This window comes from Tachysurus fulvidraco, chromosome 15 (genome assembly GCF_022655615.1).
Source record: "Tachysurus fulvidraco isolate hzauxx_2018 chromosome 15, HZAU_PFXX_2.0, whole genome shotgun sequence".
NCBI lineage: Eukaryota > Metazoa > Chordata > Actinopteri > Siluriformes > Bagridae > Tachysurus > Tachysurus fulvidraco.
In genome coordinates, this window is record NC_062532.1 from 15,359,741 (window position 1) to 15,503,919 (window position 144,179).

Consider the following 144,179-nt stretch of genomic DNA (forward strand, 5'->3'; position numbering starts at 1 on the left):
ATGAGCTTATGGACCAGTCTGGTGAATCTTATGAGAAGGTGTTCCTGTGAATGACACCACCACAGCCCCCACCAAAAAAAAAAAAAAAAAAAGTTAGTCAATGTCAGTTTGTGAGAAAAAGCTCAGAATTTTGTAAAAGTATTCTTAAACACTATTTGCATCATTAATGATAACTCGGATATTTCTAAGAAAAATTCTTTGGCACAAACATTACAACAGAATTCTGATAACACAGCTGTAAGCATTGAGCCACATATATAAGTATAAGCTAGTGATTAGTCTTCATTTTTCATGTTCACCACATCAATGGTGATTTATTATTTATCATCTTTAATTTACATAAAATGTTACATGGCTGTTAATGTGAGAAACTATATGGCCACTTGGAGGTGCTGCTGATGTGTCTATAATCAGCACCTAAAGCATGGTAGTGCTGGAGGAAGTCGGGTGAAGCTGATGGAACATTGCAAATTTCTAAAAACTCTGTAGATCTTTCTACCAACCTTCTCTTCCAAGCCATGCCAATAAACATGTATGTGTAGTGCCTAGGCTAGAACTCTACAGGAAGAGGGGGTTCCTGAATGGACAAGCAACATGATTGACAGGCATGTGAAGACTGCTTGATCTGCTTGGCGGTCCGATTTGCCACAATTAGAGTTCCTCTAGAAGTTTTGACATTGTCAGTTCCTCTGTGTCATGCACCATAAGCTATGCAGGCAAGCACAGCAGATAACAAGATTTCTGCAGTAACCTTTGAAGAATAGCAGAAATGGCCTCATCATTGCCAGAACCATAACTTCAGCCCTCTTGCTGAGTTACATATCCTCTGCTTTTTTTGTTTTTGACAGAATGGGCCTCTGGGGCCAAGCATCTTTCTTCAGCAACACAAATGTCTATTCAAAGAAAAGCAGAATACCATAATGAATATTCATCTGACTTACAGAGAGACCTACTGGGAAGTGGCACAATGGTCAAGCGGTGTGAAAATGATCTCCTTGACCAATCAGGCAGAAAAAAAGCTTGAGCACGGCCATGAATATTCATGAATGTAGCAGCTGGAGGTGACGCCGATGCTGCCGTGGTTGTTATGGCTGAGCTTCCTTGCGACGTGTGTGTACATCATGCACTGTTCTCACTTTAGGTGCAATGCACTTGTGAAGCATTTTGACTGACAGGCCTGTAGCAATGCCTAGTGAGGGAGTTTGAAATGCGATCCAAGTTTGTTATGTAATAATAAAAAAAACTCCTGTCACACTTAATTCTTCAATTTCCTGTCTGGCTAAAGGAGATTTCACACTTACAGTGCATCCAGAACTGTGTTCCTGTCTCAACCGCTCTTGGGCTGGCACTTTTTCATGCTGGTTTCTTTGGCATCATGTTCTCAGATCTGTCATCCCTTTTTTTTTCAGCAGTGTCTTTTCTTTTCTACAAAGGCTCTCGCCTCTTTGTCATCTACCTTGTATTGCGATTCAGTTTCAAATTGAACTCACTTAATTTTCTCTATACCTACCACACCTTGTCTCTATAGACTTTTGAACAAGATGACAAGTGGGCATTTTGCAAAAAATATCTTTCATGAGTTTCTCGTTGATGGAATTGTGGTACTGGTATTGATGGTATTGTTTCAATATACACTTCGATGTGTGTCTAACATTCTGCTTGCCTTGCATTGCAACTACTAGACATTTAAAAATGAACTAGAAGATTGAAACCCTCCTAGAATCCATATGTTCAAGCAGACGAGATGCGCATGTACTCTAATCTGTGTGACTGCACACAGTGATATGTGAAGCATGTTAGCTGTGCAGGTTTGCCTGAGTGCTTTGTGTAATGTATGACTCTACAAGACCTGGGGTCAAACACATCACATCTATCAGATACAGGATCAGTTTTTGTTTTTCATATAATCCTGGAGACAATTGCTTATGAAGCTGTCATTGTGAGTCTTTTGAAGCATTCATGCCTCAGGCAACTCTATCCGTGTTTATGATCTAGCCGTCCTTTCTGCCTCTAAGATGTAAATCAAGGAGCCAGCTCTCCAGGCACAAGCCATAAATTGTAAAATAAATAGTAACAAAGTAATCACACTTAGTTTTGGACTAAACCCAAATATTGTTAATTGAACATTCCAACCAAGACATTAAATCTTGAATGCTGGAGATGATCATCTTTTTTAAAAATCACACTTTAAGACCAATCTTGAACCAACTAAAATGAATTTCCCCTTCAGTATTTCTGTGGAATAAATGAAGATTCAGATCAGTCAGTCCAAAGCCCTGAATACTGAATGGTTTTGGGCCCGGTTCAGACTCTCATTTAAAAGCTCAAGAAGTCCAATTAGGCAGCTTTCTTTCAGCATCTCTATCAACGCTGCATTTCTAATGAGTGACAATGCTGGTTCTTGCATATTTAACTGGCTCCCTCGCTCTGTTATTGTTACCCTGCAGGGAGGCACAGGGGCGAGGTGGTGCTGACCCCTCCAGCGTTGTCACAAGGCAACACTGATCAAACAAAGCAGCCTGCCACCAAGGATGATATCACTGTGTTGCCCCATCCCATCCCCCAGACTCTTAGCATGTGTATGTGTTCTGTGGGTTTCTATGTGTTTCTGTGTGTGTGTGTGTGTGTGTGTGTGTGTGTGTGTGTGTGTGTGTGTGTGTATGTGTGTGCATTTGACAGTCATTAGACTCGCCTGTGATTCATGGTTGTTGTTTGAAACCCACCACCAAAGGAGACAAATGATCAGGATAAACCATGTGTGCTGCATGAACACAGATGTTCTCATGTTCAGTGACATCCAAAACGTGTGCCAAAAGCCTGTAATCTGCATAAAAACCATCAGGGGCCTTTAATCAGACATTTCTCTTTCACAAAGTCACTTACATTTCACATTTTTGTGTAACATGTTTGATTTGAACGGTTCCGTACAGGCTAAAACTATAATTGTGCACATAAGAAAATGACCATATAATATGACCATATAACCCTTTTTCAATGCAGCTGTAAAATATCAATACTGGCTAAAAACTGAGACTAACAATTTAAGTAGTTAAATGTAGAATGAAATATTTTCTATAGACGGTGGCAGAAAAAAATCCTTCTGAAATGTCAATATTTTCTTGTCACTTAATTGGATTCCATCAATAGAAAGAGACTGGGAAAAATGGTGTCCATGGGAAAGCAATGGAGGGCAAAAACCATACCTAACCAAGAAGAACATACATGCATTATACATTATAAGTCTTCCATCTATCATAAAGCTAAAACAGCATTCCAGTATAAGAACATAATACCAACAGTGAAACATGCTGGTGGTGGTTTTGTGATACAGTGGGGAAACAATGTTGTTGCTTGGGTGACTTGCCATAATTCCGCTGTCTACCAGAAATTTCTGAAGCTCAAGTATAATGGACTTACACAGCAATACAACGATCTGAGGCACAGGAGCACGTTCAACCCTGAATGACTCAAAAGAAACAAAATTAAAGCTTTTAGAGTTGCCTAGTCAAAGTCCTGACTTGAACTCAATTGAGATGCTGTGGCAGGCCCTTAAACAGGCAGTTCATGCTTGAAAGCCCATCAATGTGGCTTAATGAAAGCAATCCTGCAAAGAAGAGCGGGCCAAAATTCCTCCACAGCAATGTAAAAGACTGATCTCCAGACATTCTGGTAGAAGTTGGCACCACCAGTTATAACATTTTAGGGATTGTGCTTTTTCACAATCGTTATATAGATGTTTCGTAAAACATTTTCTTCAACTAATAAAATGATTTTTTTGAAAACTGTGTTCCCCGTGTTCTTGGTCTTTACATTTTGTATCTGGTTCAGAAATCATTTATCATGAAAAAAAGACTTCTAGGCGTCATGACACTGGAGACTCCTTCTAAAAAAGCAAAATAAACATCTCTATACAGAAAGCTTTAATATAACAATGATTTCACATTTAAAATTCATTAGAGCAATTGGAGCATCTGCCAAACAAGTCTCTGTGTAGATTGTTACTATAGAAACAATGATGTATTTGAATAATGCATTAATATAATTCTGACACAATATTATACAAGCCATATGTGTTATAGAAAACACATTAGCATCCTCTGACTAGGTGGTGTAGGATATCTGTATTTAATGTAGATCTGTTGTCTTTAGATGTAATCATATTTTCTCTAGTAATGCAGATTAAATGATTCAAAACACATTGAATGTTTTTTTCTTCATAGTATTATTATATGTAAAGATCAAGAACATCTATAAAGCTAAAATATAAAAAATGTTTAAAAAAAAAAGAAGAGCCTGAATGAGTTTCCCACTGTTTTCCACTCTATTATATTTCATTACCTGCACATTCATTTATCTATGATTATCCTCTGAGCGCTGCAGACGAATTGTGTTTTGTCTGATTCGTCTGTCTGTAGACAAGTCTGTCTGTACAGTAAATGAACAGATCTTATATGGTTCAAGTCTTTCCCTAATACAGTCTATATTAAGACATCCATCAACCAACCAATTAGTGATGACACTTCTCAAATGATGCTGAGCTGAATTATTTGATATGCCCCAGGATGACATGAAACATAATCTAGTTTAAGCACTTTTTTGAAAATATTATCTATGGATAGAACACATGGTGGTAGACAATTATTCTGAGCTATAGGGAGCAATGTTTTTGAGGATTTCTCTGAGCTGTGAGTATAATGTGTTTGGCTTGTGCTGTGCATGTGGGTGGAGATAGAGATGGGGTGAGAGCTCCATACATCACAGAGCTGTAGCTGAGGCTGTTTGAAGTGTTAAAGGTAATCTCCTTATGAGCAGGACAGCCCCCCCACACACATACACACGAACTAAATGAAAACAGAACGCTGATGCTGAAACCAACACCAAGGCCCGAGTCATTATTCTCTGTCTTTGTGTATAAAAGAGTGGCTTCTGGATTGATCAGACAAGTGTGGTTGCATATGGGTTAGACCGATTTGTGTGCAGAACACTTTAAGCACCCTTTTATAATATAAAGGGTATATATTCCCATTAAAAATTAAATAGTTCATTTATATTAATACCTTACTGTGTGACAATTTATTAGGAACATGCACAAAAACAATGTGTAAAATGTGTGAAAAATCAAAAAAGGATCAGGGAACTGAAAGATTAGTTTAAGACAGGAAGGCTATGATAACTCAAATAACCACTCTTTACAACTGTGGTAAGCAGAAAACATCTTGAAACATACTTTGTCTCTGTAACTGAATATTCTTGCAGCACTCATCATCCACATAACAGAAGCAGCTACTTTAAACATCTTCCAAAAGAAATAGCTGGGATATGTAGTGTATTCAGAGTACAGCTGTACTTGTTAACATTTAATGACAAGAGACGTGAAAGAAAGCCTCGAAAAACCTACAACCCAACAAAGACTGCACCACAACAAAAAGGCCAGATGACAAACAGAGGAAAAGTACAGAGATGAGCAGATAAAGCACTGTTTTACTTTCATTATATTTGCCCAGTACTTTTGTGCTTCAGAACCATGGGGTGTGGACATAAATTCTGTTCTCAAAATGCACATTCAGTCTTTCGCTTTTCTTTTGATCATTTCATATATCTAAGTGAATACATATATATATATATATATATATATATATATATATATATATATATATATATATATATATTTCATAAATCTAAGTGAATACAAAACTCTGTGCACTATAGCAATGTGGAAATCTGTTTATATATATATATATATATATATATATATATATATATATATATATATATATATATATATATATATACGTATATGTGTATGTATATATATATATATATATATATATATATATATATATATACATACACATATACGTATATATATATATATATATATATATATATATATATATATATATATAGTATGTCTATGTTAGAAAAATGTATGAGACATGTTTAGAATTGGAAATTCACTTTTGATTTTTCACAGAATTGGGAAAAGCTTTCTTTCTTAAATAATAAATGGAATTTTTCTTTCTTCTGTCTTATAAGAGATCAAGTATCTTTTTGAAATCAAATGAATTTATCACACTAAATTAAGAAATCACTTTCCAACCAATTATTCTTCAAATATATTTTTTACCAAAATCCAATTTGTTTGTTTCATTAGTTCCACAGTCTAATATATGTCATATGTCTAAATGTATTGTGTACTTGACTGTGAGTGCCTTTGGTGACTGGCATGGCAAAAAAAGGCACAGCATTGTGACAGCAGGGGATGTGTGTGTGTGTGTGTGTGTGTGTGTGTGTGTGTGTGTGTGTGTGTGTGTGTGTGTGTGTGTGTGTGTGTTCTTGCAGTGAATCAGTACAGATGCATAATCCAGCATGTCACTCCAGGGCCATGGCAAGTTGTGCGTCATCTGTGTGTGTGTTTGTGTGTGTGGGTTGGTGGTGTTGGGGTGTCTCTGTAGCCATGCATACACATCATCGGGAGTCACATTCAGTACAGGCTGAGATAATGTTACGCATTTGTCAAGAGAATGGCTCAGTGATATGTAAAGCAGCTCTGACTTGTTTTCCTTTTGACTGAGATCTACACAACAGTCACCTCTAAAATGGAATTAATTACTCAGTCATTACTCATGGGTAGTGGGGCATCATTAAGACCAACTGCAATCAATTTATTTCCAAAGTAAAACCATTCTCAGTGGTAAGAAAATGTTTTTAGACAAAAAATACAGTTGCTAGAATAATAATAATAAACATTTTTAGCACCAGAGAGCCTAAAGATTAAACTGTTGTACTGACAGCTGCTCTCTGGTGCTAGCACATTGACGTCGGGATACCTGTGTTTGAGATGAAACCCCAAAAGCACTGTTCAATTCAAGTGCCTATAATAACACCTACAGTGTCATAACTCAAATGCCCTTTCTATAAAATGTCAAGTGGAGTTTCCAGAGTGAGACAGACCTGAGTGTGGATGGTGTAATGGGTGTTACTATTTAAACATAGAGCAGTTATCTGACTGAAGACAGCCCACTAGAACATCCTTAATATGCAATATGACTGTGAAATGTCAAGTAAATAACAGTACATCACTCCACGTTTCTCAGACCACACAGGATTTGGCAAACGATTCTGAAACTGAGGATTAGTAGAATTTCTCTACACAAAAGAGCAAACATTAAACAAGAAAAAAAGCTTTAACATAGACTAGAAATAATCAGACTAGCAAGTCCTAGGGTTTTGTCCATTTTGAAGTAAAGGCCCTACTACCTCTTATAGGCTACACGGTGAGAACTCTAAAGGGTCCATCAGAAGAAGTCAAAACTAACAGCCATTCGTAACATGTTTCAGTGAGTTGACATTTGTACAATTTACACATTGATATAATAATGAATAAATGGAATAAGCAGCAACAGCTTTTTCTCACGCTCACCAAATTTATGCTGCAGTAACTAGTCACTTAGTAAGAGTTTGTATATTTAGAGATTTTTTTTGTTGGACTAATGATCAGAATGTGAACTTGAATTCCACCAAGCTGTTGTGTTGGGCCTCTGCACAAGCCCATTAACCCACAGAATAATATGAGATAAAAATGTAAGTTGCTCTGAACAAGGGCAATCTCCAAAGGTCAAAAAAAGGTGTTATAATGGTCTTCTGTTATATTTAAATTTTTAAAATGTATGTGATTTTAGATTGTATATTTAAAATTTGCAAGTCCTATATATCACAAATATATTAAATAATTCAATTCAAACCACGAAACAAAAAAATGATTATTTGTAAAATTCCTGATTTTGCTCTTCTGATGCCTGGAATTACACATATATCCCATTATAATAGGACTCTGTTGTAACTGTAACACTACAATCACAACTTCTAACAACCTTAATATGACCTAAATTGTCACATGACATATGAGACAGAATTGTCTGAGTGAACTGCATATACTGTGAATGGCAGACATTTTTTCTAAGAAAATTTGACTGTGAATGGCAGACAAGATTTCTAAGAAAAAAACTGAAGAAAAAGATGGAACATATGATTAGAAAAGAGAAATAGATCATGTGGTGAGAGTGAGAGGGAGTATACGTGTGGACGAATGTGTCAAAAAAGAAACCACAGCACAGGCTTATTTTAGAACAGTAACCAGCGACCGTCTGCAGACTTGGGGCGCTGTGCAACACCTTTTTACGTAAACGTGTCAGCATTATTTCCATGGTGACAGAGGGGAATTCTCAGAGAAAGAGGCTTTAATATGTAACATAACTTTTTAATATGGTTTGGGCAATTAGTTCATCAGTATTGATTCCAAATAAATCTCACAATTAACTACTGGTGTTCTTACAGAGCACTTGCAGCATCAGAGGATGTCTGTGATTGAATTTGGACATGCTTTGTGCTCAGAAATGGAAAAAGTAAAGAGAAAAATGTAACTAATAAAGATATTGTGTGGAAAACCTACAATTTTAGAGATGTACACTATAACGTGTACAAGTCTTTCCAAGTCTAACAGGAGTTATAGTGAATTTTGGAATGGTAATATATCATTGATTGGATAGTTGAAAGTTCGAATCCCAAGGCCATCAAGCTGCCACTGTATAAATGAGATCGGTGTAAGACACTCTGGATAACAAACAGTGTCTGCTAAATTCTATAAATGTAAAAAAACACTAATACTTCTTTACATTTGAATGTCTACATCTTCCATCAAAAACTGCAATAGATATGAACTCAGATTTTAAAGGTCTGACAGGAAATTACACACTTCCTGTATTAGTACGGATGACGTATGTGACTTCAGTTTTAACTTGTTTTGCTAGATTTTTACTGACATCCCCAGCATGACAAATGTCACGTAATGGATTTGTCACAAAAATGTTTTTCAACATGAACACTACTTAACAACTCTAGAAAAATTATTACATCACAACCAAAGGGTTTTGTTCCTCTTATTCCCCAGCAATTTGCAATAATTAAAATTGTTTGCTTAAATTGAACAACTTCTTTGAAAATTAGATTTAAAAATTAAATACTTAAATTAAAAACTGCAACCACTCCAACAGACATATAGGTATTGACTGAAGAAAAGAAATCCGGAGGAACTGGATGTTGGACCTTCAGGCTTGATCCCTACTGAACAGGTGGTTGAGGAGACAGGGAGGTTGTGTGCAAAACAAAGAGTAATAAGAAATGGATGTTAAGGATAGGAAGTAAAGAACGTGAGGTGGAGTATCTTATGTGATCTATCCCCCAAAGTTATTACATAACTACATTAATTATGGATTTAAATGAAAGCTGTCAATCTCCATCTCCATCATAAAATTCAACTAGCACTTCCTTCCCTGTTTGTTGCATGTATGTATATTTAAAAAACAAACAAACAAACAAAAAAAACAACAACTTTGAACAGTGTTTTAGACTCATGGTATCTTAAATATATGACTTAGTGAACTTGTGACAGAGTTAATTTATACAATGATAGAGACTTAAGCACTTTTGTACGTCACTCTGGATAAGGGCGTCTGCCAAATGCTGTAAATGTAAATGTAAATGTAAAATATGGCTGTTATTTTTATTTACCCAAAAACTTTTCTGAGTTTTGGAGTACTTAGAGAAATACAAAATATCATACATAATGTCTGTGACTTTAATTAGGGGTTTTAATCTGGATCAGTTTCAGAGGAAGCCTATAATGATGATCTGAGTTGAGCTAGCAACCTAACACCAATTATCAGGTTACCCACCAGGCTGCTAGTTATTATGCAGCTGAATGTTTGACCATGCATCAGGCAGTGGATCCAGTGACGAAATCACATCATTATTAATTCATTTTGGCATCCTCCAACTGGGCCAGCTGCGAATAATGACAGGTTTCACAGAAACCTCTCAAGACTAGAGATCTTATTATAAGAGCCTATCTGTGTGTGATGAAGATGTACACAGAAGATATTCTGAATCATGACATTGTCTCTCAATAATTAACAGCTCTTCTGATTATACAGAAAACGAGTCCTAAGTACGCATGTAACAGGAAGACAGTTGTGACACATTTTCATAAAATGTCTAATGTGTGAAGATTTATTGTGCACAAACCAGCAATGAAAGCATCAGTAAAAGACATTTTTATATTTTTTAAAACCATAAAAAAAACTTCATCTTGAACTTGATTGTACAACTAAACATTTATTGTTGTCATCATATATAGTCTATGGAAAGTACCACAGTGTGTTAACATGTTGAAATATTATTTATAGCTAAATTATATTTTTATAATATTCAATATTCTATTATTCAATTCCTATGTGAACAGACCTAAAACAACTTAATAATTGAAATATATACTAAACAATTGTATGTAATATTGTTTAGTTACATTAATAATTTTTCTACAAATATAAAATAAACTGGTACAACATACAGTGTTCTGCATTGTGCTTCTTTGGAAGTTACACTCTTACACTCATAATCAGTATCAAACAGAATGTGTTAAACAAATGTTGAATAGAAAAAAACTGTTAACCAAAAAATTGTTTCAACTGTACTCTGTCTAACACTATCAGTTTTTGGAAACAATTTCATATTCATGCTTTAATGGAAATTTAAAGGTTTTAAATTCTTTGCGATAACTAAGAAGACCTGGCATTCGCAATAGCGTTGCTAACTAACAATAGTTAGTTCAAATTCAAATTTATTTGTATAGCACTTTTTACAATTGTCTCAAAGCAGCTTTACAGATCATACACATAAAATAAAAAGTTAATATAAAGATTACTACTATACAAAAATTCAATATTAATATTAGACTTATATTTAAATGTGTTTGTGTTTATCCCCGATGTGAAAGCCTGAGGTGACTGAGGCGACTGTGGCAAGTGTTACAGTTAAGTGTTAAGAAACATATATCGTAAAACCATTGATAAATCAAATATGCAGACATACAAGCAGCAGAAAGAAGAAGAACATCCATATCATAATTATAACTACAGTGATTATAACTTGTACGATTATAACAGTATCTCCATGGAAACAACTTATGCTCAAAATCTTAATACTGTATGTGTGAGCAGAGTGTTTTTTTACACAAGTTGCAATTTCAAAAACATTGCATGATGTGTGTGTATTTTGTACATTTTTAGTGGGACAGTGGAAAAAAAAAAAGTAATTTTGTGCTAATTTAGGTTTGTGTATATGTAACTGATATTGTCCCTCTTCCAGTTACCTTAAAATCTCTAAGTATCAATAGATCATAGCACTGCCATCGTGCAATATAGCAGTGCATCTTCTTTATGGATTAAACTGAGCTTTCATTTACCACTCAACTATTACATGAGACTCAGAAGGCAAATTTTAGATTTAAAGATGGAATCATATTCATTTGGCTTGTTAACTTTTTTTCATTTAGAACATTTGGATTTCACAGAAAATACAAAGTCTTAACTTTTCAGTATGACCATGTATGATCAATTTATAAATAGCTAATTAACTAAAAAATACACATTATTTTATACCAAATGTTTCTGCACATCTTACCATCACACCCATATGCAGGCTTTCATCAAATTATTCCAGCAAAGTTAGAAGTTAACAATTTTATAGGATGCCGTTATATACTTATATATAGCATTTTGCAGTTTTCCTTCACCGGAGCTCGGGGGCCAGATCCAAACTGGTTCCAGCATGACAAAAAGCAAGGTCTATGAAGACTTGTTCTAGGAAGACAGGTTAGAGTTGAATGGCTTGAATGGCTTGCACAGAGCCCTTACCTCATTCCCACTGAACACGTTTGGAGTGTGGACTGTACCTCAGACCTCCTCACCCCACACCAGTACCTGACCTCACCAATGCTCATTTAACTGTATGAGCAAATCCCATAACCACACTCTTAAGTGAAAAAGCTTTCTAGAAGACAGGATGCTCAAAAATCATTTGCGTGTCATGGTCAGGTGTCCACCAACATTTTGGACCTATAGGTGACTATTTTTTCTTTAGAATACTATGTGCTTAATTATATACCATCTATTTTTCATTGTTAATTGTTTCTCATTTGAATTCACAAAAGTACAGAAGCTTCTTAATGTATGGTTAATAATAATAATAATAATAATAATAATAATAATAATAATAATAATAATAATAATAATAAGCCTATTATGAAAATAGATCGTCAGGGTATTTAAGCAGCGTGTTTTACCTGTTCTGCGCGCTCTTGGTCACGTGGTGAATCACGTGTTCATAGTTTGACGGTTGGGGGAGAGTCCAAGCAAACAGAAGCTCCTCCGTACAACCGCAAAGGAGGAGGAGGTGTAGGAGGAACGAAACGGAGCTCTGTAGCCTTACAACACACACTCACACGCACACACACTCACACACACACCCACCCCCGTTGGGTGTGTATACTGCATGTAGGCACGAGAGAAAGCACCGTTCACCGTCTTCACACCGAAGAGGACTGAGAGGAGAAAAAGCAAAGGGCGGAATGTGCATGAGGGCTTTGTTTAATCAGTCCTAGTACAAGTGGAAGCCGCTCGGTGAAGGCGGTATACAGTCCGTTCACCCGCAGCCACAGCGCGACTATTTGTGTCACCGTTCTGCATCCTGACAGGAAAAGACACGGCGCCGTATTTGTAGCCCACGCTTCATCTCCATTCAACAGAGAACTCAAGATATTTGCAGCTATGCTTGAACCTGACATGTCTTGTGTTTATATGCAGTGAGTGAGAATTACCCGCCTCTCCTACACGACCTGCACGACTGCAGAGGACAAGACAGGGAGGGAGCAACTGGCCCTCAGACTCGTGGGTCTCCTTCAGTGTGCGGACTGAGACTTGATTCTTCCACAAGCAAATTTACTGATGGCTTCGTTTTCTTGACCCAATAACAACAGGGAGTGTGAACAGCACTTGTGGGGTTTTTTTTTTGTTTGTTTCATTGTAACTAACTGCGCTACAATGTAAACGCGCACGGTTTTATTATCGCCGCCCGTATTGCTGTATTTATTATCGGTCAGGATCGACGCAGGGCTCTTATACGTGCTACCCTTATCAAAATGCCGGCCGGAATGAAGCCTCTTGAAAAGTTCCTTAAGAAGCAGACGAACGCACTGACACGGGCCGGTGGTTTCGGAGGAGAGAAAGCGGCGGCAGGCACCAGCGCGGCTCGGCGACGCGCCAGCCTCTCTCGCGTCGTGCCGTTCTTTAGAGAGAGCTCGCCCGAGGGCGGCCCTGCACGCGGAGACGTCTTCAGCCCCGAGACCGAGGAAGCGCCGTGCTGGCCGTCAGCTGCCGCTACTGATATCCGGAGCCCGTCTCTCTCCAGTGACGAGCAGAGCTCCGAGGCTAGCCTGGACACCGGCTGGACCCCGCTGCCCGCCGACACACCGGAGAACCTGGCTCTCGCGCTGCTGGACAGCGTGGCGGGGAAACGTTACGGCAACTGCACAGGTACCGCACATGAATCATCAATAAAGCTCCTTGTCCATTCTCACCGCTACAGCGAGAACGATGGTAACGTAGCAAAATCCCCGGTATTTCAAGATTCTCTAAACTTGCCTGCTATTTCGTTTTTTTTATACAAGTAACATTAAAAACAAAAGACCAAAACAAAAACCCAAACTATTGCACAACTGCGCACAAGCAAGTGATATACTAATTGTTGTAAATAGCATGTGACGTGCTAGATTAACATGCTGTTGTGTCATTTGACCTGTTTGCTAAGACAGACCAAGTATAACCCAGAATAATATCTGACCAGATGATGTGAAATGTCACACTACATCCTGAGGGTTTTAGATCATTTAGAGCAAATTCTAATTCCTCACTGCAGTACTACTGGGTTACATAATAACACTCGAGTTTACATGCAAACCCCACTGGAAAACTACTATATGCACCAATAACACTTTTTTCATTTCCAAATCAATACCTTCACTATCCATTGACACTAAATACTGATGTGATCCTAGAAGATACTATGTGGCATATCAGAGGAGTGATGTGTTTCACATATCATACATGTTCACAGATTTCGATATTTTGTAAATGAAACCCAATAACAACTCAGCGTTTCAGGCCAACACCAGTCCTGACACCGGGACTCGGTGTCAGATCTGTGCGTCTTTACGTATATCATTGCATTATGTCCACGTTGCTCAGTTACCTTTACAAACATATTAATTTGCACTAAATTATGCTAAATGAGTAACTACAAGAATAAGAGGAAAATAAGGTGACATGTGGCATGGTGTCATTTATTTATTTTGACACCCAGGTCATGTTACTGGCTGCGCCAAAATAGTTTAGTCATGTGAAAATCACATTTTATTTAACATCAATTTAAAAGCAGTTTAGCTGTCACAGCAATGGGAATGCTCTCCTAAAGTACCACGTATTTGCTTTGGATGAGAAATGATCATTTTGAATGATTTTAGCGGGAATTGCAGGCAGAATTCTGTTTTTAGCTGGGACTTTCCTGTCTGCAAACTGATTTGACTATGGTGGAGGAGGGAATTTCGCTTGTTATGCGGGCGATTTTTCCTCTGAGGTGCTTTCCAGGGTGATGTTCCCGTTAAAGCTGTCTGTGTGCCAGTGAAGCTTTACTGCACCTATCAACAATTCATCTACAGTAATTATGTACACATGTTCATATATATTTGAGCTATGTCAGTGATTATTTGCCTGTGTGGATCCTCATCAGTTGTGGTGCTGCAGCACCAATCGCACATGTGCAGTGAAGTGTTATGAAGATGTAACCATGGAAACAGTGGGACCCTGAGAACGATGGCCATGCATGTGGGCCTGTATGTGGGAAAGGGGCTGCATGTTTAGAGGAAGATTAAGTAGTTTCCTTTGCTACACCATATTATTACACTTACTTATACATACATATGTAGATGTGACACAATAAAGGAAAAAAAGGCTGGCTCTATTATGGAGTGAGTGCATGTGTTTTACTTAGGCATGCAGCATACACTGAATAAAACTATTTTCCAAATGATAACTGTTGAAACTGACGTGGGATTACTGGACTTTGAAAGCCGGCAACTCAAAATAGAGCGATCATGTGTTGGAATTTTCCAATAAGCACATTCTCTGGGGGTCGCTGTGACCCTCTGAACGCATGCTTTGACCTGGGCTCTTATGCAAGTGCTGTCAACATGTTTGTCAGGTCATGTCAAGATACTTGCTAGGAATGTAAATCTCTAGCTCTATGCCACTGGTATACTCCTGAATACCGTACCACATTTTCTATTCTCTAGTTTACCGTTGCATAAATTACAAGCAATTAAATTTTTATTTTAAAGCATTCAACTAGTAATACACCGAAATGAAAAATTCTGGCCCAGGCCAAGATCCATGACCCTTTTAACTGAATGCTGGAATTCTTTTTTTTATGTTTTTATGTAGCAAACCAGAGGGCTGAATTGTCTGTAGCTAGGAGATGGTGAATGTGAGCTGCAAATATTCTGTACATTTCTGATATACTGAAATGCGTATCTTTTGCGTATTTGAAAATGACTATGCTCTGTCTAACGAGGCTTTGTACGTCTTTGACAACAAAATACAGCTGGGCATCCATAGCAGCACATTATTTATTTATTTATTTATTTAGTTGCGCTTTGCCCATTGGCACTGTCATTTGTGATCTTTTTTGTCATCTTTTCAAAAAATGTGACTCCAGATGGCACCAGGTTTCTAGCAGGGACTTTTCTAGTAGCTACCCTGTTTCTGTATGCTGCATGTTAAGCACATTATGTAAAGCCATATTGGAGAAATTCTTTGTTGTTGAACCCCCTGTAGTTGGCTTGAGTGTTGATTACAAATTGCTTCTCTAATGTCTTGTGAAACTCCTCTGATTTTGTTCATTGCTAATCTGTTGCTGCTCAGCTGTCTGTTTGGATGTGTCCGTGTGTTGGCAGGGCAGTAACTCACTTTCTAATTTTTATTACCATTCTAAATTATTTTTATTTATTTGAATCGCATTATGGGGGCACGGTGGCTTAGTGGTTAGCACGGTCGCCTCACACCTCCAGGGTCGGGATTCAATTCCCGCCTCCGCCTTGTGTGTGTGGAGTTTGCATGTTCTCCCCGTGCTTCGGGGGTTTCCTCCGGGTATTCCGATTTCCTCACCCAGTCCAAAGACATGCATGGTAGGTTGATTGGCATCTTGGATTGGTTGATTGTAAAATTGTCTGTGATTGCGTGAGTGAATGAGAGTGTGTGTGTGCCCTGCGATGGGTTGGCACTCCGTCCAGGGTGTATCCTGCCTTGATGCCCGATGACGCCTGAGAGTAGTTCGGATAAGCGGTAGAAAATGAATGAATGAATGAATGAATGAATTAAATTTTTGCTTAACTGAAAAACCTACAAGGTTATAAAAATACTATTACTTATCGAGATGGAATTTGAACACAGGTATGTGGTAAAAGATTACACTTAATTGCAGTTAATGATTAAAAAAAAAAGGACAAAATAATTGTGCATAAATATTTTCTTGTTGTCAATAAATTCATGTTAAAGATGAATGGGATTTAGTATCCATTGTTTTATTTTATTTAATTTTTTTATAATACTGTCCACATTTTAGGGTTGAACAGACTGTTTGTTCCCTCTCTGGATGCGTTTGCCGATTATTTGTTGTATTGTCTGTCATTCCAGAGGTTTAAGAACATTTGAATAAGTGCTGCTAATCCTGGATTAGGCTACTTAATGCCAGGATCTGAGACTGAATCTCTCAGTCTGACCTACTGTCTGTGGAGCAGTGAATGTTTGGATTATTGGTTGGTGTGTTTTGTTGTAATGATCTTACATCATGAAGATAACGTAACTTACCTCTAAGACACTGGCAAGTCTTTAAATTGTTTTCCAATCACTAGGCTAGATTTTTAATCGTACAAAGATAAATTACATTTTTGCACCTGTCTCCCTATTACAGGATTTGCCATCAGTTTTATGTTATAACATGTGACTGCTGTATCCAAGAACTGCTGACACGTTTCACAATGGGAAAGAAAATCACATGTCATCTTCAGCTGCTGTTCTCATGATATTAACAACATTGCATGGGTTTGAAGTTTGTTTCACACCTGCCTTAGCAAACCACTCTAACATCTCACACATAAGGTATATAACAGTCAGGTATCCCTGTTAAAACCAAAAGAGCAAGACCTTCTTTTCTCATTCACCATTTTCCAGCAGTGTTTATTGTCATAATATGGAGAAATTCAGTGTAGCTGTAGTCCTCGGTGCAGACGATGGCTGAAGCTTTAAGGGACAATATTTCAGCAATATTATCAAGAAATATGAAAAGTATTTATTAGAACAAAGTTTACAGATCAGATGCTAAAAGAGCTGGATATAAGTAAAGCACTGAAGTTTAAATCCCAGTATTTTTAGGTAACGTAGGATACCACGTAAAATAGTCCAATGTTAAGGTAAAAAAACAAGTTGGATTTTTTTCATTATGCAACTTTACAGCTCTCACCTTCCAGCCTGATAACTCTCAATCTACGTTCACATATAAAATCACCAGTCTCTGTACTATGGAGTCATCAGGAGGAGATCCTAATACTGGTTGCCATAGTAACAATGTTTATCATTGGGCAGCACAACTAGCATTTTCTTGCCACTAAAATGACCCATTCTTGAGCGAGATTGCCACGGATCACTTGCTCTCTATCAGTAGTTGTTGCACCGTCAATCCTTATTCACATAAAGTTGAACTTTTCTCTATTTTGTTGCTTCAGTGGACCCACCCACATCAAGTCGCCAACAGTCTGTCGGTCATGTCCCCCGCCTGCTCTGATTGAAAATAAATAGTCTCCAGCCGCTTTGTCACAGCAAGTTGCTGTACGTATCAATGTAGCATTAATCACTTTTATTTAACCAAGCCAGGAGTCGATTGAGTCCCTTTTGAAGGGATAACATCAAAGTTTCTGAGCTTGAGTGAGATTGACTAATTCATTGTTCTTCAGTAATGTTTACTTTTTGCCTTACAGTAATGATACAAAAGGACAGGGCATTTCCCAGCATGTCAGGACAGGGCTTCAAAATGAAACTTTGGAGGGAAAAAAGGTAAAGTTCTAGCACCACTGACAGGTAAACAAATCTCCCACATTAACGTTCAGTACAAACTGGCACATGGATTTTCCCCCGCTGTTCCCGCTATGCCTCAGTTTGTTTTCTTTCACACCTCTTGTGTGGTAAGGGGTGTGTCCTGGCTGAGGCATGTCCGCACAAAGCGGCCTAAACAACAATCGAGGATTAAATATTATTACCTGTGTGAACTGTAATGACTTGAATATCTCTAGGGTGTTATTTAGTTGACATGCATAAACGCCTTATTCTGTTACCCTCTGTATGTATTCCACAGTATCTGCTGCTGTCAGCTGTCGTGACACAGAATCCATTTTGTTGCTTTCACCCGGGCGAGAATGAGCCCTACGTCCTCGCCGTCTCTGACAGCGGCAATTAACGTGTACACACCCACACACAAGCGTTTAGAAAACACAGCTAAGGAACAAACATGCTAGATGTATTCTGTGTATATGTATAAAATAGCACGCAGCTTTACTGTAAGGATATGTTTATTCGTGACATTGTGCTTGGTTGGTCATGTATTATCTAAAGTCACAGTATTTCAGTGAGGATGATCTTTTCTATGTGCTACACTCACCAGTTTGCAAATGAACTTCATTTTAAATTGTAAATCTGTGGGGTTTTTTCAGTAGCTTGGTGGTAAACACCGGAGATGTTTTACTTTATGCAGAGGAATTAAAAACAGATTTTTTTCTGCGGCTGTGAAGCTTATAGAGTTGATTAAAGTGTTTTTATGACAGCAGATGGAAAGTAGCTTTGAATTCAGTGCCACATAAAAATGGATATTGCACTAAACCACAGACCGCTTTTCATTTCATATTGTGCACACCCCCACATCTGACTCTGATGCCTAAAGTTGTTAGAGAATTGTGGAGGGAAGTTCATGTGTCATGGCTTTGTAAAGGTGAGACGTTTCTGTAACAGGAGCGTGTTTAGGACAGAGGTGTGATCAGTATCATGAGCTGTGTTTGTTTAATTCACTTCTAGAGAGTAAACAGAGACTCAAATAAAGAAATGACCCTTTCTAGCTGTTAGCAGGAACAGATTAAAGATTAAACATTCATTAATCTATTAAAAATGGTGTAAGGTGATAAATCATTGTTGTATAAAAACAGGACAAGCCGTTCTGTTCGGGAAAAGAATTCCAGGACAGGGTGATGTCGTTATACGGCAAGACTTGTTTCATTTAATTCATAATAGCTTCTACAGATTTATGGGTCATTTTTTTTTTTTTTTATCTGCTATTGATCATTTCTTCTTAAGTAAGCATTTTATTCTGGCCCATGCACTCACACAAACTCCTCCACCAGCTTGCATTTTTGGGAGGCAGAAGATTGAGTAAACCCGTGCGGAAGCTGGGAGAACAAACGAAAACGCACACAAACTGTAACCTGAACACAAACCAGGGACAGTGTAAAAAGAAATCAGGGAAATATCAGTGACATCCCTGACACTGATATTTCCCTGATTTCTTTTTACACCGTCCCTCCTGAAGCTCCTGAAGGAGCTATTAGAGAGCTTTAGATGGCAGGAGAAAGGGAGAAACACAAGTGGTACATGAGAAAGTGGTGGCATTGGTCTGCGTGGGAGAAACACTGTTTTTCTTGTAAAAAGAGTGAGAGATTAGGAAGAAATGACTGCCCACTCATTGGCCTCCCATTGGAAAGCTCTCCCTCTCTCGCTCTCTCCCTCCCTCTCTCTCTCTCCCCTCTCTCTTGTGCCCACTCGCTCTTTTCATACCCACACACCTGAGATGGTATGGGGGCCCTCAGGGCTGCTGCTCTGACCATGCGCAATGTAAATTTGTGTTGCCTCATGTTTTGCTGCTGTTGTTTTGTGTGTAATATATATAGATATATATATATGTGTATGTATGTGTGTGTGTGTGTGTGTGTGTGTGTGTGTGTGTGTGTGTGTGCATGCACTTAGTCTGCTTCATGCATTCTAGTGCGTACGTAGGAGGCATTTCTGCATTACTGACTCATATTTATTATCCGGGATGTTTGAGAGCTGTATGTTCTGCTGTATGTTTGCATGCTCCTTTACAAAGAAGCTTCCCTTTAGGTATAGCAGTCGTTCACATGGCAACCAGCACTCTTTAACAGGGAGGATGAAGAAGAGGAAGGGTGAATAGAAAGCAAGGGAAGAGACAATAAGCTGGAAGTGAAGCCAAAGGACTGTGTAGATATCAAAGAGGGACAAGAGGGAACTTATGCAGAATCGACATAACATAACTAAATGGAGGATACTTTCAAAGTCTCTCTCTCACTCACACACACTCACACACGCACGCAAACACACACATACACACAGAAACAGAATTGCAGTGAAGACTAATCAAAGCCCTGCCTTGGTAAAAAAAAAAAAAGTTTGAAGCGATAGCAGTGGTTGCTCTCTTTTTTGCCACTCTGTTGGCTACATTTAGCATATACACACACACACACACACACACACACACACACACACACAGATGGCCCAAAGCTTGCATATCAGTGCCTCGAATGACAGCCCTAATGACAGCCTATAGCCTGCAGAACTGCCTCCTCAGGCTGAGCAAGAAAGAGGGATGTGATTAGAGGACCGTCATCGCCATGACTAAGAACTGTCATATATCTGCAATACAAAAACCAACTGGATCCCCGCGATCTGGCTAGCAGGAACGGAAAGGAGTCTGAACATATAAAAAAATATATGTGTGAATATATCTTGTGTCAGAAAGGCTTTATAAAGAGATTCCTAACATCTGTGAGTGCTGTCACGTTTTCATACGTACTTGTATAGCCTATAGGATTATTATTTGAAGGATATTTGTGCCGTTGCAGTGGTGTTGCCTGCCCATCACTGAACAGATGTATGAGAGACTATTCAGAAAACATGCATTGGCAAAAAGGATGATCCATTTTTTGCATAACTCTTAGTTGAAATGTATCATAGGTCTATGACATATTGTGTATATATATATATTTTTTAATATTTATTAAAAAAACTACCCACTACACACTGTGTAGAGTCCTGGTTTGGAGTAATGTTATGGGGTGCATATTATTGTGGTTTGGTTGTGTTTACTTCTTAACTGTAGTGAGATGAAAAGCATCGGAAAATTTGCATAAGCCAATTCACTGAAGGGAAAAGGACACAGGACATGAAATAGATATGTTTGCATTGTAACCGCTCATGTATTAGGGTCTGCATTAATGCACTTAACTAAATATGAATCCATATGTTGCTGTTACTATCATCTGTACCATCAGTTAGGAGGACTGGTTAGTCTGGTTCTCACGACTAGTGAATAAAGAATATATGCTATGAACTTTTATGAATAAACATGTCTAAATAGATGCATAGATTCTTAGGAAGCTCAACAAGAACCTTTTAAGATGTGTCAAACCGTAACAGAAGGTGATAGTGATGAGAACATTAGCGCATCTATCATAAATCAGTTTGTCAGGACTGATGTGCTGGCACTGAGTCACTGGTGTTAACAGACCAGAATGTCCTTGTGTTCAGTTATCCAATCACTTAAGAAGCGATGATGAATAATAAATAACACTCTGGTACTGGTCTACGACAAGCAAATCCTGTAAACAGTTTACAGAAGTGCTGGGGAAAAAAACGTGCATTGGAGCCATTGAACTGTGGCCTTTAATAGTTGCCAACCTCTGATCTACAACATGGCTTTGCAATGACACAATTATTTACATTTATGACCTTTAACAGTAGCCATTATGCAGAGCGACTTACAATTATATCTTAACCCAGCAGCTGATGGTTAAAAGCCTTGCTCAAATTCCCAGAAGTGGCATATTGGTGGTCCTGGGATTTGAACTTGCAACTTTCTGGGACTTACCACTTCCCATAGTAAGGGTCTAAGAGAAATGCTTCACTATCAGCTGCAGAGACTGCTGGGATTGTGTTTGCCCTGTTTTTCAATACTGTAAAAACCTGCTTGGGAGATGTTTGGGCTTGAACACAGGACCTCATCATTGGAAAGCAGGGACTGAACTACATCCCTGATTCATTTTCTGTAACATGGTGAAAGAATTCAACATGGAGTTGTAGAAGTTTTATTCTGAAGTTGTCAGGCTGCTCTGTGGTTATTGGTCATCAGAAAGCTAAAATTAAGCACGTAACTTTTTTGCTGGAGACTTCAGGGGAATGTAAAAGAGGAAACTAGGACATGTACTACAATTAGAAGGTTGCTGGCATATTGTATGGAAGTAGATTATGTTTAATGCTTATTAGATTAAGGCAGAACACACACACACTTACAAAGATTTATATTTATCTTCTTTTAACACACCAGCTGATCGAATCACTCTGTAGTGTGCGATATCCTGGCTTCTGATATGAGACAGAAAGGATCTGATAGCCATACCAAACCATACCATCTTAGATGTAGGCCCTGAGAAAGTTTCTGATGTATTTTATTACTGGTCTTTTAGTTAACCACAGACACTGATATACGTTTATTTATGTAAGCGTGATCGATACTAACCTTGAGGCTCCAGTAAGGTTCAAAGTGCACTCCTACAGTATGTAAACACGTGTGTGAAAACTTTGGCCCGGATTGCATAGGTGTGTCCTGCAGTATATGTATGTGCTAGAGCTGACAGTGTGGGTTGTGCTATACAACAGGCATATAGCTATAGTCTAAACTTTTCACAGTTTTGAATACTGTAACTGAAAATGGCTGCACATTCAGTTGTGTATTTGTTGTACAGCAGTTTATTTAGATGGAGCAGAATCACGGTGGCAGTTTTTAAAGCTTGTGTAGAATTTGGGCTGGCTGATATTATATTGAGACTGTAATAAGAAGGGACTTGTAATCTTAAATGTTCATGCTCCACATGCTGCTCCTGAGATACCAATGATCCTGATCACTTTTGATCCATCCTGATGCCCAACTTTGGTTGGCATCTCATTCCTTAGAATCAGCCTAAAGATACACGAGATTTATGTACATGGAGCTACTTGGATACAATGAAGATTGCAAAAGCTGCCATTTAGTTGGTGAGTTTTCTGTACGGGGCTTCATCAGTGAACATTTGAAGACTTCGGCAAGAAGGAATTATTGTATATACAAAACTTCTCGCTCTTTGAGAGCAAATGAGCATATGGTGTTGTCTGTTCCGCGAACACGGTTGAGGAGGAGTGGAGATCGTGCATTCTCCATGGCAGCTCCTGTGTTATGGAACGGGCTCTTTGAAATCGGCTCTGTCTTTGGGTAGTTTTAAAGGACAATTGAAGACTTTCCTCAGGCGTCATCGGGCATCAAGGCAGGATACACCCTGGACGGAGTGCCAACCCATCGCAGGGCACACACTCTCATTCACTCACGCAATCACACACTACGGACGCCTGAGACAGGCTCCCCGTGACCCGAGGTAGTTCGGATAAAGCGGTAGAAAATGAATGAATGAATGAATGAAGACTTTCCTTTTTTCTAAGGCTTTTGCTGTATGATTGGTATGTTTTCCCGAGTTACTGTGTATGGTATTTTTTTTTTTTTTTGTACTTTTATTTTTTTGTTAGTTTGATGTGTTTGATGATTATACTTTTTATGACATATATAATGATTTTTAACATGTAAAGCACTTTGGTCCATTGTTATGGTGTTGAAAGTGCTATACAAATACATTTAGATTGATTGATTGATTTGATTATTTCTACAATGAACTCAGAAAAGTTGCTGACATGTTAGTTCCTTAGGAGCTCTTGTTTGCATAATTCCACATGACTACAAACTCTTGTAGAAAGGTCATTATTTACATTTACTTTATTTACGGTCCAGTGTCACCCAAATGGGGATGAGGTCCCCACCCACAGGCTTGCTGATTAGGGATAGATGTATAAAGTTCTGTAAGGCTGCTTTGAGATAATGTCCATTGTTAAGTGTTTTACAAATACAGTGAATTGAATTGAATTGAATTAAAGATGGCTTGGGACTGCAATTGATACAAATAGTTTTGCACTCAAGTTGATAACTTCAACTGGTCAACTTGAGTGCAAACAGTTGATAATAAGACAGAATTCGGGTGAAAATGTATATTTCCTACTGACACAATTGCACTGTTTGGTCATATAGTACAGAGTTAAAAGGGAATGATTTATGATCACACTATGCAGATTCACTTAGTTGAGGATGGATTCCCTTTTGAGTCTGGTTCTTCACAAGGTTTCTTCCTCAAGGTCTCTAGGAGATTTCCCTTTCCTAAGTCACCTCTGGCTTGTTTATTAGGGCATGAACTAACCCTAACCCCAAATGGATTTATTTGTGGGGTAGTGGCTCTGTTCTGTTGTAGGAACATAAAGCTAAAAAAAATATGGAAACCGGATTAGAAAAAAATAGAATAAATGGAAGGAGTCTCCAGGGCCAGTGCTTTATACAGTACCAGTCAGCATTTTGTGGACAAGTTGCATTTTTTGCCTTCCCAACTTCACGAAAAACAGCTGTTATAATGTTAGAATAAGTGATAACAGGAGCTAGATTCTCTCATTGTGTGTTCCACTCAGTAAATGTTAACACAGAATGTATGATGTGTCGTTGTCAAATTGCTGAGTAAAGTGCACAGCGAGGTGCATTTCATATATCAGCAAAGGCCGGAGTGACCACAGTGATTTGTAGTGGGACATTGATGCAGACAACTTTATAACAGTTTAATAATTAGATTTAAAGTTGTGGAATGTCTAAGAGACAAGTTATGACCGCAATAAACAGTCATTCCCTCACTAGCATCTCTCTCTCTCTCTCTCTCTCTCTCTCTCTCTCTCTCTCTCTCTCTCTCTCTCTCTCTCTCTCTCTCTCACACACAAACACACACACACACTTTCTGAAACTGCATCCTCTCACTTTACAAAGAAACTCTCTTTCCTGCACCAGGAATCTTTTACTGTTACAACTGAGTACATACAAGTTCTGTAAATGTCTCCTAAAAACATCACAGTGTCAAAGGTTTTATTCTTTATTTAAAAGAATTTGTTCAAATGTGTCGCCTCTACTGCACGTTACTGTATGAGCTGTCACTATCGACACAATAGCATCTTAGAAGAAGTGCATTAATAAGAACCGTTTATCATTCATGTTACAGCAGGGACTACGGTATGAGCCGTGAAAATAACACACCTTTAATTAGATTTAGGCATTCAGCCCTGATCAAGCAGTATTGAATGTAACAGCACATACCATCAAGTTTAGGTTCTTATGTATTTTCGAGCTTTCAGTGTTTTCTGATTGTGGCACTGATGTTACTGTCACTGTGAAACTGTCTGCAGTACCATGTAATGATATTTCACCCACATTTACATATAGATTCCACACAGATTTATGGGAATGCCTTTGTGAAGATGTGGTATGTTAAGGTATGTCGTGGCCTAGTGGTTAAGGTGTTGGACTACTGATTGAAAAGTCGTAAGTTCAAATCCCAAGTTGCCACTGCTGGGCCCCTGAGCAAGGCCCTTAACTCTCAATTGTTCAGTTGTATAAATTGAAATAAAAATGTAGGTCACTCTGGATAAAGGTGGCTACTAAATGCCTAAATGTAAATGAAGACTAATAAATGCAACAATCATGCCTTCAAACATTCATGATTGAGATGAAGCAGAAATTTGGAGGACATTTGTTACGAAGTTGTGACTGCATATTGAACACACAGGTAGTGATAACAGTATGATGCACAATAAGTATATTTTATAATTATTGTTGGCACATTCCCACACTGTTGCAATTGTTCCTGTGTTATGTAACAGCAGAGGTGCTATGTCATTTCTCCCAGCGCTCCAGATATGAGGCTGGTGTGATGTTCAGAGCGCCGCCCGTGTCCACCATCACTCCAGAGGCCACTAGTAACTGGGTTAGGCCAAAAAAGAGCTTCTGCTATTTTGGGGTGGGATTAAGGATAAAACATTAGCATATGGATATATAAACTCCTTTAAGTTAGCTCGATATTTATTAGGGCTGTAAGTAACCTAATTACATGAATCTGTATGTCTTTAGTGCTTAAAGTATTTTTACTGTTTTTAATATTCAGATTTAAACAGAAAGTGAGTGCCCTGGAAACATTGCAAAATACTGAGAAAGCAGCAAAATGGAAAAATGATGCAATTTTTGTGTTATGTTTCATCTGAATGCTGTATTCAGATTTAATTAAATCCCTAATATTTACAGTTCATGCTTTAAATTCATTATCTGCAGCATATGGACGAGTGACAAAAAAGCAATCATGGTACTTGACATTTCTATGTTACGCTTTGTATCACAATATTTAGGTTTTTTTAATAAACTTCCATCCAAGTAGTAGTGGAAAGCTGAGTTGATGAGATTCTTATCTAATGTCTCACAAAATTAAAATAAAATGCTTATAAAATAAATTCTGTACAAAATCTTAACATCAAATCAGTTGCTTGGAAAGTTTTATGCCAAATTTAATGTCAAAATGAGATAAATCTGAGATGAATATAAATCTGAGATAAAAATAAATTTGAGATAAATAAAATATTATTGTGATATAATTTACCAGAATATAAATATTACTGCTCCTGCGCTCCCGTTGCTGCTGACCAAGCTCACTTCTCATAAAACAACTGTGTAAATAGTTCAATTTAGTAGTCCGAACGCATAACAGATCATCTCGCACAACTAGCTTGGGGTCTGCATGGAATATCGAATAACTTAATTTAGAATGTCTTTAGCCCCATTGAATGTTAGTCAGATTGAATCCTGCACATTTGGAAGTGTCTGTTAAGTGGGGTGTGTGCTGACAGAGGCTCGTTATATCCACAGGAAGACAACAGAGGGCTCGAGATAAAGCAGATATGAAAAACATGAACAGGCAGCTTTCAAGAACGCACAGAAACCCTGTACACACATTCTCACCATTCTCACTCTCCTTTCTTCCTCTCACTCTCACACACATCCACACACTCCCACACCGTCTCTGCATCTCTCTGCCTACTGCCAAATGCTTCAGCATCAGTGAGGAAGCGTTGAAGCGAAGAGAAAGCGAGAAGGAAAGGAGCACGTGCGTGGGCAGCAGGGGTTCAGATGCGATAAGGCCTCCATGGTAACGGCTTGTCTATCACAATTTATATAATCTTACCCTCCTCTGTTCAACTCTCTTGAAATGTTGCACTGAAATATCTATTTCAGCTGCGCAGTTGAAAAAAAAAAACGATTCTAGACGATTTTATGGGGTATGTGTGAGCGTGACTCTGAGATTTCCCGTTCTAAACCGGTGAACCCTCTGAACTGCAGGCTGAGGAAGGGTTGAGAATAGCTGGAGCTTATTCACAATGCATCTCCCTTCCTTTCCCTGACTCCACCACCCATCCACCCACCCACCCACACACACACACACACACACACACACACACACACACACACACACACACACACACACAAGCACTCCCTTTTTCTCTGGTGAGAAAAAACACAGTGATATGTAGTAGAGTTATCAAAGTTTACTTACTTGAATTGTCTATTATTTGAATGCATTCTGACATTAACACAAGAATGCATTTTACTCTCACAAAGAGAAAACGTGTTTCTATTGCAAACACCATAGAAAGGGGAAAATTGACAATTCTATAATTTTTTCCTAATATTCAGAAGCTTGTGAGTTCAAATCCCAGGAGCAACAAACTGCCACTGCTGGGCCCCTGCACAAGGCTCGGAACCCTCAATTGTTCAACTGCATAAATGAGATGAACTCTGGATAAAAATGTCTGCCAAATGCTGTATGGATGTGATGGTCAGATGTCCATAAACTTTTGGCTGTAAACAGTTACAAGCCTCTCTCTTTTTTTTCACCTGAAGCTGTCCTGTGACTGAGGAATTTTATCCAGAAGACAATGAACACATTAAAACTGTTGCTGAATGTCTCCTAACAGTAATCCACAACATGTCAACCATACGTTTTTCCTTGTTAAAAAGCTCTTCTTATCTGGAGTGTCCGCCGTAGAAGTTCATGTGTGTTAGGACAATTGCATTAATATAATCCTGTCATTTATGTTGACAGCGCTGTGTTGTTGTAGAAAATGAACACGCTTCTGATTAGAGACACAGCTGCACTCTGGTGTGTAATAAATCAGGAATAACAAAATTATACAATGCAATACTTATCATCTGCATCGTTTCAACTGCACTGATCTCTCTCTCTCTCTCTCTCTCTCTCTCTCTCTCTCTCTCTATTTCACACTCCCACACTCTCAGCTGCCACCACTTATATGGACAATACCACTTCCATAATCCAATATACTTTGATGTACCAATATACCAAGAACTTTCAATACCAAGTTCAGATTAAATATTTTTCAATTAATCATTTTAAATGTAATATCTGCAATCAGAATTTTATAAGAAATTATTTCCAATTACTGTTGCAGCTTCAATAAAATTCATTAGAAATGTGTAAATGTACATCTTATGCTGTGTTGCAGGGATAAAAAAAAAAAACGCATGTAGTAACAGCAGTGCAGATTTACCAGGAATGTACCTGCATTGATGTTTTCAGCTCCGGATAAAGATGAGAGTGCTCCTGAGCCTCTCGTCACTAACCATCAAGCGTAATGAAATGTAATTCATGAGTTAATTAACATCTGAACATTAACAGAGAACTCATTCTTCTACTGCCGTTCTGTCTCATCATGCCCTCTCTCTCTCTCTCTTTTTCTCTCTCATCACTCTCCCTAACCCTTTCTCTCACACATTACTTTTAATTCTGCAATCTGAACTGAATAATAAATAAACTCAAAACATATAGGATGAATAAAGTGGTTACAGAACATGAAGGAAGGTTTGAAGGAAGGGAGGGAGTTAGGGAGAAAGGAAGGAAGGACAGGAGGAATGGAGGAAGTGTGCTTGGACGGTTGTCAATATAGTAATAGACCAAGTGAAGAAAATATTCTAAACTACAGACATGTTTTAGTTGAATGACTCATGTGCTCAGTAAACTTAGTTTAGGTGTAGGAAAGTAGATTTGTAAACCCTAAACATCTGAATGTTACACATGTCACATATTCAGACAGTACAGCTGGAGTCTGATGTACATCACGGTTGTATTTTGGGTCTCTTTAAACTTTATAAACAAGTCTTTATGAAAACCGGTGTTAATGTGTTGCAAATCGAATAAGTGTCAGTATATGAAATCTTGTTATTTGTTATTTTGCATTATTATGTCCCAAGGTGAGAGGATATATTCTCTGGTTTTCGTGTGTGTGTGTGTGTGTGTGTGTGTGTGTGTGTGTGTGTGTGTGTGTGTCGTGAGGAGTGGGTGTTGAAGATGTGCTTTGTTCCAAACTGGGCAATAGATTTTCTACACTTAAAACTGCACTTTAATGTGCACTGGTGGGCTGAAAGAGAGAGCGATGGATGAAAGAGAGAGATGGAAAGTGCGGGGGCAGAGAAAAGGATTTTCTCATGAGGCATAATGGCTTTATTTCTTATATTTTAGATACTGCTTGGCTGTGGACCGTATTCATCTCATCAAGTTAGATATTACATTTCTGTCATGGATCACTGGGATTGTCAGAAGCATGACTGACAGCACTCATAATTTATAAAATAGAATTTAATGCGCTTAATTTATTTATTGTCATTTTTCATTTTTCTATTTTTTTTGGGAACAACTTGTGGTTTGTTTCAGCTGTTACTGTTTATAGTAATAGAAGTAGATTCGTTCTCTTTATAGTGTTATACAGTATTTAGTTCTTTGAAGCATCATCTCTGTCCACATGTTAACTCAGTGTTAATCCCCAATGCTGAGTTAACACCCGTGTGTGTGTTGGGTTCAAATTTGGACTACAGTGTCTAGCCCTTCTTTGGTTTATTTCCTCTTTATAGGACTGCATGATATATACTGTACACTATGCTTACCACAGATCTCATGAAATACTACAGCAAACTGGGGATTTGTTTCTAGATTGTCCTCAAGGCAGACATAAGCGTTATTAATTTACTTCACATTTATTCACTGACTGATCCTCTTTGATGAGATGTGTGTATACGTGTAACAGTTGCTCAGGATATCTGTAGTCTAACTCTAATGATGGCCAAACAGTGTTCAGGTGCAGATCCAACACTGGAATAACAAAGTCAACCGATGTTTGAAAAAACCTTTGAAATTGTGTATATATATTTTTAACTTTAATGACATGACATGACATGATAAAAAAAGCAATGATAAAAACAGAAAGTTAAAAGATAGACAGAATGTGTTTATTCTCTGCTTCAGGTCATGTGTTCAGAGTGGAGATGTGCAGTAGAGCAGAGTGTGTGTTTTACTTTAATCCAGTCAGATATGAAGCTTGTTGAACAAAGAAAATCCACGTTTGTTAACAGAAGAACGTATGGTGTTTTGCTGACAGACATTTACCGCGTTCATCCATTCATTTTCAGGAAGCTTTATCCTAGTGAGAGTCCTGTGGCATTTTGTACAAAACAGTATTTTGTACAAGTTTTGGAAATAGAACTAAATACATTTGTAAGAAAATACATGGGTTTGATAATAAAAATAAACCCAAACACACTGTTGCAGAGACTGTGATACTAGGCACAAGTAATGAATGGGAGTGTGAATCAAAACATTTTATTTATAGCCATAAACTAATCATATTAACTGTTGTCATATTAACCATTTGGTTGTGTGACCTTCACACATATTAGTGAGTGAGCTAGGATGTGATGCAGTGAAGTTGATGCAGTGAATTGCAAAGTACTGTAAAAGTATATGTGCCTGTAAAACCATTCCTTTTTCTGCCAAAGAGATTTGTAAGAATCAGTCTGAAGAGAAACAACAATGCGTCTCGGAATGGTTGCTATGGCTACGTGGACGACTTTCTGATCTGTCTGGTTGGTGAGCAGACTGAAGTTCAGGAAAATCTAGGCATGACTGGTCTTGTTTTGTTGAATCAATGGCAGTTTATCAGCACGCCCACAGGAAACTGTGTGATCGGTCTGAAGGGCGCTTTATATGCATTTTGCAGACTTCTGTCATATCAGTAAGGGATAGAAAAGATTAATAAACACAAGTTGGACTAAAAGGCAGTATGGAGTAATCATTCTCTTTGCTCTGTTCCTGTCCTTCATCTGTTCTCTTTTCTACTGTGTTGGAGTGAGTCCTGGCAACTTTGCATCCTATTTGCTTTAATGTGGTGTGCAGCACTTTGATTCACTGCCCTCTTTCTTTCTTTCTTTCTTTCTTTCTTTCTTTCTTTCTTTCTTTCTTTCTTTCTTTCTTTCTTTCTTTCTTTCTTTCTTTCTTTCTTTCTTTCTTTCTTTCTTTCTTTCCTAACCCCCCATCACACACAGACACACACACAGACACAGACACACACACACACACACACACACACACACACACACACACACACACACACACACACACACAACCCATTTAAGGTTTGTTTCCTTAGCAACCCTGGGAAATTTGCAGCTGTGAGAATGTGGCCAGGCTCCGACTGACACACCTATCACACACACATACACACACAGAGTTTTTTTATTTTTTACCCTTATGCGGGCCATTCATTTTTTCCCTCCCCAGCTTTGTCCATCCTTGTTAATGTGCATTTTTAACAGAGAGACGCTTTGTGTCTGTTTGCACATCACCGTAACTTTACACTGCTCAGTGTTTCCCCTTCACCTACAACTGCTGAAGTCTGCTGACGTCACATCAGAGAAACTTCCAGTCAACCGAAGTGGAGAAAAGACAAGCCTTAACCAGTCAGGATCATCTCCCACACATCTGCCCTGGTGTTTAGTACAGCTACAGCAAGGGCTGCTCCTGAGCCAGTCGCAACCTTGTTTTCCTAACCACAGACAGTAAACACTGATTTGATCTGGCTTTTAACTTGCTGTCAGAGTAAATCCTACATGAACAGAAAGCATAAAGAAAAAGCACCAGTGGAGTCAGATAGCAGAAACACGTGATATCAGGTTATCTGCTCAAATGGCCAGTGTCATTTACCCGATTTGACATCGCTGGGCTCAGAGATTTTGTCGTTTACTGAATTTTCATTGAGCGTTGCTCTTTGGGTAATTGCCTGAGGTGTTTCTCGTAGTTGTTTGCATGAGCTTTTTGCATGCTATGTGAAGGATGTGGCCTACTTTTCAGGTCTCTGCTCATTTTGAGGTTACTCTTTTGGATCATTTTTAAAGTGGCAGAACATGCAGTTTTAATCAATGATTAATATGCTTCAGATTAATGTAACCTAGATACAGATGCATCATTTTGAGCAGTGGAAAAATACTAATACTAAATACTTAAGTTAATGCATTTATTGACTCAAATATCGAGAAATAACTGGATCTGGACTCTCCTTGTGCTTGGGATGTTTTGAGGGGTCCAGACATAATAAAATAAAAATGAAATGCTTAAGTTTAAATGCTTATACCAAAGCATGTTAGACATTTTATTTGACATCTTTTTTTTTTTGCTATTTCTTTGTATACATCTTTATATGTTTTTTGGTCAATCTGATTTAATTTTAAACTGAGATCATGAGAACCAATGACAGTTCTAAAAAGTCAGAGCTGCTCTAGTTATTACGTACATGCGAGAGCCTGAAGCTACTTTAAAGGAATGTGAAAGCATTTACTCAGGCATCCTTTGTCCAATGGATTGAAAAGAACAAAAACATAGTGACAGTTGAGAAGGTAAAATATAACTTTTTTCACACCGAGATGTTTAGGTTCATGACCGGTCGAGCAAGTCTGTCCTCGAGGATACGTGTATCCATCGCTTGATTAATGATATTCTTGCCTGAAGTTCTTGGTGTAAACTTCCAGTTTCTACATCTATCAGCTTTTTGTAACGTGTGTTTTGAATGTGCTAATTCTCTCTCCCTCTCTATTTTTTTTTGCAGAAATACTCCTGGACGACTTCATGTTGACACACCCTATCTTCCTGGCATCCGACAAGTTTCAGCAGGTCCTGCTTCAGCAGTATCCTTCTCACAATATCAGCATCAATCATGTGCTTTTAAGAAGCGTGTCTTTCCAATCGTGGAAAGAAAGAAAATAGAATATTTCTTAGGAAATCGTAGGGTTTGTTTACATCGACTTTTTTTCTCTTTTTTTCTTTTGTGTACAATGAGGGCATTTTTGTTCAACTTGTAACAACAGGTTTGGTTTATTTATGTTGTCAGAGCTAAGTTGGATCTTTGTAAGAACTTTTAAATTTCTCACTTCTCACAGTAGGTTGCACAATACTTACACCGGCTCTGAGGTTGCTTCCCACCCACAAGAAACGAACTAAAAGTGCCATGTGTGACATGGAGTGTGAATTTAGGATGCCACAAAGTGCAATAATAATTTACATTTTTTTCAGAAGTGTTGCAAATCTTAAACAAAATTTTTGCTTTACACTGGAACACTGCAGTTGCTCATATAGGGTTATTTATATTATATACTCACCTATAAATCTCACAGTAAAAACATACTGTGACTTGCACTATAACATCATATTGAGCTTTAATAGTCCTCTAACACGTTGTGTTATAAAACACTTGGTGTACATCTGCTCTTGCCTGAGTGTCGTCGTTGTTTGGGGTTGTGTATGAGCGTGTGAATAGAGGACAGTCATTGCCCCCAATCTCTTTGGGTGACCTAATTTCTCAGTTCGAAGAGTCTGTCCTCTGAACTACAGTAGCTAAAGCACTGTTGAGACTCCCAGAGTATAAACCTGGGAAGTCTATATGCCTCACTGCTCCTAATGCCCAATGTCTGCATCCAGTCCTTCCTTTGTCTGCGTCTCTCTGCCCTGATTATCTCACCTCCTCAAAGCCCCTCTCCAGGTCTGGAAATCCAGACCTAATCAAATCTTTGTTGTAGAAACATGTCTGCTTCCTGCAGAACCTGAAGACAAAGGGAAAGCCCCTTGGCTGTCATCCCTCTCACCATTCTCGATTGGATTAAATTTTAAAATAGAACCTCTGTCTAGCACATAGCACACATACATACATACTGTACATACAGTACATACATACATACACACATAGATACATACATGCATACATACATACATACATACATACATATACAAGCACACAAACATACACATACACATGCAGAGTGAATGAGTGATGAAAGCCCATACCTTGAGCTCTTTGTAACACTAAGCTGGTTTGCTCCACTAAGAACCAGGTGCCACTGAGCTCAGCACGATGTTTAGATCTTTGGCAAGAAGAGGCCCTAAATACAGTTACTATATCTGGACTGCCATCAAAGGCAGCTTGTGCGCATGTCCTGCTTGGCTGTTTGGCCATTTTAAACAGGAATAGTGGTTCAAATGTGGACAGGGTGTTTGGGAGTCATTCTTTAAATAGATCTGAAGAGCAACACTGGAGATAATCAGGACAACTTCAGATTGGCCTAAATGGAAGTTTGAGGTCAGAAAAACAAAACTCTGGTCAATATATTATGTACTAATTATACTGACAACCGACATGTAACACCTTGTTTTGAGACTCTTGATAGAAATATTTTGAGTGTATGACTAAGATACCTGATTGTTATGTGATGCTTTGTCTGCTTGGCAAATAACAAGTTTAAATAAAAGTTTGCACTTCCTGAACAACCATGTTAATAACAAACTGCCATGCGATAAGGGAAGAAACTTGTGTGTCTGTGTGTGTGTGTGTGTGTGTGTGTGTGTGTGTGTGTGTGTAGACGTGATGGGTGTGTTCCTTTGCCTTCACCACTTCTCTGAGGTGGTAATTATGCTGCCAAGATGGCCACACGCTATTCTTTGTGTTTTTCCATGCTTGTGTCTGCTTGTTAGATGGTCAGACAAATAGGATCACATTTTTGTTCATGTCTCTCTGCATTCTCTACACCAGGGAAATATAACACTATATCAATTTCACTTGAACGGGTATCAAGTGCCTCCATTGTTACTAACTGGAAATTAGTTGATTACTTGATAGTTGTTTAATATCTCAATTTCTACCTGTAAAGTAGATCTGAACATTGTACAAGCTTTAGGAATAATGGCTTAATATTTAAAAGCTCAATTAAAGGGCCTTTTTTAACCTGAGGAAAAGCCAGGATTTATGCATATTCATGCAATTAGACATCTTTATCCTCTATCTTAACCAGCACAATTAGTAACATTTGCTAACTGAGCTAGGTGGCTCAGTACTTGCTATTAAATTACCTTTAATTTATCAGGTAGATGCAAATGGGCTTCATAATGTCATTTCCTCTGTCAAAATTTTCCATAATGTTTGATATTTTGATTGTCACTAACATTAACTAAGTTAGCTGGGCTGCTAACTGGCCCACTAGCTAAAATCCTGCTAATCCTTGGTAATGGCTAATACCCAAAAAATTAAAAAACAAACAAAAATGCATAAACACTTATTATCATGCAGAAGACAGTTAAAGCTTTACCTCGGAATGTTATAATGCTGACATTAGGCTCCAAAAATGGAAGATGTTTCCTTTTGTTTAGTCTACAATTAAAAGTCCCTCTGTAAGATATTAATACTGAAATAACAAAGTATTAGAACAAGCACATTAGTATAATTGTTACAGAAGATTAGTCACCGATTTCTGACCAATCAGATCCAATAATTCCAATCTATTGTAGTCGTTCAAGGTTGCAATGCTCCTTAACAGTGTGCTCAGGTTTGGAGCTGAACCCAAGCAGGGCGAGGGCTGGCCCACCTGGGATGGAGCGGAGAGGAAGCAGGCCGTGTTGAGTGTGGCCTTCCGCTACCTGGACACATATAGGGAACTGCTACAGGAGGAGGGGGACAGATCTAACAGCTTCCCTAAGGTACAAATTTCAACACACGCACACGCACGCGCACGCACGCGCACACACACGCACGCGCACACACACACACACACACACACACACACACACACACACACACACACCCACACACACATCCATTCACACATATGAGAGAAAAACACTCCAGAGGTTTCAAGTGTTATTCCTTGCAGGACTCTATCAGCGTAGCCATGGCAACAAAACTGACTCAGCACAGCCTATCTGAGGTCATAATTGTTTTGGCTGTTAGTCTGACTTTTCTCTGGCACACACACAGATCAGTTTTGTTTTCCTCAAGGAAAAGAAACCATTAGAACCATTGTCACCAATTCCCCACTTCACTTGTTTATTTGCTATGGTGTGTTCTTCTATTCTTATTTCCTCTACAAATAGGACCTGTACCTTTGTGCTGTGCAAGAGCTCAGTCGCTTCCCCGAGCTGGTGGAGGATGTTCTAAAGCTCCAGCGCTGGACTGAGATCCTCCACAACCCGTGAGTGACGTAACCATGGTGGTTACTCCACTTTTGATCTTTTCTGAGCAAGTTAATTGCAGGCAAAATGTTGCTACACCAGCGCTGCACGTTACAGCATGATTTTGATTAAAAACCAAATCCACATTTTGCTCATTAACTCCTAGCTTTATGGGTCCCCACAAGGTTAAAAAATAAATTACAAAAAGATCTGATGTGACCCCCCCCCCCTCTTTTTCCTATATGTCTCGTTCTCTTCTTTATTAAACAGTAGCAAGCTATAAAATTCTAACAGGAGACATGCTATAGCCTTTTACGAACCACATAGACATGGTTCTGTGAAGATGCTAATTGGGAATGTTTCAGTTGCATCTGGTAATTAATGGGTTCCTTATGTGATATGTTAAATCCCTTCACCACTTAATGAAACCTTTAAACCCTTCACAGACAAAAATAAGATCCCTTTACACACCATTCATATACTATTTGTAGATTGCTTGTTTATTTTTGGGACATGTTTGAAATATTTTTTTTATTATTATTTTTTTATAATGTAGTATGCATGTGGGTGACTAAGACACAAAACTAAGGACCAGTTTCTTTCTTTCATTCTTTTTGCACCTTAAGCGTGTGGATTTTTCTGTAAGTTCCACACACTAATTTATTGCAGTGTTGTTCGTGTACAGATCGCAGAAAAGAATAGAAAATTGTGTGAAGTATTGAAGAGCAGAACAAACTGCTGTAATATAAAACTATATTCAAGACATGCTATACATGTTTTTCTTATCCTTATGTATTAGAATAAATTCATTATCATGATTTATTCTGAATGAGTGAATATATTCATAGAAAACAAGTATTGATACAGCAGCTGCAGTGTTGAATTTTTGAATTTTTGCTCATTCACTTTTTGACAGATGTTGATTGACATGTCAGTCTGGAGACACACCAGAGATACGTATTTTCTTTCAAAGACAGCATGAGACCCATGCAGATGATTTGCAATTCAGATTATTATATTGAGCAATGATGAAACATAGTAGAAGACCCTTCTCACAATAGACCCTTCACACAATAGAGTCAAATTTCTATGTATTTTCCACAATCTGAAAGTGTTGAGATTTAATAATCCGATGCTTTTGAGCACTGCTGGGACTGGACCATATTTTATATTCAATGAAGGGAGGAGATAATATCTTCCCAATTAGCAAACAAGCTACAGGTTATGCTGTTGATGTAAACTGCACACAATGCTGATGTTTGTGTTCTTTCTGGCGGGGCTTTGTGTTAATGACATTCTCTGTATTTTCTGTTTCTAGGGCAGAGGAGGACAAGGAGAGTCGGAAGAAGCAGGTGCGTCCTCTCTTCCGCCACTTTAGACGCATTGACGCCTGCCTGCAGCCGCGAGAGGCTTTCCGTGGCTCAGATGAAAGTGAGTTCAGACTGCTTAATTAACTGCAGGACTTTTACTGCTTGAACATAAAAAAAGGTTACAGCAAAATTCGAACTGCAGTTATTTGCTAATGGAGGGATCCTAATTAGCACTGTATAGCAGAAGTGAGGTCAAGGGGACGTCCATTTATTATTGTTTTAATAAATTATTGGAAATCATTAGTTAATATGACGTTATCGGTGGTGTGACTCAAGCCAAGTCCTTTCCAGACTTACTAAGCAATTAGGCAAGTAGTCATCCTAAAGAGGAAATGGCTGCTGACCTCACTGGCCTGCTGAGGCCTTTCAAGATGTATGAGCATACCAGAAAGCAGACAGCAAACCAATATATTGATCAAGAAACCGTTGCTTGTGAAATGTTGACCTTTCAGCAGTGAAAACTATACAAAATGATGTTAGTAAAATAAGTGTTGGTATGACTTCGGATACTGTAAGTATGAGATTTTATACGTTTAAGGTTTTGTTTCCAAGTAATCGAAAACCCAGGTTGCTTTGCTTAGGTTTTCAGGGTTGCTTGATCTAGAAGACATTTTCTTCTGTAGTTTTTTGTAGGGTCTACACACCCGACCACTCGTACGTAACCATCCGCAGCCGTCTGTCCTGCCGTGTTGGAGAGATTTTGGCTCTGGTGCGAGAAAAGCTCCAGTATAGTGAGGAGCAACCGACCCAACCAGGCAACCTCATACTGGTGGCAGTCACCTCATCTGGAGGTAAGTGTCACAAAACAGCTCAGAATGGTAGCCCCAAGTATTAAGGGGGATGTGGATTAGAAAAGCCATATTATGTGATCTAAACAAGACCCAAATTCAAGAAGCAGTCTACACTTCAGAACACAGAAAAACAGGAACTAGGAAGCATAGAAGAATCCATTTGTTTAGTTTTATACATACAGGTTATAAGTACACAAATAAACACACATGTGCATGCGTAACTTACCAGTTCCTTGTAAATTCATGCTTATATAAGAATCCCCATGCTGTAGATGCTGTAATTGCATATAATTTTGTATTAAGTAGACCAGGAGAAACACAGCAGTGTGACGACTTTGCAGGCAGCAGACTGTTTGTGGGATTTTAGCTTTTTCGGTGTGCTTATCAGTGTGGGTGAGATCACATGTGTAACATTATCCTGCTGAAAACCATGCTCTTGTCTTTTTACACAGAGAAGGCCGTATTCCGTCCCAGTGATGAGGCTGTCTTCACCACTCTGGGTGTCAACACGCACCTGTTTGCTTGCGAACCCTCCGAGCTCGAGAGCCTGGTGAGAAACATTGCACTTCGTCACCTGCATGCAAAAATAAAATGAATTCAAATGAAAAATGAGTAAGGACCATAGGCTCTAATTTTCTATGCATTTAACACCTTGAGGTGAATGAATCTGGGCACAGGCTCACCCAAACTGGCCAGTGGTTTAGATTAGTTAAATATGATGTGATTTTACAAATCAAGAGATTAACTCTGAGAAATTGCTTTGTTTATAATAATCAGATAAGCATACGCTGAACTCTAGTTTTACCATGTGGACAGAGTTCTCATAGACATATGTGCGTGTGTGTTCATAAGATGCCCCTGCCTGAGGAGATCCACTGGTCCCCGGGTGACAGTAAACTCCATGACATGAGTGCAGAGGAAGTGGCCAACCAGCTGGTGGTGTTTGACTGGGAGCTCTTCAGCTGTGTGCATGAGGTCAGACAAAGCCTACACACACACACAGTTCTCTACAGCTGCTTCACCCTTCAGTGCAGATATTAGGAAAAAAACATCACTGCATGTGCCAACTAGGATTTTATGTTTAAACAGGTGGAGTTTGTGTGTTACGTGTTCCATGGAGAGGAGGCTCGATGGCGACCCCTTAACCTTGAGCTGGTACTGCAGCGGTGCAGCGAGGTGCAGCACTGGGTCGCTACAGAGATCCTGCAGTGCCAGTCACTGCCTAAGAGGGTGCAGCTGTTGCGCAAGTTCATCAAGATTGCAGCTCTGTGAGTAAACTGGTGTATGCATGTGTGTTTGTCGTCAGTTTGTCTGCTATTAGTGGCTCATCCAGAAGGAATAAGGAAAGGCTTGGCAATTAGCCTGAAGAACTCTTATAATTATCACCTAATTATCTAATAATCGTTATTGGATTTCGGGTTTTCAGAGCATGCCCTAACAGCCTGCTGGGATTTCTTTTAGGTGTAAACAGCAGCAGGACCTGCTGTCATTCCTTGCTGTAGTTTTGGGGTTGGACAACCCTGCAGTTAGCCGTCTGCGCCTTACCTGGGAGGTTAGTGCCACCTTTCTTTCTCTCCCTTATTTTTTTCTCTCTTATTTTTTCCTGTCTCTAATCCTCACATTCTCATAGACTATTTCTCACATATCTTGTATAACATCACATTAAACTCTCATATCTTGTTCTTCTCTCTCCCACTCTTTCCTGCTTGAATAAACAGACACATACACACATACAGTACACATTCACACACACTTGTACGTACACTTTTTTTGCCTTCTTTTATTTGCCAAGAGCCAAGTGTTATTCTTGGCCCAGGCCTGTTAGCTGTAGTCATGGCAACCGAACTGACTAAACAGCACCTTTTTAAAGGAATCACTTCTCCAACACACCTTGCGATTTCAATGCAGTGACCTTTAAATTAATCTTTAATTTCAACCTTTTTCTCGACATATAGCTTGAATGTTTCTAAAACATCCATGTTTTTTTTTTTTTTTGGCAGGGCTTGCCTGGAAAGTTCAGGAAGCAGTTCCAGCAGTTTGAGAGCATTGCGGTAAGCCATCGTATAATTCACATACCTTGCTAAATCTGTCAACCATAGTAATTTTTAAGAAATTAGATGCCTTTGTATTTGAATGCCTTAAATTCAGTTGAATTCTCTGATTCATTCCTTCTCATTATGCACACACAATACCACAATTGGTCCTTCTCACAGTGGGCCGTGACACAGTTCTGTATTAGTTTGCATAAACAGCAACAAAAAGAATCCTTTTTTAGGTTTTATGTTTTTGTAACATCTCCATAGACACCTACTAACAGGGAAGTCAGTTAGAAGAAGTTAGATTACAGCAGCTAAGAGAAAAGAAGGTGCTATTTATACCATCTTGTACAATATCTGACAATTCAGCAGTTTGAACCAAATGAACTTCACTATACAGTGGTGTGAAAGCGTTTGCCCCCTTCCTGATTTTTAAAATTTTTTTGCACGTTTGTCTCACTTTTAATGTTTCAGATCATCAAACAAATTTAAATATTAGTCAAAGATAACACAAGGAAACACAACATGCAGTTTTGAAAATGAAGGTTTTTATTATTATGGGAAAACAAAATCCAAACCCACATGGCCCTGTGTGAAAAAGTGTTTGCCTCTCTGTTAAAACATAACTTAACTTTGGTTTATCACACCTGAGTTTAATTTCTCTAGCCGCACCCAGGGCTGTTTTGCTGCTTCAGGACCTGGACTTGCTGTGATAAATGGAACCATGAATTCTGCTGTCTACCAAAAAAATCCTGAAGGACAAAATCTGTTTGTGACCTCAAACTGAAGCAAACTTGTGTTCTGCAGCAGCACAATGATCCAAAACACAGCATCAAGTCCACCTCTGAATGACTGAAGAAAAACAAAATGAAGACTTTAGAGTGGTCGAGTCAAAGTCCTGACCTGAATCCTATTGAGATGCTGTGGCATGACCCGTAAAAAAGGCGGTTCATGCTCGAAAATCCTCCAATGTGGCTGAATTACAAAAATTCTGCAAATATGAGTGGAGCACAATTCCTCCACAGCGCTGTAACAGACTCATTGCAGGTTAACGCAAACGCTTGATTGCAGTTCTTGCTGCTAAGGGAGGCACAACCAGTTATTAGGTTTAGGGGCAAGCACTTTTTCACACAGGGCCATGTGGGTTTGGATTTTGTTTTCTTTTAATAATAAAAACCTTCATTTAAAAACTGCATGTTGTGTTTACTTGTGTTATCTTTGACTAATATTCAAATTTTACATTTTTTTGATGTTCTGAAACATTAAAGTGTTATGAAACATGTAAAAAAAAAATAAAAAACCATAAAGGGAGCAAACACTTTTTCACACCACTGCATGTCCAACAGTATGTAGACTCCAGAACATGACACCTACTGGCATGACAGTCACTGTAGCAATGTTGTAAACATTCAGACAGGTTTTTGACAGTCACACACATGTGAAAACAAAATATGACATGCATTTTATTCTTCTTTAAATCATTTGATAATCTTTGATACTCTTCAACTGAAAATGGAACACATCATTTCAAATAATTCAGTATTATAAATATTTGAATTGTGCGTGTGTGTGTGTGTGTGTGTGGATATTCAGGATCCCTCCAGGAACCACAAGTCGTACAGGGACCTGTTAGCCAGTCTGAGGGCTCCACTCATCCCCTTCACCCCACTTCTGCTTAAAGGTGAGACTCTGAAAACACACATTCACATAAGTGACATCTGGACACACCTCATAAACATTGTTGTACATGGTGTGCAAACAGCCTGCACAAATACATTATCTATACATATATTCCAGAAGCAGCTGTTGACCAGATGTGCTTTTATAGAGCATTGTCCTGCTGAGACGGCCCTGCCGCTGACTGATTAAAAGGCAACACAATCACCCAGCTAGGCTAATTAACACCTTACAGCTCTCTATGCTCTGTGCTAGCCACACTCAGAGCACACTCCCTGTTGGGCCTAACACTGACTCTGTGCTTACACACCTTACAGTGTCCACTTTTACTACAGCCTGCACACACAGATACAATTACATTTATTTTCTAACAAATGCTGTGATAAATCAGACTTCTGGATAACAGAATAATTAGCATTTATGCCATTCATGCCTCATGCATTTAGCAAAACTCATCCTGCTTATTCCTCTTCCCTGTCCAGTCTGATGCTGCTCTCTCTCTCTTACTTGTTTCACTTCCCCTTCAGCTCCTTCTGACTCTCCTTCAGAACGCTGTCAGTTTACTTTACCATCAGACTCTGATGAGCTCAGCACTGACAGGGGCACTGTAGACATAACACTAGTTAAAAACATTCTTGCATCTGTTATTATCTAAATATTATTGTTTTGATGTCTGGCCACTACACATTTTTTCACCATGTTATTTTAACTTCCAAGTAACCTTTAAAGTCTGCATTTTGATGACGGTACATAATTAAATATTGCACCTAAGGGTTTTTTTTAATTCTTTTAAATGCTATTTTTTGGGAAAGCACATATTTGTGCTATGGCCCATAAAAAGTCAGAAGAATTTGTGGAATTTTACATTTACAATTATTTGACAATTACCCTTTCAAGAATGCACATGGTCTCATTTTTTGATTATTTTGGATAATGAATCTTTTACATTTACATTTTCAGTGTCTTGATTTTGAATTTCCACTGACTTTCTTCCTTAGGGGTGTAACACGGTACAGTATTGTATACAGAACCACTGCTATGGCGTGATTCTATTTTAGTAACTTATGAGAATCTTTGTTCACAATCTGTTATAGGTTTACCATTCATTTTTGAATGATGATGACATAGTGAAGGTAGAATTTAAAGCATCAACTTTACAGAGAAATCATCTTCTATTTACACATACGATTAAAAATAAGAATGAATTTTGACATACAAGTGTCTGTGATGTCTGACGTGTCAGAAAACGGCGAGGATTGCAAAACCAAACCGAAACGCAGTCTTACTGTACTGTTCATCATTTAGTTTCTTTGGCTGATAAATTATTAGTAGTTGTTCCAGATTTTACACCTTTGGGAACTCGCTGAGGTTTTGTTTTGCCTCAGTGCTGCATTTTTAATGAACTCATGAAGTCATGCAGGGTGATGAGGTTATCTGAGGATGACCTAAACAACCCCTCAGTCTGCCTCAGTATTACTCTCTGTAATGAATCACCTGTATTCAGATATTTCCTCCTGGTGGTATGCATTGGCTTGCCTAAGCCTGTTCAACTGGGCTTCGCTTTTTCCACCTCAGCAGAGTGATGCTTTGGAGCAGAAGAGACAAAGCTGATCATAGCATGTTGAGTGTCTTTACAAGCTTCACACTTTTAGTCTGTTTCTGTTTCATTTGATATATGTATGTCCCAAGCTTATGCTCTGCAGGAGAGCAGGGGCTTGTCTAAGCAAGCGGTGATTTGTCTTTGTGTTACCATGAATTAACTGTCTTTTTGTCTTTCTTTCCTTTTCTGTGTAGATTTGACGTTCCTTCATGAGAGCTGTAAGACCTTCCATGGGGAATTGGTTAATTTTGAGAAGATGGTAAGTGACAATGCATGTGCACACACTGTTGTATTGGCATCAGATCTGTAGTGACATTTCAAGGTTTCATTTTTTTCTCTGCTTTTTCTCTCAGCACAAAGTTGCAGAAATGGTGAGGAGCATCAGGCGGTACAGGAGTACTCAGCTAGGTAGGTTAACGCTGTATCTGTGTCTCTCTCTCTCTCTCACTCACACACACACACACACACACACACACACACACACACACACACACACACACACACACACACACAGAAACCACCATGTAAAAAGGATTACTGAAAAAAAAAGCAGAACACAGCTCCACCTACAACACGCGCACGGACACACACCTGTCTGAGTGGATTAATTTTGGGGAGCTCTGCTCCACCCTGCCACATCCCATCTGTTTAGAACAGCTCAGCCCTGAGGGCCAGCAGAACAGCAAGCAGCACTTGAAAACACACACACGCACACACACACCTGCCATAATATAATCAATTACATTTAGTGCACGTGTTATTGCAAGGTCTGGTGTGTGTGTGTGTGTGTTCGTGTTCTGATCTGAAAACAATTTAAGGTTTATTGTGTGATACTACTGTAGGGTTTTGGTAGCCCCTCCCTGATAAGCCTGAAAGCATCAGTTTGTGTGTGCAGCAGCTGTGTGCCTCCTAACACCTTCATTTCCCGCTCACGTATTTTCATTTAAAATCAAACCAATGAGACAAACAATAGCCAAGACACCATGGCAACCGTGACATCACCTCAGGCAAACTCTTTACGTGCTGCTAAAGCACAGTGTAATTCAGCCCGATATATTGTAATCACACTTTAAACCTTCACACCCAGTCTTTCCTTTTGTTCAATGAAGCTTGTCTTAGTTTTGTCTAACTGTTCACAAAGGAAACAAATAAACAGATATCCGAAAAGGAAGTAAAAATATAAATGGCATGCTTCTATTTTTAAATGCAAATATTCTGAGAAGCACAATTTAAAATGCACAATTTATTTATTTAATTGAAAACTTGCACTATTTATCACAGGTTTATACAGAACTGTTTAAGTCTGGATTCTAATAGGCCAAAAGTTCCTGATGATTTTTTTTTTGGTAATTGCAATACGCTAATTTCTGCATTATCAATATTATATAATTATTATATAATATTAATCACAAGGTTTTTTTACTTATATAAAATGCCTTTTACCAGTTATTTAAAAAATGGTGATAATGGGAGTAAATACAGCATTTTAATAAAAATCATGTGTGTTGAAGCTTCACAGTTCACTATTTATAGATCAAATCTTTTAATCTTAAAGCTCAAGTGTTTTGAACAAATTTAATGTAAGTCATTTCTCCAAATCACCTTCCAAATCCAGATAGCTGATGTCCTGGTTGTTCGAGTTCATTCAGAGTTCAGACTCAGTGCAGTGTTATATGTCACATAGTTAGTTAATCAGAGACATATAATAAAAAAGGTTCACAAATCATATTTGAGGGCTGCAGTTATTGCACTTGCTCACTTTAATGAAAAACACCAGTGAGAGTCAAGAAGAGCAGATAGGTCCACTGTGGCAGCATTCGATGAAGGCTCACAAATTACTGGTTTGATTCCCAGACAAGGAGCTAGTCCAGTCACTGAAGAGGTAACTCTCTGTATTGGTCCAACGTCTGGATAAAATGGGAGAGTGGCGTCAGGAAGGGCATCCTGTGTAAAATGTGTGCCAAATCAAAATATGCAGACCAGATGATCTGCTTTGGCGACCCGACCAGGAAGCTGCAGGAACGACACTTACCTTAATTTAATGTGAAAAAGCTCACATTAAGTACTTTATTAATGAAGCACTCCAAATGAGAATATGTTCTAGGTTTTATATTTCCATATCTGAGAAGCTGAAAACTTATCCGTCTGACTGAAGTGTGTTCTTCTGACTTAATCATTGGAGTGCTTTTCCCAGTTCATCCCCTTGAGTGGATTACTTATTGGTTTGCGTTAAGGGGATTGCTGCTGAATTAAGACAGTTGCTTACAGTCTGGTGTAGTAAGCAAGCTTGTTTGTTCATTCTCCTAATACGTTTCAGGCTAGTCTCTTGATAGTTCTTAAAGGTTTTATGTTTAGAATTTTATATTTTCTAAGTTTATATGTTTATATTTGTAAGTTTAACTTTGCATGTAACCTTACATGGCATCACGTGTCATGTTAGTCCTGCTTATGTCAGGTTATTTCCTGAGCTCAGTATATCTGCTGTTACTCATAAATGGATAGATATTGAGTCAGTGAAGGGACTCTGGTGTGTCAGCAATAGAAGTGCTACTGTTTAAATTCTTCAAAGAAATCTGAAGGAAAAATGTATGAGATGTTAAAAAAAAAAAATCCTAAATTGTTCCTAGTGTTACTGAAACCAGTTCCGGATCTACTGTTCCTCTGTATTTTCAATACAGCAAAATTGTAAAGATGAAAACATTTAATGTACAAAAATCAAGCTAAAGTTAAATTGTATCCAAAAGGAAGCTAAAGGAACAAATTGCCTACTTGTTATTACTTAAGTTTTAAGAATTTTACACTTGGTGTGTCACATTGTCATAATAAACTGAAAACTGAAAGTTGGCACATTAAGCCAAGAAACAAACGGATGTAAACGAGTGTATCAGCACCACTAACCAACAATAGATAATCTTATGTCTTCAGGATCAGAAATTCCCTGTTTTGATTTGTTGTTTATGATAAAATTTTGGACTTGCTAGTGTTTTTACACAGAGTGGTTTTTTAGAGAGGAACAGTGATTTATGTTGATATGATTTAGGGGGAATCCAAATGGTGGAGATTACATTTTTGGGGAATTGCAGCCAGTTCTGACAGTAATGAGAAACCCTGGACTAAGCAACTGGATGGGGTATAAAAAAAGAACAAAATAATGAATGAAAATTCTCACTTGTATTTTGATTGGCAACGTTATCCACAATCATACGAATACGCCAACTAATTATGAAAGCGTGACTTCTTTAATCAGGACCAGGGACAATCCTCAGACTGTGGCAGGGCAGTGCAGTGCATTTCCAGTCATTCTGTGAGATCGGTACTGTGCATTCTAGTGTAACTGTTATGACATTTTCAGCACCGTCTCATGACATTATTGATGCACGGATGTCAAAAGGCATCAGTTACTGTAGTTTAAAGCCTTCCATCATGGCCATTGACATTTCAGGCAACCTGCGGGCACATCTGAGTTCCGTGTCACCCTCGATGGGTTTAAACTTTCAAATGTGTGGCAGACGTAGGCGTTAATAGTGCTGTAATCATGTGTAATGTGCACATGCTGTCCAGAAACAAGGACGGGAAGAGCTTGTGCTGTTTGTGGAGTGGCTTGAAGGAGCTTTCGTGCTTATTAGTCTTAACAAGCCGTAGTCTTTTGGAATAACCGTTTGGCTTGGATTTGGTCAAGTGACACTAAAAGTCTGACGCTGTGAATAGACAGGGGAATTGCAGGAGTATTTTAGAGATGAGATGGGATAATGTTTGGCTATTCATAGCACTTCTTTTCTCTCAGGCACAACACATTCCCTCTCTCTTTTTTTATCAAAGTGTGTGTCTTAGCAACGGATACTGAACTCCTGCAGTCAAATGGATCTGCCAGTGTTATTGTAAGGGGTTAAGAGATTTTATATCAATGTGGCCATCTTGTGGTGGGATTAAGTATTTTGGCACAATTGAATTATCTTGAACCATGTCTTCTCTATGAGGCGTCAGAGAAATCACCATGTGTACATGTATGATTCTGTCTTTTAGAGTTGTCATAACACAAGTGACAAAAATCACCTTGGAATCTTTAAGATCTAAAATGCTTTGATTAAAAGCAAGGCATTTCTTATTTCACATACACTCACTATATTAACACTGGGTAGGGCCTCTGTTTGCTCTCAAAACAATTCTTCGTGGAATGGATTCCCTGGATTTTCTTTTGAGATTCTAGTTCATGTTGACATGATAATGCATCACACAGTTCCTGCAGGTATTTGGTATTAACAGACTCATTGCACGGTTACTATGTCAGAGTGATGTAATGGTGATGATGTCAGACTTAAGTTAGGTTAGAGTCAGAGAAATAAGTGTCAAGCCATTGTCATGGGTTTTCTTAAACACCTCTATGCTTTATTAAACATTGTCTATGCTTTAGAACATATATACATACTGTGGTTGTCACTGTCAGTGCCTACACTGTGTAGCTGTGTTATAAATTGTAAGCATTATAACGTGACATCAACCTCAAAACTGACACACAGTCTTTATTACAGCTAATTCTTACTGCTACTTTATTACAGTCCTTATAAATGGATTGTTTATATATCATGTAAAGTAATCAGTGATATAAAACACAACAGTGAGCATGAAACATAAACATGTTTGCCTGCGTTAATTAATTAAACAACACAGTTTTGCTGATTTTTCTGTCTAATAATTTTGGCTCATTAATACTCAGATGCACTTAAGTACCAAATGTTGTAAGTAATCACAATTCAAATGCATTATTTAAAAGGAATGTGTCAGATTTGTCATAATGACTGCATCTGTTCTCTCTGTCTCCCTGGCAGTGATGGATGCCGAGCCGTCTCCTTCACACCTTCAGACCAAGGCGTACGTGCGTCAGTTGCAGGTCATCGATAATCAGAACCTGCTGTTTGAAATGTCCTGCAAACTCGAGCCCAAAGATATGTAACAGGGCTAATCATCTCCCATCCTGCCATTCAGACTCCTCCCTCCTCATAACAAACCTTTCTGCTTCTCCATCACAGCTGGACTGCTGGAAGAGTAGTGAGATCTGTCAGGATTTACAGCAGGAGCTCCTGCTTGTCGAGTCTGGACTTCAGGACAGAGTTAAATGTTATACAGAACGCTTATTTACATATTACATCTGCAACATTTCAGTGTTTTTTTTTCTGCACTCAGTCAACAACTTTGATCAGTTCCACCGGTTTACTCCGATTTTTTTCTGTATATTTAATTGCCTTTTCTTTTATTTTCACTATTTCTTTGTGAGATTTGTCCAGTTTGCACTGCCATTAGTGGAGCTGAAGCGAATGAGATGGGATCACACTACATTTCCTCTGGATGTTTATGGACTTGACTTCACCTCTTTTACCTCACACACAAACCCCCTACCCCAAAACATGAGACTATCTGACCTCATGGACTTTAATATGTCTCTGCTTTGTCCTCTTTTCCCTCCTACGCAAGCCAACAGAGGCACTTGGCACTTACTGTAACCCTGCAGCCCTCAGCTGTGTTTTACACACACACACACACACACACACACACACACACACACACACGCTTTATACCAGCTCCATCATCAGCATGATCAGTGAAGGCCTCAGTGTATTAAAGCAGAGTAATATATAATCAATCTCACAATAAATGTCTGTGGTTTCTAATTGCTTGTTGTGTACGCCTCAGTTGCAGGCTGTGTCACAAAGCATGCTCATTAAGTGACCATGTGTGTGCGACACAGTCAGCACTTTGCACAACATCCAGTCGCTCCACAGTCAGCACGGTTTGTTCAGGGACGATGTCTGAACATCGTCTCCATATGAAGTACACTGAGGCCTTCAGCCATCTTGAGTGTTTGTCACAGAAATTACACACAATCAATCTACTGCATAGAAGTGCAGATTTTACTCTTCCTATTAGGTGCAAGATTTCAATATATTTCTATTTATGTATCTCTTTGATTCTAGTACAATTTTAAATCACACTCAGTTCTCTTAATTACTAGCAAAGGCAGAAACTGATTAACTAGCTTGATGAACTGCTAATGAATTAAGCTCTTACCTTAATCTTCTTTTGGACTTCACATCCTGTGTGTGTATTCAATGCCATGGCCATTAATCTGATCATTAATCTCAAACACAGTTCATCTTCTCTTGCCAAACCTTAAACGGAGCCATCATAAGCTATAAAGCAAACCTGCTCTCAGACGGGCCGCAGGGAACACATCTAACCGCTGCTGGCTGCTTTTTCTCGTCTCGGATGCGACTCTCAGGATTTTCTTCCTGCTGAGAATCTTTTGCAGAGGCCTGTCTGAAAAGCCTCCATGTACATAAATTCATGTAAATAGCTAAATAAATATGAAGACTCTATTTTATGTAAGAGAAATAAGATGGATGTTCAATGAGAATATTTGTTTTGTATATCTGAGGGGGTTAAAAACGTATGTGTACATTTTAAAACAGATCAAGAGTCTAATATTCACGATGGAAGAACTGTACAGCATATCTTCTTGGTTTCGTTGCATCGCAGTTTATATTCGGTTCCTAGCTGTAGTACAGGATGTGTATTATACTATATATTATAGTTTTATTGATTATCTTTGGTTGTATTATTTTGTTGGTTTTTGTCTCTTTTGCAATTTACTGGAATTGTACAGCATGTGTTTGCTTTAGTTGGATTTGATTGTTTTTTTGTTTGTTTTTTAAAGCGGGTAACCTACAATCTCTGGGTGTTGTTTTTTGGTTTTTGTACAGAAGTCCGTGTTTACAGTGCCCTCCTCTGAAACTCAGATGTGTCCAATGAGGCGAGAGGAAGGCGGGTCAGGAGGAGGCGCTGCTCCGCCTCCATCTCCAAAAAAAAAAAAAAAAAAATATAAAAATTGAAATAAATCTCAAATAAAGCCTCTTCTGATGAGCTCATGAGTCAAAGTGTGTGTGTGTTTTAGAAATACCTTTTAGGTCTTGTACTGTATTTACTTTATTAACTGATGGTGCCACCTTGAAGATGACAATGGACTGCACTCAGGACTGACTCGGTTTTGCACTCAAGCTTCCATCAGAGAACATTTTACAACTTCAACATGATAGACTTTTTAAAACACCATTGTACAAAGTTAGAGATGGGAAATGATTCATAATCACACTCTCCACTGTTACCCAGATGAGTGGCTTCCCTTTTCGAGTCTGACTCGTCTTAAGGTTTCTTCCTCATATCATCTTAGGATATTGTCCCTCCCCGCATCACCTCTGGCTTGCTCATTAGAGCTAAATTTAAATGTATAATTATATATGGAAAAAATGGCATTGAATTATATAAAACAAGATTTTTATGCTGAAACTGCTAAACTTTACAGTTACTTCTATTATGACTTAAGCATGAGACTTCATACACACTTAAAAAACATCCTCATCTCTCATTATTTTTTTTTGCATTTATTGTTAATGACAGTAAATTATGCAAGATGAACACGATGCTCCTTTCAAATGGAACGCTTTGTTTTTTATCATTTAAATGGTTGCAAATCAAAGCACAAAAAAAAACTCAATAGTGATGGAATGGAGTCAAGTTTTAGTTCACGTTAAAATGAGTAACACCCTTACACCAGCATGAGGAATGAGTTCCTCTCTGTACACAGAAGTAAGTGAACCTTATAGAAGGCTACAATGTCCACAGAAAGCAAGTCAAATGGAATGTAAGTTGTGACTGTTTCTCTAGTGTTTCAGTGCTCTGATAATCACTCAGCATGTAGCTTGTCCTGCTGTGATTCGTCCGCACAGCGCTGCGATCTTTCCTGGCTCATCCATCAGGAATTCTGGTACACGATCAGGTCCCGTTGCAGTAATCACATTTATCAAAAGGCAAAAGTTGACTGGGAATGAACAGGGACACGATTCTTATCTGCTGATTCAGTCACACGGTCGAGAACGGAGCGAATCCTCGTGCCAGTATAATACTTGTCCTCCTAGAACATGATCGCAAGAAAGGAGTCCTGTGTGTGTGTGTCATGTCCGTGTGTGTGTGTGTATGTGTGTGATTGTGTATGTGTGTGCGTGTATACAACCTGAGAGGATCATACGGAGGTTGTAATGGCCCAGATGCACAGCTGAAGCAGAGACAAGCTTCCATCATGCTGACTGTCATCAAATAAAACCCACTGTAGCATGTAGCACTCGTTACAATGCATTTACACTTTTTCCAGTTAATGAATGATGTTTATGTGCAAAAATATTAAAAGAGCAGAGAGGGAAAAAAAACAAAAACAAATGGAAAGAAATAAAAATAAATGTAGAAAAACAATCGGGAAGGACCTGAGGTAGTTCAGGGATTGTATTTATGTATCAAACCTCACACGAGGAAAAGCGCTGCTTTACTTAATGGTGAGTTCCGCTTGTCGTAAAGATGAATACATTTCTACATGGCTGAGTGGAACGCTTGATACGTACAGACCCTGGACTATCGCAGTGCTCTCTATTACAATTCTTCTTGCATATTTGCACAAACTTCAAATCGGATCCAAGTGAATGATGAGAGATTCTATTTCCACACATAAAAAAAAACTATTTATACTCTACTGACAATAACAAAGCCCATTATATATTGTTGCAGAGTAATAATTGTTGTATCACTAAAATATCTGTTAAAAGGTTGAATAAAACCCAAGACGTCGCTTTCAATACTGCATCGTAAGAGACCTTTTTTTTTTTTATCATCACAAAACATAGCAAGTGGAAGCAATGGATTGAATTAAATTACATACATGAGAAAGCCATGGAAACTACAGCATGATGCATTTTCAATCTGCTCAAACTAATACTGTCTTTCCAGAATTAAGTTTCAATACATTTAACTGAAACTGAGAATAAACATATAGCAACAGCTGAGCCTCTTTCTTATTGCAAACAGAGAGAAAATCTCCAGCAGACCCCACACCAGTCCTTAAAGGATTACACTGGGAGTTTTGAACTAAATGCATACAGCTCAAAGTAATTGCAGGTTGATGTTTCTCCAGACATGTCTTTAATTTTAAAAAGAAAAAAAAAAAAAGCATGAAAACGTCTGGAGTTTGCCACCTGGTCAGAATGCCCTTACTGTTAAAACAAATATTTGTTCAAAAATACCAGAATGATCCTTTAATGCTACGGCTGAGTTGTGATCTCGTCTGAGGAGGCTGGTCCAAAATCAGATTAAAGGCCAGTGTCTACCTAAAAGCTGTATTTCACTCTATCTAAATTCCAGTTTCCCAAATTTATAACATTTGATTGAATACAATAATAAAATTTGCCTTGAGGTCAAGTAGCAAAAAAAAAAAAAAGCTGCACACCAATAAGACATCAGCAAAAGCTAAAAGTCTGCAAATGTATGGTTTCCATTACAATAATAAGACGGTTACTTTCGATCGAATAATATTTAACCCCGAAAACTCCCAGGATCCATCAGCAGATCCGGCTTATTTTCCTGACTCTCATAACTACATGCATTTCCTTTTACAGAATAATACACTGTAGTCACCCAATAATGTGCTTTAAGACAAATGACTACAGAAAACTTTGGGATATTTGTTAGGAATTTTTGAACAGTAAAAAAATCTAATCTTCAGCCTAACAAAATTAACAAACAACCTAAAGAAGTGATGATGAAGCATCAATGCTGAATTTTAACACATTAATTCAGCACATGCTGTCATTTACTGCACTGTCATCTGAGGCTGTGCAAGAAATATCTGGTGAGCAGAGCTAAAAAATAAAAAGACAGAATTAAGCACACAAAGGCTTCTCTTTGTCATTCATACACTGATAGTGACGATGCGTTGAGAAATGCAGGAGACAGCGACCCAGATGCCTGAATCACACAACACACTTCCAGTAATACTGTCCAGGGGAAAGCAAAGTGTGAAATGTAAGTCTTGGAAGGTACATTGAAAGGTCGACTTACATAAGTCTCACACCCTGTTTGCCATTTTGCTTGGGAAAAAAAAATGTATGAAATAAGTACACATCTTCACCTGCGCCAGTCTAGAACTAGGAAAATGTGTTTACCTTCACTTTTACTGTTACTTGCACCCTGGTTTTACCCCCTCCCACAAACTGATTCCTCCACCCCGTCTGTTCCACGTTCCCTTACAGCTCATTGCTTAGGCATTTTTAAATACATTGAAGATTATATACAAACACCATCAAATGTTCTGACACTGCTGTACAAACCCACAGCATCTCATTCTGCACACAGGTGATGGGAAAAAAGTGAAACTCAAAAGTCTGTCGCATGGATTTTTCCTTTCTTCAGTTCGCTTGGCACCAGGTCCAGGTGGCGTGTGTCACTCAAGTGTGCTGAGTTGCCAAAACTAAGCATGTGTAATGTTTTTATTGGGTCGTTAAAAAAAAAACGAAAAAGAAACAAAACAATCAAATACTGTTTGAAAGCAAAAACGTCCTACGTTACATGGGTTGTCATGAAGAGTAGAGGTGAGCAGGCCTGTGCCACACGTCTGGCAGGACTTTGTGAGTTCTCTGTCACGCCCCTTTTCCCCAGTAACATCCCTTTAATGTTTCTTGTACTCTTTTGCTTGTCCATTGTTGCATGCCACAGGGGAAATCATGCAGGAAGGAGGGACGTCCAGGGCTGAAAGACTTTTCTCCTGCTCTCTCCCTCGTTTCTCTCTAGTTCCTGTGCAGATTTAAGAGGGCTCGGAGCTCTTCAGTGCACCCACCTTCGTTTCTAAGTCAGTGATCTAAAGAAAAACCAACACCAAAAAACAGCCTTTTATAAATGTGTAAAGCTCACAATAAAGCTGCTGAGATTTCAGAAGGTTATATCTTAGCTGTTTCAGTAGCCTTTTTAGCTGGACTTCCCCTCACAACTTAGAAGTGTATAACAGCTACAACACATAAGTGAGCAGATATTAATATAAGAACACACCTGGCAGTGGTTTGTCCTTACTGACCACTGAATAGTCACTGAATTTTCAACATACAGTACATGTGAAATATTAATGATCTCCTTTGAGTGACCAATAATTAAAAAATTGTTGGACATATGTATATAAGCCCATCTGCTCACCTGTAGCTGTTGTAGCGGTAAGGCAGCACTCTCGCAGCTACGCTTAGTGCCACAGTGTTATTACTGAACCTAGAAGATGAAAATGCCCAGTGGTGTGAGAATCACACTGCCCCATGCTCACCTAACTAAAGGTCATCTACTAGACCTTAAATGACCTACAAGAAATAGTAAGGGGCAAATCAACAATAGCATGAAAAAATAATGAAAAAGAATCGCTAGTAAATACAGACTGCGTAATACAGACCATTCTGCTACAGTGCATCTTTTTATTTTATTTTTTGTAACAGAGGTTGGTTTCTGTAGCTGTGTCCCACATGACTACACATTATATTCTTACACTATGCATTAATTACTCTACTGTCTAGTGTGTGAACTTTATGAGTGTAGAAAAGTGTCAGACAGAACGCTAGAGTTTTTTTTACTAAATGGAAGTATAAGCTGTTTCCCAGTCAATTACAGCTGGCTTTAGCAGAATAGATCCTTTCTAAAATGTTGATAAATAAAACACAATTTGTCCTAATTTAAAACACATCTGTAGCATGTCTTGTCCACTGGAGTGTTGTCAGCCATCTTGAAAATTTGTTTCTCATCCAGTGGCAGTATCCGGTAGCCCTGTCCCTTTCCTGCTTTCCTGCTACATATGCAAAGCTGTGACAGTTGAGTGCATGAAATGTGCAACATTCTACACATTTAGTGCACTATCCTTGTACTTGACGTGTACTACTTTGTTGGAGGTTTCAGTGCAAACACACTACTTGCACCACACAACAAAATGGCATAGAATAGTGCGTACAAGTATGTGATTTGGGATGCACATTGGGGTTGTTGTTTTTTTTCTGATGACAGACCAGTTTAATGCACATGTAAAAAAAAATCACATTGAGTAAAGGTTGTTCCCTGTTGTTTAGCATAAGTGTTATCAGCAGCATCAGATCCTGACCCGCTGGTCTATAACAGCAACAACACTATGGTGTTTTAGCACTGGAATGGGCGAGTGGAATCCAGTAGATCTTCTCACATGTAAATAAACTGCTAAGTCTCTTCCGGATGTTTTGTATTGATTTGTCTTTTACCGAAAACAAGCGCCTGTTCTGTGCGTGACACACAGCCATGCACACTCATGCATTTTATTATGTTTAATGGATGCTGAAAATCTCGAATACTAATTTGAATAATAAAACCCTTTAATGCTTGCTTGGGCTGAATCTATAATTCACTTAGGAAATGAGTCACTTAGGAAATGAATCTTTGCTTGTTCACTTCCACTGTACCTTCTCCTGCAGGTTGTCTGTCTCCTCCTTGTGGTCAGCTTCTGATTCCTCCTGTGCACGTCTCTGCGCTGTCTCCTTCTTCAGATACTCAATTTCTCTGCATCACACACACACACACACACACACACACACACACACACACACACACACACACACACACACACACACACACACACACACACACACATTTTTTAAAACCCATAATTGCATTCGGCAGTACTTTTACACCACAGTGCACTCTGCTGGCTCTGGCCCCCAAGTGCAAGTGCAAACAGTTCAATAGTGAGCTTTATCTTCTTTTTCTTACTAGGACAAATAACCTGGGCAATATGTGCACAATTAAAAGTATTATCTAAAAATTGCCATCAGCACAAGTTATGTATCTGAGAAAATCAGTATGGAGAAATTCAGTTTGGAAAATCCCATGTCTGTGTTTACAAGAGCTTCCTGTCAGTCGTGTCAGTGACACTCCAACACCCCTAAACTCATATCTCACAATCTCAGAAAAAAGCATGCAGCACCAACAGATTTACATTAAGTGCTTGCAGCACTTTTGCTGCAATACAAATATAAATATACTTCTTTTAAAGGGGATGGATCTGGACACAGGATGAGCCACATAGCTTCTGGACTGATATGTATACACAATGTGTATAAAAAGTCAAACAGTCAGAATGTATGTTAAACTAGATACATTATTACATTATGAGCCACATAATGCAACGATTTGGATAAATAACCATCACATGTATATAAGGTTAGCTAGAGGAGTGATGAATAATCGAATGATAACCTGGATGTGATCAGAGCTCATTACAAAGAAAAACAATACAGCAAGGCACTCTTAACCATTCTCACAAATCAGACTGAGCTCTGATGAGCATTATAACTCAGTAATCAAGCTAAAGTGAGGATAAATCATTTAATTCCACAAGCCACTGTAGACTCTGAGGATGTGCTTAGTGACTGGGGTGCCGATTTAGTGAAAATTCACCTATTAGAGCTTCAACTTTATTAGAGCATCTTTTATTTTTCATTATTTCTAGTCTGTTATCTGGGTGCTAACATTATCACACTGAGTTTCCTTGTGTGAACACACAGACTGCACAAACAGGATAAAACACTCTTTAATCGTCTCCCTTAAAACTACAAAGCTGACAAAGTGTTTAACTACAGTGTATGTCACTGCCACTTGGCATTACATGCCACATTTTTATCAAAGCACTCCTTCCACTCTCTGCCCACTCACTTCTGCTGGTACTCTTTGATGAGGCGCTTGGCTTTACTGTATTTGCGCTCCAGTGTCTGGTACTGTGCCTGTGTCTCTTTAAGGTGCTCGTCCACTGCCTGGCACAGGCTCTGAGCCTCCATCCAGTAGCCTTCGAGCTTCTCCATGCGCTCCTTCGTCTCTCGGACGGTCTGCTCCAGCTGGGCCTTCTCCATCCTCCAGCGCAGTTTTTCCTGCTCAGCATGAGCCAGCTGCAAAAGAGTAATAAAGCGCAGACTCTCACTATGTCATCTGAACACCTTTTATCATCTAAAATAGCAACCCTGAACAAGTCATATGATGTTCTTACCTTCCTTTTCAGCTGCTGGATCTCAGCCTGGGTCACTGCATGCTTTATCTGGAGCTGGAGGCAGAGGCAAAAACATGTAAGACATCAGGTTTAGGAGTGAATTCTCGATATGTGCAAAATGGCTTTTCTAAACGGAATCTTTTTTATTTACTCACAAGTAATTTATTTACTAACAAGGTCTCTTGACCTGATTAGAAATACTGACAGATAAGATAACATTTTATGCCCTTGTTGTAACCTGAATATCTTTGGTGAGGTCAGAACCGGAGGAAGACAAATGACCGTGGGCTGCACTGACCTCTTTAAACTTGTGAGTGAGTTTCTCTGGGTCCATCTCCACAGGAGAGAGCATGTCCTCGTTCTCAGCCAAGTCAAACACCTCGATAGCATTAGGGAACATGGGGCTCATCTCCTCATCCTCATCTGTGCCATACTCACCCGCCTGCACACACACACACACACACACACACAGAGAGAGAGAGAGAGAGAGAGAGAGAGAGAGAGAGAGAGAGAGAGAGAGAGAGAGAGAGAGAGCAATGCATTAACCTAGTAAAACTACTAAATTTCAGTAATGCATCCATTAATCTCATTATTAAAAATGACAGGTAATCCATGGCAATCAGCAACTGGGAGGAAATTCACTATGATCCAATACAGATGTGTAATAGTTTTAGCTCAAGTCCAACTTTTAGAGCGGTCTTGATAAACTTGGGATATTTCCTAGTCTTTCAGACAAACCTTACAACACATAATTCAAATTGTGGGTGTGAGTGATGCAAACATCGGTGACAATTCCACAAAAGGCCACAAGGTGGCATAAGGTCATGAATTTCACCTGCTTTCTCACTGTCCTGAGAGTGCAGCACTAATCTCTGTAATATAGGCAACACAGAATTTGTAAGTTTTATTTTATTTTTTAAAACAAACTGAGAACTAAAGTAACAGACAACCTTAAATCATGATTACTTTCTAATTGGGTAAATGCCAGTCTTGACACACAATGCGCCTGGAGATATTCTAACTAATTGGTGACATTCCAGTGTTTCCATGACTGAATTTCACCGCATCTAAAGCAAAGTGGGTGGAGAAACATAATGACTGCAGATGCTTCCACTAAGCAGATGCAGCAACTACGCATCCTGTCACGTTGTGTGCTGGGTAGTCAAGTTAAATTTGACCTATAAAACCCATTTAAAGATGACAATAATTAATCCATAGTGGTGTATGTAACATCACATAACAAATCCAGTGTACACAAACACCTGAGCAGACTCTAGAGCACTAGAGCAGAATCTAACAGCTTCAATCATTTAGACTACCTTATTGGCTGGGCTTCGATAGGAACATCTACATTTAAGCCTTTAAAAAGACTTTAGTCCATTAGTGTGATATGTAAGAAAATTTTAGAGGTATTCTAAGTTTTATTATTATTAGTTTTTTAATAAACAATGTCTGCCATGTTCAGTTTTAGTTCAAGGGATAAAAGGTTATATGACGTAGGCCAGCTGCACCAAATGGAGGAGTGTGTGCATATTAAAAACCAGGCTCCTACCTATTCACCAGGATTGGAACAAATGTTCAACACAACTCTAATAAAAGGGTCGCAGGGCAAAAATCCCTCTTTACAAAGCAGAACATACATAAGAGGATAGAGTGATGCAAAAAGAGTCATGCTTCCCCATGACAGGTGAAGAAGTTAGTTAATCAACAAAGCCTTTGCTGCTGTAGTCCCCAACCCTGACTTCCACCTTCAGTGATTGCTGGGCCTTGAAACACTACACTTCTGCTACAAATAGAGACATCAGATGTACAATGACTCATAGCACTGTGTACTGTAAAGGAGGAACCAATTCCTACAGACCCCGAGCCTGAATGTTTAGAACATTAATACAGAAAAAAGTACTGAGACATCTGTACATGAAACATCTGCCAAATGTCAATGTAAATGTTCAGAGAGGATATATGTGTGTCCTGTACAGTTGTATGGATCTAACAGCACTACATGAGTATCTACTCATGATAAAATAAAATAAAATAAAATAATATAAGAGTAAAGATAAAATACAAAACTAATACTGGACTCTAATCTGGTTATTTAGGTGAAATTCTGCAAATCTATCCGTCGCATTCGTCCATTAGATTTTGGACATTAAAATTGGTGTTTGTAAGGTTTATCGTGGATGAGGAAGGAGGAGAGCGGAATGTTCCAGGAAGTGTGAGACTACCACGATCTCAGAGACATTGTGTGGAGTTAACACAGAGCCAGCTTTCGATTCCATGCCCACGTCCTATCCAACCTGATCACAGCACATCCTCTGCCGCTGAATTATTTAACACTTTCTTTACACCCAAATCACAAGTAGAGAAGGAGCAGAGGAAGGTCTGGCTGGAAAACCTGATGTGACGGATGTAGGTGTGAATACAGGAGCTATATTACTCACTTATTATGAAAAAATAATGAAGCTGATTTTTTCACCTGGAAGATAAGCTGCTTTTTTTTTTTAACTCATTCAGACTTTTTTTACTTACATGACATTTTACATACATGACTTCCAGGCCTATAGTTTGCGTGGTCAAGTGAAGTGAATTAGCAGAGTGGCTGCGCTACCATAATATTATCACATCTCTCTGCTTCACTGTTGTACAGAAGGAAGTTGAATATTAGAAACCGAAAGCTGATTTGAAAGAGCACTAACTGCACGGCTTCTGCACAGTCACAGCACTGCTGTAGTACAATCCCATGTTACACCAGCAAGATGAAGGAATCAAGCAGGTAAAAAAATCTCTATCTTATCCTACTTGTTCTTTACTGTATCCTTACAAATCCATGTCCCGTAAAATTTGTTACTGGTAACTTAAAAAAGCTGCACTTTATCACTTTCTAACTGTTTTTTCAGCTTCACTGTTGTTATGTTGCTAAGGAGAAGCCGTTGCCAATTATTATGCAATCTGACACTTACATGCCCACACAGTCCTGATCAGGTGGAAGTAGTAGCTTGAAGCTTTAACTATAATTAAACAGCAGTTATAGATATACAATTCCTGAAACTATACTTTAGGACAGATTTTTACTATACAGTAGCAACACGGGGCTATTCTGAAAAGGGATGTTAACTTACAGCCGTTACTCTGACACAGACTGAAAACACAGTGATTAAAAAAAGCTGATGATATGATGATGATGATGAAGAGTTCCGTCTGCCTGACTGTCTTTCTCTTGTGCTGTGGACCAAAAGTAAATTGAAATAAAATTCCATAATCCTTTTTTCCAGCATACTGGTTTTCCATTTTGCCAGCTGAATGGAAGATGAAAATCGACTAATTAACAAACGCATCGTTTTATGACCTTACATTTGATATAAAATGAGACAGGACACTGTTTGCATTTAGTGTGAGATGTTTTTACCTCTTTTGGAATAACCTTACACAGAATTCTAGTGGTTGAAAATAACATGTTCAAATTTTAGATGCACTTCGAATATCTCAGAAAGCAGAAATGGGTTTGATTTTACCAGTCACTTGAAAATATTGCCCGTAGTTTAAAAAACAGAAATATTTATGAACAAATACAAATTTTAAAGCCTTGAGTCTCTACTTTAGGTGCAAATTCCATTGTTGGCTTCTGGTAAAAAAAAAAGACTAGATATTAACATTAACTGTAAATCATATTTGCTCTGATTACCATCGGTCTCTGTGATGAAGAGGCAATGAAAGTTGTGTGAAAGGTTTCTGTATGGGTGTGTGTGTGTGGTCTAACCTCTTCATCCTCCTCCATGTACTGGTTATAGCGCTGTTCCATCATCTCCCTCTGCCAGCGTTCCTGCTCCAACGTCTGCTGGATCAGCTGAGCTACCTCGCTCTGCTCACCCGGCTTCTCTCGGCCGATGATAAACCTGAAATACACGACACACGCTGTGATGTTCCACTGGTGAGTTTTGTATTTGATGAGACATCTTTTAGGTTTAGTTCCCAGTCATCATGGTATGATAGATGCAATTAATCACACTGTCAGACTTTAAGAAGATCTTAAGGGTCAGTATGACTGCTTCTGTTCGAAATGTTGTTCAAGGTTACTATTGTGCTTGTTTTCTTGGTGAACCTTTCAGGACCATATACCAAACATAACCACAATGAAATTTCAGCCACCTGGTATTTTTTTAAATAGCCAATTAGATTGCTATAAACTAAAGTAGAAAGACAGCAACCTAAAGTGTACTCATGCTGCCCTGGGGTGGCTCATCCAGACAAAGCATCGCTTCTGCATTCAGTGGAAATAAATCTAATCTAATCCACAGTCGTGCCGAATGGCATCTATAACCTACGGTTCCAGTTGGCATCTCGCCAACTTTGCTATGCAATGCACTTATGAGCTGAGGAGTCTGCTCTGAGCAGCAATATAAATACAGAGAAAGACACAGTTATGACAGGAAAGCACATGATGCTGAATATAATAGAAATGAAATGCCAGCTGTGACAATGAGAAGCAGCTACCAAGACTGGCAAGGAAGTGTGGGTAAAGTAAACGTGTCTTTAGGTGAAGAGTGAAATTTTCATCTCTCAATTTTGTCTGTCGAAGGCTCATGTATGAACAGAAGCCGTAAAGACACTCTGATGCCTTCGGTCCATTTTGTAAAAAACTTTATAATAGTTCAGGTCTTCAAAAGCAAAAAGCGTTTATATTAGATGTCTGTAGTAAGTACAGTGAAACACAATTTCCTAAATAGTGTGCTGTTTAAAAGAAAATAATACACCACTCAGAAGTGGATTATTTTATGTGTTATTCGTGTCATATCACAGAGATCTGGCATTGATTACTATATTTTTTTTAAATCTGTTGATGAATGACACAATTGTGCCTTTTGTTGTTTACACTTACATGTTACACTATTATGCTGTGATTCTGTTGCCATGTATTTGTTTGTACACAACTGTATAGAATGATTTTTTTAGCAGTAGCATTAAATTTCTTATCTGTCTGGATATCTTGCATACAGAACCTTTTATGGCAAATGTGACTGATATTGTTTAAGGTCTACAAAACATCCAAACACGACTAGCTAATCTACTGAGAATAACGCAGGGTCTGAGTGTGAAAGAGCTTTCAGAAAGTACATGTTCTATATAAAATAAAGTGTCAGTTTCATTTAAGAATATGCATAAGTGCTAATACGCAGCCCAGCAAACTGTGTTTCTGAGATAAGATTCTTTTGTGTACTCCTGAGAGTGACTGAATTTCTTCAAGCTTGGCTAATTTCTGGAAGAAAACAGTAGGCTGGAGAAATGCACTTTTCTGATCTATTTAAAGATGAAGTTGCACAAAGAAAACTCACTATGTGGTATCTTATTCTGTGTGATTGCATAGTGAGGACAATCCACTAAAAATTCACAAAAACAAATGAAATGTGTTCACATGAAGTGGTAAAGTGTCCTTTTTTAGAACAGTGTAGGTTCAGACTTTAGCACACAAACATGAACATTTTGCAATAACAGCATGTAAAAACTCTTATAACAAAACTGAAGGGCAACAGGAACAGATTTCAGCTATTGGTTAGTGGTACAATTAATAAAGATTCTTCTGACTATATGTTACAGTGCCTCAGTACACACTCATGGCCCCCGTCCTCCTGCTCATTCGTGCAGTTATGCAATCATGTGTCAGCAGCATAATGCTTAAATCATGAAGATCCAGAGCTTCCAGTAATGCTCAAATTGCTCGAACATCAGAGTGGGGAAGAATTAGAAATTTCAGACAATTTCAGACAATTTTCTGATCTAGAGTTGTCCAAATTCGCTGAGTTTGTGTCACTATAGCTTCAGATTGTTGTTCTTTCTTACAGGAGTGGGATACAATATGGTCTTTTGCTGCTGTAGCGCTGTCTGCCTCAAGGTTCTGCATAATTGTGCATTCTGTGATTGCTTCTGAATAGTTATTTGAGCCTTTTTGTTTATTTAAACCTTCATTTCTCTTTTTCTTTTTTTTTCACACCATTTTGTGTAAACTCTAGAGACACTTCTGTGTAAAAATTCAGATCAGCAGTTTCTAAAACACTCAAATCAGCCCATCTGGCACCAAAAACGATGCCACAGCCAAAATAACTGAGATCACGTTTCCCAGTTATGTTTGATATGAACATATGAACATGAACAGAAACTCTGGATCTGTATTTGAACGGTTTTATGAACTGCACGGCTGCCACATGATGGGAAGGTGTTCCTAATAAACTGGATGGCGATTTATGTCATTTATAACTGTTGTTACGTATAATGTTTAGTGATTTGGCTACTGACACACACATTCTCACAGATGCACACCATTGACAGTACAAACATTTCAAATGTAACAATGGCATGCTTTTGCTTACTTGACAGTGCCGGTGGTGTTTCTCAGGACAGACGCTGCAAAATTCTGTGTCACACCCACCAGACTAGTGCCATCAACCTCAACTATCAGGTCGTTCACCTGGATCCTGATGGTGGGAAAAAGAGACAAGCTTTCAGGAACATGTGTTAAAGACCAGTCCTAGTAATTCTGTTAAGCCATTTTCTCATTTTTTCATGACAATCACATTTATTCATTAAGCGCCTTTATTAATTTCACTATTTCAGTAATATATCATTGGGAAGATTAGATTTACAGTTGCTCAGCTGAATCATCATCTGCAGTTACTGTTTTAACCGTAAATACACACTGAGTTGTAATGTTGTAAGAGAATGAAAGAATCCTAAAACACTTAGAGATTACATTAAGGGAGGAGTCCACTTTGAGTAATTCATGGCTATTAAAATTCTGAATTGCTACTCCCTGCCTCGTCTGTCATCAAGAGTGGCTAGTTGTGTGTAGCTAAGTAAAAGTATTCTTACTTTGTTGAGGCTAGATCAGATGGCCAGTGAGGGACAGAGGTGGGATCTAATGCTTGTCCCACTGTTTGAACGAAAGTGCAAAACATCATATACACGGTCTACTGCTATGCTACTGTCTACGGTCTACTGCTACAGGACACTCAGAGGAATATAGCATGGTGGCCTTTACAATGCACAATCCTAGGAAAATATCTATGCAGGCAAACCTGTATATATATATATACTTATTAAACAAAAAAAAATCAACAAAATGAGTTTTTCAACTGAGGAAAAAGTACGTCCTGTGCCCTAATGTTCCCCCCTTTGGCTGAAATAACCTCAATGAGACGTTTCTTGTAGTCATCTCCTGGTTTCTGACATCAAATGTAAGTAAGTTTCCCCCATTCCTCCACATAGAATTCTTTCAGCTGTGTGATGTTTGAAGAGTTTCTTGCACAAGTCCGTTTCAAATCACCACACAGGATCTCAATAGGATTTAGATCTGGACTTGGACGATCTGGCCAATCTCTGTTTTTTACTTTTCAGTGAGTCCCTGGTGGATTTTCTAGTATGTTTTCTGTCATGTTGCAAGGTCCAGTTTCGCTTCAGCTTCAATTCTTTGCTTGCTATGTAGAATCCATAGTGGATTCTATGATGATGCGCCTGCCAGGCTTCCACCTTCATGTTTCACAGTTGGTATAAGGTTCTTTTGCCAAAATACTGTATTTGGTTTACGGCAAACATGTCCTCTGTTATGGAGTCCAAATAATTCAACTTACGGCTCATCTGTCCAAAGTCTTGGCCTTTGTCTTTGTGTTCTTACTTCAGACTTCAATGTTGCTCTCATGTTTTTCTTAGACAGCAAAGGTTTCCTCCTTGCAAACCTCCCATGACATTAACTCTAGCAAGAACCTGCTGTGGGTCTGGTGATAATATTTTAGGGTTTTTGGAGACATCTTTAAACATCTTGTGCTCTGCCCTTTTTGAATTTTCTTTGACGTTTTAAATGTTCTCCACTTGTAAAAGATTTTCAGACAGTGGAATGACTGATAACAAATTCTTTTGAGATCTTATTATATCCCTTATAAGACTCATAAGCATCAACAATCTTTTTTTTCTGAAAGCCTCAGAGAGCTCTTTGGATCTTGGAATTTGCACCTGATTTGATGAGGGGTGTACTTACTTTTTCCTCACAAGAAATTAGATTTTTTTTAAATTACATTTCAGATCATTAAAAAAAGTTCTTTGTTTTTTTTTAGATATATTACTTGAATCATCCAATATTGTAAGGTAAAATGCCCATAGGTTTAACTATTAAAAAAACCGACAGGCTTTCATGGGGTGTCCTGTTTTTTTAACATGACTGTATGTAACATACACATAAAATCTAAACATTTGTGGCTACTTTTTTTCATGCCTAGAGTCTCTATAAAGGTCATGATGAGTATGTAGGCAGTTTTAAAAATGCACTGGTAAATATCTACATATCTAACATGCTTAAAGACATCTAAAACCTTACAAACCTTCATCATGTTTTGAATAGCTTCAGGCCCGAGTAAAACTGATCTAAATCGAATCATTCCTATTTGTAATCAGATAGAAGCTCTCAGAATGTCTGTGAGCCACACTTGAGTTTTTAAATATGATTCTCTCCTTTTTCACTTTTTTTTCTGAGTAACTAGTTTTGCTTTATAAGATTCATGCAAAAGAGAAATGTGTTTCAGGCAAGGACAGTCTGGAATTTTTAGCACTATATAGTATTGCAAAAAACGGTGAGTTCTCAGTTTGTAAATGCTATAAAAGGTGAACCTCATTCTTAATGAGTTGTTCTTGAAGAAGATTTTTTTTTAAGTATAACCAAAGCTATAAATAAATGCAGTCTTTAATATATTTCTGACCTTCCGTCACGATGAGCAGCTCCTCCCTCTGTCACTGTCTTGACAAAGATTCCAAGTTTCTCCAGACCCATGTCTGCGCCTGCGCCCATTCCGATGATACTGATCCCCAAGCCATCGTTGTCTTTGCAAGCGAAGAGTATTACGTTAATGTTTATTAACATTATTTAATGCATTTAACGCATCAGTCTGATATACAGCTTCAGCCACAGCCTTTTCAGTCCAACTGCTATTAATCAGAGGACTGGATTTCCATAAAAATATCTTAGACGATAAATAAAATCTAAGCTGAAAGCTTTACACAAATAAGATTTATTTAAAAGCTTCTGTAAATATAGCTTTAGATTTTAGTAACCCCCCAGCAGAGTCTCTGCATTAAACCTGAGCTAAAGTGAGGATTTAAATATGTTACCTTTCTCCAGTTCTACAGGGAAAAGGTCCAGCCTCTCCACTCTCTTCTCCAGCTCATACTCAGCTGAGGCTGCCATGGGGTCGACGTCATCGTTACGCCGGTCATAATCCTCGTTGGAGTACGTGGTGAACACCTGGAGGTAAAAGAGAAAGCAGCAGGATTTAATATACAAGCTTAGATGATCAAATAATTAAAATAGGTAAAAGAGAAAGCCAGGAATCCACTTGGTTTTAAATCATAACCTATAATGTAAAACGCGTCTATGAGGAGACAAAAATCCTTCCATACGAGCCTTGTGATTGAATTGAGTAACATTAATATGATTCATCTGTACTGTACTGACAACATGATTTGAGTGTGGATTTTCAAAGCTCTGAATAAAATGAAACTTCAGGAGCGGAGATGATCACCTGAGCTGAATCGAATCTACAGCGCCGGTGTTTTATAACACAGGTTACAGCTGTGCTATTCTAGCACGCATGTTTTAATCAAGTAATTATAATATTACAGTTATACTACATGACATAATGACTAGTAACTTCAAGTTAAAATCAAGTACAGTATAAGCAATGAAATCCCATTTTGTGTAGAAATTAAATATTTTTTTATTTATGTAATATTTGTTCTTGAATCTGACCAACAACCTATTGAGTTTTATCACTGTGGGCTAATGAGAAATCCTTTAGTTTGGTAAGTAAAAGCTCTAACATGGTGGCCAGGCCCATGTTTTGGTGAGTAGGTGAGCTAAATATTAAGAGCCAGAGAAATAGAATAATATAGACACAAACAAAGTGCATATTCCTGTGCAGCAAACAATACATCCCTAGCCATTATACTTTATTAAGAAAGAACAAAAAAAAACAAACCAAAAAAAAAGTCAGCAAATTTATAGGCAATGTTTGGCAAAGGGTTGTGGTGTTTTCTCTGCACAGCACACAAAGTGTGTCTGGTTGGTGTTTGTCATTCGTCTGGGTAGCACATGCAATAGGTACAACACTGAGGTGTATCAGCACTGCAAGGTACATTTTGTTGAAATAACAAATACAAATGAAAATCAATAACATGTAGAATTGTTTCCTCTTTCTGTGGTAGTTGAATAAAGAAAAAAGAAAAAAAAAGCCTATTAAACCTAACTGCTTTTCCTGCCGACTAAATATGAAAGAATATAAAACTGAAACCCGGACATGTAATCTTCTCGTCCCGGGCGCCTGGGCTAGTGATCTGTCCGCCCCGAGACACAAAAAGGAAATAGGCAGGTCAGCACATAGGCTTCTCAGATAACACCAGCACCTACAGACGTGGATGTGGGGATGTAGATGATGAAGGGAAATGCCTAATAAAATTATCTAATCTCACTCTCTCCTCATCATGCCAGGATACATTGCATTTTTGAAAGCACTCAACAGAACCTATGGAAGGTTTTTATATCTCCCTCTCTGTGTGTGTGTGTGTGTGTGTGTGTGTGTGTGTGTGTGTGTGTGTGTGTGTGTGTGTGTGTGTGTGTGTGCGTGTGCTATTTGGTAATAATGGCAAAACCTTTCAGCTGGAAAGAATTCAAACTGTAGGTTACTGTAGATTAAAATATACTCCAAACTTCTAACCAAACTGAATGATTCATCAAATTCACAGATAAGCTTAGATCACAAATTAATCTGCTGACCAGAAAGACATCCCTTGTTTCGAAGAAAGCTGTGCACTCATTCCTGCCATAGTATGTTACACACAGTGAGACGTTTATGGATGGGGGCAGAATGGGAGAAGAATGAGAGGAGGGCACAAGTGAGAGATAATTAAGAGTCGGTGTCAGGAGAATTGAGTTCATCTACTGGCCAGAAGAACTGGCTTCTTTTACTAATGGGAAAATGCCTGTTTGTGTTTAAACGCCTCATCCATCTCTGATGGTGCTTGAATGTTGCTCGTTGAGCATCCAGTGTGGTGATTTACACAAAGACGTGCTCTCATTCCTGTTCAGAGTCATTCAGCGTTCAGTCAACTCTTAAAATGTGTTGAGGTCAAAATCAATACATGTCTTTCTTGTCTAAACGATGAGTAGTTCTTAATATTTATATGCAAACAATAGCCTGGAAACAAGAAGGGGAATTATTTTCTTTATTCATAGACCTAATAAGCAGAGAAAGAAAATAAGTTTTGCCTCCATTGACTTTTGGAAAAACAAATGTTTTTATTTGAATTAATGTTTGTCTAAACCTAACGCACTTCACTGGGACTGACCCTCACCCCTTGCTGAATGACACAGTCAGCTTAATCAGTTGGATATTCAGTGTGAACAAATGACCCATCGTCTGTTTTGAATCAGGAACATGCAGGTTTGTGGAAATATTGGCTAACCGTAGATCTTCCATAATTAGATGATCTTTTCAGAAATAGGGACAAAATCAAGCAAAATAAACATTTCTCATGTATTCAGCTTGTGGTGAAATGAACCAATAGAAAATAAAGTGATACTAATAATATTTTTACTTGCAGTGTGACGGTGTGGCTCAAAGCCAAAAAGTTTGCCAATGACTTTATGACTTTGTGTCGAGGTCGCAATCAAGATTTGCTACCTATTTTTCTTTTTTTTCTTTTAAATGTAGGATACAGCAGAATCCTGTTTTCTTTTCCACGGGAATATAACCGTGACATTTATATTCACCTCATTTAGCCGACACTTTCATTCAAAACAGCATCCATTTGAGACAGTTTGAGGTTTAAAAGCTTTGCTAAAGGACCACCATGGAGATCTGATGGCACTGGGCTTCAAACTCATGGCCGTTCAATTAGTCCCTGGAGGATTTCAAGATTTTCTGATTGCAAAAATGGAGGAGCTTGCACCATAGTTTTACCACAGTTTTTTTATCATGACGTACTGTTTGACGTCTTCGCCACCCGGATTCAGCCAAAGCCCTCTTGGTGTGTTTGTGTGTCAAACATGAATACTGCCCTCATTGAATGTAATTAAATATGTCTTTACTGGTAGAACTTTAAAGGAAGAATCTTGTGCTTACCATTTTGCCAATTCAAGTAGATTTCAAGTAGCAAAAAAAAAAAAAAAATCAGAAAAATATACTTTGTGAAAATCCTGGAGGAACTGATTAGCAGCCAAGTGCATTAGCCACTGAGCTACTACAGCTAACACAACACGTACAACCCTGGAGCTTACACTTTTCAGTTATTAACCGTGTATATACAAATCACCCCTATGTCAGGTATTTTATGATGAGATGAAAACACATCTTCACTCCTAAGTATCTCTTTATGCTGAGCACTTCAGCTTTTAATATATGGAAACAAACTTTATATTTGTAGTTTTGAACGACGATGAATCTGTAAGTGAGTTTTGGATCCAGAATCCATCCAGTCACTTTATAAAAGGTGGAAAGGGGGAGATGTCAGATTTGGGGGGACAAGAAAAGAAAAATAACTGAAAAAAAAAAACATATTTCTCTACTAACATTTTCTCTTAGCATAAGCAAAAGGCTATGCTGGAAGCATGTCAGTATCTTTCACTTCTAACCAGTAGTGAAGATTATCAGTCTGTTCCTGTTCATCAATTTGCTTCCTTATTTTGCTGCTTCATGTTTTACTTCCTTTGCATTCTCGTCTCACTCAAGCGCTCTCTTCCTCTTTGTTAAAGCTCTCCTGTGGACATTTTAACTGTCAGCTGTTTGTGCTCTCATCTCTGCTCACTTGTAGCTTTGTCATTCTGAAATCATGTACATCACTCCTCCACCGTTATCATCGAAACACGCCTCAGTACGCATCCCACCCAAAGTAAACCACCATCACTCAATTCTGTTTTAGACTGGTTCATCTTTAACCCATTTCTTGTTCTTCCAAAAACACTCTGTTTATGTGTGTGTGTGTGTGTGTGTGTGTGTGTGTGTGTGTGTGTGTGTGTGTGTGTGTGTGTGTGTGTGGAGAACAGCAGCAGGCAAAGCCATCGCCCCTCACTATAAATGCCATTGCTCTGGTCACATGGTCCCATCTCCATGGCAACCCCCAGGCTTTCCCTCTCTCTCTCTCTCTCTCTCTCTCTCTCTCTCTCTCTCTCTCTCTCACACACACACACACACAAACACATCTCCAGCTCCTCTTCTGACAAATTGTCACAGAGGCAAATTCACACACTAGATATGAAGAAAATTCTATCATGCATGTCAGTCCAACTACACATACAGCTACATTCTTCATGCTTCTGGACATGATCTTCCTGGATAAAACACAAGCCCATATTTTGCTGTATTCCAGCTGCTATACAGATTTTGATGAAGAACGTGTGTTTGGGATCTGTGTTTAATAATGTGTGTGTATTAGAGTATCTCTCTCTCTCTCTCTCTCTCTCTCTCTCTCTCTCTCTCTCTCTCTCTCTCATCAGATGTGCCTGAGACACACTTACACAACCTCTGATATATCTTCAAGGAACATGGCAGGTGGAGAAGATAGGTGAGAAGAGGAGAGGAAAGTAAAAGCAAGCAGAAAAAAGGAAATGAGCAAGGATGGGCTAATAACAGAGGGATAATGAGATGAGAGACAAGGAGAGAAGAGAGATATTAACGATGAGATGAGAGAAAACAAAAGAAACCTCAAGATGAGACAAGATGGAATTTGACAAGTTCAGAGACAAGGAGACGAGACGAAAAGCTGTGGAAAGAAGGGCAGAGAAGATGACATAAGATGAGATGAGACAGCAAGAGACTGTAGCAGAGACAGGGACAAAACAGATAAGAGACATTGAGATGAGACAAGAAGTGTGGGGGTGGCAGCTTTGCCTAACAAACAACTGCTGAAAATTAAAAAAATTCTACCATATAATCAACATCACACACAGCCAAGCTCAGCTTCCTGAGTCTTCGTGTGTGTGTAGAAAAGCAGCTAGTCTGGCTACTGTTATTTCTGCAGTTCTGCTTGACTCAGCCATTCCCAGGTCCCGTCGGCATGCAGAGGACTACAATGATGTGTTAGAATAATAGCCTACGTTTGTTTTTCATAAACATGAAGTTCAGCTATACACAGCTAACCAAAACACACACACACATACAGACGCATGCTAAAAACATTTAACCTGCTGTTGACAAGCAGACTTTCAAACACAGACCCATGTGCACCCAAACACCCACACACTACACTGTACAAGGTACACTCATGAACAAAAGAGCCTAGATCTGACATACAAAATCACACCCACAAACAGATACAAGCATACTGAGAAGGCAATACGTTGCTAATTTTAAATCTTACATGGAGGAGGATGATAATGACAGAACAGTGCAATACACACAAAACACATTAAGCATTAAGAGAATCACAATAATAGTAGTATGAAATATTTCTATTAAACTATTGTCTAACCCATACATCACTACCGTAGCTTGCATCCACAGTAAATTCACTGACAATTTTAACAGGAATACCTGTACAGCTGAAGACTGGAAAAACGTTGTCTGGCCTTTTTGTCTTCTTTATACTCAGGTTCCTGTCCTTGTCTGACAAGAGTGAAACCTGACATGACTGTCTACCATTCACTTCAAGATTCATATAAACTGTCTGTGTTATGTCTTCTGAGATGCTTTTCTGCTCACCACAGATGTAAAGAGTGGTTATCTGAATCACAGATGTTCTCGTCTCTCATTAACAAGACTGGCAGTACTGCTGCTAAGCTTACACCTGAACCTAACCCTAACCAAAGTGAAACATTTTGACTTGTTTATATATATATATAATTATTATTATAAATTTTTAATAATAATCTAATACTAATAATAATATTATTATATTATTATAAATATTATAAGCTACTGTTTGATTTGGAAGGTCCACACAGATGCTCCTGTCCTTGTGTAAATTTTGTCCACTACTAATAAATGAGTACATGTCCACACACCATTTCACTGAAACACAAAAAAAGCAACATCTTATTCTAATGGCCAGCAGATGTGTGTAGTCTAAACGTAATCTGTGTCTAGTCAAGAAAACCACTTGAATGAGTATAAAGGCATGCACACAAATATGCGCATGTGTGTATGTATTTTCCATCACTTGCAGCTATTCCCAATTTTGGAACAGGCAGCTGCTTTCACGCCTCTCATGACCAGAGAACACCAGGCACTCCAGGCCCTATTTTGACACCCTGTGTCTGGTTGCTATGGAGATCGCCCTTATGTGCAGAAAGGCGACAACACACACACACACACACACACACACACACACACACACACACACACACACACACACACACACACACACACTATAAAGTGCTCACAGGAGAGCCCCCGGGCATTGGAGGAGGTTGCGACAACTATTCTTAGCACTGCAGGTTTTGTCCATTGACTCCAGTCTAGAACAGCAAGTCTACTGTATTTCTAGAAACAATAGAAAATACATGCATGCATGTGACTGCACTGCAGGACAAGTCAGGGAACAGTGATAGTCTAGAAGGTAGGAGAAGGATCAGTATTTTTTTATTTGCTTGTTTTTAAAAAAAAAAAAAAGTACATTTATCTGCTAGCCTATCTAGTCCAGTCACTTGGTTTCAGACAAATGCAGATGGCTGAGTGTATATTTAGCTGATGTATCATGTATAATTTGCCAGTTTTAATTGCCACCCAATTCGGTTTGAATACAACAGCCCCAGACCTGGTTTACACATAGATCGGTAAATATTCATGTGAAAATCTCCATGCAATACGGAATATCGCTAACATCAACTAAGTTAGCTAGCTGGCTAGTTACCTGCTAATATGCTGCCTCACACACACTGCTAGTCCTAGCAGAACTTTAACTCTTATTTTTATTTTCAGTGATTGATAAAATAATAAATTTGAAGATATTATTATATATCAAAAGACCCAAAAGTCTTTCAGAATAACATTAGCTTAGCTAGCTGGCTTGTTAAATTTTAGCAACCTAGAAAGGGGTGGGGGGTGGGGGGGTATGGGATGCTAAACTGAACAGTTTACAGAGTCATTTGTCGTGCTGAATAAACCTTAGGAACAAGTGAAATGATTGCCATCACGCTTACCATTACTGCCAATAGGACTCTGATTTACTGTAAATACATTACAACCTCTAAGCTGGAACACACAGCTGTACAGTGGAACAATAAGGCCAATAAGGTTACTACAATAAGGCCAGTAAGGTTGTTATAGTTTTTATAGCTATAGACATTTTAAACATCTTTTAATATTTAAACTAGAGATACAAAAATCTTCACTGCAACTGAAAGTAGCCGTGCTTTTTCTCACAAGCATATAGGCAGAGACCAAAGAAGAAACAGGAAGCCAGCTACAACAACAGGAAGTTGTGGATTGTGATCAGCAGGGGAAACGTTGTGAAACCACTATGTTGGTCTAACATATAGCATGTACTCACATGGCCGGGGTGTATCTCAACTCTTACTCCTACTCCCATAGAGCATAAAAACGTTGAAACTGTGTCGTTAACGTTCTAAAGATTCTCATTAGACTTTTTAAGGCTGCTGTATAACACTGTCTGATAGACAAATGACTTTTATAACCTGCATGCATGGACCAGGCTCTACAGCCGACAGAACATCTGAAAAGGAAATCATCGACTTGTTTTTAAGAGGTGGATAATCACAAAAATTTTCCGTGGATTTTGGGTTTTGCTAAAAAAAATATAAAGACTTCAGAGTCACACAAATAACTCTGAATACTAAAACATGAAAATGTCTGTTACAATTTTTGGATAGTTTAAGCCTTTATTCAGCATTTCTCACATTTGTTTATAAAGGCAGACAGTCAAGTGCAGAATCAGTCCTCAGGTCCATGATTAACCCCTATTTTCCCCAAGTTGGTTGTTGTAGTTCCACCATCCACCATCTAGCTGAGTTTACCTAGCCAGTGATTGTGTAGATTAGTACATGCTCACTCTGAGACACTCCGTGTAGCTGAACTGAAAGTGCTATGTGCCATATTCTGCACACATGAGAGCACATATGGAATGAACCGTATATCCTGGGTACCAGTGGGCAATGATGGAACAGTTAAGGTTCTGTGTTGTGGCTCAGCAGGTTCTAGTTCTAACTCGTGGTCTAACTTTTGGTGATTGTTGCTTCACGGATACTGAATCATGGCTGACCGCATCATGTGCTATGTTACAAACTAACAAGCTGTGACATGTGGAAGCATTACAGAATAGAAAGTGATGTACTAAAAATGCAGGTGAGTTTCCTGTAGTAACAGTAAAGTGCAGAATGACAATGGACTAAAAGAGTCTTTATGTATGCCAACAAAGAGTGCGTTCCTGCTTTAAGAATCAATCATTAAAGCATAGAAGCACCTATGGCATAAGCTGAGATGAGTCCTGATGATAATAATAGGAAGGAATAGAGAGCACTGTAGCCCTCCTTCACTGACTCACTACATCACTGATGTTAGATGGTGTGAAAAAGTAAGATCGAGTGAGACCGAGAAGTGTTTTACGGTTCGGTGCAATCAAAGTGCTTGTCTTCTCCAGGTTTGAGATGAATGGACAGGATGCATGGCCAAAAAGTGGAGTGACTGATTACGAGTTTCCAGAAGAACCTAATAAAGTGATAGTCTAATTGAGCATTAATCTTTATTCTGGATGTTGTAGCCAGATGGCTTTCAGCAGACTTTATTTATTTCTAAACTCCAGCAGCCCAGGGGGACGATTCACAGGGCATTTCCCTGTTGACTATTTTTGATTAAATCTGCTTGATTCTATCATGAGTTATAGCACTGATTGGCATAAAGTCTTTTCAGTTATTTTATTTTCTGACACTAATTTTATTTTCTGCTCCTTTATTTTTCTTAACTAAAAGATTTCAAAATGACCAGATTTAATTGAAGCGCTTCATTTTATTTGAGCTCAGCTAAACTATTCGAGCACTTCACTGCGCTACCGGAAGAAATACAGACCCAATACCATGACTTACAAATAAATTACAGCTTTTATACTGTTTGTGAAGTATTTTCTCACGGAGCTGACATGATAAAAACTCCCACACTTGCTTTGCTAAATAGCTGCTGTTATGGTAGCTTAGGTGGCTACTATTATTACCACATGACCTACTTTGCATTGCTTTAAACCACAACGCTGTGAAATTCTTGAACATGATTGGTCAGAACCTGTTAAATAATATTTTATAACAGAATGGTCTGATAGTAGTGCAGCTGCAAGGCAATTCACAGAAAATGGCTCTGGGCAGATTTCTCTTTCTTCTTATGAAAGAAGACTTCAGTCTGTATCAGTGCATTGAGGTAAAACTGTTTACGTTTCCAGAATAGGAAGAGTCTTAAGGAAAGAGAATTTGGTTAGGTGACAAGCTCAAGTGTAATCATAGGCAAATTTCTCTAAGGAATAAAATACTTCAGGACATGCAGTAAAAGGAACATAATCACCTTTGGAGTAGTTTTGACCCTCTGCTTTGTGCCAGACCACGTACAGTAATTCTACCCCACTGTTGAGTACTTTATATTCCTTCCTTATTTAAGATTTTATTGCATTATTACTAGAAATAATCAGGATAGATTCTTCACAATCTGATCAGACTGATCAACTCGAAAATTAATGAAAATTAGTTCAATATCAATATAATAACAGAAAACTCCACATAAAACACATCATTTCCAGATGAAGGCCACCGAAGTGCAGATATTCCCAATATGAATAAATCAGTAGCGTATTGTTTCTGTAAACACCAGGCTGGATGTTGTTCTGAACACATTCACATTTTGATACATCAAGCTAAAAAAGTATTAACCTAAAATCCTTGTATGCAAAAAGAGTCACCTGACTATTCACCCCAATCATTTTACCTGTGCCTCAAATCTGCAAAACTAATCAAGTCAATGGACAACCGAAGCATAATCAAGATAATATTCATACACGAATCCCATATTAGCGCTGATGGATTGGAGGCAAGAAGTAATGCTCTAATCAGTCTGGATGTGACACTAATCCCTGAGATTCAGGCTCTGGGAATAATCTCACACAAGGTGTGGCCATGTGCTACTCCTGATCTCAGGCATGGCTCTATCAGGCACAGAAGTAATGCTGGCTTTTTAAATGTTCACTTTCTGCTTGATTATTTTAGTACAACAATCTTTTTCCATGCACAATCTTAATCAGTTATCTTTCCATTAAATCTAAACGGTTTGACAAATTCTGTAAAGAAATAGATGAGCTACAGTAGACCTAAAATATGCATCATTGAGGTCTAATACTTGAGCAATCGAGGCCCTTACAGTATGTGTAAAAACACAGGCAAGCTTGATAACACCTCCAAAATTGGTGTGACTTAAAAACGGCATCTGTGAAGGGTTTCAAATGCCTAAATTAGCCCGTCTTATCTGTTTTGTGTGTTTCTACCTACAGATATATTAATAAAGCCCCCACATATGAAAGTGGATATTTATATTTATTTGCGCAATTTTTCCCCAGCCAGTTTCAGATCAGAAAGCCATCTCAAATTAAAGAGAATATTTTTATCATTTCCAAAAACATTTTCGGCAGTAGGCATGAATTCCTGTTCAGTAGTCACCACACAACTCTGCTTCTGATGACAACAGAATTTTAAGAGCATGCAAAAAGGTTTTCTTTACATTAGTGATAGGACTTCCAGAAACAGAGCACTCAGTTCAGTTCACCGTTAAGATCTCACTCTTTTTCTACCCAAATGATTCACTGCCTGTTTCTTTCCAAACCACATAAACTTGCAGTTCGTTGCCTATTTGTAGACGCATTAATTCATTGTGATATTCACCTCCCAAATACACTACATTACATCTTCTAAGCAGCAGCAGTGCAGTCGGATCCTCGTGCAGCATCAGTGGATTGGAGAAAAGAGACGAAAACACAACACACTGAACAATCTTAACAGTCTTGTTACAACTGGTGCTACACTATAATGGCGTTGTTCGGATTGTTCGGTTAAAAACAAAAAAAAAGGCAGATTCAGAGTCGAATCCAGACATTTACCTTAAAGAGCCGACTTACATCACAATTGGAATGCACACTCATGTCTACACTTCTTATTTTACATTCATGCTGTTTTTTGATGACTCTTACTGCTGTTAATTGTGATTATACTTGAAGCACAATTACGCGTGACAAGTTTTGGGTTACTCTTCATGGAGTCTCTCTATGCTACAAACCTGCCACTGCCTTTGAAAACAATAGCGCATTAGTGCGATAATATTATTTAAACATTCTTTCTTGCTGTTATTATGAGTCATTGTTACTCATTTTTTAAAATTACCTCCTGCATGCAATCTAACTGTGCACACAGTTCATTATGTAATGAAGGATGGTACTAAGCTTACCTTAGTATGTCAAGTTTGGAAAAGTGGATTAGATATCTTGTGCATCTGTGCCGATCATCATGTTTTACTACAGACATGATATAATTGTTTATTTCCTGGTAAGGAAGGACAGAAGATGAGAGCATAGAAGGTTAAGGGGGTAAAAGGGGTAAGAGCCGCTATTAAACACTAGTTAGAAGTTAGACTTGCTGAATATACACAACTGTCCACCTTCTAACGCTACCATTAATTTTTATATATAATTACCAATGGACAGCTTTTATAATTAGTTTGATTAATTTAGTATATAGTAGTTAGTTCTAATTGGATTTAAATCTTACAATACATACAATTAAATACTACTTATACTATTAATGCTGCTGCTGAATGCTGATTGGTCAGAAGAACAGCACGGTTACAGACAGCAGTAGTGTTTACTGCATAACAAATGACATATATGTTATATGCATTATGAGTGCATACTATACTTATACTTATATAGTACTTATATAGTAAGAACTAATGAAATTTCACTCCTGTAAGAATTAAAAGTATTTTTTGGTGATTGTTGCAGCCAAAGAAATGCTTAATTTTGCTGCGTACTTTTTCAAAATTTGCAATAGAGTCTACTCGTTTGCGTATTCTTGCAGAAAAATAAACGATTTGGTAAAATTGTTGCTCAGGTCTATTACACGTGTAATTAGCGTCTATGATACCTTTTCTCGTGTTCTAAATAATTGAATGGACCTGTGGCTGAATGCGCAATGTGAGCATGTCACATACAGTAGCGCATCTTGGAACAAATCTGCAGATAATCGGCAGAAATTTGTAAAAAAAATGGCAAGCTATTTTGGTTTATTTCTGCAATGAACCTCTGTCCACGGAGACTGAAACTGAAAAGCTGTTGCTTTACAGAGAACATAGTTCAAATGTAAGGCAGTGTATGTTGGTGAGAGATCAACTGTTTATATCTGCTATAACATACTGTAAACGACTGGTTTACATTTACATTTACATTTACGGCATTTAGCAGACACCCTTATCCAGAGTGACTTACAACTGAGCAACTGAGGGTTAAGGGCCTTGCTCAGGGGCCCAGCAGTGGCAACTTGATGGACCTGGGGTTTGAACCCATGACCTTCCGATCAAAGGGATCAGTAGCCCAACACCTTAACCACTGAGCTACCACATCCCCTGATCCACATCCCACATCGACTGGTTTCACATGGCCTACATGTATCCATCCCTTTGATAGTAGTTCCAGCTGCATGTTTTATAATTATGTGCAAGTTCAAGATTTGTATTTGTCACGTACATGGTTATATACAGTATACTTGCTACTTTAAGGGAAATTAAAAAATTATAAGAAAGATGTTAAACAGTGGCATGGTGGTGCAGTGTAGCTCTGACACAAAACCGAGCTAATGATCTAAAGTATTAAACCTGACCTTGCATTCTGTAAAGGACATTAATCAAGCATTATGCTGTATGACTTAGCCCAACACAAAGGCAAATATGGGTTGTTGTATAAGTTTAGGGTTAGGTTTATTGTTACACTGTTCCATTAAGTTTTCTGACACAAGCGAGTCTATGTTTCACAGACGTTGTATAACATTAAGCCTCACCATATATGTTATGAAGGTGTGGTATAAGGACAACAAAACACTAGGATGTGCTGTGGTTGGATGCTTGGAGTTGAGCTGCATTATGCCATTATTATAATGGTTAATTAGTTTTCCGTGACAGCACACCATATCAGGGTTTATTCCTTGCATCGTCAGCACGGCTTTGCGTCGGAGCTGCACTGCGCCACCATGTCATTGTTTATTATCTGTCCTATCAACTACATGACAGGTTATTGCTTTATTTCTACATAGTATCTCTCGTTCACATTCTTATTGTGGATCAGCATCTTGACATCTTGTATAACAGTAACAATAATATTACATTACTATATATAATATACAATATTACTATTCAATAATAACGGTAGATGGTAAAGAGTAAAGTACAAGAGTACAAATAATAATAATAGTAAAAAGAATAATAATCAACACATCTATATGTACTCTGGTTCACTGTCCTTCTCCCAGAACAATATATCTGCTTTTGTGCTATAACATAAAGCTGTAGATCACTCATTAATTGAGAAAATACAGAACCATACCTCGGGGCATATATTATTGGTTCATGTAAAGAAACACGTCCATAATCATCAAGACCATGAATTATTAATACAGGAGCTGAACGAATGCCAGGAGGTAACATCACTAAGCCGATGACAGCTATAGCTGTCGAGCCTTCAATCTGCTGATATAATGTCTATGTAAAACAAAAAATGTAAAGGCAGATGAAGACAAAGAGCTAATGGTGGAAAAAAGAAACAAGCCCTATATCCTTTGTGTCTTTTCCGGGTGATGTGTACAATACTTCCTTCCTCTGGTGCCTTGACTTCTCACATCAATTTTTCCCTCCTTCTCCCCTTAGACCATGTAGATACATTTTCACTATATGCTGTATGTATGAGAGAAATAACACGACTGTAACAGATACAAGAGTAACAACAAAAAGGAAGATAAACCGGGAGAATTAAGGGGAAAGTGCGGTTAAGAGAAAGAGAGACAGCATGGAGGCGGGAAGTGGAGAGAAACAGGGCAATATGTCAGAGAACGGAGATATATTTAGAGAGAGAAGATTATAGAGAGCATGTCTGGAAGAGAAGGCCGTATGCAAGAGGCTGTTTGTGAAAGAGAGCTGAAGGAGTAAGAGTACAGAGGGAATGTCAGAGAGAGAGAGAGAGAGAGAGAGAGAGAGAGAGAGAGAGAGAGAGAGAGAGAGAGAAAGGCACATGAGATGAGAACAGAGGGTGCAGTGTGCCGCAGGCCACCAGAAGACTGCTAAAGAGGAAGGGGGAGGAGATGGAAGGGACTGAACGAGCCTGCTGGACACTCAAACATGACCTCTCTGCTACACTCAATACAACACTAACGTCCTTTTCGCACCATAACCAGAAGTGGAAATACTCACCGTTGTGGTATTTTTTAAAGCCCGTGAAAAAACCTGAACAAAATGACACAAACATCCTCTACAACAAATACTCTAAAAACATTAAAAGATTAAAATCATTAACGAAAACCTCATTAAGGTCCTCTTCTAAAAGGGAGGCTTTGTGTTCGTCCTATGGTCTCTGCTTAACACTCGATCACAAAGACCTCTCTAAGTGCCACTGGTCCACAGTGACATTCCTATCTCAAAAAAAGAAATAAAAAAGAGCATCAATCACAGCTAGAAACAGTCTGTTCCTTTTATACTGTATACTACATCTTTATCATATTTCACTTCCTATATGTTACAAAAGAAATGCAGTCGTTAAGCTCCTTAAAACATATATACAGTAACTGACACGACAAAAGCCCCACCCTCTTGGTCTTGGTGATTTCCAGACTGTCCCCTTTTCAAGGTGTCTATGAAAAAAAAAAAAGAATACTCTACATAGGATTCGGATCATCAATCACTGACATTTTTTAAAGCAAGACAACAGAATTATCTTTCACAGTTTGTGTTATTGTGTATTTAATTGTTACGTATATATGTCATATACGTCAACTTCTTTTAAGCAATTTCCTAATTTTTGGGTCATGTGAAAGATTTTGTAAGAGTTTTGCAATTGCTTTAATAGACTACCTCAGATTTGCTGACTCATTTCATCAGACCACTAAGCTAGCTTCGTGGCTTTAGCTTACACTTGGCATCAAGCTGTTTGGTTTAGCTTGCGTTATTAGATTCTGATCAGTTTATGATGAACATTTTGTTAGTTTGTTAGTAGGTATTTTCACTCCAAGCTTTCATTTTGTGACTTCACCTATTGTTTTGTTATTCATAACTTATACAATATTGATACCTCATAAATAGATTTAGATCATTCAGAAAGATCAATGAGTTTATTGTTTCCGGTCTACAATGCTTTTAGGAAAAGTTAGCATCCATGAGTTATGAAACTAAAAAACCAGCGGAAAAAGTGTGCAATTTGCATCTAACGGTCATTAAATCAAATTTTGTTTAAACGGTGATGTGACTGCTGAAAAGTCTTTCACACTTTCTACTCACTTGATGTACGAAGACATGATTGTTAATGTAAAGTAAAGGTCTTTGTAGACAGGGATATGGAACAGGAAGATGTTTTACGTCACATGGCCTACTTCCAGCTTCAGCCTGTGAAGTGTGTGTACACATGAAGAATTCAAACTACAACACATATCGCCACATTTGTGTCAACAAGCAATTTTAAGCAGTGCAAGGCAGGTAACATTTTTGGCAGTATTGTAATTTTATTATTATAATTCATTAAACAGCCTTGAGATGCATTTCAGCAGAACAGATTCATTATACCACAAATCTGTTAAAATGTTTATGTTGTTGCTTTTTCTCTCCACCAAATGGGGAAAAAAAATTCTATCACTTCTCAGAAATGATGCAAAATGCATCAGTACAGCAACCAATAGCAATGCGATGGCAAATCCTGCACTGGCCTTTGCTTTGACTGGAGTGGGTTTGTGCGTCACTACTCTCTTTATGTGCTTATATAACTGTGAGGGAAGCTGGGGACTGTCAAGGAGACACACACAGACAGATTCATACATTTAAGTCCTCGGTTGGTGGCCTTGGGAGTAGAATAACTCCAATATTATCATGTGTTTCATTTCCAACACAAAATAATATTAAAAAGCTCTCTTAAGGTTTAAATACCACACTATTTTTCCTTGGATTTCCTTGGACTTGCAAAAACAAGCTCATCTTGCCAACTTGCCAAGGCTAAGACCTTCAACAAAAAGAAATAAAGAAATAAAGAATAGATCTCACTACAGAACAAAAAACTATTCAATTACTTGATTTTTATAGTACTCAGTATATTTTATAGTACACTTTTATTGTTTAAGCTGAAAGTGTAAGTGTGTACCATAAGTGTAATGGTCCTCTGGGTGAATACTATAATAATAATAATAATAATAATAATAATAATAATAATAATAATAATAATAATAATAATAATAATAATAATAATAATAATGAGAAGAAGAAGAAGAAGAAGAAGAAGAAGAAGAAGAAGAAGAAGAAGAAGAAGAAGAAGAAGAAGAAGAGGAGGAAGAACTGGCATCCTTTATTAAACCATGTGACTGATCATTAAAGCTTCTGGGCAGTGTTGAAGATAGTGTTCCAGGATCTCTTGTGAAGATGGATGTCATTAATTCTGTTAATTTCATGGTATTTTAGTCCTGCCTCTGTCAGGAAGTTAAAGTTTGTTTGATATATTATATTTCTAACAAAATATGGGAAAAATAAACTCAAATGGAAACACTGAAAATGACTTGTTACATGTTGTTTCACGATGGCCCTGTCACTGAATTTAAGACGATGATCCACATGTGCAGGAAAAACAGCTTGAAATGTTCTGCATGACGGGCTGGAAAACGATCCCCTGACTAGCATCTACAACCTTGTTAGACATTACAGAAAGTGCCTATGTGCTGTTACTGCATGTGATATATGACGTGCTCACTTTAATGAAAGCTACCAATAATTCTGGAGTTGACTGTATTCTCTGCTACAGATCTCTGCTTACTAAAACTGCCAGACACAGGAAGAGTTTATTTCCCCAGGCAATCACCCTGATCAACAACTCACAATAATTAATTATATTCACTGCTTCTTATCATAAGTACTACATTATCAGGACTGTCAGTCATCACATCATCTGTATATTACACACTACTGCTGCTGTATATTGTACAAAAGCATAATATTGCACAATATTGTTATTTGCACACCCACACTTTATGTACATAACTGATCTGTCATATTCTATATTCATATTTTATATATCTCATTCATTCTATATGCATATTTTATACTCATTCTGTCTATATTGTATCCCATCGTCTGCATTGTCATAGTTTGTATAGTATTGTGTATGTCTGGACTTTTGAGAGTCACAAACTGCTGGAACCAATTTCCTTGTGTGTGTCAACACACTTGGCGAATAAATCTGATTCTGGTTGTGCAATGTGCTGCTAAACAATTGTATATCCACAAACAAAACTCTGCTACCTTTGTGTTGGAAAGCATTTTAATTGGCCTTAATAACTACTTACACACTGGCTTTATCTCTGCATTACTCTATAATTCAATGTGCACATGATACATTATGGTATTTCGGTATCCACTTCCTGCAAGAGACTAAATTAAGAATAAACGCGTTGCTTATGATACCTTAGAGATCTCGGCATAAGGAAGAGAACCAAAAAAAAAATGTGTAGGATATTTATAGACAGGACTTACGAGAAGAAGAAAAAAGAAGGATGTGAGAGTTTGGTGGTTATTGAGTTTTGCTGCTTAGAGTGCAGGTCTATTTCTTTTGTGACCTCCTTTTATGTCTTTACTCCATCACTCTTGAGAAAAAAAGTAGGCTGCACATAGGTAGGGCTGAGCAATATCCAAAAATACTCGAAATGGTATCCGTTGTGGAAAAAATAATAGATCCCACAATATCTGAGTACATCTCTTCACCCACCAGTATTTTTAATTTTTTCAACAGTATATTAAAAATATTTCTACACATTAGCTAAATGCATCTCATAAATGCGCTTGATGAGGAATGGATTTTATTCTGCCTAAGTTAGTATTAAGGCCTAATGCAGCTGTTTAAAATGATTTTCTAACTTTCTATAAATTTTAAATAAAAAGAGTCATGGATTACTGCAGATTATGTATTTCTCTATATATGTGACATTTCATAAAAATATGAATCATAAAAATAACCTTCAAAAAGTTACACTATGTTGGAGCTTAATATAATTCAGTGTCTATCCAGGAATCACCACAAGCAAATGAAAGTCATCAAAAGTCAATCTAATTATAGTACATTTTTGTGGAAATGTTCTTCCTGTTTAAAATAGTCAGTTTAACCAAAATCCCACTCTAGCAACAATGTAGGTACAGTAAATGCCGTTCACTGTATCTTAAAGCAACGTGGATTTTATGGCACTGTGAATGAATAATAAATATTGGGGTTTTTTCTTCTGGCACTCCAACAATACCTTCCAGTCATTCAAACTTCAGTACTGCTCAACATGCTCTTAGAGAATTGACCAATTGTAGTAATCCTATTATACTCATTACTGTTTGACTCAGTATAGCTGCAGTGGTCAAAGGATTGTTTCTTACATAACGACAAATTACAGCTGGCCACATGATGACATTCAGTCTACAAATGGCTGCTCCTATTTGGAACTGCACTTTTTGAAGCACACTGGATCGAATTCTGAGTCCTTGAACAAAAAAAAAAAAAAAGCCAACCCAACAAAGCAGGAAGAAAAATGCAGAGACATGTAACAGCCATGCAATCAATAGTCACAGCTTTATTTAATCTGCAATTAAAGCCAAATACAAACCTAAAAAAACACTTTTTATGTTTAAACATAGGATGGGAATAATATTGTTTATTACAGACTACTGCAATTGATTTATAGATTTCTTTCTGCTGTTATGAAGAAATGCCAGTTATTGTCCTACTCAAATCAGCCATCAACCCAGACAACATCCCCACCTTTCACAACAAAGCAAAGCAATTTGCTCGGTCTGTGGGCAGCGGCATTATCTGTGACCAAACGTAAAGTACAATATGATGACAGAGGAAAAACAAAGCTTCAACAGCCATTGTGAAGGACAATTGGCATTCAACATACATGAAGGAAATAAATAAAAACCTGCCATGAACAGAGAACTTTTAAGTTTCTCTAAAAGAATGATCTAATTACATGTTTTTAAATAAACATGTGAAGCAATTCTCCTTTATTTTCAGGATAGCTAATCAATTTGCCTGCTTTAGCATACCTTGGGTTTATTAAACCATACCAGGCAGCTCTATAAACTCTCTGAGGGTGTTCAATAAATAAGGGCACAAACCAAATCTTGGTTACAAAACCAGTCTCTGCTAGTAATATAAAACAAACTACCTCCATTGAAACTGCTGAATCAGCATGGATAGTGTTGCAGCCATGATAAGCAAACACATCAGCTAATTAAGGTAACATACAGAAACTGTGTGCAGGCAAATGAATGTATGTATTTTGGTTTTGATACAAAGACGATAACATCAACATAGTGGATTTACTTTTTTCCTTTCTGGAAAAATCCATTTTGACTCCTTCAAAAAGAGACACCACTAAGAGAATACAGAGACTGGAGCAAGATTCAGGCCTCTTCGGGTTCTTCCTCAAATTTCGCCATGGCTGGCGTTGGTATTTCACAAGGCCACAAACCGGCTTAATATTCATCTGGAGATTATTATGTTAAATGCTGAACAATGTTCATTCTGAATCTTCATGGAGGACTGAGAAAGCTGAGCAAGAAACATAATGAAGTAATCTCAGAATTGTAAAACATGTTACTAAGACTGACTAAACAGAAGGAAAAAGAGCTCTATCATCATTGTTTCACTACATAATTCCATGCTGTGCCCTCTAATTTAATGCCTGCTATTTAATCTCCAGAATGTCTAAAAAATACACAAAAAAGTGAAGTTGAATGTGAACATTCAATTCGCAGTTTACTTCAATAAATGGCTCTGTTACAAGTATTAAGTTGCCTGTATTTATATCACTACTGAAATGACAAAAATATTTTTTTGCAGAAGACATTTATGGCAAATGGCTTCAAACATAAATAAAAATGCTGCTGAGAACACAGAGGTATACGTTTATTCCATGTTAAGCGAGTAGGATACAGCAATGCAACCACCATTTAAAACCAGAAATCATTTTAGCTTCAAGCTACTAAACAAGAAATGCGAATATAACGAGATGATCTTAATATCTTTAAATAATTAGTATATAATTAACATTAAGTGCAGTCAGCTGTAAATACACAATCAATTGTGTGCTAAATCAGAAATGAACTGATCCCTGAGACATTTCTGAGACCAGCTTAGGATTTCTCAATATTGAAGGAAACTATTTTTAGCCACTGGTACGGATTTAAAGTCCACGATGCATTTTTTAAATACCTGAGATAATGTCTCTCTGATAGATATAGAGTTGCTCAACTGTGGTAAATCAAATCAATGGCTGCTTTATATCCTAAAAACAGTAACAGTATTAACATTCCCATGAGCTGTGTGACAATCGGAGCTTGCTGTGTTTCGACTATGTTATCCAATATTGGCCCTTTGGAATTGAATGTTTTGCACAGACACGAACAATCGATTTCAATTCTCATTCTTTGATTGCCGTGATAGTCCTTGTTCATGCATAACACCATTGTCCTTTCACTTTATAGAATACCAAGCCTGCAAGTATAAAAGCTGAACACAAGCATTAAGTTTACAGAACAATGAAAATGCCATACTGTTCTCTGACTAGCATAAAATCTCAATGAAGCCAGCCACCTCCTTCCATGCAACTGCTGGACCTCTTCCTGTGTTTGAAAGGATAAGAGGGGCCGCCCAAAGCTGCCTGGAATCAGGAAGCATTTAATAATAAGGCCAGCCACAAAGCAGGGCATGTACACACATGTACACCCTACACGGATGATTGCTAATAAAATTGCAAAGTCATATAATTTTGTCTCATTCTTTCACTCCAGAGCGTGCCATTTGTTTCTATCACTACTGTAAGCTGCTGCTGTGTAATCTACATGGCTGCAAAGTTTACAGATACGCGATGAACAACGAGGGGAGGGAAAAGAACCAGACATGAAATGACAGAGGACAAAATGAAAAGATCAAATGACCGGCTAAGGCTGGTAGAAATTGCCCTTTCCTGCTTTTTAGACACAATTTTTTTATTCACCTTCCGCTGCTTAATGTCGTGGATAAGAAAACCTTTGCAGTGAAGAAGGTTCTTGCAGCCTATAATTAGTCTGCATGGCAAAAGAAGTCACAAAGGAAATTGTTGGTGCTTAAATGGTACACACTGAAGAGTTTGGGTATAATTTAAAATTACTTCATATAGACAAGTCACTATGGCATTTTTATGAAATGCTTCGAAGCACTAGTAAAGCTTAACATCCAATATAAGTGTAGGGTGTTTAAGTACTACAGGCTTTTATTCACCCTTTCAGTGATATTCTCTATGTCAGTAATTTGGCACAATGTGTGTATTCTGCCTACATACTGGGAGCCAGGCATTGCAAAGCACCACATACACACTCTTTTCAGATTGTTGGCCGTGGAGTATTCATGGTAATAATCCATTGCGTGTAAGAGAATGAATGAATGAATAAATGGACAAAACCTTTTTTTTTTGTAAGCATCTTTTTACATTTCACTGTGACATCACTGAGAGCAGAAATCCATACACAGTGCGAGCAGACACACAAAGATTTCTTAAGACAATTCCAGTTCTCTTAAACACGACTAAATTTTCTTACACATTTCACTACACTTCGGTTTCAGTTTTGTTTTTAATGTGCCCGAGTCTTGTCACTTGTCCTTAAGAGCACCAAGAACACCATGTTAACGGTCGGCCTATTACTGTATTCACTCAAATAAAATTTGTTAGATGACCCCTTGAGAGGACGAGTGACCGAGTAAACATGAACATCATCTGGCACTTTTAACCAGACAGATATAAAGAGAAGCTTGAACATAACCAGTCAGTCCCAGTCAATTAAAGAGTTGATATAAATACTTAATATTTCTTCCCTTTATAGAAGAATCTGATATGCTGCTTTCATATCCTGTGTTCCTAAATATGAAGGAAGTGACTTATAAAGGAGAGAACTAAATAAAAACATCCCAGGGTCCTAACAATTTTCGTGGGTGTGGCACGTGATGGGTGCAGAAGCAAGCTAGCATGTGATCATATGAAGGCACCAGATCAGACAGTTCTTACAGGAAGTGGCTGAACATTTTGGTTAAAGATGTATTCTGATAAACACAGAAATGCAAAATGAAGCTGGCAGAGACTGCTCCGCAAACCTGTAGGAGACTATAAATACTGCCAAACAGCTTGTCTGTCACGGGTTGAATTGTGTGTTTCTGAAATGGCTACCTGCTTGACATACCAATGTGTGCTTAAAATTAACTATGCAATTACTGAAGTGATTTATGTGATAGTAAAAGTAATAGCAGTCCTTGGTAGTTAACCTTTGCCATTCCATCTCTAAATTAAAATCTGTCAGCTACACATGGCATTAATGACATATGTGTAACATTATTACACAGGAGTACTCTGTTCAACTGAAATGTGAACACTACAGGAAAAAAAAACAATGTGGACTGTGTATCCTCAAAGAATACTCAAAATAATCTGTCAAATAGCAGAGCACTATGGTTTGTCAGAATCTTGCATAAGGTAAGAAATCTTGCAATATATTCTGAGCAGCAAAATCTAGTGATGTGACAAAATATCATCCAGTCTTCTGTTACTGACATATTCCAATGGAAACAGCTGCTGTATTGATTATTTTACAATTAATCGTGATGTCCATCACTTCATAAACTGCTTACCTTAATCGGCCCACTGCTGAAACGGATCTTCCTGCTGGCTGGAGGTTCATCCTCATTCGGCAGTCCCGGGATCTCTGTGCAGCTAGATTCCGGTTCAAAAGCCTCATCATCATCAGCCTCTTCATCCTCATCCAGCTGACTCCCACCAGAGTCCTCACCTACACCACTGTAGGCACTGATGTCTATCAGGTCAGCTTCTGAATAATCCTCCTTTAGGGTCTCTTCCTCTCCTGCCTCCTCCTTTTGAGCGGAGGTGTCTCCTTGGTTCAGCCTGCACTCATCTCTCTGCTCAGCCTCGTGACTGTTTTCAGCCTCCCCATTTTCAAGGGAAGCGTGAACCTCCGCATGCACCAATCTGCTCCCTGCTTCCTGGCTAGCAGCATCCTGCTCCCCAGGTATGGACTCTGTACTAGTTCCAGTAGAGTCTTGGAATTCTTTTGACTGCTTTGCATTTGGCTCTGCAGAAAAAAGAGTCTCATCTGCTGATAGCTTGTTGCTTGTTGCGTTTGCTTGGGATCCTGTTCTCCTTGGACTTCTAGGGGCTGCTTCTTGTTCATTAGCCAGCAATTCATTTTCTTGGCTTCCTGATTGAGAGATCGTTCGCACCTTTTTTGGAATGACTTTGGGGCGAGAGGGCGTAAGTGAAGATGAAGACGGCCGATGGAGATTGTTCCGCAATTCTGCCTTCTCAAACACAGCACTCAGCTGACTAACAGTGGGGGACACTGCCTCGACAGGCCCACCTTCTGTGTCCAGTCTGTCTAGGGCTTCTGTGCTGCCATTGAATCGTACGACAACATCCAGACGACTGTCCTGGAAGCCAGAGGCACGTTCCTTCTTCAGGAGGATGCGGTTGGTAGCAGCCTGCTTCTCCTGCATGGTGCGCTGCTCGAAAATCTTGCGTGTCTCCTGTAGCTTAGAGAAGCCAGATGAAGGTCCACGGGCACCTCCTCCATCAGGCTTTCCATCAAAGCGACTCACACGTTCAGAAACAGTTCCGCCTAGCTTGAGAAGGGCGCTGTGGTCTACATTCTCATTAAGACTGCTGGCTCTTGGCAAGGAGAGGCGCACTGCCTGGTCTTTCATCTTTGACGGATCTTCTTCGTCCCCGGGGGAGCCCATCTGCATGAACATGTTCTTGATGCGATGGACATTGGAGCCGTACCTGCGACCCCGTCCGATAGGTCGTGACTTTCCCTCTTTGCCATCTTCACCGTTTGCAGCATCAGGGTCTTTGACTGGTTTAAGTGACTGAATTCCTGCCTCGTATGCATTCCTGTGTGGCGACGCGCTCCGAGCGCCGAGCGTGGTGCTTGTTGTGCCGCTAGCTGCAGATGGGGGTTCAGTCTTCATCATGGTTAATCAAATGGTGGTAAAGAAAAGTCGAAACGGCATAGCCTCCTCCCTTTTCCCCTGGAGGTGGAACCCCATCAGTGGTAGAAGCAGCAGCAAATAGAGACAAATCAGTATTATGAAACAGGCGAGCGAGACATATACTTTCCCAATATGAAAGTGACTACAAATGGTATTTATTAAATATGTAATAAATCAATGAACAATATGATGTCCCACTTGTGAATTTAATTTTCATACAACATGGTCATATGAAAAGCTAAGGTAATTTGGAGGGGTCAAGTATCCTGAAGGGATTCAGCTTGGAACCTTTTCGAGTAGAAAATCCTCTGCTGTACAGTTCTACATAAAATCATTAAAGGTTTTATTAGCAAAACATAACCAAAAAAAACACCTGATCGATAGATCAAGCTGATTTACCCCCTATAACAGTAAGGCTAGGGGCAGGGTTAGCATTTGTACATTTTCTGTCAATTTCATTTCTGTGAAATCAAAAAAATTCAACCACATCCCTCTTGATCAGTTCAATTTGCACGATCAGCCTAAAGAAGGCACAGATTTTGGAATCTGCTATGAATCTGCTTTATTAACCAGTGAGTATGTATGACAGGCTACAGCATAGGCCTATATTTTATGTAAATTTCTATCCTTTTTTTAAAGGAGGTTTTGTATTTGCTTTCATATGTAGCTATGCCAGTTACAAATATTATTATGACATTAATTGGGACTTAGATCGAAATCAGAAGGTAGTAAATACAATACAGGTCCTGTTGTAAAAGTATAATCTTGATTAAAGCGTTAATAGTCTTTGGGCATGTGGGTAAACTAGTGGTTAAGGTGCTGGGCAAACAATCAGAATGTTGTGAGTTCAATCCCAGCTCTACCAAGCTGCCACTGTTGGGCCCCTGAGCAAGGCCCTTAATTGCTCAGTTGAATAAAAATTAGATTTTGTAAGTCGCTCTGGATATAAGGGTGTCTGCTAAATGCTGGAAATGTAAATGGACAATAAGCTTTCCTAGGGCAATCAGTATGCGGTGCTATTTCCTGGCATGGTGCAGTAGGCTTTGTTATAAACCCTTTCTGTGATTGATGCCACTAATTTGATCTTGGGCTTTAGGTTGTAGGCTTCGGTTCTATAAAACACTGCATTGTAGCTACATTTCTGTTTCTTATGTGGTGCAAAAATCTCATGGTTGGTGTAATAAAGACAGCTTATGAGAATAGTAGGCGATTCATTTGCGTGTGTCGGTGAACATCGATGCTGTCAAAACAGGACGGCGGACCGTGTGGAACGGCGAGGCCCCGTTCAGTGCTGAATACTGAGGCTGCATCCCAAACCGCAGTCCTAGCGGCCAAATAACACGGAGAAATAGAACAATATGCCGAGAAAGCACGCTGTGCACGAGCTGACATGCGAGTTACTGCATTAGTATACGGTTCTGCTCGTAGCCTTTTGTCTCGCTTACGTCGCTTCCTGCATCTTCTGTCGCCCAAAATAACGGTTCTGTTTTTCAATCAAAGGCAGAAAGGAGTTCAAAAACACATTCAAGCGTAACTACACGGACTTACCTTGTATTTCGTGTTCATCAAAGATCCGGTGCGTTAAACTCCTTCCGCTGGCGAGTTCATTGTGTCCTCGAGCCCTTTTCAGCTTGTCGGTTTCCCCGCGAGCGAACAGCAGTGACGCGGCCGTGCTGTCTCTCCCCGGCTCGCGCGCACAGCTCAGCTCGCAGCCCCGCCCCTCCTCTCGCGCATGGCATCACTGCTTCCATCACATTTTCCTCCTTTGGGTTTTAAGAAGCACGCAGTTAAACTGTGCTCAACACGAGAATACTGCATATACACGTCCGTGCAAAAGTTTGCATACCCATGGTTTGTGAGAAAAAAATATCTAACTGTATTGTAATTCATTTAGAAGAAATTGCACGGAGAAAAAATATTAGATTATTCTAAAAGGTGGTCATATAATTATGACAAAACATAGGCATGTAAATTGTTTTGAACAGCTTTTGAAAGAATTATTAATTATTAAAAAAAACATTCTGTAAATATATTCATTCATCTTCAGTAATTAGGCTTGTACAGGGTTGTAGTGGTTTGGAGGTTATCCAAGGATCACTTGGGTGTGAGGTAAGAATACACTCTGGGAATAGAAAGAAGCCAGTCAATCCAGTACAACACACACAATGCACCCACCTTGAAAGAGGTAGAACTGGAAAATCTTAGTATGAAGCGTGTGTTAAACATTAACCCTAAAGCAAGTATAAAGCAAGCATTATTATAAAATAGAATATTGTATAATGTTTCAAAATACATATGTCTTTTGATATTAAGTTTTGATATATTTTTTATTTCATTTTTACATTCAGTTTTTTTTAATGAAAGGGAGTATCACAAGGGGCCATTTACAATTTGCTTGATTTTTCTGATAAACATAGTCACCTATCAGCCTTTATCTTCTGCAGATACACAACAGGAAAAATTCATACTAAAGTACATTAAAAAACATTTTTTTTAATAATTCTTTTTATGAGCCACAATGTGAATCAGTTCACTGTTTATTAAAGAAAAAGTGATGAGTGGCGTTAATAACCTTTACCACTAAAATGTACAGCAAATTTTAGTTTTCAGTTCATGAGCTTTAATGTCAGGAGTGAATTAATCCGACAAGATGAATGAAAATCCTGGAGCACTCCACACTACACCACTGCAGGAGACACACTGACCCATTTGGTCATGACGTGGATCTCCTCTGGAAAGCGCATTGAGAAGAGCGACACCACGTGGCGTATTAGGGACATGACACGTGGAGTCTCGTGGAACGTCACTGGCACAACACCAACCCCCTGACCAGTTACCTACTGCATTAAATTAATACTTTTTTTACTTCAGCAAAATTGGGAAACCATAAAGAGCTAAACACATCATGTGTGCCCAGTAAGGCATCTGCATGAATTTTGTTTGCTCATACTGTTAAACTAATGTGTAATCATTTTGGTGACTGGGGAAATGATGGATAAAATATCCAGAATTAGAGCAGATGCACTAAAAGGTTAGATACAATCCTACAGAAATTGTGCATATTCAATATATTTAAATAAACTGTCAGAAATAAATGTGGTACTCCTCTTAAATCACAACATGCTACCATGCAAAAGAAAAATAAGCACAAAGTGAAAGGTAACATAATGAGTAGCATTAAATAGAAGGATTTCTGCTTATATTCCTAGAAGGTGATTATGTATAAATGCAGGTGGTTCATGCAGAAGCAGCTTAAATCTGCTGCACTCCCCTCCTCTCACAGATACAGTTTCCATAGCAACCCCTCCTTCTCACTGCCACCATGGTGACCCGGATTTTTCCCATGCATGGATTCAACCTGCATTGGTAACAGGCCTGCAGATATTGATGCAGGCTTGGGTTAATAGGTTGCTATACCTTAAGGGACAAGTGTGTCTGCTAAGGTGGGAATAAAACAGAAGTTTCAAATTTTGTAAACACTTTACCAATCACATTATATCTGTCCAAATGGCCTGATTAAATCACACACTACCTGTATGCATAACGTAGAATTCATCACTGTATTCACATTTCGGTGAGCAAACTTATGGATACACACTTATGCAATCCATTTGCCCTGAGTACAAAACAGTTGCCTTTGTTGGCATATGCTATTTATACTAAATCTGCCCACCAGAGGTTGAATAGAATTGCTTATAGCCTACATGTAATCAAACTCATTTAGAGAAAGCAGTCACATTTTTAAAAATATTCAAAATAGTAATCAACAAATTACAGAGTAAATATTTTTTTATGCTATGTAAATAAATAGTGAAGAAACATCATCAGTCATCTGTGCTATTATTTTGGGCATAGTTTCTTGCTCTTGAGCAATATGCTCTTAGGCAAACATTTAGATAAATCAACAATTAAGTAAATATTTCAAAACACATTTCTTTTACTCAGTATTTTGTTTACCTGTAAAAACTTTATGAGATAAATGAAAAGTTAGAATGGAGTTAGCCTACAGTATATAGCCAATTCATGCTTTGTAATGTTCAAATTACTGGAAAATGGAAGAAAGTCTGGTACATACTGTATGCATTTCATGTCTGTCTGTCTGTCTGTCTGTCTGTCTGTCTGTCTGTCTGTCTGTCTGTCTGTCTGTCTGTCTTTCTGATCATCTATATGTGTGTTTTTTTTTAGTTGCTAAAACAACATCCTTTATGAGTTTGCATGCTCGGTTTCTTTGAGTCTTTTGGTTTCGCATGATGGAAAAACACAGTGGTAATAGATTCAGTTGAAGGAACATCAGAAAGCACAGAATTTCAGACAACTTGATATTGCTGCTCCCCTAAAGCATCAGTTGCAGCAGAAGATGATTCTGGAACAAGTGCAGCAAAGCCTGCAACGATTAACTGTCGCTGTCAGACGAATCTCACAGCAGCTGAGGGCACTGAATGTTCCTTTCTTAGCATCTTCCAGGAAGGAGGAGACAGGAATCCTGAATGATGTGAAGCCTAAACAATGTTATACTACAGTATTTCTTGGATATTAGTCCCAACCCAGCCCTGTTTCTAACTGATAATTAGAACACTTCTTTTGTGCTCTTTGCTACTAGGAAACAATAGAGAATTGACTTCCATGGGGGCGTCAATGGATAAAGAAATGCATAACATAAAATTCATTGGTGAGTAAAGTAAGATGTAATCTTTCACCTTAAAATGATTTAAACCTACCTGATTGATAGGATTCATAAATTGAGTAATAGATTTGTCCTGAAAATCTTTGTAGTATCCTGCAAGCCACCACTACATGGATAAGACCTGGATGGCTGACCACTTGACTTAAATGAGCACTTTCCATTTTGCTACTACTTGGAGATCATTAAGGAAATTAAGTTTAAGGATAAACGAGTTAGTGCTATTGTCAGACACTCATCTTATCACCGGCTAGTCCTCTTCATGATTTCCTGATCTCCTGGACTTCGAGAGCGCTGACAAGCTGGTTTACTCGGTGCTATCTTGGGTATATTCTCTATCATGCAAGGAGACAAAAATAATGAAGGATTACATCTAGTAAAACTTTCCCATGATCAGCCTAAGCAGAGTTCTACTTTGTGGAGAAAAGAGATAGATTAATCTGTCACAGTCTGTCAAAAAATCTCAACTCCTTGACATTACTGCAGAATGAATCATTTGGTGGAGCAGTTGGATCTCAGAAACACATACAATTGTACATATATCAAGGCAGAAAATGAATGAACAATAGCCTTATACACATCCATGCAGATTCTAAATATTTTGTGATACTGCATGGGCTTGCCAATGCCACTTCTATCTTCTAGACCTTTGCCAACAAAGTCCTCAACAATATACTTGGTCATTTCACTGTAGTCTACAGCGAATCAACATCTTCCTTCCAATGTGTTCTCGGTAAACCACTTTTTCACTTTCTTGTATCCAAGCCGGGAGAAGACGAATGGTTTCAGTGTGGTAAAACAATTCTTGATTCTAGACCTCCCTGGAGTTTAATTGCACATGTGCTTCTGTTCTTGTTTTTGATTTGTTTACTCTTCCCCATTCTGTGTTCATTGTTTCTTGTCTTATAAACCCATTATTAGCTTCACCTGTCTGGTTAGGGTCTAACCAGGTTAGGGGTGCATGTTTCCTGAAATTTTGATCCTAGTCATCTCATTTGCAGTTGGAAGCAGCTGGTGGAAAACATTTGCTTTAATTTTATTTTTTAATTTAAAAATAAATAAGCAGCCACTTTCTCCATGGCATAATTTAAAGTGATATATATAATATATATGTTACATATATATAATCTTAAAGCAACTTAGTACATTTTGCAGCTTTGTTAAGTTATACTCTATTGCTCAGTGCTGTTATTTTATTCTCTTCTCCATGCTTTACCAAGTAAGTTGAGCAAATAGCATTCCTTGATTAAAAAACAGCTGTACACCTGCACATTCATGCAATTATCTATTTAACCATGTACATTTCATAAAATCATGCAGCTACAGATTAAGAATTTCAGTTAATGTTCACATCAAATGTCAAAAGGAGGAAAATATGACCTCAGTTCTTTGGCATGGCTGTTGGAGCCAGGTTGGCTGGTTTATAGATGTTACTCAGAAAAGTGTGGGGGAAAAGACAATGAGAAGAAGATCTGTAGACAACAATTCTTTGTTGATGAGAGCGGTCAAGAGAGAACTGCCAGATTAGTTTGATCTGACAGGAAGTCAACAATAACACAAATAACCACTCTTTACAACAACAAGGAGCAGAAAAATCATTCAGAATGCACAACATGACAAAGTTTGAGGTGGGTAAGCTTCAACAGCAGAAGACCCTATCAGGTTCCATTCCTGTCAGCTAAGAACAGACATTCCAGGCTATAGTGGGCATAAGCTCCCTGATTAACGGTAAGACTGGAAAATACACTGCCTGAATCAATCTTCAACTTTCCAGTTTTATTAAACTAGAGCCCACTGTAGCCTTATATTACTTAGAATAAATAAGAATTAAAAGTCAGTGTTTTCTCTGAAACAATATATCACACATTCAGACAACAACAAGAACAACAACAACAAAAATATAATAAAAATTAAAATAAAAATCATCATCATCATCATCATCATCATCATCATCATCATCATCATCATCATCATCATCATCATCATCATCATCATCTATTTATTTGCTGATCCTTTACCACCACTAGATGTCGCACTTTGTCTGTTTAAACTCATGGGTCTTTGACGCCTCAAAATATGGCTTGTGGGATTTGAGAAGAATCAAACATGAAGCTACCAGGAACCCAGTATCCTCCAGTGCTGCCATATTCCACAACTGCTAGCTACCTGGAGTGTCAAGAAGTACGAGGTGTTCAGTTCTCAGAGACATGGCAAAGGTAAGAAAGGCTGAAACCCAACCACCTCTGAACGAAACACATAATTTGAAACGTCGAGAATGGGCCAAGAAATATCTGAAGACAGATTTTGTGGACTGATCAGATGAGAGTGACTCTTGACGGACCAGATGGATGGGCCCATGGTTGGATCACTAACGGACACAGAGCTTCACTTCGACTCAGACGGCAGCAAGGTGGAGGTGGGGTACTGGTATGGGCAGGTATTAATAAAGATGAGCTATTTGGGGTTAGGGTTAGGGTTAAAAATGGAGTTTCAGGTTGAAAATGGACTCAAAATCAACTCTCAGACCTACTGCCAATTTTTAGAAGACACTTTCTTCAAGCAGTAGTACAGGAAAAAGTCTGCATCAAGAAGTTTATGCAAGACAACGCTTACAGGCATCAAAGTACTCCACTGCGTGGCTGGCCAGTAAAGGCCTTAAAGATGAAAAACTAATGACATTGCCCCTTCTTCACCTGACTTAAAGCCTATTGAAAACATTTGGGCCCTTCTTAAGCACATTTACAGTGAAGATAAAAAGTACACCTCTCTGAACAGTGTCTGGGAGGCTGTGGTTGCGGCTACACAAAAAGTTGATTCTGACCAGATCATGAAACTGTGATACATGATACACACAGTGTATATTCATGAATGAAAATATTCATTTCGCCAGATATTTGAATCTGTTAACAAGGCACTTGGCAAATGTCCCAGCTGTTTATTTTTTTGTTCTGTTTTATTTTAAGAAAATCTTTAAACAGACAATGTTATAATTTAAGTTCACAAGTAGATACAGTATTTTAATTAACTATGCTTATATTTCACTTTTCCTACTTATTTCCTAGTAATACTTTTTCAATTAATTCATTGCTCCATAGAAACTAATTGATTTTGCTCCTAATGTTGGGAAGTTGGGAAAATCTGAGGTAAAGTTGGAATGGTGATTATACAAAATGAAAAGACATTTAATTTGAATTTATTAACAACAATCTAACCCGTTTTTTTTTTTTATTTTTGAAGATTTTTTAAAAAGCGAGGATTTTCCGAGGATAAATTACAAACACCTTCCATAACACACAATTAGAGAACTATGTAGAGTGTAAAATCCTTCGTGTGGTGCCTTATTTACATGTATTGCATTTAGATTGGAAATAAAGAGCCATTGGAAGCATCAGTGAAGAGGCCATAAGAGTAGAAGCACATTGTGCTTAAACACATACCATATTGCCCTAACAAAATGGATGTCGTGTGGAGATTAGCACAGCTGTATATTGGCTGGAATAATGTCCTAGATGTTGAATATATTCATGGCAATGTAAATGAAATATTATGGTGCAAATCTACAGCATACAAACTAAAATCAAAGCAGGAGAACGGCTCACATTTCAACTAGAACCCCCACTACGGAATCCTGCACATACCTAGACATACAATGGCTTCCTTGTATCAAGCAGGACACAAGCTTCCTTCACCATGAAGATTTCCTCAGTACACATTGGTGCACAGATCACTTCAGTACCAGGACTATGAGCTGCAGGTATACGTGGAAGCCGAGGTGGATTATAACGGTTATCTCCGCTGGTAGGACGTGGTTATTTCTTTTGTGGGGATATAATTTGAGCTTGAAGAACTGTCTCCATGGATTTATATCAAAGATTCAACACATGGGATTGACAACGGAGAATCAGTTGATCCCATTTATTTGGATTATATCAGTTTTTTTCAAAACAGAAGAAGAAGAAGAAGCAGCCCAGACTCAAAGCAGGTAATGCGGCGAACCTCTACAGAGGAACATGAGACTATACTAGTCATTACAACTGAACTGCTTACTACTACTACTTAACTGGTCAAAATTCAGTGACTGATTGGGCATCTGTTTGATTAGAACCACACGATTTAAGAGTTTTAAAAAAGGTACAATTGTAAGACAATTCTGTTTCTGTTATTTTTCTTTAATCTTCCTTCCAGTCAAAAGAACTGTAACAGGTGCAAGCTGTGCTTCATTAAAGTCCATTTGGGCACTTGGGGATTAGTCAAGACCACTTCTGACAAACATTAGATCGACCACTTAACATGCTTTATTTCAGCACTCAAAATAATTAAAAACATCTCAAATTATTATACATATACAAAATAGGTACAGATCATCTTGTTTTAACCCCCTATTGTGTGTATGCTTCTCTCACTGGTTTTGGGGATCCCTATATCTCTTGCCATCTTTGAAAAGCCCTAGATAAAAACAAAACAAAACAAAAACTAAAAAACAACAAATCCTGACAAAAAAAGTGGTAGAATGGAAGCACTGAAAGTAAACATGGGGCTGTATTGTAAAGAAATCAAGACAACAACCAAAAAGTGTCAAAAGGTGTTGGGGAAAAATAAGACTCCACCTGCTTATTTCTACACTTGAAAAGACTATGTGCATCAAAAGCTTAATTATATTTCCCTAACAAAGGCTCTGTTACAGAATTCGAAGCAAAGTCCTTTAGCAAGAGATGCATGTGTTATAACTGGACAACAAGAGAATGTGATTTTTAGCACCAAAGGTCCTGTGAGCAAGAGTGAAATAATACATTACTTTAGAAACTGCTCTAACACACCATACTAACAGGACCTCATGAAATAGCACCTTTTTCAGCTGTTTCTTTCTTTTGTTAAGCATACTTTTGTGTAAAATCCTAACCTGGTGTTAGTCAACACTGGGTAATAATATAGGTTTCTTTTCTGAGGTAGACATAAGATATCAAAACGAAGTTGAACCCCTGTCTCATATTAAATCTTTTCTGTCTGTGAACAATGATGGTTGTACCTGTTGATCACTTATTCTGATGGGTAGAACACAAAGACACTTAAATGTCATTTTACAGATTTATTTAACACCTGAACATGGTACAAAGCATTTGTTTTCTCTTTTTCATTGTCCTTCTGCAGTGGTAAAAAAAAGTCACCTGTATGTTTTTTCCTTTTTCCAGGGGGATTTTACACTTTACAAGTATATATTATTTTCTTGTGGCCAGTGAAACAAATCGGTCTTCTAAAGTGTCCTTGGTGTTGGTGGTGGTAAAATAGTGGTCCCGAAAAAAAGCTTGATAACACATAACCACTGTCTTCTGAAGCGTAGTTCTAAGCAAGTGGACCATTCGGACAGCCAAATCGAAGTCTAGGGTTTTTTTAATGCATAGAAAAGATTTTTAGAGAGATGACTGCTAGAAAAAACACACACACAACACAAACAATTTCAAGTCCAGATTTCTTTTTTACAAGAAGCAGACTGGGCCAACTTCAATGCCAAATTCCTGATCAGGTGCACCAACGTCCATAGGAGCGATGTCAATAATGGGCAGCCGAGATGTTTTCGTTGTTTTGTAGTCGATGACTGTCTTGCCCCATGCACCAGTGTGCGACTGTAGGACATGAACAGAAATGTATAAGCATTGTGATGTGATGGACCATGAAAACAATAATAATAATTATTATTTTTTTACTTTTTCATTTCAGTCTGGCTTAATAAAGACTAGACTTAATCTGGGTCGTATATACAAACTCATTAATGCATTTTTAAAAGTAGTATAATGATATACTAATTGTGTGTACTCCAAGTGGATTGTCAATCTAGGGTTTTATTTTTAAATCTAATATTTGTGTGAATGCAGCCCAGACATATACAGGAACACGTTATAAATAACAATGTGGTCATGCAATGGATATAGACTTACCGTGCAGCCATCTTCAGTGACGCTGTATGTGAAGCGGCTGTTGCCTTCTGCTCTGATCTCAATCTCATTGGAGCCCTGCAGCAGCAGAGCCTTCTTAAGGTTGCCTGTGGCCTGGTCCATGTAGGCAATGCTGTTCTTGCAGTGATATGTAATGTTCTGGGAGGCCTCCGTGGACATAAGGCGCAGGAAGGTAAGTTGGATGTTAACATCCTCAGGGTTGGAGCCCTCACTGCCATACTCAAACTGAAGGGGAAAGAAGAGAGATAAAATAAGTCAGAGAACTTGCTGTATATTACTATGTATAAGACTTTTAAAAAATAATGCACACATTAAGAGAATCCTCACCTGGAAGCCATCAGTCATAGCCTCTCCAAACCAGACATGTTTCTTCTCCTTGATGTTCTTGCTTGTGTACCAGCCCTTCTTGGGAATGTCTGCCTCTGATGGGTAGACACAGGTCTCACCAGTCTCCATGTTGCAGTAAACCTTGATGGCATCCTGGTTGCAGCCCTGGTCAGGGTCAATCCAGTACTCACCTATTTTATAGAATAGAGGTTACAAAATGACATGCCAACTTAAATAAAATAAGAACAGCAGAAGTATGAGTTTCATTACACATAAAGTTTTTCTGATTGAATTCCACTGTGGCCTGTTTTCATTATACCAAGTCTGTGAAAGTCTTTCTACAGACCCAATATTAGATGGGAAAAAAAAATGATGGCAATTTCTCTCACTATTTGACTTTTACTATTTGGAAAAGAAACGCTAAGCTGTGCATACCGCTCTTCCAGTCGGGGTGGCACATCTTCAGGTCACGGCAGGTGCGAGCAGGGTTCTTCTTGGTGCCATCAGGGCTGCGGATGTTCTCGATCTGCTGGCTCAGGGACTTGAGGGTGGTGTCAACCTCCATGTCACGGTCACGCATCACATTGGCATCATCAGCGCGGTAGTGACGGAAAGGATCAGGGGCTTTCTCCTGGGGTGCAGCAATGAAGCCAATGTCGAATCCACCACCGGATGGTCCAGGAGGTCCAGGGGGTCCGGGAGGTCCAGGAGGTCCCTAAATCAAAAGATGGTGGAAAGAATGTTGCAAAATTGCTATCTTCTATGCTGGCTGAAAACGTAAAGTTAAAGTTAAATAAAGTTAAAAAGAAATGGCTGCTCACAGCTGGTCCAATTTCACCATTGCGACCACGGGGTCCAGGAGGTCCAATGGGTCCAGGAAGTCCACTCATGCCATCCTTACCAGAAGTACCAGAAGCTCCAACAGGGCCCTATTATTATATGAAGTCATAAAATGAGGACAAATCTGTATAATTAAATGTCAGTCTACTACATATGCAAAGTAAAATAAAAAAAAAAACTCACTCTAGGTCCAGCAGGGCCAGAAGATCCAGCTGGTCCAGACTCTCCAGGTGGTCCCTATAGTAAAAAAATAAACCATTAATTAAACCAAAATAAAACACAGATTCTGTGCAGAGCCAGTGAATTTTCACATTTTTGATGATTATGCACCGTTGAAGGTATATTTATTAAAAGTACTGGATCATGCAAATGGGCCATCACTTACGGGAGGTCCAGGTGGTCCTTGCATTCCAGTGAATCCTCTGTGTCCCTTCATGCCTCTTTCTCCAGCCTCTCCAGTCTCACCTTTGTCTCCACGAGCTCCAGCGGGTCCCTGCACAAAGAGATATATAAGCCTTGGAGTATTATGAACTATGCTACTGGGACATAGTTATTCAGATATCTGTGTGTGAACAACAGAATGGCTAAAATACAAACTTACAGATGGGCCACGGGGGCCAGAAGGACCAGCAGCACCAGCGGGACCAGCAGGACCCTAATGGAGTAAATTGACAAATGATGCTGAGTGAACTCAGACACTGATTCACTATGTACTGATTCAAGTGACACACTATGTATCTTTAATTAATATTAGTTGTTAAAAACACTTACAGACTCTCCACGATCACCAGTCTTTCCAGCAGGGCCAATAGGTCCAGGAGCTCCAGGGGGTCCGGGAGCACCAGGAGCACCAGCAGCACCACTCTCACCACGGTCACCCTATTAAAGATAAAGTTGCGCAACAAAGGCAAATGACAGTCTGGAAAAATCTATGTTCTTATCATTTTGTGGTAACAGGACTGGATTACAGTTATGGTAATAAATGATAGTGCACTTCACCTTGGGACCAGCAGCGCCATCACGACCAGGAGAACCCTCGTTACCAGGAGTTCCCTAATAATGAAATATTGGACAGTTATTTTTGCACAGTCCATAGATCTAAATAAACATCAACACACATTCCTAACTAAAGTCAAATGGTGTTAGCCCATTCATAATATTCCTGAATGAATTAGGGATGCCCACCTCACGACCAGGCTCGCCTGGAGGTCCAGCCAATCCTGGGGGTCCCATGGGTCCAGGGGGTCCACGCTCACCAGAGGGGCCACCAGGTCCCTGCTTACCAGGCTCTCCCTAGAACCAGACAAGAGCAAGTGTTGTATCAATGTCTTTACAATTCCACAACATACTGAGTACTCTGATGAACCTAACAATGATGGATTTTTAGTATAGACAATAAGGTAGGGTAAACCGATTTTTCTGTGTGTGCTCAGCCAGACAAATGTGATGTTATCTCATATCTTAACTTTGGATCCCTTGACAATGATTGGAAATATATGTTTTAAGAGTACAATCGGAATACTCACTGATGGTCCTGGGAGACCATTGAAACCACGCTCTCCTTTCTGTCCAGGGAAACCAACAATACCACGCTGCCCAGCAAGACCTTGAGGTCCAGGAATACCAGCAGAGCCCTGTTAAGTAAAAACAATGCTGAAGAGAATCTGATACCTGATAATGTCTGTGCTTAGTTAATGATAATTTATTTTTTAAACAACATACATACAACATAAATACCAAAAATACTGCACTAGACATAAAACAGTCCCTAATTTATCTTGTAAGACTAAGGGTATTTTAGAGACAGAAAGAGAGACTTACAGCGGGACCCTCAGCTCCGGGAGGTCCTTTCTCACCAGGTGCACCAGGAGCACCAGGGGCACCAACCTCACCAGTGCGACCAGAAGGTCCAGTCTCACCACGAAGACCCTTTGCACCTTCCTTTCCGGGGGCTCCAGGAGGTCCAGGTGGTCCAGCATTACCCTGGAAAGGAAATGGCAGTTGAATGTGTAGTCAATATATTGCACAGATGCTACATTGGAGAGATGAATAGAGTATTTTGCTTTATACAGTAGCTATACTAAAGAACTTACAGCAGGGCCGGGAGGTCCAAGTCTTCCAGCAGCACCAGGGAAACCAGTAGCTCCCTTATCAAAATAAACAGAGATTAATTTGGATAATCAAAAATTCTGATCTTTAAACAATAATTAAGTAAATACTGAAGCCTTAGTATCAATTAAGAAAGTGATACTTACAGGAGGACCAGCAGGACCACGGGCACCTTTAGCACCAGTAGAACCAACTGGACCCTGTAAGGGAGCAATTTTGTGTTTGCTGTATTACATACAGGGTGAAAACTTTACATTTTTATATAAAAAAGCTTTATAAGGCTATAAAACATGATAATGTTGCGCTTTGAATGTTGCTTGTACCTGAGGTCCGGGTGCACCTGTAGCTCCAGCAGGTCCAGGAGCACCAGCATCTCCCTTGGCACCAGTGTCTCCAGACTCTCCCTTAGCACCAGCCTGACCATCAGTACCCTACATGAGAAACATAAACATCTTAAATGCAACCAGTTCAAAAGTAGCACATATATAAATAAATGATTTGAGTCTTAGAGCTCAACATGATTAATCTAAAATGGATTTATTAGGTATAACTGGGCCAATGGTAAGGTATATGTCCAGGCATCTATGTAAATAATAAATTAGTCTGATTGATTTGAAATTTACATATACTCACAGGTGGTCCAGCAAATCCGGCAGGTCCAGGAGCACCAGTCTCACCACGCTCTCCCTAGAAGTGGACACTAGTCACTAATGGGAACTAAAGTAATAGGCAAACACTAGCAGTAAACACTAGCCATAAACATGTTCATGATGTAAAATAGCATAATTAAAATAACCAAATTATTACAAAAAGATTTGTATATTTTTGAAAGGAACTGATATTGCATATGTTATCCAAAAAAAGAAAGAATTACTCACAGGGGGTCCACGGGCACCAGTAGGTCCAAGAGGACCAGCAGCACCAGGCTCTCCCTTGGTAAAGGTAGACAAAATTCTGTTAGCCTCAAATATGTCAGAATATTTGGTGGTGAGTAATAATGGATAGCAGAAGAGAGACAATGAAGGGACTTACCTTGTCACCCTGAGCGCCAGCAGGTCCAGGAGGTCCAATGGGTCCAGTCAAACCACGAATGCCATCCTTACCAGGGGCACCATCAGTACCCTTGGCACCTTGGTCACCCTGTGTAGAAAGGCAATGTGACATTTTGCCTGTTGCAATATGTAATTGTAATTGATTATGTATAGACAAAAAAGTTTAAAAACCAGACTCACATTTTATACAGTCTCACATCATTATCAGTTTTACTGTGTAGAATGTTTCCAACAGTGCAATTGTTGAATAGTATGCCCCCATGCCTGTTTTAACACTGCTAGATGGCTTGGCCATGTTTTGCCAATACCTTCATGACATGTCTGATTTAATACTATCAGATGTGATATGCTCACCTTCTTGGGGATCTCAACTCTAATTTCTTTACTACCATATACTGTATTTTGTTTCAGTTTTCAGCTTCAGGCTCATTTTTGACAGGTTTGGAATTAAAATTTTGTGTTAAAGGTTTGGTTTTCTTTATTTCCTCTTAGACTCCATAAAGATTTATTGTTTGCAACCAAATCTTATCTTAGATACTCGTATATATAATTTTGTAGTAAACATGGCTTGATATAGTCAAGCTTTTATGTAGCTTTTATAGTACGATTAAACTAGTTTACTAATTTTGTGTAATAATCAGTGTGATTTTTTTACACACTGAAAATAATAAGGACGGTAACAAATTGATTGTAATACATTTATTATAATACATTTACATTTAATCCAGTCAAAGCTAAAATCTCTATGAAACATGGTGGTACTTACTCTGTCTCCCTTAAGGCCTGGCAGACCAGCAGCACCACGGTCACCAGGCATACCCTGAAGACCAGGAGCACCCTGAGCACCAGGAGCACCAGGTGCACCAGGCTCTCCCTAAAGAAAGAGATATACAGAAAGAAAATGGTCAACACTAGTAATTAGCTTAAACAAACCTGCTCTGTATCAGCTCATTGCTGTATTAAACATTTAACCAGAGATTGCATTTCTTTGACGTGACAATCAATTTGGATACTTAGCTCTCACCTTGGCACCATCGTTACCAGCTGAACCAGGAGAACCACGTGGGCCAGCAGGACCAGCAATACCAGGGGCTCCACGCTCACCGGGGAATCCTCTATCACCCTGAGCAGAAAAAAGAGTGTGAGAATGTGAATCATTTCAAGGACTGAAGTTTTGAGTGTCAATAGGTCTGGTCTGTGTATTAGTTAATATCTTCTACAGTACTGGGTACTTACTCTAGCACCAGAAACTCCAGGGGCACCAGCTTCACCAGGCAATCCCTGTAACAAAAAGGCAATCAATTTTTAAGTTTTTGACTTACTATTTATTTCCAATTCTACAGTGCTGGTTGCAATTATGGATAACTCATTATAAGCTTGAGAAACAAAATAATTCAGAATCTACTGTTGATACAATATGCAGGCTGAATATGTTTACTAGGAATTTAAAAGAAGCAGTAATTTTGGATTTTTGGCAAGATTTAGGTCAGTGTATAAACTCTCAACAAATAGTCATTAATTGCTATAATAATCCACTGTCTTAACTTTTTTCTAGTCTAAAAAGGCTTTAGCTTAATGGTATTTTATGATCCTGACCTGTTTGCATGAGGATATGTTTTCTAGTGGAGACTAAAAAACACATTTCTAAGACACTCTGGACAATGCTGGCAAAAGCTGTAAATATAAATGAACGTCTTACCTGCTCACCGGGCTTTCCAGGCTCACCAGTAGCACCCTGAGGTCCAGGCAGACCCTGTTAAAGGAAAAAAAAAATCAAAGTAATGATACTGTAAGAATCACTATACTTTGGGAGACTATGTGTTCTGTAAATGGAAGTAGGCACTTACCTGGAATCCAGGTGAACCACTAGGTCCCTGCTCGCCTCTCTCACCAGCAGGTCCCTACAGACAAAAAAACCAAAAACATTTTTTTTACAAAATTGTTTTTGAAATTGAACTAGACCAGAGGATTTAAGACCAGGTGCTAGTTGAGATATATTGGGATTTATGAATAGATACTCACAGCAGGGCCAGGGGCACCAGGGGCACCAACATCACCATCCTTACCGGAAGCACCCTAGATATACATACATGACCACATAAGATAAGATTTTTCTTTTAAGATAAGAGTGAGAAAACCGAATGGCTTTTCTTTTTCTTAAAATGTTATTATGTTGCAAAGAACAGACATTGACACTTACAGGGGCACCGATAGCACCCATCACACCTCTCTCACCGGGCTTGCCAGCCTCACCCTGCAGAAGTTAAAAAAAGTTACCAAATTGTTTGAGCTATAATATTAAACCCAGTTAAGGTGATAGGATGAAAGGTTGAAGTACATACAGCAGAACCCTTAGGTCCAGGGAATCCCATCACACCAGGCTGACCTCTGCCTCCAACAGGGCCTGGGGGTCCAGGGCGTCCATCTTGTCCAGCTGGACCCTGCCAAAAATAGAATAGATATATATGAGATATAATATGTGTATATGCATTTGAAATGTAAACGTGTATTTGGCTTCTAGCACTAGAATTTAACAGACTATGCTTACTATGTCATCTATAAAGTTGAATGTAAAACATGAACTATTACTCAAGTACAGCAAAATCATTAAATCATTAATGATTTTGCTATTTCAGTAGAATATTACCATTAGTACTGTTAAGGATGTATAAGTTATTAATACTAAATTGTGGGTAGTGTAGATAAAATTGATTGATGGATATTTGCTGTCAGTGATGGCTGCTGTTTATTGAAAAATGGAGTAGTATTTAAGTTACTTACAGTAGGTCCCATCTTTCCGTCAGGTCCAGGGCTGCCAGGGCTACCAGTCATACCCTAGAATGTAGATTTAAAGGTCAGGAAGAGATAAAGAAATACATTTTGTTTTTGAATTTAAGGGAATTTAACTTGAGATTAATTCGAATGAATAGAATGGACACTTTTTAAAATAGCTGCAGTTGCACGTGTCAATTATCAAGCATTTGCTTTGTTCCTTTTTATAGCACCTGCGTTAGCAACAAAATTTGCTAGGCAAAATGGTTGTTACTATATAGGACAGCTTCCTGGAGAAAACAATGAATTTTTCCAGCATCTACAGTATATCGAAATTATCTGCTAAAATCACCATGGTAGTATCCATTCTAATCTTTCGATTTCTTAGATATAAGAAAAAAAATCAAGAAACTGTTTCCTACCTTTGATCCAGGCATACCAGGCTCACCGTTGCGGCCAGGCTCACCACTGGCACCCTTAGGTCCAACAACTCCAGGGCCTCCGCGCTCTCCAGGGCCACCCTATAATAATCAATAATGTGATTGATGAGTTCCATTTCACAGAAGAATACACTGTCAATAATTGTCTGAATTGTCCAGCTAAAAGTTACCAAGAAATAATTTTTTTATATCTTACCTTGGGGCCTGCAGCTCCATCAGCACCAGGGAATCCACGGCCACCAGGAGCACCCTATGCAGAGAACAAGAGATTGATCAAGCTTGTGTTATGCTCTGTTATATTGTCTTTGCTATGTGTGTACATAATCTGAACTAAACAAGGAAATGGCAGAAAAATTGATGGGAAATATATAGCTTGTTTTCCAAATAATGTATCAGAGAAACTAATGCAAAGAACTGGAAACATATATTAGAGCATATGGAAGAGCAGATGGTGAGACAGGTGGGATACATACACGCTCTCCAGGGGGTCCACGAGCACCAATAGGACCGGGCTCACCACGGGCTCCTCTCTTGCCCTCCTCACCAGCAGCGCCAGGGGGACCTTGAATTCCAGGTGCACCCTGAATAGTTATATAGAAGACAGAAATGCAAGTCAGACAATGCAACTGATGGAATCAGAGCTGGGAACTGCGATGGAATATTATCTTATGCCACCCTGAGAAGCCTAAATGCATGCAATGCTAACTAAATACTGTTCAAATTTTGGCTTGGCAAAACAAGACTCATATTTAAATTAGGATTGTGAAATGGTGCAGTTGGGATGATGCACTTACAGTCTCTCCCTTGGCACCAGCATCTCCCTTGGCACCAGGAGCACCACCCTCACCCTGTAGCACAAGGCAAAAAGCATGTTAATTTTTAAACAAATGACTGCCCAGTTGGTTTACTTACTATTGTAACCATTGACAATAAATCTTGAAAAAATGAATATTATATTTGTATATAAAGGGCTATAGATATATAAATATATGTAAAAGGATTTGATGAATTGACAACATAAATATATACTTACAGTGTTACCTTTGGGACCAACAGCACCAGGAGCTCCATTAGGTCCAGGAGGACCACGGGGTCCAGGGAAGCCAGGAGCACCAGCAATGCCAGCAGCACCCTGTAGAGTGCAGCAGAGAGTCAGTGAAATCTTTCTTTGCTTTGGTTAAAAATACCATAAAATATATCTAACAACAGATTGCCAAATATTATACATCATTAAATGCATGATACTTACAGGGGCACCCTTAGCACCAGGAGCACCATCAGCACCATTGTTGCCCTAGAGTAGAAGAAAACCAAAATGCTGGAATCACCGTGAAATCTACCTACTGCTGCAGCTTTGTAATGAATAATTTGTCATCAAAATCAAGTTAGGAAGATCCACTCACAGCAGGTCCAGCAGCACCAGCAGGGCCAGGGCTACCAGGCTCACCACGAGCACCTTGGGGTCCCTCACCTCCACGAGCTCCCTGAGGACCAACCTCTCCCTGAAAGGTACACCGAAAACTGATTCATTTCCTGCATCTTACATCAGGAGGTCAGTTTCACTATCCTGCTGTAAGGATATGGCAATCATGAACCCAATTTTTGGGGAGGATCCATTGCTGTTTGGTGGGATACATAAATGATGAAATAAATGATGCTGCCTGTGATATAGATAAAACCAACAGGACATATTTATATGACCTCAAATGTCCTTGGTTAAGTCAAGCTTCACCCATTTTCCCTATTTACCCTATTAACACAATGACACAGAATGACCTCTACTTTAATGAGGTTTAGCTCGGCAGACTTTATTTTTATGCAGGTGCACTTACTTTAGATCCAGGGCCACCAGGGAATCCGGGGGGACCAGCAGGGCCAGTTGGGCCCTAGAACAAATGATAAAAAGTATGTCAGGCCTCATATTTGATTTAATCTGTGACCAAAGTATTAGCATGCAACACAATTTTTATTGTGGTTTAAAAATAAAAGTTGGCTACTCACAGGAGGACCAGCAGCTCCAGCAGCACCATCGTTACCACGAGCACCCTGTGGAAACGCACAGGTGTATTAAAAATACAAAGGATTTCAATCTTAATATAAAGACAAGTCGAAAAAGACATGAAAATGTCAAGAATTACTCTTTCCTTTGAAAATTACTCTTTCCTTCTTTGAAAGACGGATGGGAAATGTTTACTTGTATGTTATCAGTCCTATATCTGAGAATTTTCACTTTAACTGTGAACATCATTATAATTAATTTGCTACTAATATATTTCCCTTAGTTGAGTCTATAATATAGGTGGAGGTTTAGCAAACAAAACCTATGCTTTCTATACACAATTCCAGCTGACTTTAGTACCTGATTTGTGAAATGAGGTGTTCTTATTTAATGCTTTATTCAAGTTTTAAATCCATACAATTTAAGGGATTCTTTTGATTTAGGAGCACAGGCTTAGTCTAAAGAAGTGCAAATTTTCACTGATGTGAGATTCAAAGTCTTTAGTTCAGTGTGTGAAGTTACTTACAGCAGCTCCATTAGCACCAGCACGGCCTCTCTCACCAGGAAGACCACGAGGACCCTGAGAAAAGAATCAGATAAACAGAGGTCAGGACGGAGCAGATCCACAATATATGAACATTCATCCTTTATTAATTATTAATGAGATTATGAATATGATGTTTTGAGATATTGGTGACACTCACCATAGCGCCAGGGGTTCCATTCTCTCCAGGTGCACCAGCCTCTCCCTGTGGGGCAAATCATGACATTATAAATCACTGCATAGTGTAATCTGATTTGCCTAATGCAGTTATATAAAGAAATAGGAACGTGGAACAAACCTTAGGTCCAGCAGGGCCACTATCTCCCTTAGCTCCATCTAGACCACTGAAACCCTAAGATAAAGAAGATGACAAGAAAGATTCAGGATAAGATGTTGCTGAGATCCACCAAGTTCAAGACAGTGCCTGTTGACTGGCAATGAACACTCACTCTGTGTCCTTTGATTCCAGGAAGTCCGGGTGTTCCAGGGAATCCACGAGCACCCTATGTAAGAAAGCAGACAAAATTGAGTGAGATCTGACAAAATTAGGCCAAATGTTTATGTGCATTGTTAACAAAACCAAATTTAAATTCAGAGGTACTAACCTGTGGGCCAGCAGGACCACGGTCACCAGGGCGACCAGGTTTACCAGACTCACCCTACAGAACACATTAGGAGTGAATAAAAAACTGGAGGTGACAAAGAATTTGACCAAGACTGCTATGTTTTGAGTCACATTAGCTGACACTATTCAAGATACACTGTGCATACTGGATGTGCACATCAGCTAATATTGTGAATATTCATTAGTATTTGAGATGGTCTGAGCTACTCACATCTTCTCCGTTCTTTCCAGGAGGACCAGCTGGACCACGGGGACCCATTGCACCCTGCAGAAGAAAAGCAGGGCCAACCAGGTTAGCCAAGTTTTGTGTGTATGTGTGTCTATGTGTGTGTATGTACTTGAGAAAATTATAAGAGACATAATTATAAGAACATTACTTAAACATTTACTTAAGCATTTGTGCCTCTGAACCATTGCTCATTTGTTATTTTCTCATCTTTTTTTTTTTATCAGGGAATGTGGTTATGTTTATGTTTGAGTGGTTATGCATGATGTATATTCAGACACTTACAGTTGCACCAGGCTCACCAGGCTCACCAGGAGGGCCAGTAAATCCTTGAGGTCCCTATAGTCAGAAACAAAGCACAAATTAAAATGCGCATCATATCTTTAATCTAAAGGGAGACTGAGGATCAATTAAAACAAGTCCAAAAATAAGTTAAATTCAGTTCATTTACTTCTAGCTTCACAGTAATCATAGGTACTGTTAGTAAAAAGATTTACTGCTAAACAGCTTCTGATAGCTGTTCTAGCACTAATATATTTATGCATTGCATTTAGAAAAATACAATAAAAAAACATGATTCTTTTTAATGGACTGTATATATTGTGAATTAAATCAATGCTTACAGAAAGTCCAGGAGGTCCAGGGGGACCACGAGGGCCCATGGGTCCCTAAAAGACAGAGAAAAAATTTAAATGTAGCAGTGAAATGCTTTAATCATCCATCTATAATTTATATAACATTTGTTTAAAATAGCATGTGCATAATATTATGTCATGTCAAATTACAAATCTAATCATACTAATAAATACTGAAAATGTTTTATAGAATACCAGGAAATAAAATAAATTGTTGTCAAATTGCTATTAAACTGATTATCTAATGTTCAAGGTGGTGCATTCAGATTTACTGTAAAGGTAGTTAAACTGTAGTTGTGGAATAGGAGTACAATTTAGTATTTTACCTATTTTAAGAGAATTTAGTTGTGGCTCAATCTGATGATAGATGTTAGAAAAGGGAGACATAATAATTTATAGTGTTGTGGCTAGTCAAACCGTTAGGATTTAAATTATGACTCCGGGTTTATACTAAATGTATAAGGTTGTGATATATGGAATCCTTTGTAAGCTGTTTTGGTGTATGCATGTCTGATCTTACCATTGGGCCAGGAACGGCCATGGCAGCACCACCAGACTTCTCATCATAACCTCCAGACAGCTGAGGAGAAAAGTTCTGTGGAAAGTAAAAAAAGAAGCAGGGTTACAGGTGAGTGATTATACAGAACCATTTTTGTATTACATAGAACTGTTGTGCTTAAGTATTAAAACCAGTTTGGACAATTTAATGTCCTAATGGCTCACACTACAATGTCGAAGGAAGATGAGCACATGAGTATTAAGATGCATATTAAGAGTGCAAATAAGTCGAGAAAAAAACAGTAAAACCATCTCACAAAGAATTTAGTATTGATTTGACCCTTTTTCATAGCGTCCATGAAGGAATACTGCAAATGTCAGATCTACCTACAGGGCGCTGTCCGTTCCAGTGGTGCTGAAATATATTTGTACTGTAACCTGGTTATTTCTTTTGGCTTTCTCATGCTTTGATCTATGGTTCACCTTGTATTACACTTCAACCTGACTGATCAGGAGTAAGTAAGGGCATGATAAACTGCTTCTCTTTCTGTATGGTCTGTGTGTTGCTGTTCTTCTTAAGGTGACTACTTACTCCGCCAAGGCCAGGAGGTCCAGGGGGGCCTGGAGGTCCAGGAAGTCCAGGCTGTCCAGGAATTCCGTCATTGCCGGGAGGACCAGGAAGACCCTGAAAGCAGAAGAGCAAATGAGAGAGGGTATGAGAAACAGAAGCTTTGGGTAAGAAATAGCTCTTGCCTTTTATTATGCTTACATTCTCTATCAAATATAATTGATTTTTGTATTTGTATTAACATCTGTTTTATTGCATATGGAAACAAACTAAGTGTAGAGGAATTGCATTCAGTCAGTGGTCTGCTGCATGTTTACATTAAGAACACTGGTCATTATTCATTTAGTGCAAATAAATCCAAAGATAAAAGCCATAGATCTGTATTCCATCTGTGTTAAATACCTGCACAAAAACACATCTTCTCTATTATCTATATTTCTATCTAGAATTGTATGAATAACAACTAACCAATAGAATAGAACTGTGAGAAATAACTTGCTATAAGAATGCAGAATAAATACTGACAGTAAAATAAATCCATCTAGACATTATAAACAGATATTATTGTAGTATTGTACAGTGTAAATAATACATAATGTACAAAATTTTAATTTAGCATTGGAGATTTTACCATCTACATTTACAGTGTATTACAGTTAATATAACATTACAGTTATTGTTGAAAAATAACAGACTGTCTGTATAAAATGTTTTTTCTTCCCATATACATCTGAACAATATATAAAGTGAAACAATAAAGCTATACAACATTAGTCATGGTAAGATGAAAAGAATCCTACCCTGTCACCCTTCTCACCAGGCTCACCCTTGGGTCCCTAATAAAGAGCAAAGAAATAATATAAAATGAGCTATTTGTGTTTTTCACCACAATATGAATAAATAAATAAATCTTATTTATATAAATATTTTGCAGCATTTCATGTGATCAGTGCACCATGATATGACTGCAATTTAAAAGTAGGCTAAAAATAACGGGTAACAAACAAATGAGTAAACGTTATTTAACATTATTTTGAATAGTTATAATAAAACAGGCATTACCTCCACTCTGGGTTCTTGGAAATCTGGTAAATGAAAAAAAAATTAATAAAAATGAAATAATGATTTAATTTATGTATTTCTAAATCCAATAACAGATGTTTTATCCATATCGTTTTATGCAGTAAGCCCATGACCTTTAATAACTAATAATATGACTGTGGCTCTGTATCCTGTATCATCCTCCCAGATTTACTAAGAGGCCAAAGATACTGGTATAAATGCGTAGTTCGGCCTAGGGATGGAACTGCACAAGCTCTAGTATAACAAGAGCAATAATATTTCATCTAGTAAATGGAATTATTTCTGAAATCCAGATGAATTTGTGGATAAAGTCTAGTATGTTTTTCTCTGAAGCAAACAATATAAGGCCCTCGATGATAAACTATTAAAGTAAGTCACTTGTGCTTTGCCAAAAGCAAATTTCCCACCATAAAAAAATGGTGGCTAACATGAAACCACACCCCATTTTCAAAATAGTGCAAAGTGTTTCTGTCTTTTCGTAATTAGGCTTTGTGCAGAATATGCAGCACAGTTATAAAATACTACAGTATAGTACAAATGCAATGAGATCCATATAATGTTCTCTAGTTAGTTGTATACCAAAAATGTGTATATATATATAAAATGAAATGGGCCATGGCTTTGGTGACTGTTGAGTCATGATGAGCATGAGTCCATTTACATGAAATACATAAATTCCCTTCTCTGCAAGCTTACAGTTTTCTGATGTATGATTTGAAACTCAGAAGTTAGCCAGCATACCATCATCAGGGCAAACTGGGCAGCACTCATCAGGGGGAATCACTGGGTTGGCGCAGTCACTTGTGTCCTCGCAGATCACCTCGTCACACATGACAGTGCCGCTGTCGCACACGCAAATCTGGCATGGCTCTGGTTTCCACACATCACGATCATTGTAGACCTGACCGTCTAGCGTGCAGCTGCTGCCTGTGCCTAAAAAGAATATGAGAGATAATGTCAGTTTGTATCCACTCTATATAGTGTGCAAAATAATAATAATAATGAAAATAATAATTATAAATTTGAATTATAAATAATAATACTAATAAGAATAATTATTGTTAGGCCACAATCTCATTAGTTGTGAGAAAAAAATATTTGCAAGCATTTGAATCATATAAGTTTACACAGTGGTGTGGGAAAATCTATTTATTTATTTATTTATTTATTTTTATTATTGTCCACGTATGTCCATGACTTGGGCTAAAAGGTTAGACCATCATGTCAGAATTTTCTAATATTTATTAGCCACCATTGCATTTGGAAATATGTATACGTGTATACAACTGTGTGACTGTATGACACCAGGTGGCGCAACATCGTGTAAAAGTATACCCAAAAAAAGGGCAAGAAAACTTCCACGTATTGTGGGTTTGAGTGACTATCAGAAAATAATTGAAAACTGTCAGCTTGGCAACGACTTGCGTTTTTTCCTTTGTGGAAATTCTGCAGAGTCAACACATGTTTTACATTATCACAAAAAAGTGGGGAGGGGGTGAAAAAGGTGGGGTTTCGGAAACAATTGCCAAAATATTAAATTCCAAACATAGCCACGTGGAGGCGCTGTTGGATTACGGGATACAGGACTAACCCTCACTTAACAGTGACAAAGATCTCATAACTTAACAATTCGATTAAAATTATAATTAAGAGAATTAGATTTCGTCTCAAAATCACTCGCCAGCATTTTTAGTTCCAGTTTTAGACAAAGCCACATACTTCTGCTCTCATGAGTTTATTCAGCTTTATCCTACACCATTCACTCCATCCACTGATCCAAAAATGAGATCATCACTTTTTCCAGGAGAAAAAAACTACACGCTTAAGGTATTTTATATAACTCAAGGGAGTGGAATTCGCTAAAATCACATATCTTATCAATTTTATTGTTTATTTATTTATTTATTTGAACTGTGCCAAGCATGCTGTGTTCTAAATTTGGAGTATTTACACACACACACACACACACACACACACACACACACACACACACACACACACACACACACACACACACACACACACACACACACACACACACAAAGCGTGTCAGAAAAAGTATCAAGTTCTGTCATTTTCTCCTGCCCGGCTAAAGTTGAAGGTAATGTTAAGATGCAGATGTTAGAAGTTGTAGCTGCAGGGTGTAGATAGCACATGGGTGGGTGGAGGGACGCTTCTTCAAACCTGCACCAACTTGCCTCCACAGGCTCAAGCTCGCAAGCACGCAAAAAAGGGGTCACTGGGGTCTAGTGCACCTCAAATCCTAGAACTTTTTCTCCACTATCATCACTTTCAAAATGAGCAATTCACAACCACAAGAATGAGTAAAACACCAAACACTCAACAAAGAGAACATCTTTGCAAATCCAGAGGAGGCAATTTCCCTCTGGGGAATCTGCCTTCTCTCCATCCTGGTTATTTCCTCCATTAAGACAGATACAGCAAAAGAAAAAAAAAGAAAAAGAAAAAAAGAAAAAGAAAGAAATACAAGAAAAAAGTTATACTCACGGTCGTCCTCCCCTTGCCCCCTTGCTAAAAGCACTGTTGCGCTGAGCAACAGCGCCAGCCGGATATCCACAAAGCTGAACATGTCTAAATATTAGACATGTAGACTCTTTGAGGTGAGGGAAGTTATCTTTTTTCTCCCGTTAGACTCCACTCATACAAAGTAGGGTCCGGTCTTCTCTGATTCCAGTGCGGACCCCAGCAGAAACTCCCTACTGCCCAAGCAAACTTTTTGCCCAAGCTTTTATACTCCAAAGTTTTGGGGAGGTACCGGCCACACCAGATAACTCGGGCATGTTCCCATTTAACGGTGAAAAGGACCTCCTTCATCGGACTAAGGGGTTGTCTTAAACACGTTTTTTTAGCCGTAACATCAGAAGAAACTTGATCTTTTAAAGCAAGGTGAGAGTTAGCCAGCAAAAAAAAAAAAAATTTTTGGTACAGTTGGACAGAGTGGCATGTCATACGTATCTTTCAGCTTAAAGTTAGTGATGTACTGCAGAAACGAATGGAAGAGATTTGCAGGTATTTGCAGTACACAGATCTCAGTAGACATATTTGTATGACACGACTTTAATAGCAAGACTTTACTGCTAAATGCACTTTTATTTTGCTACAACACTTACCAAATATATATATTGTGACCTGCACTATATATACGCTTTCATCTCTTGAAACTTTTTCTCTATGCAGATGTGTTTACTCATGCTATATGCGCCATATGCAAAATAACTAGGTCTGTAAACAATTCAGTTAAATTGATACAAGTGGTGCAAATATGATCACCTTGAAAATGAGTGCATTTATAATAAATAGTTTGCATCTCATTCAGGTTTATATATAAAAGTCACATTAAAATATTGGTGATGGCAAACTTTTTAGAGTGTATGGGTAGGTTCTGAACTTTTTATTTCCTTTTTAATACAAAATAAAGTAATAACATGGGACTGATCACATCAGCATGTGAATTGGAATTAAGTGCGTTATTTCTAATTCTTATGAAATGCAGGTCCAGTTTAGAAATTGTTGATTCCAAATCATTTTGAAAATTGCAATTCATTGTTTTGTTTTAAGTAAGAAGATTTATTAAAATCCAAAAAGCAGACTAGCCACGTTTGAGAAAGTGAGAGATGCTGAACTTCACAGTCCCCAAGCACTGCGTGCGCTCCAACGCGCGCCACGCACAAGCCGCTGTGTGCACATGCGTACTGACGCTGTAAGAAAAAAAAAACAACAGAATTTCGACTTCAGGATTTCATTTCTCTTCCGCAGACGTCGCATCTATGTGAGGATCCAATCACAGCACTGCACCCTCATTCTTTAACTCCTTGGATTTTCTGCCATCCAAGAACTGACTCTGCTTTCTTTTTCCTATTAAAACACTGGGAGGTGAAAACACCGTGTGCGCTCGTGAGAGAAAACGCCACCTCATCGCCTTCAGGTGCGTTTAGGTTTAGTCTCAGAGGAAAACTCCTGCTCTTCATTTTAAAACAGTGGCTGCTGAAGAAGTGCTGCCAGCATAGCTATAGGGGGGATTCAAATAACAGCTCTTTGCATTACCACATAAAACCTGCAGATAGAAAACAGACAGCAGAAACCATTCTATGTAATGTTTATTTTTTCTGTCTAAAATGATATACGTTGATTATAAGACAAACTGAACTTCTGTTACAACTATTTCAACATAAATAATACATCATGATAAATAAACATTTCCGCCATTGATGTAGGGCTGCTGCCTTACAGTCCTTGATTTAATCTTGAGCTCTGGTGTTAGAGGATATTCTCTCTATGTCTGTGTGGGTTTCCTCAGGGTTCCCTTGTTTCCTCCCTCCTTCTAAAAACATGCCAGGCTCCAGATGCACTGTGACGCTGACCAGGATAAGTGGTTATTAAAGTTCAATGAAAATGAATGAAAGTCGATTACTGTTGATATTGTTGTTGTCCTTCTTCTTCTTCTTCTTTTGGCTTTTCCCTTCAGGCTCGCCACAGCGAATCATCTCTCTCCACCTATCCCTATCTTCTGCATCCTCAACACTTGCACCCACTAGCTTCATATTCTCATTAATTACATCCATATACCTCCTCTTTGGCCTTCCTCTTTGCCTGGCAGCTCCATGTCCAACATTCTCCTACCAATATACTCACTCTCCCTCCTCTGAACATGTCCAAACCATCTTAATCTGGCCTCCTTAACTTTGTCCCCCAAATGTCCAATATGAGCTGTCCCTCAGATTTACTCGATATGCTTATTTAATATTCATAGAGAATGAATAGCTTTTGCTGGGCTAATTAAGTAAGCTTTCACCAAAAAAAATGCTTCCTGTATTGTTACAAAGTTGTCACAAAGTTGTTACAAAGTCAAGTTGGCACAAGGGGCCATAACAAAACAAAAAGGTAAGAAGGTGGAAACATGAATACCCCAAATCACTTCTGCTTATATATCCCTGAGCAGAAATGTACAGGCGGTTGAAAAAATCTCCCACACAAGCATCATACATGTTTACAGTAAATATTGCCATTCAAGATTGCATTGCAAAGAAGATTTACTGAGAAATGATGACACCTAGGTGCTTAATAACACAACCCACCAGCCTTCTCTTGGTGTTCCCAATGTACAGTTGATTGCATAAATAAACATATATGTGATATTCATATTTTTTATATAATAGACATAAGCAATAACGTAATGCAAATACATACACAGTTAAAAACACTCCTGCAGTGAAGCATAAGGACTTTCCAATCTATAAGAAATTTGTGAAGTTTCCTGCACCCAAATTTTAGCCACAGTTTTATTAGTTGAATGTCATTCCCTCCAAAATATTCTGTGCTTTAGCTGTGAATAGTTCACAGGCAGTTGAAATTGTTCTCCACACTCGTGAAGGTATCACAGTCCATCAATTTTAGACTTTTTTATTGATTCACTTTTATGTAAAATGCACAGTTTACTGTTTCAGGAGAGATTATATAAGCACTTGTGTTTAAGCTGTGAGAAAGGAATGAAATACTGTAAATAGGAATTACTGACCGTTGGATTTATGGTGATATTCAAAGATTTGTCATTTCAAACTCATTTAAATTACATGTTAATAACAGCAATATTTGAACCCAGAGCAAGCAATACCAAATGTACAGTCCAGGATTGTGGGAATGAAGAAATTATTTAGCTAAACATGTAGCAAATGTAGCAGTCATCCATATCTGAGAAGGAGTACACATATTTTTCCAAAGGATTACAACAAGTAGACTTGCACATTAAAGACCCATTTGGATATAGCTGTGCCGTTATAAACCTGAAGGCCTCCATCTCTTCTGTCTGATCTTTGCTGTTAATAATGCATACAGGGCTGTATTTCAAGAAACTGAAAATTTATGGCAACTGAAGGGACTTGCTAATGAATGAAAATAGAAGCAACTGAGAAAAGTCAAGTGTTAGTACTTATCCATGGAGAATGAAGACTTCTGGGAGCTTTCATCTTGTCCAAAGTCAGCAGGAACAAGACGGATCCAAACAAAACACAGAGAGCTCAGATAGCTCCAACCTGGATAAGACACAGGGGAAAGAAGAACTTAGGGTTAGAGTTAGAGTATTCATACAGCATTGTCTTTTCATGCCGGTTTTTAGGGAATGTGTATTACCTTGTGAGACAAGATATAGATTCAAGAAAATGTCATTTTATTTCTTGGTTGTATTACTTATTGAATATAATTTTTTTTAATGAATTTACTGTGTTTTGTGCCGCACTAATTGAGCCCATTGTATAACCTATAAAAAAAATCAGGTTAAAGAATTTTGTGGAGAAATGGGAATAGGATTGAAATTTTTACATATAAATTGAATGATAATGAATGCCCATTTCAACCAGGGTAAAAATAGTGATCTTCACTGAGAAATGCTGGTATTAATGCCCAACTATTGTGTCATTAAGGTTTCCAGATCAGCCTCACACAGTTGAAAATACTAGTGTTTGATGGGAAGGTGTCTGTTTTAGAGAAACAGGTGTTCCTACAGTTTCTGTGCTTTCAAGAAACAGAATCCTGGCATGACACAAATACCAATGTTACCCCATTAAGCAACCTTTGCAGCTGTTGCTCTTTAGGAAGCTCTTCATGTCTTCTTGGTGTTTTGCAGTTATGTTTGAAAACCGGCAAAGAAAAAATACATGACATAAAAAGAACTGCTGTAATGACACATGTATGTTTATCAAGGGATATTGGAAATAGATTCTCAAAGCATTAACAGTGATCCTGAATGAATTTTTAAAAGTATCACGTCCTTGAGATACGTCCCAGTGACACATTTTTACCATGAAAAGTGTACCTTAGTAAAGTGCTTTCCTAAGTGTATGATAAAGAATTTTTCCAATGGCATGTGGAGAATAACAGATGGGATATGGAGTTGGGGATCATGAGATCATTTGTCTTCCATTTTAATTTAATTCACAAAGATCTATAAAAATTTGAAGAAAAACGTTCGTCTGATTGCTTTTGATTTAGTTATTTCATTAGTTGATTCATTATACTGTACTGCCCCTAAACGAATCAACGTGAATCCTGGACAATTGAATCTCTCAAGAAAAAATGACAAAAATATACAAAGCACACCAGTACTGTATATACCGTGTTCATTATCTGGCACGCATTTGCTTATTGCTCAAAAGTGTTGTAAACCTCAGTGAAAGTTAAGGCAATATGTTGTCCAATGCTATAAGTAGTATTTACAGCAACTACGTTATAACTACACTAACTAAACATTTTATTAGGAGCACTTGTGCACATTCCTGCAGTAATCTAATCAGCCAATCATGTTGAAGCAGTGCAATGCATAAAATAATGCAGATACAGGCCAGGAGCTTCGGGTAATGCTCACATCGGCCATCAGAATGAGGGAAAAATGTGATTTTGACTGTGCCATGATTAATGTTGCCAGATGTGCCGGTTTGAGTATTTCTAAACTGTTGATCATCTGGGATTTTCATATACAACAGTGTTTTAAATTTACTCAGAGTGGTATAATTAAGGAAAACCTCAATTGAGCAGCAGTTCTGAGGACCGAAACACCTTGATAATAGAGATCAACAGAGAATGGTCAGGCTGGTTTGAACTTACAGAAAGGTTACTCAGATAACCACTCTGTATAAGTGTGTTGAGCATAAAAGCATCTGAGGATGACAAGTCTTGAGGCGGATGAGCTACAACAGCATAGTGCTCAAGTCGAGTTCCACTTTTGTCTGTACGTACCGAAAGCTGAGGCTGCAGTGGGCACAGACTCGACAAAACTTATAAACAGATATGAGATAAACCATACTGGTCTGATGAATCTCCCTCTTTGCTGTGGCACACAGATGTTAGGGTCAGAATTTAGTACCAACATCATGAACCCATGGACCAAACCCAGTATTAGTACAGTATAGTGAAAGTGTTCCTAATAAAGTGCTACTTTTTACATAGTGTGATTACGCCCCCTGATGACTTCTGCATGACAATTATGCTAAATCTTATAGCTATATTGAGTTGTTTCAGTTTTATATTAATAATCAAGCAACACTTTAGACAAGCAAGGAGATGATCAGCTGAAGAGAAATTTGTAGCAGTCGATTTAACCACAGAGCTGATTTAAATTTAAACTCTGTCCAGGTAGCATGGAAAAATACTCTACTCTGGAGCTAAGGTCTGCCAGACTCTTGAAAGCAAATTATCTTGGAATGGAAATACATATGAGGAATTTGAAGAATGGAACTGGGATAAGACTTTGATCATACTATTTCGGCTTTTCTGACATTATCTGCCATTTTTATTCATATAGCCATACTTAAGTAGATGAACCGAGAGTGGCTTCTATAGAACAATTACATTTTTCATATTAAGAATCTTAAGAATTTGTCATGAAGGTAGTATAGTATAGAGATGTAAGTCTAGTCACGCCTTCATCATGCACACAGTCCTCTTACGGATGTTTCCTAAAGCTTATTGAATAAGAAGTGCAGGAGTGGAACAGAGGCAGCTGGGGTTTTGGGTGGAAATAGAAACTGCCATTTTACAGAATCTCCTCATCCGACCCTGGTCTTTGTAATCTATAGTTGCGTGGCGAACGTCTCTCTGGGTTCAAACTGGTGATTATGGGTGGAGTGCTGCTGGACTGCATAGCAGCCTGGAACTTGAGTGGAGACAAACTTTGCTCTGCTCTACTGAGAGGAAACTTTTATATCATTATTTTCTCTATGACTTTGTCATCAGTAACACAAAAACACAATAGTGAATTGAGATTGGGATGGAGAGAGTGACTAAGAAAGAGAGATAGATAGAGAGAGAGAGAGAGAGAGAGAGAGAGAGAGAGAGAGAGAGAGAGAGAGAGAGAGAGAGAGAGAGAGAGAGAGGGAGGATCAGTAATGTGGGTAAAATCCTGCTTTCAAAACAGAAATGTTGAATTACATTTACAGGAGCAAAATGATCAGCATGAAAAAATGTAAATGTGATCACAGACTTTAGTGTAGTGCATTTTAGATAACTTGTCTCCCTTACTCTTACTTCCTTGCATTATATCCAATCATTGATTGCTGTAATAAAAATCTTCAATTTTCATACCAAACATAAGTCATTTTTTATGGCCCAGAGCCAATAATCTTTTGATTAAAGCCATTTAAAGTCGTTTTGGGCCATTTAACAACACCTGAGTATCACAGCAAGTTATGAAGGCTTTATGATACCTTCTTTTCCATCACCCTTCATAAGCGAAGACTAATGAGTACACTGTAACCATCCTCACAAAGGGCCTGACCCAAAAGGTGCCTCGTTTTTAAAAGCCCTCTGCTTTTATGAACGGAAGACCTGTGTTTGAAGTGTTGTGTGAAGCCACATGGTTGCTAAAAGCACTATTAGCGGGTGGGAGATGAGGGGGCCAACAACACAGCCTAATAATCATACATTACACACACACACACACACACACACACACACACACACACACACACACACACACACACACACACACACACACACACACACACACATACACATATTGCATACATCCGCAAAATATGGACCAGGGCACCAGTAAATTGGACATTTCGGCATCTGTCTTCAGAGCTTTAGAAAAGCTTTTACTTAAGCTACTCATCACCTGAGGCAAGGTTTTATCCTCTCTCTCATCTTGTATTGTTAAATGACTTTGAGTCTAGCACTTTTACTCTGCCATAATGTTTGACTATAGAAAAGGTAAGAGCAATGACAGAGACATTTCCTTGACTCGTCATGTATAACATCCTTTAGACTTTTCATGAGATTTGAGCAAACTACTGTCACTACTGTGGCTGCAGCGTTATGACAGAAATATGTATGCTCGAACACATTAAAGTGTCATTGAATTATCTAAATTGAAAGTTCAAAACTACTAGAAAGTGTATTTATGAGAGGGGATCCAGATGTTTAAGAGGTTAAAAGTCTGATTAAATGATAAGGACTAGAATTTGTTAAAACAACGTGAGATATCTAATTTAAAACTAATTTATTTTTAATTGATAAGCATTTACCGTGGGTTGTTAGAATTTATACATTTATACAAGGAATCAATTAATTTGCACAATAATGCAATAGCATTTTATTCCTATTTAATTTAATCAAATTTACAACTGAGCTACAACCAGATGTTGCTTAATCAAACACACATTATTAACTGGGGTCTAAAAAAACATTAAGATTTTTAAACCTAAGATAATATAGATTTTCAATGTATCAGTTTAGAAAGTGTTATAAAAGTATACAGTAAATGGCTTGATCCATATATTCTAAATAAATACTTTGAATGATTCATTTATTCTCATGTAAAAAACCACCATGATAACATGCCCTGTTGGCTTTTTGGAATATTAAATAAAACCTAATGAGCATGCAACCAATTTTGGTAGTTAGATACCTCCCCGTATGTGGTTTACTGCTTGTAGCAGCTTGTGTGCAGATGTTTCTATATGCAGTGTTTGCTCAAGGCAGTTTTAAGGCAACATTTTGCACTGAGAATAGGCAACATGTAGCTACCTCATTAGGAGGAGGCCAATCATTCAGATGGCATCTTTTTAAGTTAAAGTAAAAAAGCCAGGATTCCTTACAGTAATACAGTCATGTTCAAATTTTTTTTAATCAGATTTTTTTTTTTACAGTTCTTTAAATTCAGAAATATTTATCCACGGCAGACAAACTCTATTATTCGTTTAATATCATATTAGAAAAAAAAAACACTCACACACAGATAAGAACAATACACTGTGCATATTTCCATCCTTCACTCAATCTTTTGCGCTTTGCATCTGGGAGAGTAAGAGTTGTGTAGCCGGGGTTACCTTCTTGTGTGTTTAGTGTCAGTTTGTATACACACACTTGTGTGCTAAGGCAGTTAACTGCATGCTGAGAGACACACTTCAAGAGCTCTTGTTGGTAGCTAAGGGGCAGGGACGATTAGCTCGTTGGCGCCTGCTTTTGCCATGGTGCTTCTGTTGCCCAGCAGGTGAGGAAACTAACACGTAGATGCAGACACACATACAAACACATACGGGCTTTACAGTGTCAGGAATCACTTCACCTACGGGGTATTTGGTGCCAAGTCACACCCTGCAACATAACATGTGTGCAGACCTCAGTGCTTGAGTAAAAGGGTTTCTGCAGTTGCTGTTTCAAGTTTAGTGGTATGCTGTCGAACATGACATAAGTTAAACTATGTGACAGACATGTACACACATATCATTCTTCCAACATCACATTTATCATTAAATTTGAATAAACTGCTGAATACTCGATTCTGATTGGTCTAAAAGCAAAACATATACATTTTAATAACAGCAGCTATGATAGATGTGTTATATTAATTCAAGTCATCTTTCTAATACATTACTATTACTTCTATAATAACAAGTTAAACAGGGACATATTTATTTAGCATTTTTGAAGGAAGTCTCAGTGCATACAAGTAAAAGCTGTAAATCTATGTTTTCTACTTAGGAAAGTCTTTAGGACAGAAGGCTTTGAGGTTTCTCGGTAACAGGACAAGCTGTGTTTCTCTTGTCTTCAATAGAGACTAAAAGAGAGGCTGGTGGGAAAATTGCTGTTTCAAGCTGTTGTAATGTAAGTGAACAGAGACAGGAACTAGCATTAATTATAAAGAAATAAAATATGATGTGCTTTAATTAATTATAAATAGTTATCATTGGAAAATTGCTGTGTATAAGAAGAATAAAACACTTCAGCATATGCTGTTTTAGTAATGTACTTCATCACACTGCTCTTCTGTAGAGGATAATGTTCCTGTATAAGCATGCCCTGATATGTTTTATTACTTCCTTGGTGCTTTCAACAATAGATAAAGTTTATAAAAATAAGACGATTTCTTTGAGGTGAATGTAGTCTGCATTTTCTATTTTATTATACCATGAAGTTTTGTATTGAAGGTGAAATTTGTGCTATGATTATAAGAAATGTTTAGCTATATTCATGGAGATGAATATTGGCATTTCATTCATGATTAAAGTTGTCCTGATTGTGGAAAGCCCCATAGTGCTGACTATTAGCAGGTGGAAAAGAGGAGCATGACGTATATGATGTGGCATTTAAAAATGTCTAACATAGGACTACAATTGCAATGGAGAACTCTCTCTCTCTCTCTCTCTCTCTCTCTCTCTCTCTCTCTTTCTCTGTGCTTTTAAGAGATTGAGCTAAAGAGTACATGAGTCATGTTTAAGAGGTTCAGACATTGTGCTGAGACATAGCGAGAGACCTCATAATTTATACTTTTGAAAAAAAGCATCATAACCCTGAGCTATTCAAGGAGTGCCATTGAAATGCTGCTTTTACTGTTCATAAAATCGTTATAATTGTCAGATTCAGCCTCGAGACTGCGCAACAAAACCAAAAGACACAAAAGAAAACGAATTACATTCATGCATCATGTTTTTTTTTATTATTTGCCTGCAAAGCAGATGATTTTAAAAATATATTTCATACATTCTTTTTTCTTCATACTTTTATCCTTTGGTCTGGCTTCCTGTTTAATTCTTGGTCTCTCCTTGTACAAAAGCCTCGATAGAGTTGAGTAGTAAGTAACAATCAATACTGTGTAATTGGCTCGCTAAAGTTCACTATAATCACTGACAACAAGCTAGCTAATTTTAACTGAAGAGGTTACTGGTATCTAGCTAGCTAAACTTACTAAACGCATAGAACACACTGTTCAACGGAATTTTATATTTTTTCTGTTTTTCTTTTTCTGAGAAAACTGATATAAAAACAGTTAGTGTACATTAACAAATGCTGAAATATTATAGTGGAATATATATTTTGAATACTGTTTTTCACCAAGTGTGGTTAATAATATAGAAGCATAGGTAAATATTCCATCACATTTTAATGTTTAATGTTAAAATTTTTGTGTATTCTGAGTTTCCCATGTAATCTTAAAGCAATCGCCTCTGATATAAAATGAAACACAGTACAATCTTAGATACTTAAATGTGAATTAAAAAAAAAAAAGTATTACATTGCACCCTGAAATAGCTGGATAAACAGGAACAGAGTGTTGATAATGACTTAAACAGCATGCACTGAGTTGTATTTGCCAGCCCCTCTCCCTGCCCGCACAGCCGCTTGGTGTTAGCATGGCAGCACCCCTGCTTTGATAACCTCCTTAGGTTCCAGACAAATAACAGGGTGAGTGAGGGGGAGAAATCAGACTTTTTAGAGCCACCTTGGCTTTGGTGGAGACGTCTATAAATGTCTGTCATTAGCACCAAGGTAAATTCAACCCTAGCAATTACAGGTGCCCACCGAAGCCCTCCTTAGGCTAATATATACAGATGGTGAAAATAGCTAGATAAGGGAATGAAAAGGGGAGCACAAGGCTCTGAATTATTAGATGAATCAGAATAAAACAGTGGTCGATCATAATGTTTATGGTTTTAATTGGGTTTATAAGTGCTGAATCAGCAATATGATATATAACCAGATGAGCAAATCACAATGTGAAACCCAATAACATTCCACAAAACATTCACAAATTTGCATATGAATAAATTACGCTAGATATTCATTTTCTGGTTCTGTAAGTTATGTAAACCATCAAATGCTAGACAAGTTAGAGTACACCACCAACTGCTTACTTCAGCCAATCAAATCAACCACTGGTGCAAATTAGAGAGTGTCTAATGCCATGCAAGTCACATTTAGGTTTTTCTCTGTCTCTTTTGTTAGTTGCAGAAGTTTGGAGAGCAAGCAATAAGCAAGCAAAATACCCAGCAGATCTGAAACTCTTTCTCAAGATTCTCACTGAGTTTCTTTGCTCCCAAAATGTTTATGAACATGGCTTCCTTTTGATCATATACTTCAAATTCTTCTCCTTCTGTGTGGTCTGTGTGGTAATCTCAAGATATTCCTTGCCTAAAAGGAGATCTTTCATTATTTAAACCCCGACTGGACAACTGTACACCATACTTAAAAGACATATTGAAGGGACACCTACAAGAGATGTCCACCATCATGGCACACCTGTTCGCCACGCTGCACCGGATGCCTGCTGCTCTAGAACCCAACACAAACACAGACAGCTGTAATGATTGGGCCCAAGTATCCTGAGCCAGGGCCACAGAGTCTGCTTGTGTGTATATGTGTGTGAGAAAGCCACCGGCAGAGCTCTTCCCCTGCCAGAATGTCCCAACCAAAGCAGTGTTTTGGCAAAATGAAAGAGGACTCTAAGCTGGTTGGGCGGGGTACAATTACAGGGTTGCTGGGTGTCTTCCTCACAGTTCACTGGCATCACAGAGAATGCATGGAGTTTTTTTTTACATTTCAGACATCCTTCTATTCTACAGTCTATTCTGTGATTTTAGGGGTCTTTACTATTAATACATGACTGAACCATGATCAGTTTGCTTGTTTAATTACCTAGCCACACAGCATTGGACAACACATTGTCATAACAGGAAGATCAAACATTTCTTACCAATATTTTGTACCTGATGACAAAAAACCAAACACATGCTTGAGATTCAGTCTCAAGAATAGAATTTAGGGCAAAGGGGTTAAAGTGTTAACTCGCATCTTCTCCACTTGGCAGCTGTCATGTGATAGGGAAGAGCTACGTAGAAAGTGGGTGGGAACTGGCAAATGACCAAAAATGGGAAATGTGGCAAAAGTATATGAATAAATAAAGTTATTTGGATTTTACCTTCTTGGAATCATAAAAGGTGTGTGCTGAAGCCTTACAAAAATATTACAATGGGTTCCATACAGAAGCTAGCTTACCAAGAACCCTCTGAAGAAATTGTAGGAATGTAGGAAAATTCATTACCAAATAACAGCAAAAAGATTATTGTGGTCAGAAGAGAAGGTGAAAAAGTTTCACTCATCAGCATGCATGTGTGAAGCAGCTGATGTGGTTTAGCAGATCAGCAGAGATGAGGCAGGGAAAGGGAGGGCTATTCTTATAGCTGAGCTACACACCGAGAGAGGCTGTAATTTGCTAAAGCGTTTGGAGAGAATGGAATGATATTTTTTCTGTGGATTAATTTAATCTTCTCTCCGCTTGATTATGTGTTTCAGGTTGAGACAGAGCTTCCAAACACCTCCCTCTCAGCCATTTTATTCAGAACACACCTGACAGCTCTTCCTTAGACTCAGCACCAATGATTTATTTGTGAATAATCAGATCAGATATTACAAGGATAACGGAATGATACAGTATGAATGTCCATATGTGCTCATTCTCTGTCTTTGTTGTGTTGAGCTTCATGACGCATGGCGTTTTTTTGGAAATTTCTTGTTATTTTTCAAGCTGGAACAGCAACAGTTGCAGTCACACAGTCAAAACAGTTTAAACACTGAAGTCACAGAGGTCAGGAATACATTCTTTTGTATTGACCCAGCAGAAGACACAGACACATCTCACTGCTTTACTTTAAGTGCGCACAGTGAACTTTAAAAGGCAGAAAGAAGAGTAAGAAAGTTGATGGAAAATATGACTGAGTCTGCACTGCCAGCAACAACAGCACAGTAGAGAGACGACAGGAACGAGGGAGTTAGAGAAATCTCTTCTTAAAGTGGGGGAAGGGTGGAATCTGGATTTAGGAAGTAGGGATGCAAACGTGAAAATGGTCAGACGAACTGTGGTATGAAAATATTTCCAATGAATAAAATGGCTTAAGATATCTTTGCACAAATGCATAAATAAAAAAATCCTATTAAATAAAAAGGCTACTATAATTATACAAATCTCAAAGTAAAACTCTTTTAAGGAAAACACGAGGTTGATCGGCTGAACCAGTAAAGTTTCTGTGGATAATGTTTCCCATAGTTCTAAATGGTTTTCCATATTCTATAACAATACGTTATCATCATAAATCAGAGACATGTTGGTCCAACTATACAAAAAGTAATAAAAGACTCTACACTTTTAGAAAAAACAGAAATACAGAATACTTTAGTTCAACAGTGTTTCCATTTTAGATCCCATGAAGAACCCTTAAAGAGTGTATATTATTTGTAATAATAAGGGATTTCAATCTTGCAGTCATGAAAGCGCTCCTGGAGAACCCTTAGAGATACTGTGTAGAGACTTATAGCTAGTGCTTGAAGAACCCTTGAATAAACCTTCTTGACTGAAAGAATAAAAAATGATATCCATCCAATATGGATGTGAATGACACATCAATATCTTTATATATTTCTACCAAGTTACTGAGTCCAACTGAAACATGGACCATATTTCCACAAAGTTATTTTTCAGGCATTTGGTCACACTTTCTGTGGTATTCATCTCTCAAATCTTCCTCAGTGAAAACTAAACTTAAATGAAGTCACATTTGTTTTTTGGGGCCTGACATGGTCAGACATGTCAGGTTCACCTTTGCTATCTCAGGACTAGGACTATTTCCCTCATATAACTCTGTACTACATGGTCAAGTGCAATTGTGTAACCAGGAGCTTGTGAAACATCTATAAGTCTGGGCATCAACATTATTTCTGAATTCAATTTTGTTTTAAACCATCTCCATAAGATTTTTCAGATTTAGTGAATCCCAAAGAATCAAACTAGATTGTAAAGGAAAACCAAGGTGTACAAACGTTCCATGCATTCCATGCTACACACAGGAACCCATTATCGGGTTACAGGTTATGGTATTCTTTGGTCAGTAAAATAGATACAAAACAAAATAGTTTCAGATAAACAAAATTATACAAAAAATTATATTCTGTATCATTTTAATGCTATATGTTAATTAGCTGATAAAATTCAGACAGAGATATGATATTTAATACAGTTTTTGCAGGTAAATCAGTCATACCTGACAAATATTTTACAATACATCAGGTTTCCAAGCCATTCACATTTTCACCATATAAAATATTTACATATTCATAAACATTTTACATTCTCAAACTGATAATCTGACTAACCACAGATGCATCAGTTAGAAAGATAAAGCTGGTTTAATATCTTATATCTAAGCAGCTATTTTTCAGAATGTAACACACTTATGCACACTCTTTCTTTTTAAGGCCTGCAGAATATACTTTGTCCAGACCTGCGCTCTGCTGGAAAAATGTCTCACAGAAAGTCAACGACTGCTCCCTTCCCCCTTTCTGTGGTGTTCCAGTTGGGAAAATTAGTCAGAGAGTGAGCTCAGCCCCACGTCTGGAGAGCACATTACGTCCTCATGCTCTAGCAGGAGAAGGGAAAAAATGGAGTGGATTAAAGACTGAGACTGAGAGCAAATAAAGGAACTACAACAAGACTCTTTTACATAGTTTTGCTTTTCATTTTCTTAAGAGAATTTTGACTGTGCTGTGTGTATACAATTGAAATACAATCCCTCAATAATAGAAAACACAACATAGACAGCTCCTGACATAATGCATCATGGTACGAAGGCACCCAGGGACCAATGCCTAACTGTTTGCTTAGTGCAAGACAAAAAGGAATCAGGCTTTTTGCTTTTGGATGTCTAGCACTGTGTTCCTCCCACACCGCTGCAGAAACTCTTCACTGTAGGCTTGCTTTTTAGCCTGACATCCTTCTCACCACCCCGCACTATGACTCATAATGGGACTATGTACACAACCTCTTTGGAATACAGCTCCGTTTATAGGGGATTCTCAAATTGGTGAATATGCATAAGGGATAAAGGCAACAACAAAAGAGTTTCTCAGATTATCATTGGTTTTAATATATTAATTGTCAGATCTAACAGATCACTGATTAAGTTTTGTAGTGAAAACATCTTTTTCTTCCTTTAATCTTTTAATACTTCATATAGTGCAAATGTAATACATAACCAAAATAATTTTACCCCTTTGGAAAACCAAGTATGATATTGGTTCACTATAGATGACAATGATGGAGTTCATTAGGTTAAGTGTGAGGAAATAGCCTTTAAGAAAAGAAGGAAAAAAAAACATTTGAATGAAAATCTTAAACCAAAATCAATATAAAGCAAAAATAACAAACGCCCAGTACTGATCATTAGTGCATCCTCGTCTATTCGTTTAGTAAAGGTGAGAGCTGCAGATGTCTGGCTAAGAATTTTCTCCTCAGTATAATTGGTGTTACTGCAGAGCTCTTTGATGGTAGCTTCAACTCAGGAGAGTTCAATCACTGTCATGCATTAGCAAGAAAATGAGACAGAAGAACATCATGGGGAAGCAAGTCTGTTAACTCTCTAATAATCCACTAGACTTAGAACTATCATCCTGCAGCAGTGTTATACAGTAAAATACATAGAATAAGTGCAATTTCCCCTCTTAGTTTCTGGGCAATTAAAGACCCTGTTTATTTAGCATCTAGTGTGAGGCAGTTAGCATTGTTTAATGGCATCAGGAAATCAGCATTCTCTAGTGATTATTATTATAGTTATAATTAACCATGTGGCTGGAATATTATATATATCCTCAACATATTTTCAGAATAGAATCTAATATTTTTACTTACAAAGAAAGTTATTCTTGTCCAGTGAATGAGAACTTCTTGATTTATCTATGTATACTTTTTTACACTAGATTGATTGAGTCGATGCAAAAGGACCATCTGCATTTGTGAGTTATTTATGGAACATGTCAAGTGTCCCAAAGTAAATAGTCCTCAATAATGATGTACCAAAAAGCCTAAAGGCTGCTGTTTCCTGTGCGTTAACTAGCTCATCCAGCTGTTTCATGTTTCATTGGTGGGTCTGTTCAGGCCTGTGTGGCGCCTCAGCCTAGGATAAAAACTAAGAAGCTCTTTTAAAATTCATAACTATTGGTTCCTATCTGCAGATTGTGAGAACATCTGCGATACACAAGAACATCTGCGATACACAATCCGAGTTCACAGCCATAAGACTAAAGTTTTACATTTTGTAGAAACTTTCATTCATTTTTTTTGTGTCGGCTCTTGCCTGTAGACAAGCCTCTGATTACATCTGCTGGGTATATTTGTTTTGCATCACAGTTTGGCATCAAAATATCTGACTGTTAACATCCCATACAACAAACAATTACTTCAGTGGCATTAAAGATAAAAGCAAAAAAATCACTCAGAGGAAGTGAGTTTTGGGTGATTAAGGCTTATCTATGTCAAGTGTCTATGCTTCGTGACATGTCTATGTCAACACATACATTGTACACATCAAGGTGGGAATTTTACAGATAATATTTTCATGTATTATTTATAAGTCTGTTTCTTTAGCATGACCCCGCTTTCATCCTTGCTAACCTATGTGCCATGTGGTAAATGCTTGAGGAATTGAAATACAAAAGCACAACACAAACAAAGAACTACTTGTAATTTGACCATTTTAATAATCTTTACAGTGCAAAAGCAGCAAAAAAGATCTTGCAGTGACACAAAATGCTAAAAGGTGCAGATATGGAACCTGTCAGTCTACATTTCTTTCAACATGTCATACCAACACTCTCCCATCACTAGCTCCTGTTCTCTCTCTATATTAACACACACACACACACACACACACACACACACACACACACACACACACACACACACACACACACACACACACACACACACACACACACACACACATACTCTCCTACTATTCTTGTGAGAATCTTCCATTGACATAATTTTATTTATAATTTAACTTAAAATTTTTATTTTCTTTTTTTCTTGGTGTTACTATAGAGAAGAACAAAGTATTGAATGGATAAAAAATAAGTGTTAAAAAGACATTTTTTTCATGGCCATAGCTCTCAGAGTTTCCTTTTCTTTCAGAGACCTTTGGAACTCTTAAAAATAATAGAAATTGTTGGTTTAAACATCTAAATGTTAAAGATGAGTGAAAATTAAGTCACGAGAGGAAACAATGCAGTGCAGATGCAGTGAATTTCTCTCTTTCTTTTCTTTTTCAATGCTCTATTTCTATATTCCATGCACTTGTGCCATATAAGGTGAAGACATTTAAAATGCTTCAAATTATGGTCAAAGTACCATAAAATGCACACACCCTTCAATCAGAGGTTGGCTTTGGACTAGAAGTCTAAAAAAAACAAAGAAAGAAAATCCTGGCAAAAAAGCCTTTAGCACTGAATGGTGTTTAACTGAGATGGAGGATGGAGAAAGAGAATCACTGGAGAAGAAGCTCAAGGAAGAAGGGGAAGGAGGAGGGATATGATATATGGGGGTGAAATTCCAGATCAAACAATACTCCCTGTGCTTATGGACCGCCCTCCTCTCTGCCTCAATCCCATTGGCAGGTATTTAACAGGAAGTAGCTCTTTGGAATAGATTCCCATCACAGCCACGTCTCGCTTGGATACTGCCCAGCTTGACAAGACAATAGCAGATTTTATATTTGCTCAACTGCAGTGCAAGGTTTCCCTACATTTATGACCCAGCTTTCATACATACACAGTATTACTGCTGACTTCTCTGCAGCAATCTTTGTACATTTTCTAAGGATCATACTGTGATTGTTTTGATGTACATCAACATTATATTCTTCTTCTTGCATTTTCACTCCTTCCTTCCTCCATGGTCAATAAGATGTCATAATAACTGGCCCTAAATGAGCATGTCATCCAGTCAGGTGCATGAGAGCACCAACCCTCTCGCTACCCCAGGAAGTAGTAGTGTCAGTAATACTAGTAGTATTAATAGTAGAAGTAGTAGTAGTAGTAGTAGTAGTAGTAGTAGTAGTAGTAGTAGTAGTAGTAGTAGTAGTAGTAATATTAATAGTAGTAGTAGTAATAGTAGTAGTTACTGTATAGTAGTAGTAGTAATAGAAGTAGTAGCAGTATTAATAGAAATAGTAGTAATAATTGTAGTAGTAGTAGCAGTTTAATTAGTAGTAGTAGTAGTAATAGTAGAAGTAGTAGTAGTAGTAATAGCAGTTTTAATAGTAATAGTATTAGAAGCAGTATTAATAGTAGTAGTAGTGATTGTAGTAGTAGCAGTATTAATAGTAGTAATAGTAGTAGTAGTAGCAGTAGACGTAGTAGTAGTAGTAGTATTAATAGTAGTAGTAGTAGTAGCAGCAGTTTTAATAGTAATAGTATTAGTAATAGTAGTAGCAGCAGTATTAATAGTAATAGTAGTGATAGTAGTAGTAGCAATTTAATAGTAATAATAGTAGTAATTGTATTAGTAGCAGTATTAATAGTAATAGTAGTAGTAATAGTAGTTTGAACAGTGATTTAGGCTAATTGTATCTTGCTCTGGATAAGGGCATCTGCCAAATACTGTAAATGTAGTAGTATTAGTAATTGTAGTTATAGCAGTATTAATAGTACTACTACTACTACTAGTAGTAGTAGAATTACTGTAGTAAGTTATTGTTGTTGTTAGTCAGTGTGATTACAAATTCCATATAATGTAAAACCAAACAGCTTGATGAATCTCTGTGATAAACTAGTTTCTATAATAGTTACAAAATCTCCAAAGAGAAAGTATTTCATACAGTATATAGCCATGGATGTTAATGAGTATAGTCTTGTGTAGTACCAAGTGAGTTTAGAAAGTTAGCACAAAATCATTCTGTTTCCTGACACACTGGAATTCTTCAAATCCCTATTAGCTAATGAAAATTAATGCTAGTGTACTCTAGAAGATGTAAGCCTAGAATTATGTTAGCTATGAGTTTTTGTAGCTTGATAAACAAAGGTTATGTAGGTGTGTGCCTTTTGAGAACTGTACTCAAAGCATTTAATGCTACTGGGAGCCATGTTATGTATCTTCAATAGATGTGGGTGAAAATTTGTCCCAGTGTAAATTGCCACCCTAATAAAGTCCCTTATTATAAATTGGTCACCCTGTTGTAATAGGTGTGATGACCTGCACACAACAAAAACCATATATAAAAGCATTAGCCATCCGTTTACAAGCCTCAACAGTCAAGTGGTGACTGAGTGGCCTCATCAAGGCAGGATTTTTTGATTTGCTAATTCATGTGCTGTGATCAAAGATTTCTGACTGGCCTTTGCTTTAGAAAGAACGTTTACAGTTTAAGGTTGAAGTACACATGTTAATTATATGCCTAGATATTTTAGCTCAGAGTTGGACAGAGAACATTCAATTTGCTGTAAGCAAGAGGATAAATATAATGTAGACATAATTTCTATGAATAGAAGACGTCAAGTAAAGCAATTTTAATGATTTTTTGTGAGTACAAAAAACTAAACAGAACATCACAAGTTGAGGAAATTTGATATTTGTATCATTTGAATTGTGTGTTACATATAACAGCTAGTTAAATATTATCTTTATGAAGAAAATTCAGATCCTTAAAGATGGAATATAAAAAAGAAACATTGAAAAAAACAAAAGGTTTCACACCATTAAGTAAATGTAAGTTCATAAGTGGCCATGGAGTAAATGTTCAGCATGAAGGTTAAAAACAGAAATCACTAAGAAGGTTCTAGCTTAGCTTTTTCAAAATTGAGCTTTAGGTCAGGGAAGTTTTCCCTTGTTCACACCACAGAAATGTGAAGAACGCCTCACTTCTCTATAATAGTCTTTCTCCTTACCATTACTCTCTCTCTCTGTCTCTCTCTCTGTCTCTCTCTCTCTCTGTCTCTCTCTCTCTCTCTCTCTCTCTCTCTCTCTCTCTCTCTCTCCCTCTCTCTCTCTCACTGCTTATCAAAATTCTCTATCTGTGGTGTAAGAAAACTTTTATGGACAGCCATATTACACACTGGCCATGCATAGCTTGGCATAGCTAGAGGTTTTTTTCACATGTACAGATCATGTCTGTACTGTATATAAACCCAGCTGTTTGCATACAGGCCCAGATCTTCTAAAAGGTATGGATGTGATCAGTTAAAATTTTTACAGCAATTTCTAGAATGTTGGAAGACGAAGGAAAGAAATAGAAATTGCAACTTTCCAATAACGTGGCATGATGACGCATCATGCCTCAACGAAACTCCACCGAACCAGACCAGACAGACAGGAAGAAAAAGACAGAGAGAGCAAGAAAGAGAGTGAGTGAGAGAGAGAGAGAGAGAGAGAGAGAGAGAGAGAGAGAGAGAGAGAGAGAGAGAGAGAGAGAGAGAGAGAGAGATGCTAATGAGGAAAGCAGTAAAACTTAGGCAAGGCAAAAACACAACAAAGGTCATTTTCAAATATGCATTTCTCGCTAGTACAGTGAGCTTCGCTAAAGACACATATTGCTTGGATTAAAAGGGAGCAGGAAGGAGGGAGGAGAGAGGCTTTGAATTTTTTTCCATTGAGGTCAGTCTTTACTGCACTCACAGAGCTCAGCACCAGCAGTGCAGACTTCCACGTCTGAGCTGTCATTACACTACTGCGTGCTATTCATCTAAATAAAACTTCTTTACACAATTTATTACCTTCTTTTGTCATTCTGTCCTTTTTCAGCCAGCCCTATTAGAAGGGAGTCTACCTGAAATGCCAGCTTTTACTTAATGACAGCACTGATCATTTGTTTACCCTGCAGATGTTCTGGCAGATGTTTTGGACAACCCAAAATATTTTTTTTTACAAGTCAGCAAATCTTCAAACATTTCATCATTTTAACTTCTTGAAAAAATCCTGAGCCTGAGTGACATATTATTTGACATATAACAATCTTCACTGGCATCCAAGTTTTATATAGTAATGAACATGTTGGTGGTTTCCCCAATTTATTTGATTTTGTTCATTACCCACAATGCTGTTCAGCTACCTGAAGTGATGCATCAGCAGTACAAGCTGCTTTCTGTCCAGGTTTCAAACCTCCACATCTGTGCACTCATATAGATAATCTTCGACATTAATGCTATTCTCACTGTACACACCATCTCATCATCTCGTAGTTTGCTAACTACTAGCAGCACAACTTTGACTTATAGATCGATAGAGTCAAGCATTTGCGGTCTCCACTATTTCTTAGTTGAATTTTGTCGATAATGTGACATTGAAGATCAATGAAAAATATTTAGTGAGATGAGAAGCTTGGTTTTTTGTGTGAACACTGAAACCTAGGTAAAGCCCCTTATATTTTAGACTGATGAATTTTCCCCCTATTAAACCAGAATGTGCTGAAAATGTCTCCATGTGACATCAGAGCAGCACAAGATGGATAATTTCTCTCAGGAATAATAAAAGCCAACAAACTACTGTAGCACTAGTAGCATAAAGCACAACAGAATATTTCAGTATTAACATATTTCATGCGTTTCAGTGGACTTTTCCTTTAATGCTTGCTCTTTCAGCAAACGGTCAGCCCTCAACTCTAAACTTTATGTATTCAATCTTTATGACCTACTGTGGTTCTATAGATTATGAGAAAACCTAATCAGTTAGAAATAAGATTTGTCATACAAATCTTTCCAATTTTGTTGGAATCCACATTGTAAAAGTCCTAATGAAATTCCTATGTGCCATTAAAAAAGAGTTATGTGATAAATGATCACACTTTTTGATTTCAAAGCTAAATATTTAGGATATGATTAGTAATAAAGCTAAACAGCATAACAGCTGTAGATTAGCTGAGTTAATTTATAAGATTAGGTGGTATATTATCGTTTACGATGTGTGGTACTAAGCCACAGAACTTATTTATAAAAACGTATTTTATTTCTATATTACTAAACATATTTGTGGTTTGCAGATTAAAGGTTTATTGAAATTCTGTCAATTTGTGTAAATGTTCATAAATCATGTCACAGTGCAAAAGGAATAGAGGAAGTGTTTTTAAAGGAAAGCTGCTATTATTTTGCAGTGGATATCATGGCTGCCTAGTGTGTGCTTTTATTTTCCCAGGATTAGGAACTTGTGCTTTAACTTCAGTTCCTGTGGTCATCTGTGCTTCAGTCCAGCCCACTACATCCTTAAGTAAACAACAGACATCTGGGTATAGTCAGCAGCCCCCAACCCTGACACACACACACACACACACACACACACACACACACACACACACACACACACACACACACACACACACACACACACACACACACACACGTGTCGCCTGCTGACAACATTTCTGAACCATAAACAGATTTCCCCTAATGCTACATGGGCAAAAATGATCTGTCAGGATTCTTTGATTTTTTTCTTCATCCATCTTTTCAAACTGAGCAGTATGTTTTTTGCGGATGTTAACCCAGCTAAAGCTAAAGCTACTCCATTTTTAAGCAGGAGACTTTTCTTATATGGAATTCTGTCTGTTTAAATTCTGAGATGTTTAAAGAAGTCACATAAAAATAAGGGGATGCTAAATGGGACTAAATTGGAATTATTGTATGATTTCTTGCACCACAGAGAAAAAACTCTGAGACTTTGTCAAAATCCAGCAACAGACAACAGTCCAAATGATCCCTATCAACCACACAGATATCTACAAATGCTAAACCTGATTTTGTCATTAAAATGCTTTTATCCCACTTGGCGCAGGCATAGATTATCATATTCCAGTTTGAGTTTGTGTCCAGTTTATTTTACTTTAGTAAAATCCGACTTTATTGCAATACATTTTTGTGGAGCTTGTGATAAATGTGAGTGCAGACGAGTAGAACTTGTGGACCAATTGTGCATTCAGACCTGGTTTCTGCAATCAGCAGGAACAGATTCTCCCATCCAGAGACCTTCCACAACCTGGTAGCAATTTCTGTTATTGTATAACTAACAAAGCTACAGTGTACTTTCCATTATGAAAAATTTGTCTTGCTGATTATTCGGTCAACAGAACCCTTCAACCCATCACTCTGTTTTGTTGTTCCTATATTTCCTATATATGTCTTAAATTAATTAACTATTAATTAAAAATAATTGTAGTTATATTTACAATGCACAACACAGGTCTTGTGGCCTAACACCTTGAGGTGGAATTCTTAAATCAATACAAAAGAGCTTTTTTTAAAAAAAAACAAAAAACTGTTCTCTGAAGACATTTGTAAGCAAATAACAGCAATATGGCTGACGTTTGCATAGTTTTACAAGTATGAAATTATAACAAAAGTATGAATCATAACAATGCTGAACGATATCTTCGTTCATGCTAACATATCAACGACAGAATGAATGGAGAAGGGGCATGAATAATGCATTATGTACTTCTGTGGATGAACACTGAGACAGTTGTCTTAGCACTCGGTGTTATTGATCCAAAATATCAGCAGTGGAGGATTTTCCAGAGTTGCCAAACAGCTGCTAAAAGTTGAATGACTTTTCAGCAAGGTGCTAAGTGAGAGCGAAATATCATTTCACTGCAGTGAATGATGATCCAAATTTAAGGTAACTTTGTGAGCTCCAGGGACTAGCCAATAGGTAAGCCAGGAAAAAAAACATCTGAGCCAGCACTGATCATATGTCCCTCACTGCTGCATGCTGCACTTCTCTTTTTTGTATAATATTTTCCCCCATATTTTCCCAATTTATTGTACCTGATCTGACCTCAGTGCTCTCTCTCTCTCTCTCTCTCTCTCTCTCTCTCTCTCTCTCTCTCTCTCTCTCTCTCTCTCTCTCTCTCTCTCTCTCTCTCTCTCTCTGTTGTTTATTTGGGAGGCTCGGCAGGGTAAAATAGTTCATTGCATGGCTTTTGTTTATGTGAGGAAATAACTGAGTGTTGCCTTTGGGCCTGCTCATGCACCCCACTGTCCACTAGAGCAAGATACAAATGATGCACATGTCAATAAGGATAGACTAGGGTGAACAATTCAGCTAGCAGTTACAAAAAATCAAATTAAAAGTGATTAATTTATGTCTCTTATTACGCTCATATATCATCATTATTCTCTGAGTTAGAGCTAACATTTTCCCTAAATCTAATTATACCACCAAAAAAAGAAACATTTACTTACATATACTTGCTGGTTTAGGATACAGCCATAAATTCTAGTCATTTGCATGCTGTTGTTCAACTTCCCCATCAGTCAGAGGTGTTCTTGTTGGAACAAAGAATTATTAATGAATAAATAGGAGTGTTTGGGTATGAAGCAAATTCTGTATTTAGGCATTGCATTTAAATTATGCAATACCAGTTTAGAATGGTTTATATCTTCATGCAGGAATGTTTCCTGAAGGCATGATATTTTATGATATACTCACTGTGCAAAGAATTCACATCACTTTTCACAGTGTTTCCAGCTGTTCCTTCTGTATGCTCACCAAAATGTGCTTTCTAATGTGTTCAGTAGTTCTTCCTTCCATCTCCCAACAAAAGCCAGTACTGTAGGTGGATTAGTCACTTTAAACTGTGGACGTATGATTGAATGAATAATATAGCAGAGGTGTTGATGGCTGTTTAATACATGGTACAATTGTGAACAACCAACCAGGTCTAATATGCTCCAGTGTTAATAAACTTTCATTGTTCTGCAAGCTTCAGAACTGACTTCCGGCTCCTGTCCAGATCCTGCAAATGTTTTTTGTAGGGGAGTCCCATAGATCTAATGGAATTCCATTCCCAACTCTCAAGAATGCCCAACACTCAGAAACCTTCTTTATCCTGCAAGCTTTATATCTTCATATCTCTCCTGCAGCAGGTCCAGTGAAATTCCAGTCCTGACATTCAGGTCCCATGAAATTCCAGTTTAGACTGTTAGGTCTCATGGAAGTCCAGTTCAAACTCTAAGGTTTCATAGAATTCCATTTCAGGTGATCAGACCCCATAGAATTCCTGTCCAGTCCCTTTTGGTCTCACTGAATTCCAGTCCCAACCGTCTGGTTCCTTGCCAATCAAATTCAGACTGTCAGGTTCCAGTTATTTATTTATTATTAAAAAAAGAAAAAAAGAAAAAGATAATGTGTGAGGAACATCTCAACCTTTTGTTAAACAATTTGTTACATTCTTTTTTGTTAGAAGCAGTATTAGTATTTATCATATTTATCAGAGCTTCCTGAATAGCATCATGTTGTTACACATATCATACCAGGTCTGCTTTTTTTATGGATTTCATTCCTTCCACATATTTGTTCAGTCAGGCAGTGTAAAACTTTTATTAGTAGGTTTTACACAAAAGGCGTGGAGTAACTTCTGTTTTTCAGCCCAAATGTAATATTTCTGGCATTTAAAAAAAAATGCACATTTTTATTAGCACACAGGAAAGCCCTGTCATTAATGCAAAACACAGGAGTCTATAGATAATGAAAGATTGGAAGTGGATTTGGGGCATGCCAATACCGAAAGGAATATTAAAAGGATGTTTGCTCTGGACCCAGATGTTTAATGAGCGGGTCTTTTAACAGGCAGGTTAACACCTACACAATTATCCTTACTGAGGCTGAAAATGTGTTTCGGTGATTCATTGTGCTTCATAGGATGTAATGTCTTCATCTTGTTTTTTCTTAATATGTCTTTGATCTCCATCTACCATTCAGATTATATTCAGCTTCTTCATCTTAATGACGGTAATGAATGAATGTTGTAATGTTTGCGTTTTTATTATTTGTGCACTCCCACTATTGTAATCCAGAATAACAAATAAAATTTTATAACCAAATATATTTCATTACTTTTTTAATTGTCCAATCATAGAAACATTTTGTTTTGTCTACAGAGGGTAGAGATCTAAATATGGAATATATTAATAGGTAAAATAGACCATTGGAACGTTTTTGTTATGAAAAAGAATCCCTTTTTTCAGATAGCACTTTAAACTTGTCCAAGTTGCCCCAAAGCCCTCTGTAATAGAACCTGTCTGATTCATATATCATTGTGTAACCTGTCATGAACCACGAGCGCTCCATCTTCCCTCCATCTGCTTTTGACAAAGAAGAAAACGAATAAGCATCTGGAGCAGCTAAGGGGCGTCCCTACTTCCTCGGGTTTTGTGCCAGCTGAGGATGGACTGGTGTTGAGGAGGATCAGAAATGGGTCACACACT

The 144,179-nt window shown here is 38.2% G+C and overlaps 3 protein-coding genes and 1 long non-coding RNA gene across 6 annotated transcripts; 1 reads left to right on the forward strand and 3 right to left on the reverse strand.

Moving 5' to 3' along the window:
- Positions 1-12,231: 12,231 nt before the first annotated feature.
- rapgefl1 (Rap guanine nucleotide exchange factor (GEF)-like 1) lies at positions 12,232-50,718 on the forward strand. The gene is made up of 15 exons (XM_027139184.2): positions 12,232-13,430; positions 32,943-33,021; positions 35,707-35,857; positions 36,251-36,348; positions 37,647-37,759; positions 38,322-38,489; positions 38,942-39,039; positions 39,342-39,464; positions 39,579-39,757; positions 39,951-40,041; positions 40,490-40,540; positions 42,119-42,206; positions 43,997-44,061; positions 44,156-44,210; positions 48,629-50,718. Exons 1-15 carry the CDS (start codon positions 13,037-13,039, stop codon positions 48,751-48,753), a joined length of 1,878 nt encoding a protein of 625 aa, XP_026994985.1. The 5' UTR covers positions 12,232-13,036; the 3' UTR covers positions 48,754-50,718.
- A 501-nt stretch (positions 50,719-51,219) lies between these two features.
- On the reverse strand, positions 51,220-92,729 carry ppp1r9ba (protein phosphatase 1, regulatory subunit 9Ba). 3 transcript variants are annotated; one of them, XR_007138021.1, is made up of 12 exons: positions 92,572-92,729; positions 89,650-91,062; positions 66,856-66,988; positions 66,447-66,567; positions 64,071-64,175; positions 61,466-61,601; positions 58,007-58,150; positions 57,709-57,762; positions 57,381-57,610; positions 56,132-56,228; positions 54,861-54,929; positions 51,220-54,531 (listed from the first exon to the last, which is right to left on the reverse strand). XR_007138021.1 is itself a non-coding variant. In XM_027139183.2 (11 exons), the coding sequence occupies exons 2-11, from the start codon at positions 91,003-91,005 to the stop codon at positions 54,478-54,480; spliced, it is 2,430 nt and encodes an 809-aa protein (XP_026994984.1). In that variant the 5' UTR covers positions 91,006-91,062; positions 92,572-92,729; the 3' UTR covers positions 51,220-54,477. The 3 variants fall into 3 exon arrangements, 1 of the variants encoding a protein (XP_026994984.1); XR_007138020.1 differs by having other exon boundaries at positions 51,220-54,678; XM_027139183.2 differs by lacking the exon at positions 54,861-54,929.
- Positions 80,927-82,542, reverse strand: LOC125138902. Its single transcript, XR_007138022.1, has 3 exons — positions 82,251-82,542; positions 81,563-81,607; positions 80,927-81,388 (listed from the first exon to the last, which is right to left on the reverse strand). It is a non-coding gene; the product is annotated as an uncharacterized LOC125138902 (long non-coding RNA).
- An 8,046-nt stretch (positions 92,730-100,775) lies between the features above and the next one.
- col1a1a (collagen, type I, alpha 1a) lies at positions 100,776-118,108 on the reverse strand. The gene is made up of 51 exons (XM_027139080.2): positions 117,882-118,108; positions 116,115-116,306; positions 115,353-115,375; positions 115,091-115,126; positions 114,315-114,407; positions 113,745-113,819; positions 113,213-113,257; positions 112,875-112,928; positions 112,575-112,628; positions 112,344-112,397; positions 112,188-112,241; positions 112,037-112,090; positions 111,899-111,943; positions 111,721-111,774; positions 111,197-111,241; positions 111,028-111,081; positions 110,599-110,697; positions 110,445-110,489; positions 110,229-110,327; positions 109,990-110,043; positions 109,669-109,776; positions 109,392-109,445; positions 109,178-109,276; positions 108,765-108,818; positions 108,326-108,424; positions 108,184-108,237; positions 108,006-108,059; positions 107,831-107,884; positions 107,683-107,736; positions 107,220-107,264; positions 107,008-107,106; positions 106,750-106,857; positions 105,964-106,071; positions 105,810-105,863; positions 105,565-105,618; positions 105,255-105,362; positions 105,078-105,131; positions 104,916-104,969; positions 104,644-104,805; positions 104,349-104,456; positions 104,008-104,115; positions 103,822-103,875; positions 103,594-103,701; positions 103,424-103,477; positions 103,208-103,315; positions 103,006-103,059; positions 102,804-102,911; positions 102,418-102,697; positions 101,983-102,173; positions 101,638-101,880; positions 100,776-101,325 (listed from the first exon to the last, which is right to left on the reverse strand). Exons 1-51 carry the CDS (start codon positions 117,961-117,963, stop codon positions 101,179-101,181), a joined length of 4,350 nt encoding a protein of 1,449 aa, XP_026994881.2. The 5' UTR covers positions 117,964-118,108; the 3' UTR covers positions 100,776-101,178.
- Positions 118,109-144,179: the final 26,071 nt, after the last annotated feature.

Bases quoted from the DNA above. Each gene is read 5' to 3' on its own strand.
- ppp1r9ba (XM_027139183.2), bottom strand. From the start codon at position 91,005: ATGATGAAGACTGAACCCCCATCTGCAGCTAGCGGCACAACAAGCACC. The intron at 66,989-89,649 runs GTAAGCAGTTTA...TTTTACCTCCAG, and splicing joins TCAGCAGTGGGCCGATTAAG to GTGTTCACCACGTACTCCAA. The intron at 61,602-64,070 runs GTAAGCAAAAGC...CGTGTATTTCAG, and splicing joins AACACCACCGGCACTGTCAA to GTTTATCATCGGCCGAGAGA.
- rapgefl1 (XM_027139184.2), top strand. From the start codon at position 13,037: ATGCCGGCCGGAATGAAGCCTCTTGAAAAGTTCCTTAAGAAGCAGACG. The intron at 35,858-36,250 runs GTACAAATTTCA...CTCTACAAATAG, and splicing joins GATCTAACAGCTTCCCTAAG to GACCTGTACCTTTGTGCTGT. The intron at 39,040-39,341 runs GTGAGAAACATT...TGTGTTCATAAG, and splicing joins CCTCCGAGCTCGAGAGCCTG to ATGCCCCTGCCTGAGGAGAT.
- col1a1a (XM_027139080.2), bottom strand. From the start codon at position 117,963: ATGTTCAGCTTTGTGGATATCCGGCTGGCGCTGTTGCTCAGCGCAACA. The intron at 112,398-112,574 runs GTGAGTAGCTCA...TGTGTTCTGTAG, and splicing joins CTGGAAAGAACGGAGAAGAT to GGTGAGTCTGGTAAACCTGG. The intron at 104,116-104,348 runs GTGAGTATTCCG...GTCTGGTTCTAG, and splicing joins ATGGTCTCCCAGGACCATCA to GGAGAGCCTGGTAAGCAGGG.